At 33.1% G+C, this 121,896-nt stretch overlaps 3 protein-coding genes across 7 annotated transcripts; 2 read left to right on the top strand and 1 right to left on the bottom strand.

Annotated features, from left to right (window-relative positions):
• The first annotated feature begins 311 nt into the window (after window positions 1–311).
• LOC148608659 (uncharacterized) lies at window positions 312–45,599 on the top strand. 2 transcript variants are annotated; one of them, XM_088545693.1, is made up of 32 exons: window positions 312–379; window positions 4,376–4,430; window positions 6,406–6,429; window positions 6,747–6,851; window positions 10,685–10,827; window positions 11,721–11,820; window positions 14,410–14,480; window positions 14,785–15,027; window positions 15,353–15,851; window positions 16,366–16,419; window positions 17,842–17,927; window positions 18,352–18,588; window positions 22,834–23,004; window positions 23,283–23,437; window positions 26,701–27,307; window positions 27,843–27,906; window positions 28,657–28,907; window positions 30,434–30,614; window positions 31,261–31,356; window positions 32,815–33,414; window positions 33,638–34,180; window positions 35,152–35,195; window positions 36,130–36,290; window positions 36,707–36,905; window positions 37,441–37,551; window positions 38,769–38,984; window positions 39,519–39,630; window positions 39,952–40,075; window positions 40,859–40,904; window positions 41,267–41,297; window positions 42,160–42,396; window positions 42,677–45,599. In XM_088545693.1, exons 1-32 carry the CDS (start codon window positions 362–364, stop codon window positions 42,799–42,801), a joined length of 5,709 nt encoding a protein of 1,902 aa, XP_088401819.1. In that variant the 5' UTR covers window positions 312–361; the 3' UTR covers window positions 42,802–45,599. The 2 variants fall into 2 exon arrangements, with proteins under 2 accessions (XP_088401819.1, XP_088401818.1); XM_088545692.1 differs by having other exon boundaries at window positions 27,843–27,954.
• Window positions 45,600–50,212: 4,613 nt separating this feature from the next.
• LOC148608658 (uncharacterized) lies at window positions 50,213–63,306 on the bottom strand. Of its 2 annotated transcripts, XM_088544542.1 has the most exons (12): window positions 63,102–63,301; window positions 61,862–62,007; window positions 60,149–60,362; window positions 58,459–59,829; window positions 57,885–58,056; window positions 57,345–57,607; window positions 56,543–56,691; window positions 54,920–55,085; window positions 54,572–54,724; window positions 53,540–53,872; window positions 51,611–51,724; window positions 50,213–50,912 (listed from the first exon to the last, which is right to left on the bottom strand). In XM_088544542.1, exons 1-12 carry the CDS (start codon window positions 63,133–63,135, stop codon window positions 50,557–50,559), a joined length of 3,471 nt encoding a protein of 1,156 aa, XP_088400668.1. In that variant the 5' UTR covers window positions 63,136–63,301; the 3' UTR covers window positions 50,213–50,556. The 2 variants fall into 2 exon arrangements, with proteins under 2 accessions (XP_088400668.1, XP_088400669.1); XM_088544543.1 differs by lacking the exon at window positions 50,213–50,912 and having other exon boundaries at window positions 53,527–53,872; window positions 63,102–63,306.
• A 602-nt stretch (window positions 63,307–63,908) lies between these two features.
• LOC148608657 (uncharacterized) lies at window positions 63,909–73,211 on the top strand. Of its 3 annotated transcripts, none has more exons than XM_088544544.1 (6): window positions 63,909–67,015; window positions 67,315–67,364; window positions 68,308–68,425; window positions 69,167–69,255; window positions 70,932–70,991; window positions 71,487–73,211. In XM_088544544.1, the coding sequence occupies exons 1-6, from the start codon at window positions 66,978–66,980 to the stop codon at window positions 72,386–72,388; spliced, it is 1,257 nt and encodes a 418-aa protein (XP_088400670.1). In that variant the 5' UTR covers window positions 63,909–66,977; the 3' UTR covers window positions 72,389–73,211. The 3 variants fall into 3 exon arrangements, with proteins under 3 accessions (XP_088400670.1, XP_088400672.1, XP_088400671.1); XM_088544546.1 differs by having other exon boundaries at window positions 63,914–66,959; window positions 71,487–73,210; XM_088544545.1 differs by lacking the exon at window positions 70,932–70,991 and having other exon boundaries at window positions 65,785–67,015; window positions 71,487–73,209.
• Window positions 73,212–121,896: the final 48,685 nt, after the last annotated feature.

Genomic DNA, 121,896 nt, shown 5'->3' with positions numbered 1-121,896 from the left:
ATCTTAAATGAAAAACAACTATGATCTACCCTAAGCATTTACCTGGAAGCACCTTAATAAGGAAACAATAGTTACAATCAAACGATTCGAGTAATCTTTTAATTAATAAACAACGTACATAGCTTTCCAGGCAATATGTATTTTTTAATCTTGTTATTGCTTTCACTCATTAAATAACAGTATTTAAATAATTCAGTAGAAAATTAGACACCTTGAAACAAATATATCACTGTTATATATACAGTTCTAGAACATATGAATAATTAGTTTACCGCATCGAGTCGACAATATATATATATATATATAAACTAAACGAAAATTTTTCTTTTGCTTAAATTTTTGATTCTGTTTGATTGGCAATATGTTGACAAGTATAAAGGTAGGAGTGTTTTTTTCATCTTGCTTGATACAAGCCACATGTATAATGGGCAATGTAGACATAACATGTCATGTATAAATTCAAAATATTTTTATTTCAACTAAAATAAAAACAAACTAGGAAATAGTTTTAACAATGCAATTTACACAAATACTCACTTATACATTTTTTTATTAAAGACAAACTTTAAAGTAATATGAGGTAGGTGTAACTTTTAAGTGGTCGAATATATATATTGATACTAAAAAGAATATTTTTAATTTTGTTTTTACAATTTTACAATTAGGATTTATTTTCTTCCTAATTTATCAAAACCGTAAGACGCGAGGTATTAACATTTACGGTTGTTTTAGAAAGGAAAATAAAAAATGATTCTTGCTTTGTATTACCCTTGGTATAACAGAGTAATTTTGCATACTAAAATCAGGTTCTCAGTACCTTTCAGGCTCTGAATTTGCATTGATTACCATTATGAGGGCTTCCTCCTCTACAAAGCTTTTTATTCAACGCTCGCTGAAATATAAAGTCTTTGTGTTTGTTTTCTGGTTTAATTTGATAAAAAAATTTGGAATGAGTCTCATGAAAATATGTGTATGCAGCTCTTTTGTTTTGTAAATACAGGTTTTCATAGTTTAAATGTCTTACTAGGTTCATTTTCAGTGGATCTATTGTCTTATTAATTGCAAGTCTAAATACAATTCAGACACTGCCAAAGGTAAAGTGATTCATGGTGTTGAAAAAGCAACCAAACAATCAATGTTTTTTTTTAGTCTTCATATGCTATACTTTTTGTTACTTTATATTCTTTGTTGTGTTTGTGTGTTTGTCTGTTGTCCATGTCTGGTCTTTGTCTCTGGCTTACATTATTTTGATTTCCGCTAGAGTCCTGGTTCCCTTGAATATTGTTTCGATTTAAAAAAGTGTTAATATTTTCGACATTTTGTGTGTGTGTGTGTGGGGGGGGTTCATTTTATGTATTATTTTTTAAACACCGTGCTATCGCTTTCTCGTTTTCGATTTTCATAGTACGATAATCATTTCTGCATTCAGATATACACTTTTTAGAAAATCATACCTTCATCTTCCACTATAATCATACAAATTAATCCATTTCAAGAACGATAACTCTTGCAAAGTGCCAGTTTCATTTAAAATCTATATATTGTTTATTTTTCTGAATGAAAAACTAAGACTAGTTTTGTGATCAGTAACTGTTTCTTAACGAGAAATTAAAACGAAATTCGTTGGTTTTTGACATGAATAATGACATTCTGTCTGAAAGGATCTACTTAAAATGAAAACGCTTCACAACTGTATACAATCATCCGACCATATACGTCAAAACATTTTATAATTATACAGACATTACATAATACACAATTTACAAAACAAATGTATTAAAATCTAAATACACACGGAATACATATTGACACAAAATAAGGACATTAGTGCCAAAAATTAAATATGAGACACACCAAAATATCCTTAATATTTATATGCATGATATAGATATGATCTGCTAAGCAATATATCAGAGTTCTCCAGTAGGCCTAAGGATATAATATAGGATAAATATTTGTTTAGCGGTTTATCCTCGAAAAGCATGGAAGTCTTTTTTTAAATGAACCCGAATGTTTGAATGAAGCTTAATTGGGAAAGCATTTGATTTGATTTTTTTCTATGCAGAAATTTGTGAAATAGAACTAAATAGTCACTACGATACACCACACATGAAAAGGAAATAATATAGTTACTATGAACCATCGCATTTGAAATGTAAATCACTCAGGTTTTATGGATAGTTCTCATATGACGTGCTTCATAGCTCTTAAAACCATAGCCATGGTAAAAAATGATAAATACATGACCAACATTTCGAACAACACATAGGCAGCATTATTTATTTTTTCACAGTGACCAGAATTAAAAGAGGAGAATTGTGATCACGAAAAAGTACACTAACTCCGCCGCATTTTTTTTCGCTTGTCCCATGTGAGGATTTTCTGGCCTCAGTGTGTATTGTTTCGTTTTCACTTTCAGTTCACTTTTATGTTGCTGGAGTATATAAGGGCAACTACTTCGCTGTACCTGTGTAAAGTGTTGTTTTTTGGGACAGCTGTAGCCTCCCCTATGGTGTAAGGATTTTTTTTGTCTTTCGTTGAAAACTAATAGGTGGCCTACAGCTGACATTTTTTATCCCGGTAGTGTTATTTCTTTGACATATTGATCATCGCCTTTCGCGTTATTCATAAAGCCTTATAAAGGCGTTCCAAGCCGAAGAAATAACTAACTTGGCATTGTCTGATAAAAATGTCATTGCCGTGAAGTAATTCTCATAATTAAAGGAAATCTATTGACCAAACCATACTTCAAACTTTTCATTTCGTATTGTTTTCTATTATCTGTGGAAACAGTCTTTTAGTACCTGCATATGGATTTTTCCTTACACTATTGAGATTGCTGTTCTGCGGCAGACGTCTTACTATAAGGCTTCTGGAAAAGGGTTATGTTGCTACAAGATTGAAGCTACGTCATCACTACAGGAATGTTATGGTTGTCATTATTAACTCGTTGATCTTAACAGTTTACTCATCTGCACCATGATTTGTTCACGGTGTCATAGTTTACCTTCTCTCTTTCGCTCATTTGCTTTTGTTACTTTGTATGCATGATTTTAATTAATTTATGTTCCGAACTGAAAGAAAGAAAGAATATCGTTTGGCTAGATCCTTTGATCTCAGTTTCCGCTATACAGCTTATCTTTAAACAATCCTAATTTCGGGAATTTGATAAATCGGATCTACCCCAAAGAACTTGAGATCAAGGATACAGACACTGTGAAGTCAGCCTCATATCTTGGCCTACACTTAGGAATTTGATGGTAAAGGAAAACTGTTGACCAAACTTAACGACAAACGTGATGACTTTTCATTCAGAATTGTCACCTTTCCTTTCATCTGTGGCAACATCCCTTCTGCATCTGCGTATGAGGTGTTCATATTACACTCATACGTTATGCGTGAGCTTGCCGAAACTACGCGGACTTTTTGTATCGCGCTAGAACTCTAACAAATAGGCTTCTTGAACAGTGTTATGTTGCTACAAGATCGAAGTCATCACTACAGAAGTTTTATGGTCGTCATCATGAACTCGTGGATCGTTATGATGTTCCATCTGCCCCACAAAAACTGATTTATTCAACGGGTCAATGGGTCATGGTTTCCCTTTCCTCGTCTGTCTACCCAGGACTTTACTTTTTATGAGCAACTCGGCGGGTGTTTCTAGAAAAAAAAACAGAGGACTCTTACCCTACCGGTGCACCTGGTCCATGCTCCCAGTTTTTAGTGGAGTCCGAGTTGCTCATTTGCTTTTGTTACTTTTTATGTATGATTTTAGTTACTTTATGTTCTTTGTTATGTATGTTTTTGCCATGTCTGGTCATTGTCTCTGGATTACATTATTTTGATTACCGCTATAACCTTGGTTCCCTTGATTACTTTACGTTTGAATCTTTGTATGTACGTGTTATTTGGATTATTTTATGTTATTTTTCGTGTACGTCTGTTTTTCCTGCAAAGTTTTTATCCCCGGATTACATTTTTTGTTATATCTGGTAGACTCCTGGCTCATTTTACTTATCTATTTGTTATTTCATATTTACTTCCTTCCCAGAGTTTGCACGTTTTCAATGATTATACGAATAAATCACGTTTTGACGTGTATATATATAATTAATTCAAAGTTAAGACATTACTGTGAATTGACCAATTTACCACGATTTCTCAATGAATTGATCGAAATAACATAAAGTTTTATTATGAGAAATAATAAAAATGTTTCTTACAGGTAATGAATAATGAAAAAGTACTCAGTGAATCGTTTCTAATAAATATCATATAAAACAGTTTGGCTATCTAAATGAATTGTGATACATCGTCTGTATGAATTAATCATTTTGTACATGTTCCAATCGTTAAAACATTTTATGTATTACAGATAGTTTTTGTTATAATTTGTCTGCTGAGACTATCGATACAGATAACAACACCAGGTACGTTCAATATATTTGTTCTATCAAATACATTACAAAGTACAAAAATTATAACTATTATTCTTTATTAACGAAAATAAATAGTAATAGTTAAATGTACTTCCGATTTTAGTACCAAAATAATTATTACTCTGCTTATCGGCATTAATTAATGTAAGCTATATCTAGTTCGATTTAGGAATTCAAAGCTAAGCTACCTGATTGTTCTTGCAAAAACTTTCCTTCCGGTCATTACGGCAGATTTACACATGAACGAAACTAATCTCTCTGTTAGATCTTTTTCTAAAAGTCCCAAGTAACATGAACCACGCGCACGAGCCATAAATTGGAATCATAACTTTAAAATTATTTCGGATGCCGTGGAGGACTACGCAGGAATATCGATAAAATGACAATAAGAAGACATTTATTTCTGTCAGAGTGTGTGAAGGTAGTAAGGTCTGATATTGAAACGTATGAACGTTTTAAGTAGATCAATGATTGTCAATGCTACATCAGTTTTCAAATATACCAATGTAACAACACAATGTCTTCTACACATGAAACATATGTTGTCGTGCCGCAAACAAATATGTAGTTCTTGGAAAAGATTCCTCATACTTTGTAAAATACATAATCCCAAATCATCTTCCAAATATACCGCGGAACATGTTTTCAAAATGCTGGAATTTCTGATCCATGTTGTCCAGTGTGGTGGACGCATTTTTCAACAAAACATTCTAATGGGAACAAATTGGGCTCCTCTACTTCCGGACCTTTTCCTTCATTCTAATGAGGCTGATTTTATAGCTGATCTGATCCAAAGGAATAGACATCGTTTACCTTGATATTTTAATCCCAGTAACCGCTATATAGATGATGTGTTATGGTTAAGCAATCCTAATGTCGGAGATTTGATACATCGCATCTACCCCAGCGAACTTTAGAAAAAGTATACTACATACACTGTTAGGTCAGACTCATATCTTGACCTATATTTAGAGATCAATAGTAAGGGAAAAACTATTGAATAAACTATACGACAAACGCAATGACTTTTCCTTCCGTATTGACGACTCCTTTCATCTGTTGCAAGATCAATTCAACTCTAGCGTATGGAGTTTTCAAATCACAACTCATACATTATGCCAGAGTTTGCCGTAAGTACGCAGAATTTTTGTATCGCAATTGTATAACAATTAATTTTTGGGAACAGGATTATGTTGCTACAAGATTGTAGTCATCTCTACAGAAGTTTTATGGTCGTCATCATGAACTCGTGGATCGTTATGGTGTACCCATCTGCACCATAAAAACAGATTTGTTCAACGTGTCATAGTTAACCTTTCTTCTTTCGTCTAGCCTGGACTAGAGTATGGGAAACCCGACGTTTCTAGAAAAGTAGAGGACGCTTACCCTACCGGTGCACCTGGTCCATGCCCCCATTTTAGTGGAGTCCGAGTTGCTCATTTACTTTTTGTTACTTCGTATGTATTATTTTAGTTTATTTTTATAATCTGTGTTGTATGTGTCTGTTTTCCATGTCTTATCTTTGTCCCTGGATTACATTTTTTTATTTCTGCTAGAATTGTGGTTCCCTTGATTGCTCTTTAACTACTTTTGTTGCTCAAATAGATTAGTTGTGTGACTACACGTTGTTGGTGCGTGACGTCATTGTCGGTGAAAATGTGATGATCACTACCTCTGCTTTTCCTAAAAAAGAACGCATACCAACATGTCAAGTGCCTGGTATGATTCCTGAATACTTCAAGTTTTTAGTGGAGTCCATACATTTACTTTTGTTACTTTGTATGCATTATTTTATGTTCTTTATTGTGTGTAATTGTTTTCCATTTCTGGTCTTTGTCCGTAGATTACATTCTTTTGATATCCCCCAGATCCTGGTTCCTTTGATTACTCCTTATCTGACAGTTGATAAACAATGAACATTTGTGGTATGTGTCTATAAATATCGGATTCATTTTACTAATTACAGGTTCTACAATACGACCGACAACAAGTAAGTCAGAATTAAATATAATTATTTCTTATTTCCACAGAACTTGATATTTTAAGCTGAAATGTGCTGTCCACGAAATCCCCCGTTAGTTGTTGGAGTATCATTTAGTTCAAAATTAAGATTGAAGTAGTAACTTGACTGTCTGCATTTGACATGTGTTAAACTATAACCTACGATGTTTGAAATATTTACAGAACTTTTGATTGTAACATTAAGATTGCAAAGCTACCAACATCTTTGGAATCGATAAAAACGGTAGAAATTATCCGGACCTTATACTTAAATGTTCAATGTTAATTTATCTATATAATTTTTAGTTAATCCGTGCGAAGCTATGTATGGCTGTTTAAATGATGCAGACTGCGATGACGAGGGTGCATGTATATGTAAACAAGGATTTACTGGTTCAACTTGTGCTGGAAGTAAGTAGAGTAAAAATGTATCCAGATACTTGCAAATTTGCACAAAACATAATCATGTTTTTATCCGCAAAGTGTACACAAAAACATTATTTAAAACGTAAGTAACCGAAAAGTAAGAACTCAAAACACCAAATACAAACTTTTCTGACAAGAGATTTCATTGTAATCATATATTCGAATGTAACTCAATCAGTCTAATTTCAAATTAACAGGAAATAAAAAAGAATGTTTGCTCATACATGTATGCGAAAAAGACTATATTGCTTAAAAGAAATTTGAACAAAAATCACAACATTGGACATTTGACATTGTTGTAATTACTATTAACTTGTGTAGTATACCCTGTTTTTAAGAAACCAGGAAACTACGTCTTATGACTACATATATCATTTACAATTAATTAGTTCCCAATTGATACAAATACACGTACGACCAAAACTGCTTCCAGACAAACAATAAACAATGTTTAAAATTGCTTTTATACTGACGATCTAAAATTATGACTATGCTGTTTTCGCTTGGATTCTTTTTCAGTATAAGCAAATATTTGTACCCAACTGGGTAAATAAGACTAGAATTTAGAGACTGCTTATGTGAACATACTAAATAAATTTATGTATCATCGTGTAGCGAAGGGAAAAAATATTTAAACGATTTTTCGGTGGGGTAGGGGTATATTTGTTTTCGTTTTACCCTAAAACTCTGTGTTACTGCAACTTTCTTAGTATCATTGTAGAAGTCCGAAGAATAAAAAAAAAACGTAAACAAGGGATTTTTTCGTCGACGAGGTATAAAAAATGGCCAAAAAGAAATTGAAAAATGCTTCAGATGCTTAAGGTTTTTATGAGACAAAAAAAGTTCGTAAATGGAAGATATATGGGTACCTGAAAATCATATTTTGGTTGATGAGTGTATGTGTGTGGGTGGGTGGGGGTGGGGGGGTGTTGCATAGAGATTATCTTGGCCCACGTACTATTATGGCAAGGTATAGATAATACCTGATCGTTAGAACTGTATTATGTTTTCACAGAAATTTTGTACTCTAAACATGCATTTTGGGAATTGTGTGACCTCAAAAGCAAACATAATACAATACAGGTATTGGAGTAGAAAATCTGAATATTAAATATGTGTCCCAAAAACAAAGAGAATGTATAAAAAACTGTTTGCTGTTATGTGCTAAACAAGTAGCATAACCATTGTAAATAAATGCAAAATTCTCTATTTTCAAAGTGTTTCATGCGATGCTTTGTATCTTTGACTGATATGTACCTTCTTGAATTAATAAATAGTTACAAAACAAATAATAATTACATCAGACAAAGTTACTAGGGCAGTATCTCCTTTTATTTTCCCGTTTTATTGAAATACGATGATTTCTCTCGGTTTCATGAAAATAAAACAAGTCAACCAGAAGGAAATGCAGTTCCTTCTTATTGTATTTTAAATAAATCAGAGAGAACATGGTAACTATATAATTTATACCAAATATGTTGTTTTTCTCATTGAAGAGATAATACTGCCATCGACAACTGAATATGATTCCTGGTTGATCCATTTTGTTAAGACAAAAGCAAATTTGCACATCTTTTTACCTGAGTTGTCTCCGTTGACTTGAACTATTTGTATTGTACCTGAATGGTCTATGTTAAAATATATAACACACTCACATAAGTTGTCCCTGTTGACATAAGATACACTTCCTTTACCCGAATTGTCTCTGTTAACACATAATCATTGATTCTTTCTGAATTGTCTCTGCTAACAATGAATACTTGCATTATACATAGTTTTCCTTCCCTCGTTTGTCTACCCTGGACTGGATTTTTTTATGAGCAACTCGGCGGGTGTTTCTAGAAAAGCAGAGGACGCTTACCCTACCGGTGCACCTGGTCCATGCTCCCAGTTTTTAGTGGAGTCCGAGTTGCTCATTTACTTTTGTTACTTTGTATGTATGATTTTAGTTACTTTATGTTCTTTGTTGTGTATGTCTGTTTTCCATATCTGGTCTTTGTCCCTGGATTACATTCTTTTGATTACCGCTATAACCTTGGTTCCCTTGATTACTCTTTCACTCTGCCGCCATGGAAAATTTGTATCATTCATGAATTATCTCTGTTGACATGGAGTAATTGTATTTTACCTGAACTGTATCTGTTAATATAGAATATCTTCATTGTACCTTATTTGTCTCTGTTTACATGGAATACTTGTATCTTACTTGATTTGTTTCTGTTAACATGGAATCCTTGAATCCTACCTGAATTGCCCCTGCTAAAATGGAATATTTGAATCTTACATGATTGTTCTCTGTTGACTCCAATTACTTGTATTTTTTATGAATAGCCTCTCTTGACATGGAATACTTGTATTTTACCTGAGTTGTCCACGTTGACATGGAACACTTTTATCTTACCTGCATTGACGCTGTAGATATTGAATATTTGTTTTTTAGCTTAATTGTCTCTGTTGACTTGGAATACTTGTATTTTAACTGAATTGTCTCTATTGACATGGAATACTTGTGTTTAACTGAATTTTCTCTGTTGGCATGGAATACATTAATACATGTATCAACAAATATTTCATACCTATACAACCAATCATTTATTTCAACAATTGTTTGCCTAAAACAATTTCATGTCACTCAGTCTTAAGGTACTTTAACGAGACTTTACCTTTCGTCTATCCCGGACTTGACTTTTTATGAGCAACTCGGCGGTTGTTTCTACAAAAGCAGAGGACGCTTACCCTACCGGTGCGCCTGGTCCATGTTCCCAGTTTTCAGTGGAGTCCGAGTTGCTCATTTGCTTTTGTTAGTTTGTATGTATGATTTTAGTTACTCTATGTTCTTTGTTGTGTATGTCTGTTTTTCATGTCTGATCTTTGTCCCTGGATTACATTATTTCGATTACCTTGGTTCCCTTGATTACTCTTATAAAAGATGGAGTTAGAATTCCAGAAATTCATCAACCAAGAGAACTTTGATACAAGTATAATGCTATTAAAATTCAAAAAAATATGTGTCCAGAATAAACAATTTAATATTTATTTGTGTTTGTCATTTTACATTGTAAAGTTCCTATGGAATTTATATTTATAAATATTTATTGATATGAAACAAGTATTAAATTTTACTCAAAATAACAGTTTCATGTTACGGAATGTACACATATAAAATGCAAATTGATAATTTAATATTTGATAAAAAATGCAATTGGGATTCTTTGGAGTAATGAAGGGAACCATGATTCTAGCGGAAATAAGAAGAATGTAATCCAGGGACAATACCCAGAGACGGAAGTCATACAAACACCACAAAGAACAAACATTAACCAATATAATACATAAAAAGTAACAAAAGAAAAATGGGTGGTGATTTCTATGTCGGGAGGGATGGAATATGGTGCGAATGGGAAGTTTATAAGAGCTGTTATTATACACATACTGCCTGTAGTAGAGGGTGTTACGCTGTACTATCACACGATGTAAGTATATTACATGAGAGGGCGATATATTTACAGAGTATGATACGATGTGTAACAGCCTCTACTATAGGCAGTATGTGTTATATTATACTGAATACGAGAGGATAGTGTGTCCTAGAAGAGGGTGATATATCGTGACGTCGAGGGTGATATATTCTTGAGGATGATTAAATCGTGTGATATATCGTTGCCGTCGGATGATATATTGATCCACCAATCACTGTTCAGTGGGTTGGGGCAAATAGGGATGTGAAGGGAACAGACTAAAATAACTCATCGCCCATTACCTAATCAAAATTCAAGATTTTTGTATGAAGTATAATATAACCATATATATATATCTAGGTGCATTGACAGAACTAAACACAAGAGTAGTAAACCAATTGTCAAACTCTGACTTAAACCAAGCTAAAGCATTTACATCAGAGGCACAAGCAATGATGGATAATCAACTTAGAGTATCGTACAGTGGTATCAAAGATTCTGTGGTGAGTAGAAACATATAAATCTTCATATACTAACCTCTACCTGTAAACTACAATTGTCAACGTCAACATATCAATAACAAAACAAAAACAAAAACAAAACCAAACAAAAACAAAAGCAAAATAAAACAAAACAAAACAAAATTAATAACCTTCTCGTTTCTCTGAAATTTGACGATTATTGAATTGTACATTTTTCATATCGAGTACCAAGAGATTACTCAAAGGCCTTGAGAATATTGATTATGATAATTAAAGATCCAAAACAATACGCCAAAGCATCAACAAAAAAAGACAAATAAGAAAAACCTGAATGCAACATAATCACATGTGAAAATAAAAGAAAAATGTGGACAACCCAAACAGACAATGTGAACAATAGAATCATAAATAAAATTACATATAAAAATGAATGTAACAAAATTGAGCTACACACAGAAGACTATAGCACTTGCAATGAAAACTCAAACAAATGATATCAGGTTCTCGGAAAGGTTAGCATGTCCGTTCCAGTCAAGTTTGGTGATTTGAAAGTCTGTTAAGGCGTGTGATCTTACTAACGTAAAGGGTTAACTTTAAAATATATGCGTCCTTGTTTTTCAGATTTTCGTATATATAACAAAAATGGGTGAAGTTTACATATGAAAGTCAAACACGTTTGTTTCATTTGTATTTACTTATAAACATCATGTGTAGTCTCTGTAAAGATTCCGGCCAGGGGATGAAATGGTGTGTTATCCTTCTCATGAATTTCCCCTCGGTATATGAAACGTGAGTTATCCTTGAAATTAGGATTTGTCAAAGATAATGTAAACTCTATATAACCAATAAATGCATATTTCTATAAAAGTTGCAAGCTATCAAGTTGATCAAGTTATTATCATTGATAATTACAGGAAACAACGAACGAAATAACAAGAAATCTTATAACGTTAATAGAAAACACTGACATCTTAGCAGATGAAGGAACAGTTGACTTGTTTGGTTTAACTCAAGGTTTGTAATAAAAAAAAAGCAGGTGGCCAAAAAAGTTATACTGTTCTTATAAAATGATTACTTGCAAAACTTCTCCATTCAAATATGGTCCTTCTGGTCACGGCGTTACGGGAGATTTTACCATTATCGAAAACGAAACTCTACGTAATATCCTTTCTAAAGATCCCAAGTACCGTGAACCACGCTCCATAAATTGGAATTATAAGTTCTTATGGATGCCGTCGAGGACTATGCACGAAAATGGATAAAACGAGAACAAGAAGACATTGATTCTCTGTCAGAGTGGTTAAAAGCCGAGAGGTTTTTAATTTTGAAACGAATGAAGGTTTTAAGTAGGTCAATGAGTGCCAAGGCTACATCAGTTTTCAAAGACCCCGATGTAGCAAAAACATTGTCTACTATACATGACAAGTATGTTGTCGTACCAGCAGACAAAGCCCAAAACAACATTATTTTTGTCTGCAAAACGTTTTATATCCAATGTTTATTATCAGAGGTAGACGTAGAAAATAATAGCAGTGATAAGACCTACACTGCTACCACTCTCTTCAAAGAAGAGAATGTGGAAAACCATAAATCTGTGCTATCGTCTTTTGGTCTCTCTACCAAGGACGATGATTGTTATTTACCGTCTATGTACTGGATTCCTAAACTTCACACGAATCCACATAAACAACGTTTCATAGCTGGATCTGCAAAATGTACCACCAAACCTCTTTCAAAACTTTTAACTTCTATACTCACAACTGTCAAAGAGGGTCTACAGTCTTACCACAACACTTGTTACTCCCGTAGTGGTATTAATTCAATGTGGATCCTGAAAAATTCGAAAGATCTTTTAGAGACAATCAGTTCAAGACTATTATATGAATATAATAGCATTAAAACCTATGATGTATACTTCTATTCCCCATATTCAGTTAAAAGCCCTACTTAAAATCATTATACATCATTGTTTTTCCAAAAAAGATGGTACACCTAGATACAAATATATAGTTCTTGGTAGAGATTCCTCATACTTTGTTAGAAATATTTCCAAATCATCTCCCAAATATACAGAAGAAGATGTTTACAAAATGCTGGAATTTTTAATCGATAACATATTTGTCCATTGTGGTGAACGTGTTTTTCAACAAACGGTCGGCATTCCAATGGAAACAAATTGTGCTCCTTTACTTCCTGACCTATTCCTTTATTCTGTTGAGGCTGACTTTATAGCTGATCTGATCAGAAAGAAAGAATATAGTTTGGCTAGATCCTTCAATCACAGTTTCCGTTATATAGATGACGTATTATCTTTAAACAATCCTAATTTTGGGGATTTGATACATCGCATCTACCCAAAAAAACTTGAGATAAAGGATACTACAGACACTGTGAAGTCAGCCTCATATCTTGACCTACACTTAGAAATCGATGGTAAAGGAAAACTATTGACCAAACTTTACGACAAACGTGATGACTTTTCATTCAGAATTGTTAATTTTCCTTTCATCTGTGGCAACATCCCTACGGCTCCTGCGTATGGAGTGTTTATATCACAACTCATACGTAATGCCAAAGCTTGCCGAAACTACGCAGACTTTTTGTATCGCGCTAGAACTCTAACAAATAGGCTTCTGGAACAGGGTTATGTTGCTACAAGATTGAAGTCATCACTACAGAAGTTTTATGGTCGTCATCATGAACTCGTGGATCGTTATGGTGTATCCATCAGCACCATGAAAACTGATGTATTCAACGGGTCATAGTTTTCCTTTCCTCGTTTGTCTACCCCGGACTTGACTTTTTCTGAGCAACTCGGCGGGTGTTTCTACAAAAGCAGAGGACGCTTACCCTACCGGTGCACCTGGTCCATGCTCCCAGTTTTTAGTGGAGTCCGAGTTGCTCATTTACTTTTGTTACTTTGTATGTACGATTTTAGTTACTTTATGTTCTTTGTTGTGAATGTCCATTTTCCATGTCTGATCTTTGTCCCTGGATTACATTCTTTTGATTACCGCTATAACATTGGTTCCCTTGATTACTCTTTCTTTAGTCTGAGAATATTTTAAAAAACCTGTGATAAATCTACACACATCTTTAAGACTGTATGACGTCACAAAGTTGAATGAATGATTAGAACTTAATAATTATTTCAGTTCCCTGAGACTGGGACCAGATCTATATACCAGATTCGATTGATAAATGGTTCGGTACTTTAAGAGATTTATAACTCATAATACATATTCCACATAGCATGTAAATATTCGCCAAAATAACACAATGTTAAGCATTAATATTTCTCTGTGTGTTTCCGTCACATTTTGCATGGTTATATATAAGTTTTGATCATATTAAAAGATTCTTGTATATCTATAAACCAGGAAATGTTCATTCTCATTGGTGGCATTTCAGGCCAATATAGTTTTATTTTTGAAAAGACAAACGTGTATTATCGACAGAAATTATTGCCTAACCATACATGTACCTGTGTACATACAAACAAATATCCAGAAAGATTTGTTTCTTTATCTATTAATCAATATTTGATTATTTTAATGTCTTGATTGATTTAATTTCTATCATGTCCTTTTTTCTGTTGCACAGATATTACAGAAATGACAACAGATATTTTACAAGGAACAATGCAAGCAGAAAACTCCATGACTTCAGACGAGGTAATTGTCGTAGTGTTTTCGTTGTCTTTATAACGTAAACTATTCAATCACAACGGTTATTTAAGAAATATTTCTTAAAGAAGTTTATTTTTTGTTGCTTATCATTTGATGGATTACTATCTCATTGGCAATCATACCACATTGTCACTTAAAAGAATATGTAAGTGATGAAAACATGTAATTATAAGCATATAAGCTTATTTATTGGCTTATTAAATTGTTATACAATTATACCATTTCATGGTGTAATATACCTATATTCTTTTATAAAAAATGATAGATTCACTTAATTACGTAAATGCAGTTAAAGGAAGCCGTTATTAAAGCAGAAGAAAACTTGCTAATTATGACTAACCTTATGGTGGACAAACGGTCGACGGACAATTCTGATTCGGCAGCAATAGACACAGCCGATATGTCTGTAAGAGTTATGAAAGCTAAGGGACGTAATTTGCCTCTTACATATTCCGGAAGAGATGGTGGATTTTCTCTACCATATTACGAAACATTCCAGGACAAGAAACGGAAGAAAAATGTTACAATTAATGTAAGTACTGAATCACTAACGATGTTAACGAGTGCTAGAAAATGATTTTTTTTTTCATTATAAAATTTAACTTGATTTTTCTTTAAGTAAAAATAAAAGATATATGACATGTATTTTTACTGTTTTTCTCTTGTTTGTCTGAATAACGACAGTTTTGAGAGCACTTTTGAATCCGACCCGTATTTCTGTCGTTAGCATCTATCATAAGCGAACAATAAGTCTGATTGTACTGAGTATAGAAGGTTTTGTTGTACAGGCATTATGAAAAAATGGACATCATATGCCACAGTACATTTCTGCATTTGCTTTCCATTTCTACTAATAGGTCGTGGCCTACAGAGAAAGTCCTTATCGACACGTTGATAACCCCGAATCAATTGGGATATCTGTAGTTAAACTTCAGGTTCAGGACAAGAATGGAAAGAAAGAAAAAGACATAAAAGATGGGGATGATCCACTTGAAATATTCATAGGCGGTGGTAAGAAGTCTGAAGCTTTGCCCTTTGATGATATGGTGGAATCGAGGGCCGATACCGGAGTTTATATGAGTCACTTCGATACAAATGAAACTGCGTCAGGGATGATGATAGAAATTAAGTTGACGTCGTTAAAAATTTGTGACATGTATGGTAGGTACAATGGATATCCTGACCAGTTTGACTTTGATATGTGGGTACAGACTAAGGGTAAGAGTAGAATCATGGATAAACATCCCTTAGACCTGAGAGCATCATATAAGGATCAGATTTTAAGAATCACATTAGAAGCAGAAGAAAAGAGTTCCAGATCGTTTAAACCAGTTTATATAACAGCAAGCTGTGAAGGTACAAACTGTAATATATTTGTGTTAATGAATATTGTAAATTGTGAATGCATGTGACATTTATCATGTAGGAGAAAATATAAACTTTTATTTATGACTTTTCAAATTCATTTGATTTTGTGTGTTGTTTAATTCATTGATTAACTAATTGGTTTATTTGATTGGGTAAGGAGTCAATCACTCTGATATTATTGTCATACCAAGACCATTGTTTTGATTGGGTAAGGAGTCAATCACTCTGATATTATTGTCATACCAAGACCATTGTTTTGATTGGGTAAGGAGTCAATCACTCTGATATTATTGTCATACCAAGACCATTGTTTTGATTGGGTAAGGAGTCAATCACTCTGATATTATTGTCATACCAAGACCATTGTTTTGATTGGGTAAGGAGTCAATCACTCTGATATTATTGTCATACCAAGACCATTGTTTTGATAATTATTAAATTCATTGTTCATTGTGCATCTTCTTTACCAAATAATAAACAACTACATATAACCTAATTATAGATGACAGAGCGGACACAGCTAAACGGAGAAAAAAACGCAGTGGTCTGTCCTTAGGTATGATATACAACAATTCTTTTCTCTTTAATTTTATAAAAAATTCAGATGTTCTACTATTACCCTTGAGTCATCATCTTAAAATGCAAATACAAGCTGTGTTGAAGTTTTTGACTGCGCTACATCGATGAATACATAAATTACCTATTAGTTTGAGTACTCGTAGCATTGGTGTAATATTTACAAAATCTGTTTGGCTGGGCACAATAAGGATTGTTATACTTTAACTTATTTGTCTATATTCAGTTTGCAATTACATACAATATATAGAGTAAAGAGTATGATTTTATAGAGGCAACTAGTTCGCCGTACCTGTGTTTAAGTTGTCCAGTTGCGCGGGAGTTTTCTCGTCGTTAATTGAAAACCCATGGGTGATCTTCAGCTGATGTTTTTTAATCCCGGTGGTGGTGTTGTATTTTTGAAATATTCACAATATCCATTTTTCGTATCTTTTTTTCATTGTTCATGGCAGGATAAAATCAGTATTAGGTCATTGTTTTTTGAAGTAATGTTGTCATGCAGTGTTTGTTTCCCTTATCCATTATAGCATGTTAATACATATATTATCACAAGAATGCTACAATGATATGAATAAAAATACAGAGCCAATAGTGATTGTAAGGTTCGTTTTTCTTACTCGAGTTCATGTGTAGAACGTGTAGAAATTTCTTGACCGATCTGCATTTTATTGTTTATTTCTGTGATCTCGAAACAACCTTCCATTTACTGCTTTTTATAATCAATAGTTTTATCTTGTAGAAATAATTTGATATTTTACCGGTATTTGTACTCTAAACGATGTTTTATTTTAATACTGAATTTAACGATCTTTAAATCTCGTAAAACAATGGAGTAACGTGACTAGACTTAACAAAACGTATATTTATATATATACTTCAGATATTTAGTTAGAACTTTCTGTTTTTCGACATGATTTTGTACTGCTTTTATGATAAAGAGTAATCAAGGGAACCAAGGTTATATCGGTAATCAAAAGAATGTAATTCAGGGACAAAGACCAGACATGAAAAACAGACATACACAACAAAGAACATAAAGTAACTAAAATCATACATACAAAGTAACATAAGCTAATGAGCAACTCGGACTCCACTAAAAACTGGGAGCATAGACCAGGTGCACTGGTAGTGTAAGCGTTCTCTGCTTTTCTAGAAACACCCGCCGATAAATAAAAAGTCAAGTCCGGGGTAGACAAACGAGGAAACGAAAACTATGACCCGTTTTCATGGTGCAGATGGATACAACATAACGATCCACGAGTTCATGATACGATAGGACAAAACTAAAATATCACTTTTGTTTTTAAGTAAAAACAAAATATTGAAACTTCATACTGAATTCTTCATTTGTATGAGAATGACTAGTAAGATATAAAACATTCATTTCTACTGATATTTGCAGTCAAACATCAATTCAAAGCAAGCATGCTAAGTATACAGACTCTCGATGAGAACGGCAAAAAATGGCAAAGTAGTAAGAAACTGAAGGTAACGACCTCTGTCTTTCTTTTGGTCACATTTGTTACTGTATTTCAGGGGCATTTATATAAAAATAACGGATGCTAAAATATTTTGGATATGTTTTTCGTTAATTTTGCACAGAATTTAATGAGTTTTAGTGAATACAAATTTTAATGCTCGTGTCATTAGAGATTTATTCTTAGAACTTTTGGTTTATGAATTACTGTCTTCAAAATATTTTACGTGTATGTCAGTCAAAGTATTAACCGTCCTACCATTGTATGGACATGTTTACTCGTGGTGAATCGTTTGATGTCTGTACTTAAACACTTGTTAAGTGGCCTGTTCTACGTGTTGGGAAAATCAGTGCAAAGCAGTTCTGCTATGCATTATTATTTATATAACGTATAAGCCTGTTATTTATATAACCTACTTGTCATGGATTTTACAGGATGTTGGAGTTGACAGCGAGGGACAAATCCTGTTCAAGAGTCATTTCTTTGGGACATTTTCGGCTGATATGTTTTTTATTGGTCCTACTACAATCGACTTTTCAGCACTGTTTGCTAATTTTACATCGTCTATTGAGGAGACACCCCATGCCCTGGCAGCTATAATTACTATCCTTGTAATTGTTGCCTTACTGACAGTATTACTTCATCGATTGGATAAGACCGACGAACTAATGGTAAGTTTGCACTGAAACTCATTGTAAATACAGTGATAAGAACACTGTAACATACGTTCCTCATATGTTTTTCATATGTGTAGAACTACAAACTGGGAGCATGAACCAGGTGCACCAGTATGGTAAGCGTCATCTGTTCTTTTTAGTTTTAGAAACACCCACAGAATTAAACGAAAGAGGAATGGAAAACAATGACTCGTTGCAGAAGCCAGTTTTCGTGGCGCAGATGGATACACCGTAACGATCTTCGACTTCATGATGACGACCATAAAACTTTGGTAGTATTCCAGAAGCCTAATTGTTTAATGTTTAGCGCAATACAAAAAGTATGCGTAGTTTCGACAAAAACTCTGGTATAACTTATAAGTTATAAGTGATACAAATACTCCTTACCCAGGTACTGAAGGGATGTTGTCAGAAATGACAGGAAAGTTGACAATACGGAATGAAAAGTCATCGCGTTTGTCGTATAGATTAATCAATTGTTTTCCTTTACCATCGATACTTAAAAGTAGGTCAAGATATAACAGTGACTCCACAGTGTCTGAATATCCTTAATCTCAAGTTGTTTTGGGTAGATGCGATTTATCAAATCCCCAAAGCTAGAATTGTTTAACGAAAATATATCATCTTTATAGAAGAAATTAAGATAATATTATCTAGCTAAACGTTGGTCCTTCTTTAAGATCAGATCAGCTATAAAATCAGCCTCATAACAGTGTAGAAAATGTCAGCAGTGGAGGAGCACACTTTGTTCCCATTGGAATGCCGACCTTTTTTTAAATCGCGTCAACACCTGACAAATATGTTGTTCCAGCATAATTGGAAGATGATTTGAATTAGTTTTCTCTTCATTAAAATCTCTTCCAAGAACTACTTATTGTATCTACTGTAGGTGAACTCTCTTTTTTGCAATACAAACAATGTACAATGTTTTTCTACCCCGGACTTGATTTTTTATGAGCAACTCGGCGGGTGTTTCTAGAAAAGCAGAGGACGCTTACCCTATCGGTGCAGCTTGTTACTTTATGTTCTTTGTTGTGTATGTCAGCTTTCATGTCTGGTCTTTGTCCTTGGATTACATTCTTTTGATTACCGCTATAACCTTGGCTCCATTGATTACTCTTTCAGTCGGGATGTAATTGGGTATGGGGAATAGAATTATTACATGTAAGTGGTTGAAAAATAAATTGTAATGCTGGTTTATTCTGATGATAAACTTGAATAGAGGATTTCCAGAAAATCTTCTATGTTGCAAATTTTCATGTGTATTAATGGGTTAACTTCGAATGTGGTTGGATTAATATATATATATAAGAGTTATTTAAGAGTACACAAAAAATTCGAAGAATATATTATCGACCCGTACGCCATAAAAGCAAGGAGTTTTACAATAGATACGAGGATGTGAAAATGAAGGTGATATGAAACACAGTAAAATACTTTGACAGTACTTTTACATCTAAAAATGAAAAACAGAATAAAATATGATTTTTATCTCACATCAGCTTTCTTCATGATTCATAACCGCCTTACGATGCAGTAGTTTTTAAATTAACAAACTGATTACAAAAGTGGTTATTTGTTCAGGAAGATCTTGCTAGATTAATGATTCTGACGTTTTATGCCTAAAGGAGGTGAAGTTCATTAAACGATGTCATTTAACTCCCATACAAAAAGGAATTATTAGTATGTATCCGATTCATTTGACCCCATACAGAAAGGAAATATTAGTATGTAGCCGATTCTATCAAACTATTTCAACGTTTACTGGCTATCTTAAGTTAATGAATGATAAATATTAATGATTTATGAATTTTAAACATTTGTATTTTTTATGTCAGTTCATATATTTAGTAACTCAGTTATGTGGAAATGAATCTCTAAACAGTAGCCGGTAAATAGGGTTATTGACACAAATATCATATTGAACAAAATGAAGAAGCGAAACATTTGGTGAAGGTGTGGCAAATAAATGTTATAAATCCGGTTTTTTTTTGTTTTTGTTTTTGTTTTTGTTTTTTTTTTTTTTTGGGGGGGGGGTTATTTGTTTTGTTTTGTTATTTGTTTTGTTTTGTTTTTTTTTATTGGTACAATTGATATTCCTTACATACAGGAAAGTGGGAACGAAACGCGAAATTCATGTTTACTTATAGTATCTAATCTTTCCCACCTTCGATGAAAAGTTATACCAATACAACCATGCCGTCGTAACCGATTTGCATTTGATGGATGAACCTATTTTACACGTTTAAATCATTATGTAAGGTAATAGTTTGATCTCCTGTTGAAAGATGCAACATTATCTTATAATCGTGTTCTTATGACGTATAAAACAAGAGTAAAACATTATTATACATACTAAACATAACTAAATCATTTCTAGAAACTTGAGACATGGTTGGATTAATATTGCAGGGAAATAAAATACTTTTACTAACTACGACTTGGGAAATAAACTGTAGTGACGGACTGAAGAACCAGTTTTATTTGAAACTTTCAATTTTGTAAACATACAAGTTTTCACAAAACAATAAGTAATCTTCTTTATTTCGAAACAATCTTTTCTAGTTTACCTTTAAATAAAAAAAATTTAAAAAACTTGAACGGTGTTTACGGTACACACATTTCATGTAGTGCCAAATCAAAGGCTTTACCTGTAAATTATACTGGTATCTGAAAGGCCTATCAACAAAAGACCAAAGTAGAACCGCACTAATTTTGTGAAGACTGAAAACCTTCATTGTTTGAAGAAATTGACATTATGATGTGTCTACACTTAACCAGTCTTTTAATGTTTGCATATGATTCAACATTGAACAAAATATTGCATATATATAACGATTAAAAGAAATATCCTCGTACACTGACTGTTGAGAAAGATTCCAAACAAGTTCAGTAATTTTCCTTATAATGCTTGCATGACGTTGTTTTAAATTACAATTAAGCCACTTAAAGGTGCATAGAGGGTGGTATACCAGCCATATGAACTTTTGACATGTTTAACTAATTGTACAATTAATTAGATGGCAGGTAATTTACGTTAAACTGACTTATAAAGACAAACTTGAAGACCTTCGAAACATTCTTTTTTTTTCAAATATCACTACTACTAATGCTGACAGCTATTAACTATCAAAATAACACTGTGATTTTATAAAACATTTAAAGTGAACAAAGTTCGATGACGAATAACACCATTTAATGATGTAGAAAACATATATGTACTCAAGAATGACTTTTTATGAGCAACTTGGCGGGTGTTTCTAGAAAAGCAGATGACACTTATCCTACAGGTGCACGTGGTCCATGCTCCAAGTTTTTAGTGGAGTCCAGGTTGCTCATTTGCTTTCGTTACTTTGTATGTATGATTTTAGTTACTCAGTGTTCTTTGTATGTCTATTTTCCATGTCTGGTCTTTGTCCCTGGATTACATTCTTTTGATTACCGCTATAACCTTGGTTCCCTTGATTACACTTTATTACATTTGGACATTGTTATGAAAGCCACTGTGCAAAACGCTTTTGTTTTGTTTCGTTTTGTTTTTTGTTTTGTTTCGTTTTGTTTTTTGTTTTGTTTGTTTTGTTTTTTGTTTTGTTTTGTTTGTTTTGTTCATACTTTGTGAATGTGTAGATTTTCACAAACGTATATTTCAAGTTATAACACTTGTACCATTTCAAAGAAAAGTTTTACTTTGTGTATGGCAGTTGAGTGAAGAAATACTTACAGACTTAAGTTATCCACAGCATTAAGGGAAAACAAGTCATATGACATCTTATGGAATTTGTTTCAACAAATACGGTACATAAATAATTATTTCAAAGATGGAATGGTGTTTTACTGATGCGGATAAATTCACTAAATGCACTTTATCATTAAATCACTAAATGTATTGACAGAAACAGTAACATAAACACCGAGAATAAAATCTGGTTAAATATAATGCCCGAACGAGTAAATATATTATGAATGAACTCCAACAAAGGGACAAATTGTATATAATCAAAGGAAATATTTTTTTATTAAGTTATAACAAACCTTTTTGGGTTGCCATATAGAAATTGATTTTAAACAAAAATTCGCAATATTATTTTGAGGTCAACATAAGTTTTAACCAGAACAGTAATAAGGCACTTATAAGAAATATCTATTAAAGTTGTACCAGCTTGTACAAATGTTTGTCATTACATAACTTTAACATTGATGCAAAGGTTTAATAGTATTTTAAGTTATCATCCATTTCAGTGGAAGTTTCTACCACTAGTCAACAATAAACCATCAGCATCTGTCACATATTACTTAGCAGTTGAAACATCGGTGACATCTGCGAAACAAATAAAATCATCTGTTTATATCAATATAATTGGAAAAGATGGAACAAGCGGCACAAGAAAGCTAGAAGACGGCCAACGGACGGTAAACTACATACATACAATCATATTCTGTTTTTCTTATTTGGAAAGAGTTTTGTATTATTTTTGATTAATCTGCTTATAAAATACTTACGGATACAACACAAAGGTTATCAAGTTTTGTTTTAATTGGAGGAAGAAGCTAGTATTAAACCAATATTACATACACATCAATGCAACTGTTTTAATACTGATTGGCCTGATTCAAGTGTTTTTCTCGTATGTTTTGTAAGGTATTTCAAATTACGTTAATCCGTGTGAAATGCATTATTTTTAAAACAGAACTTTAGCCGAGGAACATCATCTCATTTTGAAATGAGACTTGATAAAGATCTTGGCGAATTAGATTCAGTTCAGATATGGCATAACAATATTGACGGCAAGACGGCTTGGCATCTCAGAAAAATTACTGTCATAAAAGCAGAGAATGGAAATAGGTATAGTATATTTGAGTTTAGTGTAAATAAAGCAAACTATACTTGACGATTGGATTCATAAGAACCTAAACACACAACAAAAGGAGGGCACTGAAAATTCTGTATCACCAAGTGTTGTATGTCACGCACGGAATCAAGTTTTATCTTTGTTCAACTAAGGCAAGTTCTCTTTCAACGATTTTTCCTCGAACACACATACATAAATGTATATTGTGATAAGCTTTTACCTTTTAATACAACGGAAATATTTCATTTTCGTCATACCAGTTCAAGTTCTTAAAATAAGTTTTATTTTACGACAAATTGTTACATTTGTTTGCCACGTTAAGTTCGCTATTTTGTGACAAATTCATGGACTTGCATTTTTATTCTGACTGTGTTCAGGATGTGCTTTTGTTCTTATTATTCTTGTTATCTTGACTTTGTTCCCAGATATTATCGAGGAACTAATCGTTCAAACTACGATAGTTTGAACTAATACAAGTCAAGTTATATACATGTATCAACAAATATAAATAGGACATGAAAACAAGGAATTACATTACATGTATCTGCCAGTGTGTTAAGAGTTCATGTCATAATCATCAAAAGCATATTGGAGAAATTTTAAGGTTGTATGTATTCTGCAATATATGTTTTATCCGTTTTATTTCTTTTTTTTTCGGAATCGACAAATCTTCGAACTGGGTTGAAATATAAATATTTCTATAATAACTTATATAGATATAAGGGAAACACTTAATGAATTATTTGATTGTAATTGACAATGATGCACTTCGAACATTATTTTCTCCCTCATTGCGTTCGTCCGAATATAAATTTGTTCTTGGCTACTATGAATGTAAAAAAAACAAGACAGTGTAGGGTTGTGCGTTCGTTACAAGATCGCTATTTATTCAACAATTTACAATGATTGATGCACTTGTAAGATTAAAATTAAGAACTGCCTGGACCTAAAAATCTGCCGAGTTTTCTTATAATAACGTACACAAAGATAACACAAAAAAACCGTCGTTCATTGCGAAAAAAGGGCTTATGTAAATCTGGACTGCACTGAACGCTGATTGAACATGCTATCCTATGTACAACAATACAAGCAAACTAGGATTGGTTGGACCGACTCGGGGTGTAGGGTGAAGAGCTGAAGGGTGGGGATGTATATACCTATAACACCTTATCTAGTTACGAACGTCGCATTAATGAAAAAACTTTCACGATTTGTTTGAATACTACAAGCAAAATCATCAAACCGGAAAGGACTACTCGATTAGGTAAAGAACTTAATTTGCATATTAGGTTGAACTATTAACGGAATTTCATATACGAAAAGAAATTCAATTAACCGACAAGTTGTAAATTAAAAGACGCGGATCTACCTGAAATAACTTGTATGAAAATTTAATGTATTTATTTATAATGATGAGTTAACCCTTTTAAGTGGGGAAATTATGTAATTATTGTGTAATATCATGGTAGAAATATAACACAATGATATTGTCTTTTATATTGATTTTTTTTACCTTTGCCTACGCATAATTTCTGTCAAGTACCAAACCATATAAAATTAAGACACAGCCAATGGGAGGGATGATACAACTAAACACAACACCGACAAAAGAATTTATTTCTGGACTAAATGCACTTACACCATAAGTATACGCAGTGATCGTCAATTCTGTATCCAGACTTGAATTAAGTGAAATCTATAATACATCAATCTCCCTGCTTATTCAACAAAATCAAGAACAAATTATATTGCAAAGTGTAGACTTTATATTCAATCTACATATTTTATTCTGTAAATCGCAACAACCAAATGACAAATTAAGACGTGCTATGTTGTATTTAACTGTTTCTATATTTGAAATAAAACAGTATATTTTGTGTGATTTGTAAATATAAAACTTCTTGCTGATATTTAATTGCTGTCTATTTAAAAGAGTAATCAAGGGAACCAATGTTATAGCGGTAATGTAATCAATGAATGTAATCAAGGGACAAAGACCAGACATGGAAAACAGACATACACAACAAAGAACATAAAGTAACTAAAATCATACATACATAGTAACAAAAGCAAATGAGCAACTCAGACTCCACTAAAACCTGGGAGCATGGACCAGGTGCACCGGTAGGGTAAGCGTCCTCTGCTTTTCTAGAAACACCCACCGAGTTGCTCATAAAAAGTCAAGTCCGGGGTAGACAAACGAGGAAAATGACATCGTCATTTGAGTGTTAGGGTTTATTCAACCGAAAGTTCACGCTGTTCAATGCGCATACAATGGTACAAACGTTTGGGATGAGTTAAAAAAAAACGTCATTTCAATAAGTTATTACTTAATTATTTTAAACAAATACTTCTGATAATCAATCATGTGAGAAATATAAAACAAATCTCAAAGATGTATTTTGAGGTATTAAAATAAAACATTTTTTTGAAGTTGTTACATATTTCCTAATAACTTTCATGCTGTTCAAATATTTTTTTGAATATATATGGTTACCTTGATTAAGTTTTTATCAATCAGATCTATGAACTGTTAAACCTTTCCATATAAGTTCAGCTATGCCCAAAATTATAATGGCTGAAACTTGTAGCTTGTCTTTAAAATATTTTGGTTTGTATATTTTCCGATAATGTTTTAAGATCGATTTGACATGCACATATACATATCGTATTATTGTTTAAGGTGATATGATTACCTTTGAATTAAAAAAAAACAATGGCATCAAATTGAAAAGACAAGTGAACATTTATGTCGTAAAAGTTGTTTATTCCAAACACTTAAACCTGACATTTGCATTACCTTAAATGATGTAGCATTTTAAGAAGTTAAAACCCAACAACTGAATAAAATTGGCTAATTCTGTTCAATTCGTAAGCATTGAAAACTAATACAAAACAAATCAATCCTTTAAGTAGCTTTGTGTGTTTGTGCTCTGAGCATTTTTGAACTGATATATATCGGAAGTAATTCGGTACGCACGTATATAGCAGTATATATGGAGCTTTTTGTACACCTCTAACATACTGCACACTTTCAAATATGGCTCAGGACGTTCTTCAGTACTTTATGTGTAAACATGTAAACAGAAATGAACATAAGTTATGTATGCTATTAGTGATTATGTCAAATTGAAGGCATGGAATTTCTATGAAACTTGTAACTCAAGGCGGTATAACTCTCATGGTTCGCGACTAAAGAAAATATTTTTTTTCAATAAATTTTATCTTTCCTAATTTAAATGTTATCGAATTTCAGGTATACTTTTCTTTGTGGTAAATGGTTATCAATAAACAGTGAGGATGGGAAAACATGGCGGAGTTTAGATGCTTTAGATGCTGAAAATGTAAAGACAGACACACTGTTTTTCAGTCTAAGTCAAAAGAAAATATTTGATGATCATCTATGGATATCCTTGTTCAAAAGACCACATTTCAGTAGATTCACTAGAGTACAGCGTCTTTGGTGTTTAGTGGCGCTACTGTTTCTTGCAATGATATCATCTGCAATGTGGTATGATACACCAGAAGATAAAGCGATGCAGACGATCAGTGTAGGTCCACTGAAACTAAATTACAAACAGTTTTATGTCGGCCTGATGTCTTCGCTTATTGCCTTAGGACCAAGTTTGATCTTAGTTCTCTTATTTCGGAACCGGAAATTCAAAGGGGAGAAAAACTCTGGATGTCATTTACCATGGTGGAGTGTTTTCTTTGCCTACTTCCTGGTATTTGTATGTGTGGGTGCAAGTGCTACTTTCGTGTTCTTATATTCGCTACAATGGGGGAGCGATAAAACAGTAGAATGGATGATTTCCTTTGTTTTAGCAGTGTGTCAGAGTATAATGTTTCTAGAGCCCGTCAAGGTATGTCTCAGTGTAATATTCTTAAGCCCCGTTAGGGTAAGTCAGAGATGAAATTTCCTTGAACAAGTCAGTAGATGCCTGCAGAGTGTGAAAAACAGACGGTCAACATATGTTAAATTTGATAAAAATACAATTAAAATATATAAATGAATTCTGACAAATTATAGACAACGATTAAAAAAATATTCAAAAGAAAACTATATGTAACAATAAGAAAGATAAAAAATCTAAATGTTGGGAACAACCAAAAAAAAACACAAAACGTTTGAAAACGAACAACATGTTTCTTAAATGTTAAATATTTAAAGCTTCGTCTACAATATTTATTTAGATTCAAAATCAAGAATAAAGAAATCTTGACAGAAAAGCGTCAAATTATGTTGCTTATGTTTACAGGAATAATATTGTTCTATGACCAAAAACATTCTGAATTAAGTCTGGCAGATTAATCTTTTGACTATAAACGACATTAATCATTTCTTCTATATAGTTGTAAATGCCATTATCATGATCATACCATATTTTCGGGTTACAGGCAATGTTGTTGGCTATGGTGGTAGCTTGTTTATTTAAAAAGGCGGGAAGTAGAGAACTGACAAGTAAGGGAATGGTTATTCCTGGTAACCCCGAAAAACCAGATGATGTTGGCAAGTTATATTTCCGATTCTTGGTTTTTTTTTCTCTTGCCACAAGATCTTTCGTATTTTTGCCATAAATATCACTTGTTGAATTATAGGCAATTTGACATTTCGATGCTGGCACTAAGAGCATTAACTCTTTTGTTAAAGTGATGTAGATATAAGGACTGTCCACATATTCCGTTTTATGTCTATATGAAATTAAGACTTCACATTCACAAATGTCAAAATATGAATAAGAAACAAATTCATTTTACCAATATAAAAGGGAAACATGGTGCACCTGGTCCGTGCTCCCAGTTTTTAGTGGAGTCCGAGTTGCTCATTTACTTTTGTTACTTTGTATGTATGATTTTGTTACTTTATGTTCTGTGTTGTGTATGTCTGTTTTCCATGTCTGGTTACTCTTTAACATTTTGGTAATCGACTTTTTTTATAATCGTTAATTTTAAATGACACTAACATCAAACTTTATTTTCACCTTCATTTGCTAAAATCCCTTTATCTCAAACAGAATCGCAATTTTCTAAAATGTTTGTAACAAATGCTTAACACATATTAAAGTTTTAAAAAAAAGACCAAATACTTGAAAACTTAACAACCGGTTTTTTTCGGTTGGAAAATAAAAAAAAGACAAATAGCAGTTATCACCAAATAAAAGAATACTCTATAACAAGTTAAATATATATCATTTTAATTTGTGTATAATAGAAAAGGCAGATGGAGTTGAAATGCAAAGTGAAGATTATCCAGAATACCCTGGGACAAAGGAAGAAACTGATGAACAGATTGTTGCTCGTATAAATGCACAAATTGACAAGCGGATGTGGTCTAAATTTAAACTTTGGTTTGGGATTCTGTTATATGTTATTTTAGTGACATTAATTAGTTCGCATAGCAACGTTAATATGGCCTTCTTACAGAATAACCATATCCTGCAGACGCTTAGTTCGTCATACAGTGTAAGTATTTAAGACATTTTAAATTATAACTTGATATAAGTTTCTTTCCTGCAATACTTGTTATGTTGCCTAGGAAGCTTTAGGGTAGATAATACTTCTAGTAAGACACATTTTGACCTTGAATGAACATATTTGAGAATTTTTGTCTGAAAAAACGTAGGCCACCAAAATTGATTTCGTGATAATTGAGCCTTAATAAGGGCAATTCTTATATGAATGTTGTGGGACATTTCACTTTTTCGCAAACTATCAAAAAACTGGTCGATAAAATGTCTTCTAAATCTATGTAATGAATATTTAAATGACATCATTTCATGTTTTAAAAAAAATTTGGGGTCCCAGAACTTTTTTACTTGTAATATTATAAAAAAAACAAAGTTCTGATTACATTTATGTTTAGCAAATTCCCGCCAATTTTCTCTCCTTTAAAGAGGTTTTGTACAATTTATGTTTGTAATTTTACCATAGACTCTTTCATGTAAAAGATTATTTCAAAATTATTGAAACATACTGTTTTTACATCATTTTAAACATCAATAGTTAATTGAAAATAAATACGTCTGTATGGTTTTGAACGATGGCAGAAAGGAATTCTAAATATGTAATAGGTATTATCTAACTTAATTCCTTTTTTTTTTGTTTCACCTTTGGTTTTCTTTGTTTGTTTTTGCTATGATTGTTCATAACACTTCACATAACAATATACTGCAAAATCACCATCTTGTTATACTCGTGTATAGAATGCAATTTCAAATTTTGTATCCAATCTTTTTTTTTTTTCTTTCTGTTTGTACGTCAAACAATGTTCAACTCATTGAAGACAACACACAATTGGATGGTAATTATAGGATTGAAAAGCTATACATCCATGAACGACCAAAAATAGTTGTTCAATCCTTATAATTATATCCAACAGTCAAAGTTACCCTCTGACAGCCTCATTCGGTTATATTGATACACTGTGTTTATGTTTACACTTCAATACACACGCATTCCTTTGCCCACGTATGGGAGCGCGAACGAATATTTACATATAATCGTCTGCACGACAGTGAAGGCGGTATAGACGAAGTGATAGTTGGCATGGAAAAATACGAGATGTAAACAATTCAACAGGAATATCATTATTAAGGAAATACAAGAAGAAGGAAGGAAAATTACAACAAGGTTTTTTTCAAGGGTTCAGTCAGACTCCGTTATAAGTTTCTTTCCCCGAGCTGAAAATTACTCTCTGTAAACAAACTTGACCGGTAAAATCATTGTGCATGTTATGAACTATTCTTACGACTATATTATGCCGTTCAGTTCTTTGCCACCCTCTTTCGAACTACACGGCCGCCGTATTGGTTTCAAGTTGAATGGCGTTCATGCATGTATGAACGATCTGGCGAAGTTCATGCATGTATGAACTTTCTGGCAACGACGTTCTTGACCAAAAACGGCTATAAGCATGAAGAATCTCATGATTAGAATTATATTAAAATAAAACACAATTTTGCAACAATGGAACGATTTATGTTTTTCAGCCAAATACAACAGATGAAATCTATGATTGGATAAGAACCACATTTACACGTGCAGTTTATCCTAAATGGTGGGAATCGGAAGACGACGAGATGCTACGACCAGCTTATACACAGTGGTTTATACTGAATGCATACAACTACCGTATTACTAGAACACGCTTTCGTCAAGTTAGAGTCAACGGTAAAGCTTTTTTAAGAAATTGTCCGCCTGGAAATCGGGCAGATCTTTAATATAAATCTATTCAACCTTTTTTTTGGTGTTTATGTCAGAAAAAACAGGGTTTTGTATCGGTAGGTGGTTATTCAGAATATGTGTTCGAAGGTTCTTACCCATTATATTACACACAAATGTTCATTTCTGAAACGTGCTGTAATGAATAGAAATGTTTTCAAAACAAAATTTGGAATATGCAATCCTCTGTTTCGGTTTCAATAGATCCCTTCTCAAAACATTATTTATACATGTGAGAGCACTCAGATTAAATCAAATCTATACCATATCTTTCTCTTAAATTCAAGTCATCATAGAAAATTTAATCCGTAGCGTGGTTCAACTAATATAAGAAATGCTTATTCCGTATCATGCCAAAACAAATTTTAATTCAATAAACAGAATTACTCTCTGCGTCATGTGATAAACCTAACAACAAGAGAACACAACAATATCATTAAATACACATGTTCAAGGTTTGTAGAGGATATTTGTCATGTACTTTAAGATGTCTGTTGTTGAATCTATTTGACATGCCTTTATAGTGATATAAAGTTTTGTCTCCTTTCTTACATTCAAATGGATTCGACTTAATTGGTACTATTTTGCCTATTAGGTGAATGTTCTGGTCCAGAGGCGACACAGAATTCAGTTGAAAAATGTACGCCCTCTTTTAAATCAGAAAACGAGGAGAAAGGAAACTTTTGTCCTTGTAAGTATTGTCAAGATATTTCAATGAGACTTTTACTTCAGACTATTATTATTACACTTTAAACTTTAAACCTTACGAATGCCTGTCTATCTCTGAGTAATTTATGTTCATTAGGAACGAAAACTGTAGACAGTGCATATTAAGACGTTACACAAAACCAAACTGAACTAGTAGCACTACATTTGGGAATTTGAAAATTATTAACAAAATCAACAGCAAATTGTTAATGAAAATGAAAAATGGAAATTAATGAAACAATGATTACTACGGTCAACCAAACAAAAAAATAATAATAATAATAAACAAAGGATAATGGCTTGACAGTGGAAATAGAAAAAAACATAACACCGTATATGAAATAACCAAACTAATGCGTACGAATGAATAGAAAGGTAAATCAGCACCCGAATTTCACCTGAAACTTTGAGCATGGAGCTGGTGCACCAGGAGAGAAAGCGTCCTTTACTTTTCTACAAACATCCACAGAGGTGCTCATAAAATAACCCGTCAGAAGTAATATAAGGAAATGAAAAGTATGACACTTTTACAGCTGTTATCACAATTTTATTTACAAATAGTTATATCGATAGCAGCAGATTTTAGAATTATTTTACCCATTTTTTTTTAAATCTAAACGTCATCCTACTTTGTTAAAAATCAATTCTCCTTCAGTAATGGGTGTTTTAAATTATTGCTTCCTTCGAGATGGTAAAATAAAGATCTTTACAGTTATGCGGGCATGAAGAAATTTTATTTTACACTGAATGTGGATAAATAATTAAATAAACCAAGAACTGGCTGAAATAAAATCGGTTTCTCCCAGGATTTTGTAGAAAACTTTGAAAATGTGAAATAACGGGTAATCATTTGCAGAAATTTTATTACAGACCAGTGGTAAAAAAAGTCACATGCATTTTGAATCGCTGGCTTAGAATGAGAGAAAGCTTTATTTCACAATGTCATTTATAAATTATTGTACAGATGGAAATGGTTAATACTATTTTTCTGCCATTTTTTTATAGTTTGCATCTAAGTGTACCTCCTCTTAATAAATTTTCGCAAAATCAAAGTAAGTCCAGGATCTTATGATATAGGTACAAATATTGATACTCTTAAAAAAGACGACATGTACATTGTTTGCTAAAATATGCTGACCATTCTAGAATTTTCTAGCATGATTGGAATAACAGAAACTTTGCATCATATTGGTGATTCCGGAAGTAACAAAACCGGGATACAAATTTCGGTTTAGAATATAACCCAATAGTAAAAATTCTGGATTAAATAAATCAAGAACGAGACTCGAAAGTTTATATATATATTAATCAAATTCTGTCACCTCTTACCCCTTGAAAGACATGAATTGAAACAAAAATTGAGCATAAATATTGATTAAATCAATATTCATATTTGACTAAAAATTTATTCTAACCAATAATTTATCTTTTTAAACACTAGTATGGGAACCGCTAAATGAAACTGGATGCTTTGACGAAAATGAGGAATTTCACTATGCATTTCATTACAATTTTGGACACAACAAAAATGCTGGAGACTTATCTTATTCTGGATCATATGGTACATACGGTCCAGACGGATACTATATAGACCTTGGACCAAAACAAAGTCTTGTTTTGCACTATGTCACGTTGCTTCAAACCTGCAATTGGATCGACGACAAAACCAGGGCTGTGTTTTTAGATGTTGTCACTTATAATGCTAACACAAGACTCTTTAGTAACATCAAAATAGTCTTTGAAATTCCTTCTTTTGGTGGTGTTACCATGACAAAAGTTGTCTGGTCGGCGAACCTATATCCATACATAAATGCTATAGATTATTTGATTTTGTTGCTGCAGATTATATATATTATTGTGTGGTTAGTACGATTTATATTTTTTGTGATAGATCTGTGTAAAAACCGGACAAAAGTGTTGTTTACAATATCATTTTATCTGCGACTTCTAGAGCTCGGATTAGGTGCCACAGCCATCATTTGCTGCATATTGAGGATAGATGCCACTATCTCATCAATAGCTTCATTAAAAATGACCATTGGTAAGTTCAATATTATCAAGTGAACTCCTAGCCACATGGTACACTTGTAACTGATTCATTCGGCTTTCTGATCAATTTTTAAATCTACTTAAGATACATGTATATCCAAGATAACATCTTTACTTTAACACATTAAAGTTTTCTTGCCTTAACAGAAATAATATTTTTTTTTGTATTTATCAATTTGCGGCATGAAATATTTGAGTGGACTTTTATTTTGCAGGCAGATACGCATCATTCGAACAGATAAGAGTTTATGAAGTGGCCTACCAAGGGTGCCTTGCTGGTGTTCTATTCATAATTACTCTTGATCTTCTCAAACCACTGGAATTCAATTATCATTTTTTCATGTTGACATCCGCCCTTAAAATAGCCAGAACAGCGATTTGTGCCTTTTTATTTATCATCGTTATTGAGGTGATAGCTTTTTCATCACTTTTAAATCTAACAATTGGAAATTCACATGAACTGTTTAAAAGTATGCAGGACTCTATGAACACTCTTCTAACTGTTCTCCTAGCAATGATGTCCTACACGTCAGAACATTTCAATGACATTGTCACAAAATTGTATTTCGGATTGTACACAATGACAGTAACAATCACACTTGTTAACGTTTTCATAGTTATATTAACCATATCATTTAATGACGTGAAAACAGAGATAGAAAAAGGCAATCTATATTTTGACGAAAAACTAAATATTCACTTTTGGAATAAAATTCATGCTGGTTTGCAGTGGATACAGGATCGACTATGTTTTTCTTGTAAGTTTATTTGCTTATGTGTACAATTGAACGTTTCAGTACCTAAACAAAAACAAAAACCAATCATATTTGTGAAGGACTTTATCGAAAACGTAAGAATCAATTTCAGGAAAAACATATTGCTGATATCATAAATCATCGCAGAAAACATCATATTTCCAGCCACGTCAAATTGCTAACCACTTCCTATTGTACTTAAGTAAGTAGTAGATTTGCATATTTTTATTACACAAAAATTTTAGTAACTTACAGGACCCGTGCAGGTCCGGGTGTCAAAAGAATAGGCCTTCAGCAGTGCTAAGCTTGTCGTAAAAGGCGACTAAATAGTGCTCAGAACCGGGGGCTAGGTCGCTTTGCCCACAGAGCAAATGGGTTGTGTGCCCCAGGTGGTTGAATGGGGTACCCCTGGTGTGTTACATGCTGATGTTGTCAGGTTATAATACGGAAAACCTGACCGCAAACCATAGTTGTGAACCGTGTTGGGAAAGATGCCACATTTCTCGCACGTTAAAAACCCTACTGTGGTACTCTCCCGGAGTAGGAACTATACGGCTCCGCCACAGAAGGCTAAATTGCCCGACCCTACCCACCTCTCCCTATTTCCAGTGCCAATCAAAATTGTCGACCCCATTATCTTTGTGTCCCATCCAATTTTTGATTTCATCATCATTTCATCTTCATTTAATCATCCATTTCTTGTTCATCGCCTGAATATAGCTGAAATATTGCTGCTCGGGCGTTAAACCCCAACAAACAAACAAACAAACAAAAGTAACTTACAGTGTATTTCATTCATGCAATATAATTATACAATGTATGAACATGTTTTGATGTTGTAAATAATTAACCACTTAATAATTGACAACGATGAATTAACTTTGGAATTGTTAACTCCTATTTTCTAGTGTAGGGTTATAGTTGTATATACTTTACATAATTTATGATTGTTGTTGATCTGCATCTATGTGCAGGTTTGACAAGTGAGGGAACTGAACTAGAGAAATTGTATGGACATGTAAGTATTTTTCCTTCAGTGTTGATCAGCTGTAAAATTTAAGAGACAAATTGATTTCTTGAATGAAGTCGATTGTACACAATGACAGTATAGAATACCAAATACGGTCAGTTTCAATGAATCAAAACTCCTGGCTATGTTTATATATCAAATCTTACAGTATTTCGTTATATTCGAATACCCCTATATTTTTTAAACCCAACTATAGATTTTGCCATTTTTTTATTATCATATCTGTCACTTTTTCATAAATGTCAGTATATTTTCACACTAAACTATAATCAGTATCATCGTCTGATAATTTATGTCAGTCTCTGTAAGAATCATGCAGTGGGCGAAATATTGTATTAAAAACTACCATTTGTCTATTTGCACCATCAGAATCAAGTGGGGGGGGGATCATCTTTGAGTGAAATTATTTTGTCGGCTCGATGGGTTTCTGACATGCATGTTTCTAATATTTCCCGTCTCGCCTGATTCTAACAAATACTTACACTATAATTGAGAAGTACACCTTGTAATGATTTGTAAGTATCTTAACTCAAAAAGAGGTAATATTGAGTTACACAGCAGGAAAGAGACCAACAAGTAATCATGAAAACATGTACAACAGCAGTATATATATATGGAAAGCTTTTCAATACAAACATTGAAGAAAAGGTTATTGACTTACTGTTGTATGTTTGGTTTGATTAAGCAATAATGAGAGCTAAATTCACTACATTAAACGGGCTAATCAGATCATATAAGTATTACATTCACATGTATATATATATCATTATGTTGCTCCTTTATACATTACATATTATTGGAATTTCTTAATTATTTGCTTATATTTAATTGTTTTAGCTGATTTCGTGGTTTGTTTATGCATTTTCCTAATTTAATAACGATTTATTTACATTTAATCAAAAACGAATCAATGTCTTTTCAGACAAGAAGACTAAGATGTATTACAAGGAACATGGAACAAGATGATAAGATACATAATCAAATGATTGCCAAAGTCTTGATAAAAATGTTGGAGATTGATGGAAAAAGTACCAAACTACAATGTCTCAACGTCCAACGGAATCAGTTCTCTATCAAATACATGTATATACAAGAAAGATTACTTTACAACATGCTCGTTTATTTAATAAGTCTTGATTTAATACATTGTTTGAATGTGCAATATTATTTTTGTTATCATTTGATTTACACATGTATAAGAAAAAAGCGGGGTGGTCATGGAAAGTAATATTTCATCAAATAATAAAAAAGCATGGAATAAAGGAAAAACTAAATTGAAGCAGTAGATTCAGCGTAGTCAGGTTCGTGATAGATAGACGTTTTCTTGGTGCAGTAGATTCAGCGCAGTCAGGTTCGTGATAGATAGACGTCTTGATTCATATTTTTTGTGCTTTTCACTAAATAATTGTAAGTTATACTTAAAAATTTTTGATGTTTCGACTCAAACTTTGATACTTAATTGATAATATAAAAACTATTTTCTATTTTTATAATTTAAGATTTGGTTTTTTGAAGACGGGCGAAACACTTTTGATTTTGAATGTACCAACGCTTTCTTGCGCTGTGGAAGTACATGTAGAATGCTTTTTGGTACCAAGGTTTAGACGGGAAATACGAAAAAAGTTCAGAACAAGATTGCAGCGCAAACTTGTCGGTAATGCATTTTCGTTGTTTACACAACAACGTGCAATGATAAAGGTAATGTATAACAGTTATTATTTTAACTTCTTGTGTGCAACAGTCATTTTTTTTTCAACAGAAAACATGGTCTAATAGTCATGCAACGACAAAATTTATGTAAATAACAACTAAATAATACATTGAGTACCAAAGTAAATGTATTAAACAACATTCATGACCTATTTCGTGGGATTAACTACGGTTTATCTTCCAAATTCAAATTTCCGTTCCCATTTTACCATTTAATAGTGTCGAAAAATGGTGTTCTACTTAATCAGTATACCAAATAGTCAAACACGTCATTCATGAAATTACCGTGAAACTGTATTTTGTCTATTTTCAAGGTATTTTATTTCGTGTTTTCAAATCTCATTTGTAAGGTTTTTACAAAAATAAAAACAAAAAAACAAAAACAAAAAAAAAAGAACTATAATAATAAAATAAATTAAACAAAAGGTGTTTAGTTCTGACAATTAAACGACAATAATTATGGAATTCCTTAAAAAATATTGCTTGAGCATTAGTAGTTTAACAGTGAATGAATACTTATCAGGGTTCAGTTCAAGTGGAAATCATTGGTACTGCTGATAGATATTCAACATACAACACCATTGTTACACAGTTAGACAAAACAGGCACCTGGAAATTACAGCCAACATGTGAGGTACTACAACTTAAAACATAACCATGAACTAAATAACAATTTTTACATACTGAAGTAAAGTTCATTTTCAATTTTCAATTATATTTCTTCACTATGCTAACGTTCATAAATACTTATTGGAGTTTACTTGCATCAGCCATGATACAGGTTTCCTAATTTAGCATGGACGCTTGCAGCCAAAACAAAAGTCCATGCAAATTTAAACAGATTAATATGTAAAGTGTATGAAAGATTAGCGACTCGAAATCGCTTAAAAAGATGTTTGTAGTTTTGACTGTTCGCACTTCTTCCACAAACGAGTTCGGGAATTTTACAAGGGCGTGTATTTCCCTGTTGGTTGAGAGGCACCCATAACATGATGGCAATACATCATCAACTAGGTACGTTTTTAGTTCAAATTGCTCTGTCTCGTAAGGAGGTACACAACACTTAATGCAAAACCCTTTATTTTGTTACATTCCGATATCAGACTCAAAACGTCTTAGTGACCAAAATTTGTTTGTTAATGAAGCTACTGTAAGTTCATTGAAGTTATTTTAGAGAGAGACGTTGATAACATTTCATGATACTCACGTAAAATACAGGATAAAATTTTGAGAAATTTAAACGGGCCAAATAAATTTAAGAAAAGATGATAGGTAATCCCAGAAAGACACAGCCTGTAATCATACATACAAGGAAACAGCGAATGAAACAAACTTTCTGAAGGCACGCGTATATAATTTATAAATAGTGTGAAAACAGATATTAAGTAGCTGTCTTTGTAATAATCATGCAAAATCTGAAAAATGTGATACACCCCCAAAAAAGCTACATATTTTTATTTTTGCAATTAAGTTGTTTTATGGGTCTATATCATGAAATGTGTAATTATTCATTCAAATCTACCTGCTCTTAAAAGATAATCAACATTAAAAATCCAATAGATTCTATTGTATTTGAGTGTCATTTACAGAGTTATCTCCCTTAATTTTGAATTCTACAGTGCATTCTAAAAACATTTTATCTCCTATGAGCACGGTTTATTCGATAAACCAAATGTTAATTTCTGTTTACTGAAGCATTTTAAACAAAATATCAAAAATAAACATATTAGGTTTTTCACCCACGTATCACATTTTGCTTGATTCTTAGCTGGAATGCTACTAAATTAATGCATTGTATTGTAATCTTGCAGCTTACTTGCGATTGATTTAATACTGAAACTTAATTTGTAGTCTAAAACTGGTGTCGTTGCTTCAATGCCAACCGTACCATTACAAATAGCAACAATTGAAACAGATGTTGACACTACGTACACAGACGGATGGAATCCAGTTGAAACATATATTGTACCAAGAGAAGGTGGTACTTTTTTCCCTTCTTATAATGCTAATGCTAAAATTACTTTCCAAGAAGACTCGTTTGATGATCAGTGTAGCGTCTCGCTAAGGGTAAGACCAAATTTCTTGACATTTAGAAAGAGTAATCAAGGGAACCAAGGTTATAGCGGTAATCAAAAGAATGAAATCCAGGGACAAAGACCAGACATGGAAAACAGACACACACAACAAAGAACATAAAGCAACTAAACCATACATACAAAACAACAAAAGTAAATGAGCAACTCGGACTCCACTAAAAACTGGGAGCATGAACCAGGTGCACCGGCAGGGTAAGCGTCCTCCGCTTTTCCAGAAACACCCGCCGAGTTGCTCATAAAAAATCAAGTCCGGGGTAGACAAACGAGGAAAGGAAAACTATGCAATTAGCAAAATTAAATTTCGTAGCAGACTGGGTAAAAGATAGATGTTCGATAAACTATAATGCAGAATGGAGGTTTTTTTCTATAAATGTAAATTTGCTACAGATACTCTATGTGCAACAAATAATCAAATACAGTTTATTGTCTAGTAAAAAAATAAACAAGACACCTATTATTTCGTTGGGTGGAATGCTTTTGTATTTTTATACATGTATTACTTCAGACAAGGGATGGGAATTTCACCTCTGTCATGAATGTTGAACTGGATGTTCCCACGCAGAAAGCAATAGATGTTGAACTACCAATAGTTCCAAATAGCGTTAATCATAAAGGAGGTAAAATGTCTTGGTAAAATAATAAGGTTTATTGATGATTAAAATACCTTATAGCTAGTGACAGACGTATTTACCATACAAAAGTATTTTTCTATATACAAAATCTGTTTAGGCAAAGGTCAAAGAAAACAGTTTTCACTTAATTATTTTTAAGGTCGTTATTAATTTTTAAATCTGTCATTTAAAGTATCTAATTTGTTCCCTTCGTCAGTTTCCATGGTAATGTCTTTCATGAAAGGTACTTATAATCTGAAGTACAATAATATATTCTTTATAACAGAGCTACGTGAATATTAAGTATGTTGTGTTATTTATTTCTAGATAATTTAGCAAAATTCATCATTTCCGTCAGAAATAGTCCGAATGAAGACTGGGAAAGACTGAACTCAGTTCTGAAACATGATAATGAAACATTCCAGTTTTCTTACCTTCCAGCTAGAAACTGGTAATTATAGTGATTTGTTGTCTATATTCTTTAAATACATGATATTTTTTTTAATATCATATAATACATACATTGTACATGTATACCAGAAGACGCCATGTATATATTGCATTTTTTAACTAAAGCATATGACAATGGACACAATAGTTTTAGATTCTTTAGTAAATCATTTGACTTCGACATTACATTTTATTTCTATCAAATTCCAAACAATTAACATATGATCTAGATTACTTTTTTTGACAGTTAATTATTGTTTTTCGCCGTGTCATACTTTACTGTCTGTAAAGTTGCATTGTACATTGTGCAAACAACTAAACTGAAATCGAATGTAAGATATGTTTTAAAATATAACAAACAAAAAAAACAACACCGAAGCGTCAGTAGCGGGATAATTCAAACATGTCAAATTCCTAAACGTGGACACATAAACAATGACGATCTACATGTACACAATGTAGCGAACAGAATAAAGTGGATTACATATTAAAACTGAAGAAAAGAATAACAGAGGCACTAGCAATATGAACCCCCCTGCCCCCCCTGCCCCCCCCCCCCACCTAAAAAAACAAAAAGCAAACAAAACAAACGGGTAGCGATATCGGGTGTTCCGGACGGGTAATCATGTCCTGCTCCGCCAAGTATAATACTGCATTCATATCACAATCACCAGAAGTTGCTGTCTATTAAATCCGAAATTTTAATATTTATACAGTAAATAAAGTTGATATCGGCAAAACAGACACGAGAGTAATTAATTTATATTCTATCTCTTTCGTTTAGTACTAATGTGGATTTTACGGTACAGAAATGGAAAATTTATGAATTGGTAAGTATGTATGACTGAGTAGTAAGTTCAGACTAAACTGTAGGAAATTATTTAAATAATAGTGGGAGGTCAATGCAAGTGTGTAAAAAACAGTTTAGTGAAGGAAAAAAACATTAATAATAGAATTCATAACGTTACGTACATTTTCTGGTCGACTCGCTCATAGTTTAAACGAACAAATAAAATACTTTAAAGATACATGACATAACGGAGAACATGCGATGTAATGGCCATTTTTTGAAAGCAAATCTAGCTGTCTTTTATTCTGATAGCTTAACAAGAAATTGGACTTGTTATACAGACGGCCACCTCTTGTAGAAGTTGAACTTAATCGTCCTATTACTATTTTTTTTTTATTGAAGCTCAGCGACCGTCAAGTTGACACCAAAAATGGTAAGTCATTGATATTCGATCAGGAATCATTTCGTGATTGTTGTTCATCATAGTTACAAACAGTGGTTGTCTTTTAATTGTACCACCGTAAACAATGTTTTGGGGGTATATATTAGTCACCCCGTCTGTGTTTCTGTCTGTCCGCCCGTCTATCCGTCCAGATTTCTTGTCAGCGCAACTCAGCTCAACTTAACTCCTCCTAATCCGCGGCTCAAAGGATTTTGATGAAGTTTTAAAGAAATCTAGGCATCATATGTAGATGTGCATGAACGAATCTAACGGGAGGTAATTCAACTTAAAGATTTTACATGTTAAAACCACGTCAGCTCAACTCCTCCCAAACCGCTAAAAGCATTTCGTGATTTCTTAATAGGCAGATTGGTATGTACATTTGCATGAAGGAGTATAGCTCATGTCGGAGAAGATTCCGAAGAGAGACAAGGGTTATATATTTAATTTCATATTGGGAGCGGGGGTATTCTCTTTGTAGGCTTACTTAGCGTATTTCTAGTTGAATGTAAGTATTCATATAACTCCTATTAAAGGACGTTTGAAATGTTCTTGCCTATTATCTAATTATTGCTATAACATTGAACATAATTATGTAAAGTAAAGTTTTGTCCGACTCTATGCCAAAATGTCGACTAACAATGCCCTGTTTAATTCCTTTGATCTGATGTATGTGGTTTAAATTTATTTATGTTAATTAATTCAGTTTTGGAAATTTACTTCCGACGATTTACATTTAACTGAATTTCAGTTTACTTTTAATTTCAATGATATATAAATGTAGTTTCTTGTACCTAGATTTATTTATTTCACATTCGGATTGATTACAGTATATTATTTATCACTTGTTTAGATTCAGATCTGTTACAAGCATTTGTCATGGTGAGCAAGGTGCGAGAAATAGCCGACCAATGGAGGGTAGTGGCTGGGTCACTAGGGATTCATGAAAGTGATATTGGAGAACCTAAAGACAGACTGAGTAAAGAGGAAAAATGTTTCCTTCTGTTAACAAAGTGGCAGGAAAAGACAAAAGTTACTTTACCGATATTAACACTGTTTCTTACATCATTGGGATTTAGAGTAGTAGCAGGTCAGTAAGCTTATTATTTTTTTTTCAATCAGACTAATTTTCATCCCAGATATTATGGCATGCCAGGCAAATTTGATAAGTTATAAAAGTTGTAATTGAAATTAGAATACTTATCAATTGAGGGTTTCACACTTTGCAAGCGGGTATATTGTAATAGCGGTGTCCTTCCTTCCTTCCTGACTTCCGTCCGTACTTTTTCCTTCTGTTATGCAAAAAAGCACACATCTCCTTTCCGTTATTCTTCCTACACAACTAAAAAATATTCTACATTTTTTTACAGAAAACATAAGGAAAAAGTGGCTGGTTAACTCGCCGGAGCAGCTTTTGCACCACAAAGGATTTCCAAAAAGGAAACTCAACAACATGCCAGAAAAAAACAAATCAGATACCGATGATAAGTTATAAAAACAGTATAATTAAAAACGATAGATCTTATTCATAGCACAATGAACGCATAATCTGTTATATGTTTATTGCGCCTTAGACTGCAATACCATATTTATGTATTTGGCTAGTAACTACACCGGATTATATGAGAATATAGTGATCATAGTGTCCGTCCGTCCGTTCGCCCATCAATAATACTTTCGGTACAGTTTGTTTTTCCTAAAAATTCTTAAAACAGTCATTTGACATTTAAACAGTATTTATAAAGAATAATCAAGAGAACCATGATTGTAGCGGAAATTAAAAGAATATAATGCAGGAACAAAGACCAGACGTAGGAAACAGACTTACACAACGAAGAACATATAATAATCAAAGTAGACGAACGAGGAAAGGAAAACTATGACGTGTGCAACGGATCAGTTTTCATGGTACAGATGGATACACCGTAACGATTCACGAGTTCTTGATGGCGACCTTTAAACTTCTGTAGTGATGATAAAGATATGCCATATTATTAAGGGTCGAACTTGAGCGACTTAATCTTCTTGTGTGACGTTCTTTTGAAATTTTTACCATTAGTTACTGGTTGGGAAGCGGGCATATTCATTAGTTAGCTTTGCTCCAAATATTTCAAGTTTACAATTGTATGTACATGTATTATATTATCTGTTGTGTAACAATTGTTTTTTTCGAAAAAAATAGTTCATGACAGTGTTGGAGAATTAAATTTGGCATCATTTATAAACAAAACCACAGGGGAATCTTTGCCGAGAAGAAGAAAAAAAGAACAGTAACAAAAATTGAAACAATGTTTTTTGTTGTTAATATAACTTTACCATTATTCAAAGTACGAGCAATAACAAATAAAGATGGTTATTGGCCAAACTTGAAAACAGCTTGGTAATTTCAAAGGAGAATATTTTTTTGGGGAAAAATTACAATGCCTGATACCAAATGATGTCAATACATGTAGTCCAGATGGGTATCTTTCACCCTTTGTTTTACAGTAATATATATTCTACACAAACATCAAAAACTACATACTCAATAAGTAAACCAAACCATTGAATAGGCTTATTTGTAAGGGTGATGTAAAATCGTTAAGGATAACATTTTTTAGTATTAACATTGATTCGTTCGTAGGGTCTTTACACAGAAATTAAAACATTATATTCTTAAGCAGTTTTTGGCAGTTAAAGGGGTTGTGTCCTTATTGTAGACTTATGATGTACCGTGATTCTCAACTACCCATGGGAAGAACTGATTTTACATACATGTATGGTGGGGCCATAACTTCTGTAGGTTTAAACTGGTCTGGAGCAGCATTCCAGTTAACTGCTAGTGTTCTCGTACATTTTCGTAATCTATATTCAGTTTCCTTATTTCCGTTGTTACATAGGAACCTGACATTTTGAGGACTAATTTCAGTTTCCTTATTACCGTTGTTAGATGGGAACCTGACATTTTGAGGACTGATTTCAGTTTCCTTATTTCCGTTGTTAAATAGGAACATGACATTTTGAGGACTGATTTCAGTTTCCTTATTTCCGTTGTTACCTGACATTTTGAGGACTGATTTTTATGTGTTTATTATTGTGTTGTATGTTTACAACAGTGGCCTGATTTAAATAGGGGTGTAATTAAGCCACAGTACTTTAACCCCGCTGCATTTTTTTTGCGCCTGTCCCAAGTCAGAAACTTTTGGCCTCCATACGTCTCGTTTCGTTATCATATTTTGTTTATTTTTTATATAACTTGAGTATTTAGGGACATCTATAGCTGTACGTGTGTATAATGCTGTTTTGGGCCAGCTGCAGCCTGCCCTATCGTATGCAGATTTCCTCGTGGTTCATCGAAGATCAATGGATGACCTTGGGCTGACATTTTCATCCGTCGAGGTTGTTGTCTTTTTGACATACATACCTATTATCATTATTTTATTGTATTTTTATAGCTTTTTAGAACATAAACGCAAAGTAAATGAATTATTTCACTGAAGCGAAGCTATTTAAAGTTCTAGTTTACAATAGTTTGTGTCCTTCAGTTTGTTATCAGTTAATTAGTTTATCCTGTAGTAATTATTGTAAAATAAATTATGGCATGATTTTACTTCATGCTTTGTTACTGATCCCCCACTTTGTGCTCGTATTAGATCAGTAAAAAACGATAAGGTCATGAGCATTTGTTAGGGTCATTGGGGCTCATTGCGGATTTTATTTAGATAATCCATGCCACTTGACCGCGGTGCACCAAGAGGCAATTGTCAGGAGTCTATCCATATTCATCACTTTCTTTGAGAGTTGTTCTCAGCGTTTAGGTAATCTCCATAACAGGTGTATGTTTAAAACAAAACAATTTGTTGTTGTAATTTTAACCATAATACACTGAATTAATATTAATATAGTAATTAATATTATTCCAATCATCATCTTCCAGCGTCAAATATTTTGACATGTACGTACAATGAAAACTTTATTCGTACGCTATGTATAAATTTTAACGGGAGAAAAAACTATAAATAGAAATAGACCAAGGTATCAAAACACCAAAAGTCGTAATTTTTAGGCCTGGTTTTTATTCTCATTTTATACTTGCACAGTTTGTATTCATTCAATGATTAGAAGCAAAACGAAGGGAGTAGAAAAGGATTTATTGTTGTCAACGCAGAATTCACTTCATCTGTTGTTAAATTAAATTGAAATGTATAATTACGAAACCTTTTCAAATTAATATATATTTAACGTTTATACATTAATTGAATGACGTAAAACAATGCATTAGTCACAATGTTTTATATCAGCCGTAATAAACTATCAAAGCTGGTAGTTCACATTTTTGTATCATAACAAAAATACAAGCGTTTATGAGTATATTTGTTACCATGGAGTGAAAGGTAAAGATAGGTTACAAGGAAGTGAAAGGAAAAGATCGGCTACCAAGGGGGTAAGGGAAACGATGGACTACCAGGGGGTAAGAGAAACGATGGACTACCAAGGGGCAAGAGAAACGATGGGATACCAAAGGGTAAGAGAAACGATGGGCTACCAGGGGTAAGGGAAACGATGGGATACCAAGGGGTAAGGGAAACGATGGACTACATGTACCAAGGGGTAAAAGATACGATTGATTACCAGGGGGTAAGGGAAACGAAGGGCTACGAAGAAATATGGGAAACGATGGACTACAAGGGGGTAAGGCAAACGATGGACTACCAATGGATAAAGGAAACGATCGGCTTCCAGGGAATGAAGAGTAATGATTGACCACCAGGGGGTTTAAGATATTACAGATGAACTACCAGGGTGTAATGGTAAATGTGGGCCACCAAGGAGTAATGGGTAGAGATGGGAAGGCAGGGATTAAACAGTAAAGATGGACTACCAAGGGGTCAGGGTAAAGATGGACTACCCGGGGTAGAGGGTAAAGACTGGCTACCAGGGATTAAAGGGTAAAGATGAACTACCTGGGGGTAAGGATAAAGATGGGCTTACCTGTTAAAATGATAAAGATGAGCCACAACGGGTTAAAGGGTAAATATGGACTACCAGGAGCTGAGGATAAAGATGGGCTACCAGGGGGTAAAAGTAACGATGGACACACCAGGAGTAAATGGTAAAGATGGGCTACCAAGGATTAAAGAGTAAAGATGGACTACCAGGGATTAAAGAATAAAGATGAACTACTTGGGGTAAGAATAAAGATGGGCTTACCTGTTAAAATGGTAAAGATGAGCCACAAAGGGTTAAAGGGTAAAGATGGGTTACAAGTTGGTAAAAATAATGATGCACTACCAGGAGTAAAGGATAAATATGGGCTACCAAGGATTAAAGGGTAAATATGGACTACCAAGGCAGGGATTAAAGGATAAAGATGGGCTACCAAGGGAAAGGGTAAAGATTGACTACTTTGGATTAAAGGGTAATGATGAGCTACCAGGGGGTTAGTGTAAAGTAGGACTACCAGGAGGTAAAGGGAAAATATGGACTACCTTGGGGGTAAGGGTAAAGATGTTTTTTTTTTTTTGCTTTGTTTGTTTTGTTTGTTTTTGTTTGTTTTGTTTTTTTGTTGTTTTTTTTCCTCTAAAGGGCATTAGTTCTTAAATGGAATCGTCTCACAATTTTTATCCCTTGGAGACTTTTGTAGGCCTTATAATAAGAATTATTTCAGCAATGAAAGAAAATTGGCTTAACCCAACGGTTTTAGAGATATATGCAAAAAACAACTGTTTGACCCCTATATTCTGTGTATAGTAGTTTTGAAGAGAAGATTTTTTAAAGTAATATTATCAAAGACAGCTAAAAAACGTCAAAAAGGGCAATAACTCCAACATGGGTTAATAGATTTTCACCTAAATTTGACCACAAATAGATCTCGTCATGCTGAATACTTTACGCTATGTCAGGTGTGGAAAAATATGCACAAATCTGCTGTCTGACCTTTATGTTATATTTTTAGTAACCGTGGTCTTGGTTTTAACCGATTAAAAATCAAAACAGTCATTTTGTTCAGAATCGATACCCTAAAATACAAAAATACCAACTTTCATTGAAGGCTGTATAGTAGTTTCTGAGTAGAAGATTTTTGAAAGTAATAACATCAAAGACAGCAAAAAAACATGAGTCAAGAGATTTTCACCTGAATTTGACCACAGATACATGTAGATCTCATCATGCTGAATATTTTTACCTTATGTCAGAATTTGGTTAAACGCAAAATTCTGCTGTCTGACCCTTCAAGATGTTCTATTTTTAGTAACGGTGGCTATGTTTTTTTTACAAAACCGATCAAAATCCAAACAGTCATCTTGTGCAGGATACTCTTAGAAATCATCTTAGGTTTCATCGAAACCGATTCAGTAGTTTCAAAGGAGAAAATGTTTGAAGAAATTGTGAACGACGACGACGGACGCCAAGTGATTGCAATAGGTCACATGACCTACGGCCAGGTGAGCTAAAGTATCGAGTAGAAATGTACCACATATTGCATGAACATCCGTCATAGGATTGACGTAAACATGATAAGATATACATGCATCTTCCAATTTTCACATCGATATGTGAAAGGGCTGAAATAATTTGGAATATTCTGAAGACGAGGTACATGTATCACACATGAAAACGTAACCATTAAAAAACCAAATAAGACTAAGAAATTCCTCGTACGATCCGTTGTGAATCATCTACCATGGAAATATATTTATTTATTACTCAGAATAACCCTACCTACAGGTGATATAATTAAGTTCAATAAGGTGAATTCTTACCATTATAAAATGATGAAAGAATTGAGTATTAAGTCAGTATGAATAGTAAATCAACAGAAGCTAATCTTCGCTCTCATGGGAACAAATGGAGAGGTTTGGTTTTCATAATCACTGAACGTGAAAATTATAACTGTAGATGACATTTGTCATAAACATGTAGATACTTCACTTTATTAAAACGTTAATAATACTACAGTGGTTGGTCCAGGGCGATCCAGGCTTAGAAACACCCTTTTTTATTTGAAAATTATATTAATTTTGCTCAACCTTTTGACAAAAATGAGCAAATAATAGCTTTAATTGAACCCCCCTTTTTTTAGATCTCCGCCTGTACTATTCATTGTTTGCTTCCTGTCGGCGTATAAATAGTTAAAACGATAATTTTATCAGGTGCAGCAATTTTTGGAAATGGTAGAGTAAATGTTTGAATAAATGATATTGCTAAAAAAGATGACCGCTATTGCTAGTGTGATACTACATGTATCTGTATCAACACAAAGAAACATACATGTACACCTGTAAGTGTTGCTATCAACAAACGATGGATGAATACTTAGTCATAAGAAATATTGACGAAGAATGCATCAACAATGTGCTTCTTTAATAAATAAAAGTACACAAATCTATTTAAGAATGTCGTTATACGTCAATCTGTCGTTCCGTAACATTCTGTTATATTATCTTACACAGCGAAAAGTGCATCTTTCGATCAAAATAATTTCCCAAGATAGAGTATTCTTCAAATATGACAGTAATATCAAAACACAAGCACCTTATACAAGCGGTGATGCTTCATTTAGATCTCTGGATAATGCATATATAAATTTAAATCAACATTGTTCGCGTAATTCATTTGATAATTAGAACTTCAACTTTCACTTTCAACCTTACTGTCTTAGTAAAAAAAAACACGATGATCCTTGGCATCAATTGCAAAACTTACTTTTCTTTATAATCGTTTTCAATGTATATCAACACATACCAAGGAGCATTTAAGGCTGTGACTGGACTAAAATACAGTTGACAATATGACATCAATTCTCAATGAAAACCACTGGTTCAACCCTTTAAAATGTGGTTATGGTGGATGGCAATTTTTGACGTACAATTTAGTGGTATCCGTATAAGATTTTATTTTGTAGTCAATTTATTTGGGAAAATGAATTAATGGCCTCGTAACATTCATTTTTAGTGGTCAGCTTCTGTTAATAAAGTTTTCTGATTGTTATCTATCGGTTTCGGTTTGGGTACGTTGTTTGTTGTTCGTTGTTTGTTGTTGTTTTTTTTGTTTTTTTTCACAGGCGTATTTTACTTAATTTTTAACTTACCATTTTTTTATCAACCACAAATTTGAAAAGTCAAATGTATAATTTTGCAAATAGTGTACCAAGGAAATCCTTAGAACAAAGATACATTTACAGGCAGAGGATAGAACATGGTGAACATTAATTTTGAATGTAAAGAAAGACAACTCAAGACAGGTCAACTTGGAAATAAAAACGGACTGCCATGCAATCAGTAGAAAGAATTTTTAAACAGTTTGTTTGTTTGGTTTAACGTCCGAGCAGCAATATTTCAGCTATACTCAGACGATGAACATGAAATTGATGATAAAATGAACATGAAATGATGATGAAATGAAAAAGGGATGGGACACAAGGACAATAGGGTCGACACATTTTGATTGCCACTGGAAATAGAGAGAGGTGGGTAGGGTCGGGCAATTTAGCCTCCTGTGGCGGAGCCCTATGGTTCCTACTCCGGGAGTATACCACAGTAGGGTTCTTTAACGTGCGAGGAACATGGCATCTTTCCCAACACGGTGCACCACTATGGTTTGCGGTCAGGTTTTCCGTATTATAGCCTGACAACCCCAGCATGTAACAAGCCAGGGGTTCCCCATTCAACCACCTGGGGCACACATATCAGTTACTCTGTGGGCAGAGCGCCCTAGCCCCAGGCTAGGGTTCTGAGCACTATTTAGTCGCCTTTTACGACAAGCTTAGCGCTGCTGCAGGCCTATTCTTTTAACACCCGGACCTGCACGGGTGAATTTTTAAACAGAATTTACGACTATGTTATATTGTTATCAAGCCATACCACGAGAGTAGATGTACAATGTAGGTGTTGGCTTTTTTCGTATTTAGAGAAGACTGACGTAAGTGTTTATTCAACATTTATTTTATTCACTTTCAGACTATATAAACATCCACTATACATGTACATACGCAACGAATAACAGTCTGACAACCCTGAGTAATGAGAGCAGCCATGTCAACACAAGCAACTTCAACTATCGTGCCTACACTATTAAAACCGAATGGGTTATGTGTACATGTACTTATTTTCGCTTCTTAGTTTCATGTAAGTTACATGTATCTGTTTGATTGAATGTAACTTTGTATTTCTTTCTCCTCCGCTTTTAACTTATTTTCGCCATTTAAACATTCACAGATTATTCCGCTCTTTATATATGTCATACATTGTGGACATGTATTACAAACATATCAATTGCAAATACCAGTTTTATATCTAAAAGTGTCAATGAAAATTGATCCATCTTTTTTGCCCTGTTGAGCCCGGATGGCTACAAAATGATCTATTGGCATTGATGGAATATTCACTTCGCCTTGTTTCCAATCGGAACATGATGTTGACATTCCTGTACTTGTCCATATGATATTCCCATAATATATTACATCACTAAATATGTAGCCTATGATAACAGATAGTGTGTACGTATTACCACAAATCTTGTATTGAAACGTAAAACATCGTGGTCCTGATTGATGAAAACGAGGTGAAATAAGTATGGCTTTTGTGTTTACAGGGAACAGTTTGCCATCGAATAAAAGCACTTGATCTGAAAATAAAGACATCAAAATATATCAAGCTAGTAATTTAAATAAAGTATCTAACGAAACAAGTAACTACTAGCTATATGTCACCTGCCGCTGCAAAAAAGTTGAAGTGCAAAAGTCCCATAACTCCTGTAAAATTTGTCGAATAAAAATGGCAGTGCAATATGATCAACGACGTATGGTGACTTACAATCCTCCGAAATTCGAACAAAATCCTTTGAGCGATGGCGATGTCCGAGGAGTTTCGTCTACAAAAGTGTTCCTATTATGTGTAGCATGTACAAATTCAACAAAATCAAACAACTCCTGTAAAATAAATCGAATCAAAATAGCAGAGCAATATGATAAATATGATCATTTACAAATGGTGAATGACAATCCTACAAAATATGAAAAACAAATCCATTACGCGGTTTTTTACCAGTTACGTCCACAGGTGTGACACTACACACCAGTATTTCTATTCGCCATTCCGTGTAGCGGCTAGGGACAAGTAGAAACTAAAAAAATATAGGTATAACGGTTACACACGACTCTTTCCCAGTAACCAATACCGTCAGTTTTTGTTTATTTACCTTTCTTTTTTATGTGTTTGTTCAATTTTGTACGATAATTCGATTTGAAGCTTGTATAATACTTAATTTTTCAACCAGCACCTCAAAAATATTGCATGGCTAGTCGTAGCGAGAAGTATACAAACCTTCAGATCGATATTCTGGTAAGGAATGTGTTATCCATTTACCAATATCCCCAGAGCTGTTCGTATATCCACAGAACTGTCCTCGATCAAAGTTACATGCGCCATCATTCACTCCTTAAGAAAAGATGCCGCGTTAATATGAATTTCAACACTGCCAACAACGTCGGTCCTTTTTGAATTTGTGTTTGTTCACGCGTTATTTTCACACATTTTGATGCGTGAAAACGGATTAAAAATGTCATCATAATGCTGTTTCTGGAAAATGTTGGGCATCAAGCACGAAGCATGATTTGTTCATGTTTTTTTTTTCAATTTCGATTGTATATTGTTAGCGACTTCTTGCACTCGAAGTTTCAGTACTTTACATTCGCATACGATTTGCATAATTATATATTACTACTCCACATTGATTTTATACTGCTGATCGCTGCTGTGTTTACCGTCATAGCGTCATAGTTCTAGTTCTAAATATCATACACAAGTGTTCAACGTGTATTTTTCCTTGTATGAGAACGGGAAGTTTACATTAAAGTCAGCAATGAACATTACCCAGTTTCCGATTCAGACGGTACCTGAACTCGTTACAATTGACTATATAGGTCATGTAGAACATCAGGGCCCGGATATTCATAGTCATGACCAATTGCTTAATCTGGTTCCCTGGTCAATATCATAAGCGGCCCAAAGACAATAGGCCAACTTCTGATGATTCCGGTAACACATCAATTGAGTTACGGAATCGGCCAAGTTAAGATGATAGGACCCAAAGATCGCTAAAAATTTTAGAAAACCTTGTGGAATGAAAACATTACCCGCATTTCCTGGTAACCAGTTGTTTTGGTTAAAAAAACATTCGGATTATCACGATTATATGTACATGTACGAAAGAGTAGTCGTATCAAGGGAACCAAGATTCTAGCAGGAAGTCACTCAATTTTAGAACATAATTATTGCATACGTGCTATTTCGGATGTTGAAAGCAAGCCAAAATCAGTGGCATGGAATATTTGACGATTAGCGACTTTGAAGAATTCAGTCTTTGATTTTATTACATTTATTTTGTGTTGTAAACAGTGTTTTGTCTGATTTTGTGTCTAGTTTATGTCTCAGGATCATCAATGTTTTGTTCCCCCTTCTAAATAACGGTCACTTTTTAACATTGTTGTCATATGTGTAGAAATAACAAGTAAATAAACACAACATTTTGAACAAATTCAATTATCTACAAATGTAGGTAGCATTTATATTCCGGAAACAGTTAAATACTTTGATTATCATTAAGTACAGCTGTGCCTAAAAACCAGGCAGATGCTTTTGATGGGCGATTGATCCTTTTCTTAATCCTATTTTTTTTCCTGCAAATCCTTCTGTAGGCCCCATAGACACTGTATTAGGAAGTATAAGTGCAAATGAAAGTAGTTCACTGGAGATATTAAAACTAAAAATTTGGTTATGTTCTACTACAGTAAAAGTACTGGAAAATTTCCCGCCAAAACCTTTTCACTACAAACAGTCAAAAATATTATACGATATATATATGAGATCCCATATATTTCTATATTTGAAATCGTTTGGTAGGCCCATAGAAACTGTATTTAAAATAAAAGTGCATATGAAAGTTGCTCACTGGAGATATTCACACTTGGATTTTGGATATTTTCTACTACTGACAGAAAAAGTACGGGAACAATTCCCACCAGAAATTTTTAACAAAAACCAGTCAAAACATATTTTACGATAATTAGCAGGCAGATTCAAGCTTAAGGACATAAACATAGGAAAATCACCCGTTGTTGTTTTTTAGGCGGAACAATACTTAAGTTTACAGAGAACATGCTATGAATCCAGCAGTTAATTACTGAGTCTTTCCTCGAAAATTTTAAACCCACTGGAAATTAATAAAATATTGGACGTACCTGGTTTACCTACCTGTACATTGTCCATTGGTCAGTGATATATCATCAATAGCTACACCGCCTTCCGAAGATATTTTGTTAGAGAATGCCATAAAACGTACGATGGTTATTTCCCTTGAAATGCCAATGTCAGCTTTCTGCCATCCACTTAAAGTTGGTGTGATCGTAAAAATGTCGTTGCTGTTAGAACGATTGTTTTCCTCTTCAATCATCAACTGTAGGTTTGTTTTCCCATGGAATATATACCAAAATCTTAGGCATCTGTCTGCTTGTACTTTATCACTTTTGATTTCGAAAATTGCAACTTTACCAAGAGCCATAAAGGAATCCGCAAATATATAATGACCTTCATAAAAAAAAATAATAATAATATGGCCATTTTTACTGATAGAAAAGATGCCGTAGTTTTTTTATTTTATCTTGGATACAAATTTTTTCTATCACCAGATCAATAAACAAGGTCGTGAATTTTAAACCATGCCTCCTTTAACCGAAATATACTTTTACCAATGAATTAATCCTGTCTGAAAATACGTGTGTGTATTGGAATAAATTAGTATGAATTTATCATGATAGTGTTTGACAAAAATAGAAAATTGTAAGGAATGTAACTAATATCTTAATATATTACCTTGTATAAAGAACTTTGGTTCGATTTACGCAAACATAAACTGCTTCGCCATTTATCCTGCGTAAATCGAACCACATCTCTTTATACAAGATGATATATTCAGATATTAGTTCCATTGTGTACAGTCCTTAAATAATACAATTTCATGTGAAGAAAAATAGATTGCAACAGATTGGTACGTACATCATTTAAGTTTTTTTTTTAAAATACTAGTGAAATGTTTTCGTTGAATTAATAGGTAAGGAAATGGAAGATGCATGAACGAAAGGAAGACACAATGTTCTATAACCACGCTTTAGGGTTTTTTAAGCAAGCAGATGAAACTTTAAGATTCATTTAATGCATACGTGTACATGTATCAAGATTTTCTTGCTTTAAAAAAAAAAAAACACTCTGCAAAAGATAAAATCTTACCCTTGTTAGTTTTTGTCGTTCTATCTTCTGTAGGTTGACCACCGTATGTCCAACCAGCTTTTCGTTTCGTCCATGAAAATGAGCCTCTAGAAATGACCTTTATTCCACAAATTCCAAAAGATTCAAAATCGCAGGTTTCACTGATTGTTTGATCTGTACAATACACACACAAACGAAATATTCAATAACAAATAATATTTTCTTTTTTTTTTTCAGCTCATAAATGCAGTTGACATTTGTCGTATTTGTTGTCTTTACACAATAGAGAATCATTTAAATTTGTTTTTGGTAATCTTTAAACCGTTAAGATGTCGTGGGAAATGACTATTTTTTTACCATTTTACTCACTTTCTGAACGTATCACAGACTCTATCCAGGTATAGTAGACTTGAACATTTGTATAGACACCAGGATATTTGACTCCATTACAAGAGGGTTCACCCCAGCTCATGATACCGACCAATTCCCAACGGGTATTATCCCTGACACACATCAGAGGACCACCACTATCACCCTGAAGTAGACAGAGTGGAAGACAGAGTTATCTCTCGTTTGTCATATTATACTCGTATTGTTTTTGGTTTTCAGGTGTTCTTCGTTCACACTGCACACAATTGAAACTTTAACAATTGAAACTTTGTTGAATTGTTTATTTCTATTGACGTGAGCTTCCTTTCAATTTTTAAGCATTTCCGATGTTTCGTTTTTATTAATGGGACTTCACTCATACGAAAACTAGAGTGGTTTTCCGTTTTTTCACTACGAAACCTCGGTGAAGTGGTTTTTTTTTATACTAAAATGAACCAACTTTCGATTTTATTATTTTTTTGTGTATAAAGGGATTTGTTTATTAGTTTATATTTAAGTTTACATCTGTTTGTACATTTCTGATACCATGTAGCATATTGATGCAGAAATTAATGCATAAAATCACAGGAGGTATGTTATGATGAACTTACACAATGCAGTTGACTTATAATAAAATACAACTAAAAAATGTCTATTGTATGTGGACAAGCTGATTTTTACTTATCAAAATAATTATTGTTTTCCATTTATTGACTTATATTTCTTTCGAAATTTTGATCTGTTCTCTACAGTGGTCTGAGTTACTCTACGCTTCGTTGCATTTTGCATTTTCTTCGCATTGTGCTGAAAATCTGCTCACTGGTTGTTATTGGATTTAATATATTTAGAGGTTGGATGTTCTAGTTTTTCCACTTGTGAGTAGTACTATATTTTGGTATAAATACTCAGAATTTTTTATAGTATTTCAATGTGGAACTGGGAGGCCAAGATGAATGTCCGCTTTTAATTGTTAGAAGTATAGCCAGCAGATAAGGTATTTATGATGTTACTTTTTCATGTTCTTACTTTTCATTTTTCGTACTGGCACTTTGCATTTAAAGCATTTTTGTATTTCAATGTTTTATTTCAATTTGTTTTATTGATTTTGCAGATCATTGAATCAGTTTAATTGATTTAATGTTATACCTTGTTATAGTGAGTACTTATAAAGGACTTTAAATGGTCAGTTGTGTACAATTATAGTTAACTGTGGGTATTACATTTAAATATTCAATTGATGATTTGTGTTCTTTTCGTGTGTTCGTTAAGTTAAATTGTTTTGAACATGCAAATGAATTTGATTTATGCAAGTTGTTTGAATATTTGCAATGATTTTCTATGCTTTGCATGTATTTGACGATAATTGGTCTATTTTGTATATTTATTCATTATTCCTTTTGTTCTCTATTTTGTAGATCTTTCAATGCCTTCTATGTGTTAATAAAAGTAGTTCCACATTCGTGTTATATTTGGGCCAGCATTTACCATCACGCCCCACTTGGTCACATGTATGTAAATGAATATGTAAGCTAAATAAAACTTTTTTGTTTTATGAACTTTACGTAGTAAAATATTATGTACATGTATGAAACTAATACCGCATCATACAGGTAATAATGTTACCTTACATGTATCATATCCACCTGCCCTATTACCAGCACATATAACGGTATCGTCGACTTTAGCAGGATAAACCACTAAACAATCATTATGGTTCCAAATATCTACTTTAACGGATTTTAAACTGTCAGGAAATCCTTGGATTTCATCAGCTGGAGAATCATATTCAAAAATATAGAACACAAATATGAGACATTTTTCAATAATTCTTCCCCTTAAACTTTTCTTGTCTTGCTTTTTCTATTTACGCACACCTCCCCTGATACTCTGGTTCCGCCTCTGATATGTTCACAATGTCAACTGTCTTCAACCGTATAATGTACCGTTACATAATTGGATGCATTTGACATGCATCTAGAATATATTTCTTTTAATCTAAACTTGTCTGATGCCTTAAATACACCTGACGTCTTCAGTGCAATTGTTTGTTAACATCAACAACAATATAGTAAAAACATTATCTGAGGTACAAACGGGATAGCATTACATCGAAAACGAATAACATGTTAATTGTACGCACATAACTTTCAGTACTTAGGTCCGGCGGTAAAGACAAGTGCAATAATATACACTATTAATAACTTTCTATTACATGTATGTTAATTCCTGTACTGTAGGTATAGAATTTGGAGATTGACCTATGCTTAAAATTTAGTAGTGCCGGTAGATTTATGATTCTTCATGAATTACTGGATATTGAAACCGAGTATTAACTGCTCTTGGGCGATCTAATATTTTGAGAGTTTTTTAGCATTCTCGTTGATAAATCTTCGAAATACATGTATGAAAGCTATATATATAGTACCTGTAGAGTCGTATATGCCCCAACCAGCAACAAAGCAAAAACCATAACTACGGAGCTGTGATTTAGTCCTCAGACAAATCGGTTTTATATATTTGGTGTGTTCAACAGGTGTTTGGAGGCGTAAAAGTGCTATATCAGCTCTGTATATAGAATCATACAGCGGATGACGCACAATATCCGTAATACGCAGAATATCTTCGTCACTTCCGTTTCTAGACGTTGAACCAATTACCACAGATATTAGATGTGGAAGATTGATGAAACTGGAGAAGATAGCATTCGGTTATTCTTAGATTTCAAATGTTACTATATTCTAATAGAATATATTTAGAACTATTTTGATAACTATGTTCATGAATACGATAAACATACAGTGTTCAAAAATATCCCTTATAATGTATACAGTATTGCAGACAGTGCGAGACCGTGAAGTTCGTAAAAATAAATCACGCGAAAATAAATGAAATTACAGTAGTTTGAATATTTTAGATAATTTAATACTATTGGAGAACTATACTTATTTCCAAAACGAATTCTTACTTGGTTAGACAATGACCGGCTGTAACAACCCATATATCTGACAGTAGTGAACCACCACAAACAAGTTTTCCATCTGCTTGTATCCCAACCATCCATGGCCACTCTCCAACATAGGCACGATTGGTGTGTGTTTTGTTTGTCTTTTCCAAGCTGGAACTCCGTAATCCACACTCTAAATTATCAATAAATGTTAAAAATGCCCATCAGTTCAGGTGCAATATATATATATAATTATTTATTTCATTTTAGAATAGTTTAATACATTGATAATGATATCTGTATAATGAAGCCAACGTGAGGGTACTTAAGGGTAAGGAGCGAAAGACTTATATACATGTACATGAATCACCGATATTTTGAAGGTATTTACATGTAACTGAACATGCTTTGATTCTCATATCTCCGGTTCCTTTCAGCAAATTACCAATAGCCCCTGCCACGATGTACATGTATCAGTTATAATGCTAAATAAAAATAGTACCAACAATGTGTACAGGTAGGAAAGCAAACATAACACACATAGAAATACAATGCATAAATTAACCTGCAATTCAATTATTTAATACCAACATACCGGTTGTATCATTTTCCTTTTTAACAATTCCAGTGCAATCGGTGAACTCCGTTGTTGTCGGATTTGTGACTGATGTTTCCATTCCAGACGAATCTGACTGCAAAAAACTATTTATATCAGAGTTTGTTATCAACTCTGTAGTTGAAAACGTTTGTTCTATATGTGGTGTCCAATGTGTATTAAGTCTACTCGGTCTTTCGTCATGCCTAACTGTTGGTTCAGTGACTTCTACAAATAAATCAACATGTGTACCGTCAACAATATTTTTGGATCCATGCACTGTGTGGTAAAGTATAGACGACGTGGAAGTAGACGGATGTATATCTACATGCGTCGTACCTTGTACATGTATATTGGCCACTGTAGATACAAACCCATGCACTGTGTTATAAAGTATGGACGTAGAAGTAGACGAATGTACATCTACACATGTGGATCCTTGTACATGTGTATTGTTCATTGTATATAAAGACCCATGTACTGTGTTGTAATATATAGACATGGAAGTAGACGGATGTATATCTACATACATAGTGCCTTGGAATGGTATATTACCAACTGTAGATACAGATAATGCTGTTTTAAGATTTGCACTATGGTGTTCTATTGACGAACCTCCAAGATCAGAATTAATTTCAAAACTCGATATTCCAGAAAAGTTATTTATCTTATAACTAGATGCTTCAAGGTCAGTATCTTTTGCGTAACTAGATGTTTCAAGGTCAACATTTATTCCATAACTAGATGTTTCAATGTCAGCATTTTTTTCATAACTAGATGTTTCAAGGTCAGCATTTATTTCATAAATAGATGTTTCAAGGTCAGCATTTATTCCATAAATATATGTTTCAATGTCAGCATTTTTTTCATAACTAGATGTTTCAAGGTCAGCATTTATTTCATAACTAGATGTTTCAAGGTCGGTATCTACTCCATAACTAGATATTTCAAGATCAGCATTTGTTCCATAACTAGATATGTCAAGGTCAGCATTTATTTCATAAATAGATGTTTCAAGGTCAGTATCTATTCTATAATCATGTAATCCTACGGAGGCCTTATGGGTAGAATAAGAGTTGTCTAAATACGAAGATGATTGTAAATACACCGGAGAAACCACAATTGGAAGTGTATTATGATTTAGAGTGGATGATGGTTGTATCAAATTGTTACTAGATTCAACATTGAAATTTTCTGGATTTACTCCCTTTATTTTCGAAGTAGAAGGCAAATCTATGTATGGCGCCGTATATTCTCCACGAATTAGCGTTTCTTTGGCACTATATGTTGTAATAGTACTTCCAAGTTCACTGACTGTCGTCTCAAAGTCACCATTTAATGATGTGTCTAGTAAGGATAGATCTGATAGTCCTAAAAAGATACTGTTCATGCATTACAATGTATTTTTATCATTAGAATATTTTGGTAAATAGGTATCTTTTAAATGTTAAATTATACATTTTATATGTAATTGTAAAACTTAATAATACATCTAGTTCTATGGCGATTAAAAAATCAAGGTTGAGTTCGTTTTCTGGGAAAAAGAGTAGGTTGACCGAGTATGTTTTCTCATCACTAATATTATTAAAATAAATAGCCAGTGTGAAATACAGCGTTGATTAAACACTTTCTTCAAATTTTGCGTGTTACCTTGAACTTTCGGTTTAAAGTATAAAAGTGGTTTAATTACTTAGAACTGTCGCCTGAAATCCTTTTCTGGTAATAATATGATCAGAGCGAAACTCAATACAGACGGTTGTCTCCCTTGTAGAATAATTTAGTATCACTTTCCCACAGTATTTGTGTCCTGTGTTTGATCCACATTCGCCGTCATATATCAATACGTAGTCCCATTCACACTGATAGTGGTACTCGACATCGAAATGGTTAAAATGGACAGCTATCTGTGAGGTAAAATTCGAACATACTTAACGTGCGGCATGTCGAATCGAAATATTGGATACCCGTAATGCATACATTGTAATATGTTATGAAAAGTAATTGTATTCACTACATGCATGTACTTTTTCTCCATATAAAACATGCTTCTAGTATGAATTAACTCATAAATTATCCGACATAAATACTATTGTTATATAATTAATTAAGGACGCTTACCCTACCGGTGCACCTGGTCTATGCTCCCAGTTTTTAGTGGAGTCCGAGTTGCTCATTTGCTTTTGTTACTTCGTATGTATGATGTTAGTTACTGTATGGTCTGTGTTGTATATGTCTGTTTTCCATGTCGGGGCTTTGTCCCTGGATTATATTCTTTTGATTACCGCTATGACCTTGGTTCCCTTGATTACTCTTACTAATATCACAGGTTTGAGTCATGGGAAATGCAACGGCATCTCTTAGCTTATATCATATATTTTATTAAAATAAACGTTTTTTAAATATGCATTATAAGTGATTGTTGAAACCCCATAAAACTCTATATCGCATACCTCATGTCACACCCCTAGATCTATATTGCATACCTTACATGTATATCACACCCCTAGATCTAAATTGGATACCCGGTATCCACCACTAGACCTATATTGCATACCCTATATTACGCCCCTAGGGGTGTGATATAGGGTATGCATAGAAACCCCATAAAACTCTATATCGCATACCCTATATCACACCCTAGACCTATATTGCATACCCTATATCACACCTCTGGACCTATATTGCATACCCTATATCACACCCCTGGACCTATATTGCATACCCTATATCACACCCTAGACCGACCTATATTGCATACCCTATATCACACCTAGACCTATATTGCATACCCTATATCACACCCTTAGACCTATATTGCATACCCTATATTACACCCTAGACCTATATTGCATACCCTATATCACACCCCTAGACCTATATTGCATAAATCTGTATCATATGTTTCAAACTTCGGGCCGATGTCTTTGAATGATATAGGGGTCTCGGGTTGATATTGCATATGATACAGATTTTGTCATGTTATATTCAGTATATACAAGTATACAATATTATTTCCAATTTCAAGGTGCACTAATTCATTTAGCAAATTCGAGACGTCTTTTATTGTTAACATGGTTAGCTTATTTACATTTATATTTACTTCTTCATTCCGAAAAGTTGGTTTAACTTTTAACACATGGTTCAGAAATGTTTTCTATTTTATGCCTTTTTTAACGATTTATTGATATAAACATTTTAAAGTTCTCTGTATTACACGTATGTGTTTATATTGCGTAACTTATATACATTTTTCATTAAATTTCCTTTATAAAGTTTCTTTTTAATTGGAACCACTGACAAGATTAACGCTGTTAAACGAACACGATGACGTATACATACATAGATGGGGAAGTGTATTTATATTATTCGTGTTACCATTGATTGAAGAGAAAAAGATACATACACCTGTCTCCGAGCGGATGTTCCATGAACAATGAATATCTACGTCATAATTAATTCCATATGTGTATCCGGGACTGGATATAATGACGTCGTCATCACGTACTTCAACATTATAGTAGCATAATGATACAACGGGATGAACGAAAGCTGAAAATGAAATCAAAATAATAAGGAAAGAAATAAAATGATTAATAATTTTGAAAAAAAAAAATCAGCTAGAGCTTGGGCCAAGTAGAAACTGTCGGAAGTCTGGGAAAGGGGGGGGGGGTGTTAAGGGAGGGGGGGGGGCAATACTTCTCGCCGCTGTGTAACCGACCACATTCATATATTTTGCTTTTGAAAAAAAAATAGACCTTTTTTATATTTTGTCAAAAAAAAATCATATATTGTATGTATATGTAAGGAGTGTTTCCTTACAATATTCTTCATGCGTTTACTCAACAAATACGAAAATATAGGATCAGGATATTTTTAATGATCTTTATTGTTCGTAATGTTAACTTCAATGACTTGCCATAAATTTAAACAAATGCAAGGTTTGGGAATTATTTTGTTTTTAAGAAAATAAGTGAAAAAATACTTATAAAACTTACCCCTACTGAGGGGGTTAGTCATGCTGTCATGACGAAGACGGGCTTTGTAAGTTTCCTTAACTTTTGTTATTCAACTAACCTTACCCCTTAGCCATGCTGGCATGACTAACCCCCTAAATAAGGAATAGTTTTACAAATTTATTTTTCGGTCATTTTTATTAATTTGAAAATAATTCCATATTCAAACAAGACCTTGTTGAATTATATTCGTTCATACCCAGATATTCACATATTTGTAAGCTGAAAATGACTCCTATTCCAACGACACGTCCTATCACCTTATACAAGGAAGTGCGACCCCCGCCCCACCCCCCCCCTCCCCCAGTCGGAAGTAAACGTACATATTCACTACAATATCATTATTCTTTGGAAATCATTAGAAATCACAGGAAACCAAGCGCTGAAAACGTTGATAAAAAAGAACACAATCCAGGAACAACGAGACAAAGGCAACAGACACACCACAAAGGACATGCTATAACAATAAAATAATACACACATCATTATTGAAAAACAAAATGAAATAAACAACCAGGACTCAACCATTAACTGGGAAAATCCCATTTTCTATTCAGAGTCTCCAAGCTTTCATGTATTTAATAATTTGCATTTCATCTAAAATATAACTGCGCGCAAACGTTTACTCACCACATATATAAGCAGACGCTACAACCACAAGCATCGTGAATATCTACTCCTAACACGAAATCTTTACCAATTCTAACGAAGCTAATTGTGTTTTACGTTTCAACTGTATACATGTATTTATATTGATATAACACAACCCGGTGTCAAATTTCACTTATATAATTTTAGAATAAATTTACTTAATTCTCTTTCATATACGGCCGTACCCATATATAATAATTAAACCACTAATCCAAACAGTATTATGAACGGTTTACAGTGGATAAACTCCCAATACGCTAACTGAACCGGACTCGAATAGTCCATTTAAACAGTATATACATGTACACTTGTTCATATAACCAACATGTATATCAGGATTTGTCGTCTTAATAATTTTGTACAGTTGTTTTGCAGTTCTGTTTGTCTAAATGTTACCTAACACGAACAAATAAAAACAAAAAGTTCAAGATTAATCGGTATTACAACATAATTATAGTCTCAAGAATATGTTGAAAGGCAAAGTGTTGATAGTTTCATACCTGTCTTATTTAACAAAGCATATTCAAGTAAATTCGTTAAAACATGCATGCAGTATCTTGAACATTACCATGCTCCTAGAACGACAAGACCTATATGATGAGGTGACATTTTCTTATACCAAAAAAACAATAAAATTGATAGTGATTTTTATTCCTATTATTAAATTATCTAAAATTTGTATTTATACTATAAGTTATCATCCATTTCATATGATAAATATTGTTGAGTCTTCTGTATGTCTATGTTTCCATATAAAATGTCATGAATGGTTGCTTGTATTGTCCATGAAGAGTAATAACAAAATTAAACTGTTAAAACCTAGACAGTAAGCAAATTGAATCCCATTTCGATTTGTCATTTCTGGTACATTTCAACACAAATAATTCGGTCAAAAATCAGTAGTCAAATCAGTATAAAAAGAGCAATCAAGGGAACTAAGATTTTTGCAAAAATCGAAAAAATGTAATCGAGGAACAAAGACCACACAGGGAAAACAGATCCACACAACAAAGAACATAGAGACCCAACCGATGAAGCCGGTCCTACATCATGTTAATTACAATGTAGTTGACATGACCTCAACGTAGATATTGTTTGACAGCTTTTGTCGTTGCATTTTAGACATCTTTGTTAGAACTCGTTTGCAGAAGTTTTCTTTGATACGATAGCTTAATCTTGTTATTATAACTATTTCATATAAGAAACTAACATTCATTTACATCATTGTTTAAAAACATCAGTATTAAGATCTTAATCATCTTACAGCTACACTTAATAAGAACATAGTGTATCAACTATATTTGACCAGATATTGAATAGAATATTTTACAATGGATGATTATATTTCTCGAGTCCCGCTATATCTTGATTCTCTAACAACAAATCGTGGGGTTCAATATTAGTATGTAGTTTTAGGGCCAGCTGAAGCTGCTCTGTGGTGTGATGGTTTCGTCGTTCATTGAAGACCAATGGGAGGCCTTGAGCTGATATTTTTCATCCTGGAAATGAATGCTAAACGGACTGAATGAGTTCTACTGTAAGATCCCATTAATGATGCGATCACTAACAGTCCTCTTACACTAAAATGAACTGGGCAACGGATTGGGAACAAACTGCAATTATGCTAATCGCTCAAGGAAAGTCGAGGGACAAAGTCGTTCGTTCGAATTTTGTCTTATATTCATTTTGTGTTCGATCTTATTCGTTATTATTCGTTTAAGAACGTTGCCATTTGTTCCAAACGGTACACATGTTTGTGATAACATAAAAATCTAGCCAAACACCAACGAATTCCGAAACATTCCGTCATTGTTTTGTATCATTTCTTAACGTATTCTATTTGTTGTAAGGTTCGCAGTATCAGAAGCCTGTTTACAGAACGCTTTCATCACATTTATCATTTATTTCCATGTTTGTAAGAAGAAAAACGATTTCAGAAATATACACGTTACTGTCGGTATCTTAGCTTTATTCCGATATGAAATACAATTTGTAAGAGTAATCAAGGGAACCAAGATTATAGCGGTAATCAAAAGAATGCAATCCACGGACAAAGACCAGACATGGAAAACAAACAAAAACAACAAAGAACATAAAGTAACTAAAATCATACATACAAAGTAACAAAAGCAAAGGAACAACTCGGACGCCATTAAAAAGGGTTCAGGTTATTAAGCTTTAATTTATAGAATAAGTCTTTTATTAATCTCAATACAAGTAATAACTATTTTTGTATGCTAAGTGTTTTTATTTGAATAATCGAAAGCAACCACGGAATGAAAGCTAAAGCTTGTATCCTTATCTGCAGATATCTCATGACATTATGATAGAAGAAAACACGTGGTACAAACGTACCTGTGAAACTAACTTAACGCTTTGAATACTGAGACCTGAAATAGCCCTTCAAACCCCATGTTGACTTCTAATAACAACCTTTTTAAATTTCAAATTAAAATTTGATACTATTAAAATCCAAACTACATTTTCGGTTTCCTATGAATTTTAAAAATATATAAAGGTAAAAGTTTGAACTACGCAAAGCCAGTGAGACAATCTTGTATGATTGATAATTACTCGTTTTTAAACATTTCCTCGCACGGACATATCTTCTTGCTGTTTCCTTTTTAATATATGTATATGAGACTACATTTTTTTTTAAAATAACGAACTATTTTTGATACATTCCATTTCCTAAATACAATGTAGTTTCATATGCGTTCGTTCTTTTTGTTAATTAAACGGTTTCAATGCGTTTAAAACGTTAGCGATTCATTTTGGTGTTCGTTCTCCGTTCGTCGTGTGTCAAAGCACCAAGTCATCAAAGAACAGCTGATTGACAAGTGACCTTTCTATTTTGTTTGATTTTTTTGTTTGTTTTTGTTTACTTCGTTAGCGGTTCGTTCGCCTTATTCGTTATAGTGCAATAAAGCCTTAAGCAGTTTAGAACGACTTTTTTTAAAAACTTTTTTAGTTGCTTCTTAACATATCGGAGGATTTGTCACTTGTAGATGGAGTTCTTGGATGGTTCAAGCATGTTAATTTCTTGTACCAATAATTTTGTTAGCTCTGCTATTTATGTATGTGCTTCTTTTATGTTCTTAGTTGTGTATGTCTGGTTTCCATGTCTGGTATCTGGATTATATTCTTTGATTCCGTGGTTCTCTTGATTACTCTTCTTTGACTGTCATTTTTTATATTATTATTTTAACACATAATGTACAAATATTATTTAAAACGGTTTTATTTAATAGCAATCTGCTGGGTTTTAATACAATACAGAGATTATTTCGAATATGGTGCTTCCTCGAAGTGACAACATATATTTAAACAATTTAGATATTGGAAGTCTGATTTCCTTACGAAGATGACCACAATTATAAAGTATGTCCACATCCAGCGTACATCGAACATGTAAAATATACCAACTCCCATAGATTTCTTTGTGTTGCACATGGAATGATTAAAAAAAAACTAAGCAGACTGAACAATTGTTAAACTGTATGAGAGCTTTCCAGTGCTAAAACATCAAGCCTGAGAATGAGGTTTAAACGTCACATTTTAAAGTTGAATTTACATGAAGTAATGTGTGTTTTCTTCAATATGTAGCACCATTTGATAATTGAATATTACCATTTAGATGATTTAATTGTCATTACAACAGAAATATATGTACAATGTTAGTTAATGTTATCGTATAACGTAATAATTATTTCCGTGAGTTCAGACTATCTACCAATAATATCGTATTCATTTCCGATAATTTTGTATATTGTTTTCAATTTCGTCCTTATTTGATGTGAATTCTTTAAACAATTTACACTATTGATATCAACTTTCGTAAGTATTTACATAACGATGGATGCACGAGGCCCTGGTGTTTGTAATCAGAACGGGTAAGTCATTATAGAAAAGGAACGGATATGATGAAACGTTAAAAATGACGCAGTGAAACTCATTTAAGAATTTGAGAAACTTCAGCCACCATTGATAAATATGCGTTAATATGCAGCTAAAATAATGCACATTTTAACAAGCCAGTTTTAATTGTTTTTATGAAATTGAAACTTGATTAATGGTGGAAAAGAAGGACAGTTAAGATTTCTCTTAAACAATAGCAGAAAGTGAAGCATATTGGTACATATATTACCATAAATTAGTTATTATATTACATTGTTTATACATCTAATCCAAGGACGATTCAGTGCTGTCATAACTATGAGAAGAGAAATGGATCCTGTATAGGTAAGTATTGGTTATTTGTTTCTCCAAATTTCATGTAAAATAGCTAACTTATTTCATATCACAAAATGCATAACACACTACTTCATGTACTATAATGTTACACATTGTAATTTATCAATTTCAACGTGGAATCGTATTGGTCAAATCGTTTAACCATATTACCTTATCATGCATAGTGTGCATCAATTTAGTAATGTCAAGAAGTAAAAGTTACCGTACATAAGACTGACAACACTATAAAATAGGTGAATCGGGCTAACATGATTAAACTTAATCAAAATATAACATTTTTAACTTCTAAGAATAAGAAATAGTTAACAATACTCTACATACCGTGATATAGAAATACAAGGTAGACAAGTATAGACATAGAAACGGATTAATATTATTGTCACTAAAATGTCAGATTTAAAAATACCCAACAGTAGCAATTAATTAAAGAAAATTGTATACTTAGTCAACACACCTGTATAATAAATTACTTGAGGAACGGATAAAATTTAACTACATTATGGTAACTGTTTTTGCCTTTATTTTGTACTTTGTTATATGTCGAAAAACCACATAAATACGACCGTGTTAAAAAAACGACTGGTTACTAATTTTTTTAAAACTTAAACGTTATTTCCACTTGTTATATATAATGGACGATAAAAAAACCCTTTTAGATGTATTAATGACTAACATTGTATAATTTTATACAATTGTCCCGATGAAACAGTTTATTTTCCTCTGTTGTAAATTTTGTTATATATAATGGACGATAAAAAAACCCTTTTAGATGTATTAATGACTAACATTGTATAATTTTATACAATTGTCCCGATGAAACAGTTTATTTTCCTCTGTTGTAAATTTTAAACACATAGAATTTCACAACAAATCATCGATAAAGATCAACGTTCGCCGAGAATATTTTTGAATCAACTTCTTTTAATTTTAGAATGCAACGAGGGATATTTTACAAATTCTACAAATTCGGAAAAGCAATGCATAAAATGTTTAAAAGATTACTATGGCTATGCATGTGAAAGAAAATGCAGATGTGGAATGAACGAAATGTAAGTTATATCATTAATAACAAAAGTTATTAGATTAATATACTGATTGAATAACAATGTCATACATAAAAGTAGATAACAGGTATTTAAAACTGATAAGTTTTAAATACAAATAACATAAAAAAGTAATAAAGATTTGTATAAGGCTAGTCATCCTTAATTCAACTCATTAAACTCATCTATTTATCTAGTATAACATTGATTAACACTATACATAATATAAGTCATTGGAGAGAATGATTCAAATAAAATACAAGTATGCGTTCCGAAACCGAGTTTCCAGCCCTAGATACTTCAGTAGAAGTTAGATGACGAAATGTTTCGGCGTAAAAACTTGCATTCTTAAGTCCAGTCCGTAAGATATTTTTTTACACGTGTATACACATTTGCATATTGTATACACCTGCATAATAATTAGAACACATATACAGAAAACGGGAACATGTCGAATAAATCCACAAAGGTGAAGATTTAAATATACACGTTTACGAACATTTGTACAAAAAATAGGTAGCAATACTTAATTTACAAACAAGTAGAAATAATAGAAACAACAAAGTTTGGACCATTAAAAAGGTGAAAGACGAATACAAGTTGTACTCCACAAAGAAGCCATAATAAACGCACAAAAAAAAACGAACACTGACCCTGCTAAAAACCACGGGTAAACTCAGATGCCCCGGATGGGCGAGCATTCTTTCATTTTAATTTATATTGTCCTAATTGTTTTTTGATATGCAGATGTGATAATGTGGATGGTTGCATTTACAATACAACTTTAAATGAGACAAGTTCTTATCGTCTCAGTACAAGTCATGGTTTAACGACAGGTATGTATGCTAGTGTAAATTCTTTGTATCATGCGAATTTTCAAATTAAACCATATTTATTTCACATACTTGTAATAAGATTGAATACAATATATTTTATCTTTTTAAAGAGACAAAGGGACAAAGACCAGACATGGTAAACTGACATACACAACAAAGAACATAAAGTAATTAAAATCATGCATACAAAGTCACAAAAGCAAATAAGCAACTCGGACTCCACTAAAACCTGGGAGCATGGACCAGGTGCACCGGTATGGTAAGCGTCCTCTGCTTTTCACCTGCCAAGTTCCTCATAAAAAGTCAAGTCCGGGATAGACGAACGAGGAAAGGAAAACTATGACCCGTTGAATAAATCAGTTTTCATGGTGCAGATGAATACACCATAACGATCCACGAGTTCATGATGACGACCATAAAACATCTGTAGTAATGAATTCAATCTTGTAGCAACATAACCCTGTTCCAGAAGCCTATTTGTTAGAGTTCTAGTGCGACACAAAACGTCTGCGTAGTTTCGGCAAGATCTGGCATTACGTATGAGTTGTGATATGAACACTCCGTACGCAGGTACTGAGTGGATGTTGCCACAGAGTAAATGAAAGTTGGAAATTCTGAATGAAAAGTCATCACGCTTGTCGTAAAGTTCGGTCAATAGTTTTCCCTTATCATCGATTTCTAAGTGTAGGTCAAGATATGAAGCTGACTGCACAGTGTCTGTAGTATCCTTTATTTCAAGGACTTTGGGGTAGATGCGATGTATTAAATCCCCGAAATTAGGATTGTTTAAAGATAATACGTCATCTATATAGCTTAAACTTGAGATTAAAGGATATAGACAAACGATATTTTTTCTTTCGGATCAGATCAGCTATAAAGTCAGCCTCATAAGAGTGAAGGAATAAGTCAGCAAGTAAAGGAGCACAATTTGTTCCCATTGGAATTCCGACCGTTTGTTGAAAAACACGTCCACCTCACTGGACGAATATGTTGTCGATTAAAAATTCCAGTATTTTGTAAACATCTTCCTCTGTATTTTTGGGAGATGATTTGGAATTATAACTTACAAAGTATGGGGAATTTATACCAAGACCTATATATTTGTATCTAGGTGTACCATCCTATTCGAAAAACAACGATGTATAATGTTTTTAAGTCGGGATTTTAACTGAGTAAGGGGAATAGAAGTATACAGTGTTAAAAAATCATACGTTTTGATGCTATTATATTCAGATAATAGTCTGAAACTGACTGTTTCCAAAAGATCTTTCGAATTTTTCAGGATCCACATTGAATTAATACCACTATGGGAGTAACAAGTGTTGTGGTAGGACTGCAGAACCTCTTTGACAGTTGTGAGTGTAGAAGTTAAAGGTTTTGAAAAATAATTTGGTGGTGCATTTTGCTAGGATAATTTCTTTTGACGAAACTGGTTGGAGCATGTCAATGGAGCTATGTAAGGTAATAACAAAATTACCGAACTAATAAAATCTAAGCAGTAGTCAAAAGGAATAGTCTAAAGAGAAAGTCCCTATTATAAATGGCAATATCGGAGCAAAAACGGGAGGTTCGAAAATCACCGTATGGTTCTGACTTGGTACAGGCATTTCAAAATAAAAGGCGGGTTTAACAGCGCAAAAACCTTCATTGCACTTACCCTCCCACTTTCATTGCAACTCATTTCCGGCATAATGCAACAGAAATTGGCAGCATCAACTTGCAACCAGTCAAAAGCGGTAAAATTAGTAGTCTAAAAAGTACAGATGTGAACAATAAATAAGGTGCCTTCCGGTGTAGAGATGTCCCAGTGTGTTGTGGAAATTCATATCACAAGTGCTTAAGTTGTTTTGTTTAGTTTGACGTTTCGTTTCTCTGATCATGCTTATATTCAGTTTGTTTATGTTATCCATTGTATTCGATTTTCTACATGGTGTATGTAGATCGTCTGTGTTTCCTGAGTTCACTTTCTGGTCATGGATTTTTTGACGTTTTAGAAATGTGCCATTGTTCATGCTTCGGCATTTTTGCCGCTTTATTATACAATGAGAACAATTTTTAAGTCTTTTTTCTACTTCCTTTTATTTTTTTGAAGGAATTTCTCTAAATTTACTAGGCCAATAGGATCACGTCATACATTGTGGTCTGCACAAGTATCATTGCCGTAAGTTGTATTCAAAATTTCTTTATTTTCAAGGTATCCGATTTAAACATTGTTTTTATTTACATTTCAGGTACTACCAGCCTTTCTAACCGCGAAATTATCGTCTATACCTTAGTAGCCACCTGTTTAGTTTTTCTTTTTGGAGTAACAAGGTGTGCAAGAAAATGCAAAAGAAAAAGAAAAAGTGAAAAGATTATCGACGACAACAGTGTACCTGTTAATGAACACAATGATACTTCTAGCAACCAGAACCCATATTATGAAATATATCATGAAATAGATGAAGAAATGATTATTGAAAATTTTATCCCGCCAAATCCTTATCTTGAAGTTGTAGATACTACACCAACGTCAAGTACCGTTAGCGTTAATCAACCCATCGATTGTTTGCCAAATCCTTATCTAGATGTCATAGATAACAATTCTACAAGCTCTTCTTCATCTCACTCCTCTAGGGATGACTCTGGATATCTACAACCACATAAAAATGAACAGGAAACTAAAAGTATGATAAGTAAAAGATCTAGTACAGAAAGCAGTACATCCCAGTCTGTTTCATCTGAAAACCAAGATATGCATTTTCCTGCAGTTCATGATGGATACTTAACACCACTGACTATAGATACCGGGCAAGATAAATCCGATCCAATCATCGATAAAGAGATTAAGATTCGTACTACCAGCAGTGACGAATACCTTAATCCATACAAATCATTAGAAGGCAGAACTGAGCATATGAATGAATACAAAACTATTGTCAAAGACGAATCTTACTTGAATCCCTACCAGCATTTGACAAACAAAAACAAAGAAGATGGTCATCGATATGATGTTACTGCTGTAATTCATGCCAAACCATCTGATGATTCTAAAATAGATATGAGTAAAAATGATGCGCATTCTTCGGACTATAAAGAAAAATCTGCTACCAATTTAAACAATGGAACAAGTGATCAATTGATGAACATGTAAACAGATAATATATTTCTGAGTAGGGAATTGGAATGTAATAAAACACGGGTTAATCATCCGATTCAAAAAATATTCCAATAAATTAAAATGAACTGATTTAAAATTTAAATGAGGAAAGAAATTCCCCTTCATCAGCAAAACAAAATGAGCAAACAATACTTAACAGAACTATGTCATCTAAAAAACAAAAACTCAGAAGTGTTTGCAGCAGCACTGACATTGCTTTATGGTACATGAATGGGTTTTGCCCATCATTAAAGACTGCGTGATGACCTGTAGACATTTTAATGTTCATTGCTTGACATTTGGTGGATGAGTGTCTAATTGGCAATCATACCACATTCCCTGTTATTTATATATTGACTATTCCTTTTGACTATTGCCAAAATTTATTAGTTCGGTAATTTTGTTATAACCATTCAATGTATCAAACGATGAGGCACTACATGTAGATCCAGGTCTGACACTGATTAAGATACTGATAAACATTGATTAAGTATTGACGACAATAATAGTAGATAATATGTTCCTAAACAGATTCCTTTTCCTGTTACAGATATTCAAGAAATGAGGCTTCAATCGATTTTGGCTTAATCGTTTGCTGATGCATTTGGAGTCAGGAAATGAAATGCTTTGCATTGTGTTTTATTCAATAATTTTAATGGCATTTTGAGGGATCATGTACATGCAAATCATCTATAATTTAATAAAAGTAGTTTGGAAATATAGCATGTGATTTTGATTGTGTTAACATTACTATATCAAATGTTGAATGCCACAGATAAAAGAAAATTGACAATACGGATTGGTTATCGCGTTTGTCTTATGTTTTGGTCAGTAATTTTATTTTAATTTGTATCAGTGTTGATTAGCTACACATACTTATAGATAAGAAACAACAAAATAAAAAATGAAAGCTGGTATTCTATTCATAAATATGATGAGCTTCAGGAAATGGGGGAATATGGCTGTCGCCTCGGAACCATACAGATTTATTTTTTTACATGGCTCTATTAACCGCATTACTAGTCTTGTGTACGTGGCACAAAATTGCTTAAAATGTGCATCAAAGACGTAGTACGTCTAGGATCAGACAAAAAAATCAGAACTTAATATTATCTCCATTCTTTCCAACATCTATACTTAGATATTATTAAAATCAACCACGGATGAATTTCTATTAGGTTTAAAAATGGCTTATATTAAAGGTTTACTTTGTTTATATATATGTATAAAATGCTCGAAATTGCAGCTTCAGATGAGAAATAATTTAATCAAACACATGTTTATTTTGTTTTTTTCGGGGCATGTTACAGAGGCGTTTGACGGGGCTTCTATGATATTTAATACTAATTAAACAAAATTGCAATTCACAATTTGAAAGCTGTGTTTGTGAAGTAGTTGAATTGGATAAATGGTGGCCTTATCCACTGAAATGTTATTAACTAAGAACCATGGATGACGGGCATTTTTTTCTAGAATGTGCAAGGAGAGTTTTTATCGTTTTCTTTAAATACATTGCAGTCGTGTGATGGAATGATGTTGTTGTCGTCACCTCTCACGTCATCGTCGTCATTCGAAAATAGATGTTGTTTTCAAGTACATTAACAAAATTGTAATAGTTTCAAATTGTTGGTTGTTGTGACCCAACTGATACGGAATAAAGGGTTAAAAGGCTAAAGCAGTAGGCATTCCATAAATTGTAGTAAGTAATAGTTTTTCCTGATAAATTTCAATAGGATTTTATATGAAGTATTGAGTACTTGTAGTTTCTTTGTACATTGAATCTTACCCTGTATTTCTTTCCAATTTATTGTCGTCCCGTTTAAATTTACAAATGTACCATTAGTAAAGGCTTAATTTACTTATATGTTCATGATGTCCGCTTTCGGTTCATTAACCAATTTCTTTGCGGTCTATTTACTACTAAGCTGTCTCCAACTTTGCATTGTACAACCAAAAAAAAAAGCATACAACGTAACAAAAGTAAATGAGGAACTCGGACTCCACTAAAAACTGGGGTCATGTACCATATAGATGTAAATTCTTTGGACCAGGAAACACAAAAATGAAATATTGTGCAAATGTGAAAATCTCGTGTTCATATAACGACAGAACAATATGTTCAAATGTGACATCAATATATCATATGTACATCTCGAAACGTTCAGGTAAACATAAACAGTTTTTAACTGTGAGCATTCCTTCCAATTATTCTTCCAAATAATCCTTTCTTACATTCAAGGATGACGAAAAAAGTTTTCCGTGCCTATGGCTGTATGCGCTTATGAATTCATCACTAATTTTGAGATATTTGAAAGTATTTACAATTTAAGAAAGAGTATTCAAGGGAACAAAGGTTATAGCAGTAATCAAAAGAATGTAATCCAGGGACAAAGACCAGACATGGAAAACAGACATACACAACAAAGAACATAAAGTAGCTAAAATCATACATACAAAGTAACAAAAGCAAGAATTAGGTTATACACTGCTTTCATTCCTTTTTTCCACTCATTGTACTATTGTACATGTTTTTGCAGTCTTGACAGTTGACAGGAGATACTATAACGTGAACTTTCTAATTTTAGACCATCACTACAGAACTCGTGAATCTATATGGTGTATCCATCTGCACTATGAAAACTGATTTGTTCATAGTTTTTTTTTTACTTTTTTGTCTAACCCGGACTTGACTTTGTATGAGTAGCTCGGTGGGTGTTTCTAGAAAAGCTGAGGACGATTAACCTACCGTTGCACCTGGTCCATGCTCCCAGTTTTTAGTGGAATCCGAGTTGCTCGTTTACTTTTTTACTTTGTATGTATTATCCAAACTGTCACAATCCAGTTATTTTTATTTTTTCACTTTTCAGTTACCATAATATCAGAACCGTGATTAGTTGTCCACTTTGAGTCGGCAATTTTTTTTTTACAAAATGTATATGCCCGATAGTATGGATTTTAAATGTTGCAAATTTCAAATGCTGAAAGACTCAATAAAAAATAATACGTTATGAGTAGCAGGAAAGATGTGTAGTTAATTTGAACGTTATGTAGTTCTAACTGCTTTTAAGGGTATTATGTACTGCATGTATGCACGATTTAAAACTGCGTTCACCCGTTGGGACAGCTATGAAAACATATACCAAGTCCAGGTAAAGTGTATGCAAATCAAATTTCATCACAATTTCAGAACTTGCTATACAAGCAATTTTCTCCAATTAATTAGCGATGCACAATATATTTTCAGATTTACAGTGAAAATAATAGTGTGCTATATATACATAATAAGAACTCATTCACTTACGGCACCGACGCCTCGTCACCGAAGTCAAACACGCTAACAATTACGTCAATTGTACACACCAAAATAATGACTAGTAAAGTTTTGATACAGCGGCTTTACTGGAGACGACGCAAAAAATGAAATGAAATTTCTAGATAAGTGTCATTTAGGGGATTATGGGATTTTCAACCGTAAATTAGTTATGAACAATATTTTCCCGTAAGAATTAGATTGTAAACATAAAGGCGTTATATGTCAACGACACAAACTCATTTACTTACGGCACCAGCCAGTAACCATCCGTTTTTTTTTTTGGTTTTTTTTCGTTCCTGTTATTTTTGTCAATTTCTTTTTTTTTTTTTTGGGAGGGGTTGGTTCGTGCCCTTAGTACGATTATCAGGAGTAGTTGTTAGTTTTCGCCATAATGCAGAAACAACTAATGAACCGTAATGTCGTCATTCAATATAACCCTACTTCCGAAAATCTAACTGACACTGGCGGAAAGTTCCAACCATCCGCGCGGCACCACATAACTGTGTGCCATCGTCGGTAACACTATACTCCGCCGCCTGTCTGAACATCTGATATTGTTGATTTATCACGACAATGAAGTCAACGTTTCTGGTTATATTACGTATTATCACACATGTTTGTGAGTCATATATATTTATGTGATAAGAACCCATTTACGGGAGTCACCAAACGCTAATCATCCCTCTCATGGGGAGGGGTGACCTGTGGCATAACGATTAGTGCACTTGACTTCGGCGGCAAGGCAAATAAAAATAGTTTAGATATGTTTTGTATCAAACAAGATTTATGTCCGTGTACTTTGGGAAAAAAGTTACGCACAATTTGTTATTTCATACTAACTTCCAATCATTGTCTAAATTTTGAACCATATTTGTACATGTAGCAGATAAAATGTTCCTCGTGTATTTTACCCACATTTTTCATTTGTTATATTTTAACCGCAATGCCTATGCAAGAACGAGAACATGGAACTTGTGGCACTAAAGAGTAGTCGTACTTTTGTTTATTTGTTTCGGTTTAAATTCAACCTTCTATTAAAGGGTGTGATTTATACCTTGTGAAAGTAGTATAAATTCCACTGCAGATGACATGCTCCTGTCCCTAGATATGTTACAATATAGACATTAATAAATCATCCTGTCATTTAATTGTTATTTCATTCGTTCTAAGAATTGGCACAGTTATATAAGCGGGAATATTATAACATTTGCTGTTGCCTTAGAGCATACGTAAAGATGTTACACTTGATAAAGACATTTTTGATGATCTCTGAAAGTTTTTACTATTTTGTATTTTGGTTATACATGTACGATGGTGCATTTTTTACATTTCATCATATGCTATCTTTTTTTTTACTCCGGTATATTTTTACCAATCACGATAAAAGTTATATATAAAATTTACAACAAAAGCCTCACTGACTGAATCACGTAAATGTAGATTTCGTATTTCTATTTGAATCAATTATATATTTATATGATCTCACAATACATTGAAACGGTTTATACATTTCTTCACAAGTAATGATATATTAATAGCAATCATTGGACGGAAATCTATATCATCCGGTATATATTTATATTCACAATAAAATACACACTCGCACACAACAGCAAAATTGAAATTCTATAGGTAAGAAAACAAACTTTGAATGAACGTTATTTTCTTGCGGAGTTGTGTCTTGTGTCCAAAGTTTGGAATCGATCAATGATACCAACCGCGTGCGCAACGTCACATGTGGAAGTTATATTTAAGCTGTAAATGTCAGGAAAAGATGTAAAACAATATTTTTTTATCAAATTTAAACACGGAAGTGGTTCGTTCAAAGTTGTCCGTACAAGTATAAATATTTGCAACTTGACATTTTGTTATAGAGTAATCAAGGGAACAAAGGTTATAGCGGTAATCAAAAGAATGTAATCCAGGGACAAAGACCAGACATGGAAAACTGACATACACAACAAAGAACATAAAGTAATTAAAATCATGCATACAAAGTCACAAAAGCAAATAAGCAACTCGGACTCCACTAAAACCTGGGAGCATGGACCAGGTACACCGGTAGGGTAAGCGTCCTCTGCTTTTCTAGAAACACCTGCCAAGTTCCTCATGTCCGGGATAGACAAACGAGGAAAGGAAAACTATGACCTGTTGAATAAATCAGTTTTCATGGTGCAGATGAATACACCATAACGATCCACGAGTTCATGATGACGACCATAAAACTTCTGTAGTGATGACTTCAATCTTGTAGCAACATAACCCTGTTGAAAAAGCCTATTTGTTAGAGTTCTAGCGCGATACAAAAAGACATTTTGTTATAGTGTTGTTACGCGGATAAAAACCTTAGATAAAGGAAAGCACAATGTTTCATCAAGGTTACCAATAACGAGGAGTTATACACTGATGCAGTTGCTGCGTTTTACCATTTCATTTCTTTCTCCAATTATTGTATTGTTGTACATGTTTCTGCGGTCTTGTCAATTTACGGGTAATACAATAACGTGAACTGTCAAATGTTAAGCAATTTGTCTTAGAGAAATTAACCGTCAATGTGCAATCCCAAATTGTGTCTAATATAGCTGGGAAGCTCTGTAATTGCTCTGAACGTTTTCCAATTTTAACAGCGTTGAAGGGTATACTTTACTACATGTATGCACAATTTAAAGCTTTATTCACTTGTTAAGATAGATAGCTATGGATACAAATAATCATGATGCGAATAAATTATATATAACATGTTGATGTTATATTTATGTGATACTTACGGCACCAGCCGCCTATCGCCTTTTTTTTTGGGGAGATGGAGGATGGTTGGAGGCGTAAGTGATAGCGTTATAAGCAACTTTTTTTTTTTAATTCAGATTGGAAAAGTAAAGGATGATGAATTTATGCGAAACGAACTCATTTGAATACGGTGGTACCCAATTATCATCTTTTTTGCCGGCGACAAGGCGGGGAAACAGATATTTCATATAACTTTTGTATTAAACAAGAATTATTTCCGTGTATTTTGGAGAAAAACAATTTCCCTAAATATGTGAATCCATACTAACTTCCGATCATTGTGTAAATTCTCTTTCATATTCGTTCATGTAGTAAGTGATGTGTTCCTTGTGTTTTATAGACAACATTTTGCAAGTGTATATTTTAAAATTAAAATGGGAACAGAATATCTAAAACCCTTATATTGTAGTGTAAACGGAAAAGGCGTAGTCAACTGTGTCTATTAATCAACCTGTGTTTGTTGTTTCAGGTCAATTTTATTTAATATTAAAGAGGGTAGTGTAGGCCTTATAAATTACTTTAACCCTTCTGCACTCAGGAAATATTAGTCATTTATATGTGTGTGTTTGCGTCATTATATTATTTGGTTTTAAAGAATGGGCATCGTTATGATACAGTGGATATTATTTCTTTTGTTGTTTAGGCCTTTCAGGGCTTACTTAATGATGTGTTGAAACTTGTTGAATACAATAAGAATAGGTTTGGTGAATATGTCAAATAGACAATGGTATATCAACATCAGTCACTATTAGGCAGAAACTTATACACTCATATATCAATTTGATAAATGGGATTTGTTTTGTTTATTTTGTAGAACGTTTAAGTGCTGTTACAATTACAAATGGAAAAATGAGTCATGTATAAGTAGGTCTTTTATGTTCGATTTTTATTCTATGTAAATGTTACTATCATGCTAAAAACCTGAACATTAAATTTGATAAAAACAAAAAATAAATTATATGAGACATGTTGCTACGATCCATATCATTGTCATTTGTACAGATGCTTTTCTAATGCAGATATATTTCAGATATATCATGTTCAGACTTCGCAACTACCAACTACTGCAAAGTATCTATGTTTCTTAATGTCCTCAAGGTTTTAACTGACGCCTCGACCGCCGAGGTTTCTTTAACAGTGCATTGAAAATAAAATCTACTTTTCATTTTCATTACATTCATTACACTTTAAACCCTGAATAAAGAGCTCTGTAAGCTATGAAGTTCAATGTTTATTAAAGAGAATTATTCCTCAGTCAATGACAACACTGAATGACTAGGGTCGACCTTTTAACTGTACAATCAACATTTGAGTGATGAATAGGGCCCTACAGAGATTTCATATACTTACATATAATGTTTATAGTAATCTTCTTGTATTTAGATAATGCATAGTAAAACAAAACCGAAATAAGAAAAGTTATGGGTAATTTTGAAACGTGAAAAAAAAGAAACATATTCGTATTGATGTTCATTGTAAAACTAAAATGTAGTTCCCTTATTTATTTGTATAGTAAACTTTAAATTCCACCTTATACAAATCAATTGTGTTTTCTATGTATTATCTTCATTTGCATATTGCTGCTTTGGTAATTGAGACAAATGGTTTTATTCAATCGCGAATAGTCAACACAACGGTAATTTGTACACGAATATTCGTCACAGTTTTTTTTTCGGAATATCTGGAAGAGTTGAAATATTAATATTTTTACAAAGCATTTAAACTTAACTACTCATGATTGAGTATATTCATGTATGTAAGGTCAACCCAATTTTCATTGTTATGATATTTACTTCGTAGATGTGACAATGTTAAATGTTGCATTTTGACCGCAACTACTGATCCAACAACTACGCACAGTTTGAGTATAGGTCATGGGCTGGCAAAAGGTCTATACAAATGCTATCGATATGTAAATATGGAGTAAATACGTCCCTTGAGCTTATTGAAGCAAACCAACATGGCATTCTTTCTCTTCTTTCAACATGTCATATTTTCTCTTCCGTTTAAGTAGCTATATTCTTCGTTTGTCTACCCCGGACTTGACTTTTTATGAGCAACTCGGCGCGTGTTTCTAGAAAAGCAGAGGACGCTTACCCTACCGGCGCACCTGGTCCATGTTCCCAGTTTTTAGTGGAGTCCAAAGTGCTCATTTACTTTTGTTACTTGTATGTATGATTTTAGTTACTTTATGTTCTTTGTTGTGTATGTCTGTTTTCCATGTCTGGTCTTTGTCCCTGGATTACATTCTTTTGATTACCGCTACAACCTTGGTTCCCTTGATTACCCTTTAACACACAATATGGTAAAAACATCGTATCTTTATAGTCAATCAGTGGGAGTATATCATCAGTATAAGAATGGTTTGACCTCTTATGGGTTTGACATAATATAAATGTAGTTTTTAAAATCAAGGTTACAGAAAAGAAAGTAACAAAATGATTGATGAATAGGAGCTGTAAAAACATAGTCATAAAAAAGTATTGAATTCAATAAACACACTTTTTTCAGATAAACCTAGCTTATCAGATGATGGAGTTGTCATTTATACATTAACCACCACCAATTTAGTTCTGACATGGAAAACAGACATACAGAACATAAAGTAACTAAAATCATACATACAAAGTAACAATATCAAATCAGTAACTCGGGCTCCACTTAAAACTGGACTGGAGCATGGACTAGATGTACTGGTAGGCTAAGCGTCCTCTGCTTTTCTAAAAACACGCTGGGTTATATATAGAGAACAAAAAACAGACAAATGGTCGAGCTTAACGAAACTAACAATGCCCCAAAAGCACCTATCACTAAATCATTACTCGAGTGTTGTACTGGTTGTTTGTTTTTGTTTTTGTTTATTTTTTGTTATTGTTGTTTTTATAATGGAATCTATTTTTTTTTTTTTTTATTTTGTTTTTTGTCAGCTCACTTTTTAGATTAACATATGTTTTGTATGGAATCATGATGTGATGAAATAGATCCTTTATTTAAATGTTCAAATGAAATACGCCGCATCAGCGATTAAAATATTCTACTAACTGTGATATTTTAACTCGCAATTCACCTCTTATATAAACATGAAACCACTTCCATGGTGGCCTCTACAGAGTCCGAGTTTCTCATTTACCTTTTGTTTTTTGTTTTTTGTTTGTTTTTGTTTTTGTTACTTTATATGTTTTTTTTAGTTACTTTATGTTCTTTGTTGTGCTTGTTTGTATTCCATGTCTGGTCTTTTTCCTTAAATTACATTCCTGTGATTTCCGCTAGATTTGCGTTTCCCTTGATTGCCCTTTAAACAATATTAAATTCTTTGTTTTTCTAAAGTGATTTTAAGTCAGTGCCGACATTTGTAGCATGTGGTGGAATGTCAGCTGGCTTCGTGTAATAATTCGGATCGAGTTGGAGTGTTTATTCCACATGTTTCGAAATTTATTAGTAAGGGAACATTCAATAGGTTACTGTTCTGTGATTATTAACTACTCATTAGAGTGCATGTTACTTTTTTGTTCTCAGCAGATCTTTAATTAAATTCAAGTTATTGCTATATCATGTTTATGTTTCATTCTGTTGTAAATTTCGCTGATTTGAGAAATTAAGTACCAGTCCACATAAAATTCAGACACTGCAATTGATAAAGTGATCATTGTGTAGAAAAACTCACAGACCAACCGGTCCTTGTTTTAGTCTACATATGCTATGCATTCACATGACGATAATCATTTATTTCTGCATTCAGTCCTGAACTTTTTAGAAAATCATACATTTATCGCCATTAAAATCAACCAAATCAAACCAAATAAAGATCGATTACTCTTGCAAAATGTCAATTTCATGTACAATATAAAAGAATTGTATCTCCAAAGCGCAACAACTAAATGGAAAAACTAAGATTGGTTATGTGATTAGTAACTGTTTCTGAACAAGAAATAAAAATGTATATGGTGAGTTTTTGACATCCATGAATCACCTTCTGTCTGATTTTTAGAAAGACTGCTTCTGAAAGTGTCATACATTTTTACTCACTAATTTATCATGTTTTTCCTTTTTTGACAGTTAAGGGAATGATGATCAGATCTCACTGAAAATACCTTCATTTTTCTATGAAGGTTCATGAAATTTGATATATACATACATTCCTATCCTTTCAAAGTAAGAAGATTTATTCTGTTTTGTGTGAACATAATCCATAATAATAATAATAATAAAAATAATAATAATAATCTCCTTTTTTAAAACAGAATAGCATATTTAGTCTGTGGACTAGTTTACAATATGGTTCTGTATATATATATATATACATAGCATACAACATAAAAAATAAAATGTAATTTAATGTAACACAATAAAATTGAATAAAATACTACACATCATAATGTACTACATATTAGCGGTAACATTTCTTAAATAATTTTCTAGATATGTTTTTTATATACTCTCAGTTGTTGTACAATTTCTAATATTTGTTTGCATATTGCAATCCTTTTTTCAACAATACAACCTTCTATTGACAAATGCAAAATATGAGTCAAAAACCATATATTACAAAAAGGAACTAAAAAACGTACTGTCATAATGACATCCACATATATATCAACTCAACACAATGATCACAAATTTCAACTTTTCAAAAATATTAGCTACTATGAATAATATTTTCATACAAAAATAATACAAACGACCTTCGGGTTTTCCAAGGCGATCTAAGTACGTTCTGTTTTGTAATCAAAGCTTCAATTACATGTAAATTGAACCACAAATACACAAAAACAAACAAGTGAGTCTCTGACATCATCGAACTACAAACGAACAAACCATGGTTGTATAGTTTAGCCATCAATGTAATAAGAATTTCATACTGGTGATACTAGCTAGAAATTACCAATTTAGCTAAATGTTAGTATACAAACAGCCATCCACCAATCGTCTTTATAAGTATTTCATTTGTTGAATGCTCATTTTTATCCTATTTTCTTCAACTTTTACGACCTTGTAGTTTAAAGTACAGTGTAAATACATTAAATAAATTGAGTCAACATGACTAGTTTTAATATGTTCTTCTGATAAATACAGGGAATGTATCGGTGATCATCGCACGTTGTCCAAAACAAATTCATATTAACATTTTAAACTTAAAATATGACAAAATATGTTTTAATTCTGATCGAAATGACATCTTAGTAATTGCATGATTTTATACCCTTCATCTGCTTTTCAGTTTGTAAAAAACAAATTACAGCTAGGAATTGTCTAGATTTTGAAAGATTGAAATGACATCTATAAAGGTTCTGTAGTGTGACATTAAGCTATATAAGGGGTTTAGATTTGGCAAAAGCACAAACTATAGGACGAACAAGGTAAATACAGGTTTGTTTTAAAAAAACATTTTACAATTTTACCATTAGTTTATGGGCACTTAAATTGCTGATTATACAAACAAACTGCAAACGGAAATTTTATTCTGTGGTCGTTAACCATTTTTCGTTTTTTTTTCTATTGTTATTAACATAGAATTTATAAGGTTGTGTTATCCGTTAGGAAGCTTAAGAAATTGTAATTTTGAAATTTGAAAATTTGAAAAGACATTTATGTAAATGGCGCAGTGTTTATATTTGACGTTGTGAGAATAATTTGATATTTAGAGCATTAAAAATCGTTTATATCCATGGTGTATCTTAAACGTCCTAGATTAATTAGATCATTTAAACATCAATTTATATGACAAGTGAACCTTCATATTTCTTCGAACAACTTAGATTAACATGGAAATCTCAAATAGAGCATTTTGACGTTGTAGTTTAGATATGCATAAAGAATTTCACATTAGTATTGAACATCTTCAATTAACAACTGTCGACTAATAATCGCCCTTATGACTTATAGTTAAAGCAAGTGTTAAGTCGCGTGCGTGGTAAATACAAATATTCGTTATGTAACATATCGTTACCGAATTTAATTTTTTATAAATTTTAAAATATGCGATACCTAAAAAACCACAAATTCGAGTGATAATATGGTTTTAAAATCGAAAGTAACCTTTATTCTAGATATATATTGGTCGTTCCCTCTGTGGGACTCCAACTCGTACCGTTGTGACATCGATGGCAATCCCACCTGCACAAAGTGGCCGCCAATTGGACAGTTCTAACATCGTTGAGACCCTTCTCTGCTTACCTTATCTTCCCTGCATCAAATTGATACGATGGAGCAGTGTAACGAATAGGGTCGTCACATTCTGAGGTCTATATATATAGATGATGCGTTGATATTTTAAACTTGTTACACACACTAATAGGACGAACTAAGTACATTCAACACCACATGTTTTAACAAACAAAGAACAAAATGACTTTAACACAATGTATACGTATTTGCTAACAATCTGAACACATTGAAATATATAACAAACAAAAATAAATGCCTATCAAATAGCCGTAACACCTTTATTCGTTGTTTTATAAACATGTTAAAATACCGAATCGAAGTGATGCTTTTGTAACTCGGTTGATGAAGGTTATATGACGTTATCGTGGTTATATTGATTAATTAGCTTGGCCTTTACCTAAGGTTACCATGTACACTGTTTACAGGTTGGAAATTTAAATTACAAGTTCAAAAATATGATAATTAAAGAAAGCATGGGGTACAAATTTTAAGTTGATAAGGTTTGTCACAGGAAGTTAAGTCGTCCTGAAGCTGAATAGTCTTTTTTCTCTCATAATATCGCCAAAGTTAAGAAAAATAGTTACACGTATTCAACGTTTTAACGAAAAAAGAGAAATGAATGATAGATGAGCTCCGAACTTATATGTGCGTTTCCATAACGAAGTTTGATCTATTAACAAAATCGTAGTATTTATAAAGAGTAATCAATGGAACAAGGATTCTAGCAGAAATCACAATTATGTAATCAAGGAGCAAAGACCAGACATGGAAAACAGACACATACAACACACAACATCAAATAACCAAAATCATACCTACAAAACCAGGGCAAAGGGGAACTGGGACATAACTGGGAGCGTGGACCAGGTGCACAGTAGGGTAAGCGTGAACATGTGCTTTACCGTTTAGTAAAATTATCTAAGAATATAACCCCACCTGATAGTTTTTTCGTGGTAAAAGAGAGACAACTCTTGTGTTGATCATTAAACAAACACTATATATTTAAATCTAAACTGTAAGGTACGTAGGTTGCGTCAGGAAATGGTTATTCTCTATAATGAAAATAACAATATACAAAACCAATCACAAAATAAAATGACATTTGGCGGAAGTCACGTTCATTATCGTTATTGTTCTTCCTAATGGTTTATCATTATATAAGGAACATTTTACCTCATCTTATAAAGCCTGTATCCACAGAGGTAATTTATGCAACCGTCACCTCAGGACCGTTTTTTGATGTATTATTCGACTACTGAGATAAGATGAAAAGGAAATAAAGAGTTTATCAAGCAATTGAATGTTGAATGGCATTGATTTCAGTAATGTTACAAATAGCCGTGATACAAATGGATAATTCCGAAATGATGTACCAAAAAGAACATACTTTACATCGAGTAATTTGTGCTCTCATTGTTTTCACCTTGTAAACCTTTGAATTGATTAATAAACCATAAAAGACCACTATCGTTTCAATTTTCAAATTCTGCTTTTCAAACAACGCTTTACCTTATGTTCTACTACAGTTTAGTAGGTATATTACAGACACCAAAAAAAAAAAAAACAAAAAAAAAAAAACAACCAACCATACCTGAAGCGAAGGAAATTCAGTACTTTATTCATAATGAAGATGAAAGGAAACTACTGAGGGACCTTAACCTCAACTTGCACGAGTACATGAAGAACAGAAAAAAAATCAGCAAACAGGTTAGCACTGCCTTAGGAACCAATAAAGACCAGAAGAGAATATATGAAAAGCTTAGCAATAGCAATACACAGGCAAATGAAGATAAAGGGCAAAAAGGGAGAGTGTAAACTATTTAAGACAAAACGATGAGTTGAAAAAAACTTGAGGAACTCATATACAACTATATAGCAGCTAATAATGAAAAAAGAATGCAAGAACCGATCAGGATGACGACATTGAAGATAGCTCATATTTCTACCATTAAAACCCCTGATGAGTGTAATTCGACAAACTTTATGACTTAAAATCTATGCTAGATGATTTTAAAATTATACAGTTAATGACGAAATTTTTTTGTCTGATCTTCGCAATGAGTATCTAAATATTGATAAGTGGAATTTGTCAACGATTTATCTAATGTGTTAATCGAGGTTTTGTTATAATATTAAATTGTAAATATTAAAACTACGTTCAGTCATTCAGTATGTATTTTACAACCTTCTCCACTTACCCTTTATCAACTGCATCTGTTTAAAGTATATTATACGATCAGTAATACTACCCAATTCTACCGTATTATTCATTTCATGGTTAAAGAAGACATCAGTTACATGTATATTAACTTTAATTTACATTAAATTTTAATAAAAACCGGTTAACAGAACAGAATCATTTTCCTATTGATAAAGTTATGACAACTGACCTTAAAAGACAAATTTGTAAAATGAACAAATAAAAGAGGAAATGATATAAAAGATTAGAATCAGCACACATTTGAATTTAACCTAATCACATACGAAGAGTTAAGAAGTCGAGAAGAAAAAAATGAACATGTTAAATGTATTAGAAGTGAGAGTCTCAATGCTCAATGGTAGAGTACACATCAACCTGTTAATAACGAAGGGTGGACCTAGATTCTGAGGAATTCGAGATGTTCAAATCATTTGGTTGTAATGCAAATCAAAAAACTAGGATTGAAACGGTTAGAAAATAAACAAAATCCAGGGATAACAGAAAGACAATAAAAATCGCACACAGCATAGATCATGAGATACCAAAATTAATAACAGCAAAGAAATGGAAAACAGACACACACAACAAAGACCATAAAAAAAAACAAAAATAATACATCCACAATAAAAAAGTAAATAAGTAAACTCGGACTACACCAAAAACTAGGAGCATTGCCCAGGTTCACCGGTAGGGTAAGCGTCCTCAGTTTTTCTAGAAACACCCGCGGAGCTGCTCATAAAAAGTAAATTCCGTGTTAACCAAATAAGGAAGACAAATTATGACATGTTTAGCAAATCATTTTTCATGGTGCCGATGAATTCACCGTAACAAACTTCAGTAGTGAAGCTCCAAATTAGACAGTTCACGTTGTGGTATCACCTGTGAATTGTCAAGATCGGAAAACATGTACATCGTCTTGTTAAGGCTATAATTTCACCGAAAAATGTATTGTTGATTTTTACTTTCTAACGTTATTAAACCGATCCACATTAAACATCAACCTGTAAACATTAATTTATTTTAATGAAGCTGACATACAATTAAAATCAGTAATCATATCATGCAGACAATTTCCATTGTATGGTTTTATTTAATGAAAATACTTTAACTGTTTCCTGGTTGTTGTCATACGAGGTTTTAGTCCGGTCTCAGTAGGGATTACTAGACTCAAGGGACACATCTAAACCTGATTAAATTTAGACTTTCTTTGCAAAACAATTAATAAGTTTCCCATGCAAATAGGTACTACTAAATATAACTCAGCAATATTATTCGACCAAAATCAATATAAATGGTAGCTAAACTGAAAATTACATATGACACTGTTATGTTTGTTTGTTTGTTGAGTTGTTTTTTTTTTCTTGGGGGGGGGGGAATTTTTCACAGCAACCGAATTCTGAAAATGTTTGAATACTTAAGTAGTAGTCTTTAAAAATATCAGATCGGAAGTATATCATGCTTTCAAAAACCCACCGAACTCACCATTGTTCCGACATAGTTACTGATCACATAACAAATCGAAAATTTTAATTTGGTCGTTGCCCTTTTGAGATAAAACTATATTGATTTTACATATAATTGGCACTTAAATCAACAATACTGAAACTACGCAGACTTTTTGTATCGCGCTAGAACTCTAACAAATAGGCTCCTGGAACAGGGTTATGTTGCTACAAGATTGAAGTCATCACTACAGAAGTTTTATGGTTGTCATCATGAACTCGTGGATCGTTATGGTGTATCCATCAGCACCATGAAAACTGATTTATTCAACGGGTCATAATTTTCCGTTCCTCGTTTTTCTACCCCGGACTTTTATGGGCAACTCGGCGGGTGTTTCTAGAAAAACGGGGGACGCTTTCCCTAGCGGTGAACCTAGTCCATGGTCCCAGTTTTTAGTGAAGTCCGAGTTGCTCATTGGCTTTTGTTACTTTGTATGTATGATTTTAGTTATTTTATGTTCTTTGTTGTGTATGTCTGTTTTCCATGTCTGGTATTTGTCCCTGGATTGCATTCTTTTGATTACCGCTATAACCTTGGTTCCCTTGATTACTCTTGCAATGGTTGTCATTCTTGTTTTTCTTGTTTGATTTGGTTGATTTAAGTAAGATATGAACGTATATTTTTTCAGTTTCTGATCTGATTTGGACATAGAAAGGACAATTGTTACGTAAAGATACAGCATATGTGGATTAAAAAGCTTGATTTATTCGAATGTTTTTTCTTCACAAAGAAGCACTTTAATTTAGGCAGTGTCTGAGTTTAATATTGACTGGTACTTAAAAAAAAAATTATGTTTAATTTTTAACGACCATTTAAAAACAGTGGCATAGTACGTTTTATTACTACTCATACACAAAGAGAACATTTTATAGTATACACTAATATTATGAATTTATACATACTAATTTTAAATGATTGATTTCGATTAGGTTAGATATTTAACACACTCCTTGAAACGATCACGTTTCCCATTTCAGCGTTTTTACATCGTTTATCGTGCGTTTTCGCACCGTTTTGCGTTCGTTTAAACGCACTATAGAAGCGTCCGTTTAAATGCACGATACGAGTGTTCGTTTGAACGCACGATAGAAGCGTTCGGTTATTTTTTTACTTTGATTCAACTGTTACTTATATATTTTTTTGCTATTATTAATTTATATACTTTCATTAATTCTGTTTTGCATATTTTCTTTCCTCATTATTTGTAGATATTATTATTGTTCATCGTTCATTTAGTCTATCGTGCGTTTGATGCGGGTTTAGCGTGCGTTTGGTATCATGCGTGCGGGAGACCTAAACGTCTCAAGGAGTGTATCTACATGTATCAAACTAGGGACAACAGTTATCAATCCAGCAAATTTCTATAAACCAAATATGTTTACATAACAATATTCTGTATACCATATCAAGCGACATTAACTTTTGAATCTTGAATTTCCAGTGCATTTGGTTATAATTCAGTTCAGTCCTTGAAACATGAGGAAAGTGTACAGAATTTTGAAATACAAATATGTTTTAACCCAAAAATTGCGTATTTACCCAAGAATAAAACTATGAGTTGTTGTATAACAGCCAATTATACAGTCATTTACAAAAACCCAACCAACGAAGAATTAAACTTTTACGAGTCACCACACGGCATTCAATAATGGGACAAATCCATACCATAAAACAAACTGTAAGCTTTTTTTTACATAACAAAACACCATCTAAGTCGACGTGAATGAATGAGTCGCATATTATTACTCTCAGTTCAGATTTATCGGTTTATGTCCTTTTACTTCAGAACAAATAAATGAAGGACAGAATATATTAGTACAAATATGTAGACAAAACAACTTGTTTGTTCCATCAGCGACAAGACATAAACAATAGCTATACAGGAAGTTATTAATTTCAGCAATAATTGGTTATATTATTTGCTAACAAATACCAATTTGTTATACATAACTTCCACTTATCGTTTATATATATTGCCGATATAAATTATTAAAGACGTATTAACGGCATTATCATCTTTCAGCACACAATGTTTTGTCTTATCAAACCACTTTATATAAATCAGTTCTCGTAAATTAGTTTTAAACAACACTAACGATTTCCAAACTATATTAAATTTAAATATGGAGTTTTCAAAAAAAAACTACAGTTGAAACTTAATAATATCTACATTTTTTCGCTTTACATAGCTGCGAAAGTATTCGTTCAAATATGATAACATCCTACTTGTATTCCTGTAGATGTACAACAGACGTAATTAACGCAAATATAATGTTCTAAAACATTAGCAGTAACCCTGATCGTGCAATATCATCGTATATTGTAGTGGTAAAGAAACACTATAGATGACTTATACTTTTACATAGCTATTGGATATTAGCATTGGCATTCGTTGTAGAAATGAGCGGTTTACACCAGAAATATTTAAACATGTTTTTTTCTATTTTGCCCAACGCCAAGGGTGACAACTACAAAAAAGTTCCGTGGTCATCTTTAAATGGTCAATCAACATGCAATGTCAGTTTCTGAAAAAGGACAAAATACATGTAATGTCTAACTGTCTACAAGCAGCACAACGAGATTCTTCAGAGAAGCAGAAATTGCTAAACCTTCCAGCACATCAGAGTTTGAGCCGTTCATATGTTTTCTAAGTATCTTTTATTATTGTGTATTTAAGGTGCTTCTGTTTTCCTTTCATTATATTTCCACTCGTTTGACATTTTGTATATCTTTATCACTATTTTAAATTTGAAGCATCATAATTGTTGTACCCATTTAAATGTCGTTTAATTTCGTAGGATTCACAAATTTAAAATAAGACTAATCACATGTTATGCACGTATGCTAAAAAATAGAAAAATAAGTTAACAATCAGCAATTTATATTTAGAAAGAATGACAATTTTATCCTCCAATGGAAAATGAAACCAAAATAATATTATCATTTATATGTTCTTTAATTATTTATTGATGGCAAAAGGATAAATCATACGTACTATATTTTTGTGTCTGCTGTACTTAACTGCTGCACAAGTCATGAATCTAAATATTTATAATCCTTCCTATTATCTGTAAAAAGAGGTTTTTTCTAAACTCCAGTGACAATAATGTTCTGGGTTTAAACACTGCATATCATTCAAACCAAATATATAAAGAAGAAAAAAATTGGTTTATTGTTTTGTTTTTTCAAGACAGCACCAAAACTTCATTCACCTGATTTTTATCGGCTATTTATAGTTATAATTTCAGAAATAGTTCAAAAGACTATTTAAAGATAATTTAACGAAAATTGAAGTACTGTATATCGTTACCTTACCTTAGGTTTTTGTATTTCTGTTTTGAATATTTTCACCTCTTTTCAAAATAATCATTTTATATGCTTTTTCATGTAGAGATTTTTATTCATTTTTTTTAATCATTTCAAAGTATTTTTTAATTACATTTATTATGGTATTCTAAATATTGGCTAATTAGATATTTGAGCATGATTAAAGCGGAATAGAATAAAATGGGGAAGAGGGAAATACACTTGTCCTAGAATACAAAAAGGAAATAAACCTGGGGTAAGGACAATTACAATGAACAGAACTATAAATAGATGTAACACGCATAGACAAACAAAAGTAAAATGAGCAACAAAGATTGAACACAAATCCGGAGACCGAGGTATAATATACCCATCATCTTTCTTTCTATAAGTGTTTGCCTTGCCAAAGTGCGCATAAAATGACTCGGTGAACAAAAAGGTGTTTATATTACAGATGGATACACAATAATGACTATGATTTCATACTAACAACGATAAAAAATGTAGAGATGACATTTAATCTTGTATCAATAGACCCCAGTTCAAAGAACCTTGAAATATGAAGTCATAAACGGTACAAGAAATACGATTAGTTTCAACAAGCAATGATATAGCGAATAAGGTAAGTGAGGGATAACATGTTCAACTCGGGGTTGCTTTAGGATGAAGTAGTCACATATTTCAATCTGTTCTTCAAGTATTCGATGTTTCTTTCATTTGTTTGTTGCTTGAACAGCGCCTATTAATATCCATGATGCAATAATAACCAATGCATTCACATATTGTCGATAAAATGTAAGGAAATGGAATCAAGATGGATGTTTGTGGAACAAAAATAAGAGTCAGTTTTGGAACTTCTTTCGACACTTTACGTATTGACGATTCCATTTATTTATCAAGTACACAAATATTTATGAATGAATATTCTCTTTATAGAAGGATAAACCAATAAAAATACTAAATTACTCCATATATATCATTACGAATGATATTCAAAGCAGAGCATTCCACCGACCACCTGTCAACTTAAGAAAACAAAACGTTTTATCCTAACTACGTTCGCATTGTAAATTCACGTTTTTCATTTATTTTTTTTTATTGACGTTTGAAAGTTAAATGAAACATAGGGTCATCCTATAAACTTATGACAACATGTTATTGCATCCACTAAGTGCTATTTCATAAATGGTGTGAGAGACTAATTAACAGTCACAATAGATATCAAGACTTTCAGACACAGCCGACGGCTAGAAAAATAACATAATTATAAGGTGTTCAATAAATAATAATGTACTAGGTTGACATCATGGAACTCTCAGAATGCGCCTTATGTTTAATATTCTAGTTAAACTAATATCTTAACACTTCATTCATCGTTAAGGAGAAGATTATGCAAAAAATAATAAATAAATAAATAAATAAACACTATATTATAATGCTATCCGACCGAATCTATACTGCGTTCTATATGAGACAGTGTATATTATGTATTAATTTATAATTTCGAAATTTGGAATTGCATTTTTTTTCTTTTTAGTACAAATAAAATAAACATAAAAAAATATATAAAAAAACATTCATTGAAATCGCATTAGAGACATTTAATTCACACATATATAAATGTTGGTATCATACCAATGAAATAAGTGTTCAACAAAATAACATACAAGAGCTGTATACTGTTTTGAAGATATTTGTAACTTTATTCTGGCTTACATCTCATAATAGGGGTAAGCAGCATAGAACTTGTTTCTGATATTAGAATATAAAGGTATCGTTTTCATTTCTTGCGTCCTTTTGTGGACGTGTAACATAAATTAACTGTTCTAGCAAAAGAAAATGTATTTTACATGTATGTTTATAAATCAGTGTGATTGTCATGGAACAACTCGCATAATGTTCTCCACATTTCATAAATGTAGTCAGTTTTCTTCTGCAGTATTTATTTAGGTCATCGTTTCTTGTTTTCACGATTTGACAATGTGCGTTAATTTAGAAGTATTACAAAGATTTGATATTTAACTGAAAAAAACTAATGCATTCTGTTTTGTCTTTTTTGGATTTTGTTACCTTTCTTGTTTGTTTTATATTTGTATGACAGGAATGAATCGTCCTGCTTGTAACATATATTATTTTAGTATGTTATACAATGACTTTAATTGTTTTACTTTTGTCAATCAAATCGTTTATGCAATACAACGTCTTACATCATTCATAATATACATTTTGGATTACATGATTATTTCAGTTTTTCATATTTAGGAAATCAAATGCCTAACAATGATACAGAAGTATATACATGTAACAATAAAACATGAAAACAGAGTCAAATACGTTATTCTTAAGTATGTTGTATTAATTTAAGGGCGTAAATATCTGTTGCTTAGGGGTAGGATAAGTGTTGGGTTAAACTTGTTTATGGAGCCTTCACTGACTTAACAATTAAGAGGTTAACTTATTAAACTGTCCATTCATTTATAAAGCAAAATGTTCATATTCGGATTTGTTAATTAATGTTTTGTTGCACCTTTAGGCTAAAACGATTCCTAAAGATTCGTCCCTTAACATTTTCTCTTTGTTCAACTATTAAACAAATTCTGAAATCTGTTTCAAAGAATGATACATTATTACCGTGTAATTATTTTTGGCAATTCCACAAAAGGACAACATGTGTTAATTCTAGAATAACACTGTTATTTTCATGACTAAGCTGAATTCAGATAACATTACCAAATTTAACCTAAATATATTCCTGTTTGCTTACCCATGTCCATAAGGAATGAAATAACACATTTTTCACTTCTTAATATCTTTATGTTTTAAATATTATTTATCGCTCGAATGACTAAAATTGTAGTGATATTATTATATGTCAAAAGAAGTAAATTGAAGTATCTGACCAAAGAAATCATATGAGAATATCAGTTACAGATTGCTGAAGGCATTGCGTAATTGTCAGAAAGTACAATTATCTTATACTTAAAGACATCATTTATATCTTACTCAATTGTAGTCGCAGTGAACGCATGAAACATTCTCCTGATTTGATTTAATTGAACCAATACAGGGACTACTGGCTTCATGCAGATAAAATGTTTTAAAGAAAATTATAACTGTTTTTCTTTTCTGTATTTGATTTTTTATATTTATATTTTTTTTATATTGTTGTAATTCAACTGATGGAATTGATTACATTGCTCTCAGTACTAAAATACTAATCAATCATTTTATTTATTGTTTTTGTTATTTTGTATGTATGATTTTAGTTACTTTATGTTCTTTGTTGTATATATCTGTTTTCCATGTCTGGTCTTTGTCCCTTGATTATATTCTTTTGATTACCGCTATAACCTTGGTTCCCTTCATTGTTTTTACTTGTAAGTCTATTTTATACAAAAGGTTGAGTCAATAATATCTAAAAGTTGTTAGGATATGATAAGAATTATCCCGATCTTGACAAACCATCAGTCAAAAGTTCCTACTATATTAAAAACAGATCTAAAGACATTGTGTCTATCAACTTTGGAAGAGTTTTTGTGTGACTATGTTATTGGATCCTGTAAAGACAGCAAACAGGCACTTTAGCAGGTGCTAGTTATTCATTTACCTTGTCTGAATAAAATGACTGCAGGGATATTTATAATAGAACAATGAAATTATTCACTCGGACATTTAATTACCGATACGTCAAGGGAATAATTGAATTTCCATCCTATTAATGTGCAATTTATTCACTCCACTTAAGGGCATTATTGTAATCAGAGATAGTCAAAAAATTATTTACCTCTTGATTAAACTATTGAAATGTATATCACATCTGTATGTCCAACATGAAACTGATGATTATCGTCTAAGTGATACATACTGATTATTACATGCCAAAATCACATACCGTATCTACCCGAGCCTTTTGTATCACGTATCATGAGAAGGTAAAGGAGTGAACAAAAGAACCAAGGTTGTAGCGGTAATCATAAGAATGTAATCCAGGGACAAAGATCAGACATGGAAAAAAAGACATACACAACAAAGAACATAAAGTAAATAAAATCATATATACAAAGTAACAAAAGCAAATGAGCAACTATGACTCTACTAAAAGCTGGGAGCATGGAACAGGTGCATCGGTAGGGTAAGCGTCCTCTGCTTTTCTATAAACACCCGCCGAGTTGCTCATAAAAAGTCTAGTCCGGGGTAGACAAACGGGGAAAGGAAAACACGTTGAACAAATCAGATTTTATGGCACAGATGGATACACCGTAACGTTCCACGAGTTCATGATGACGACCATAAAACTTTTGTTCCAGAAGCCTATGTGTTAGATTTCTAGCGCGATGCAAAAAGTCTGCGTAGTTTCAGTATGCTCTGGCACAAAGTATGAGTTGTGATATGAACACTCCATACGCAGGTGCCGAAGGGATGTTGCCACAGATGAAAGGAAAGTTGACAATTCTGAATGAATAGTCTTCACGTTTGTCGTAAAGTTTGGTCAATAGTTTTCCATTGCCGTCGATTTCTAAGTGCAGGTCAAGATATGAGCCTGACCGCATGCGATACAGATTTGAACATGTCATTTTATTATATCCTATATTTTAACTATACTTCATGTCTGACCTCAGTTGGATTGCGATGTTTGTTTAATGTAGTGATATAGGGAATACTATTTAGGGTGAATGATATGGGGTTTGTTTAAACACTCACACATGATGCATATAAAAAAACTTAATCTTATTATTTAATAGAAAGGTATCGTGACGGGTTTAACTTTAACGAAGTATATACAAATTAAGTTTAAAAATGAAAAATATGTAAAATGCAAAGGGAGGTGGACATTTCTTTGACAAAGCGTTGGTAACATTTTAAAGATCAAAACGCTCAACATATGTACAAAAGAATTGTTTTGTGTTATTTAATAAAATTCAAGGAATACATTGCATTGATGCTATTCATTCATTTGAAGTATATCTCTACTAAAATATGTAGTTAGTAACAGGCTGTCAACATATAAAACAGCAGTTATTGCGGAATAAGACAATAACTGAGCTATAAACTGTCGATGAAATGCGCGACACTAAGTATACTAGACAAAAAATGGATAACAGTAAATGTCAGTAATCTTCATTAGAACAGGAATCGGTTTGCAATTAATTTAAAATTTAATATCTTTTTCAATTTTAAATTTTGACAAAATCGTCTTTTCACAACCAATTTGGACAGTAAACACATGTTTATAAACAACAAAGCTAAGGTGTCAAAACTTGGTAACATCTGGCAACAAATGAATGATCGAAAACAATGCTTCAATATTTCACTTATATACCTTAATATCCACATCTATAACATAACCCTACGGATTGTAGTACTGATCTTAACTAAGAAGCAATATTAATACACTTGTTTAAGACAACCTTACTCCACTTACTGGAATCAATTATACCAAAGTTCAAATGGTCAGTTTGTTCAACACCAACACATAATTATAAAATATGAAGCAATAAGGAATACAAAGGAAACATATAATTGTAATTACAAAGTCAAGTAACTACCATTAAAGTGTTTTTACAGACCTATAAAAATCCTATTTTGTCAAACCAGAGGGAAAATATTTTTTTTCAGATTTAATCCCAGATGGTCAAAACATTTTATGGAGTAAACAAAATACATAAACCAATACGGAAAAATAAATGAAACGATAGAGATTTGTTTATACTAATTATTTGGGGTAAACAAACGTCAAGGCGATGTCTACAGGAAAAAATAAGTACTATCTACTGAAAAATGTTGTTGATAATTGTACCTGGAATATCAGTTAAATTCATTAGTTACTCCACCCTCTACTACTTCTATTTGCTTCTACACATCTATAATGACTTCTTTTGTTACTTTTGTAATTTGTTTCAGAATCCTAAAATACGTCATAACTTAATCGATCGTTCTTCAAATATATATCCATAACACTTAAGATGGACAGGGCGTCAACTTTCCCAGAAGAAATTCTACACATTCTTCAAATCGATTAAGACATTGCCAAAAGCAATATGTGTTGGGTACAATTACCCCACATAGTTATTCCCATCCTCTGGAAGGTAGGGTTCAAAATAGGTTCGAAAGAGGCAGTTCCCAGTCTACTTAATACTCCCTTCACCGCTAAATGAACGCATTCGTATAGAAAAGAAGACGGTAATCATGGGAAATAAGATTCGGGTGGTAATGAAAAGAATATAATCCATAGGTAAGGACTAGAAAGAGAACTAGACACACGCAAGTAAGAACATGAAATTACCAAAATTACTCGTGCAAATTATAATTAACGAAATGAAATTAAAACTCGGACGCCAATGAACACTGAAATGATGGGGACGTGCCACGATTTGAGGTATATATACAATTCGGGACTCAGGATACAGATACAATGTTCATTTTTGTACGGACAATAAACGAAAAAATCAATGACATAGATAAATCGAACAAACATAAAAATATACAGCTAACGGTTAAGAACAAAACACAAAACAAACCAAATGAAATATAAAAAATTAAATTAACTGTACAAGTCTCTTATTTTAATTCATTCCCTTATCATTCCACATTCAGTTATTAACATTATATATTGCAATGAAAATAAATCTGTAGGAAAGAATTAACAATTATAGAAACATTATGTCCGACTCCTATCCGGTAACCCTTAAAAGTCTAAATGTTGTTCGAACTGAAACTTTTTAACATTTTTTATCAACCTACAGGCGACATATACGCGAGTCGATACAGGAGTCTAGTGACATTGTTAACAATTATTGATACAATTATGCTAAAAGACAATGGCATTGTCACAAAAAAGGTTGAAATATCTGAACCGACATATATCCATGACTCAAGAACTATATGACTACGTAGCAACCTACGAAAGAATGATTGATACAATTCAACTGATTATTTTTAGGGGAAGGCATGCTCATATCATAGTTATCTTGTTGTCTTTAGACAATTACATGAAGATTTTTTTACTTGAGATATATACTTCTGACTGAGATTCCAATAACAGTCTTTTTTTTTTTTTTTTTTTTTTTTTTTTTTTTTTTTTTTTGAGGGGGGAGGGGGAAATTCGTCTTCTTGATTTTAATTTTTGGCATTTCTAGAGTCAACTGTTTTTAACAATTTGCAAAATCAAAATGGGTTTTATTTCCCGATATGGAATATCGTATACGTATAATCGGATAAAACCAAACTAAGATTTAGATATTAAGTGTAAACAACCCATTAATTACATCCAGGGAGACCAATGTAATATTATCCTTCAGATTATTATTGTTTTATTAGCGAGGTTAGATGGTCAGATTTTCCTTTACTCTGTGGATTTAAACAAGTGCTTCTAGATATTTATTGGTAAATTTCTGTAATTTTCCATTTTTTGTTTAAGTTTGATTGTCCCTTGATACATACTGAAATTACATGTCAAAATCTGTATCGCATGCTGTATCAACCGCGAAACTCCTATATCACCCCAAGGGCCAAAAGGCAATTAATAGTTTTTTTTTCTGTTTTTTTTTTTTTTTTTTTTTTTTTGTTTTTTGTTTGTTTTTGTTTTGTTTTAAATAAACCTTCGCAGGATAGTGTTTTGGGAATACTAAGTACCATAAGTGTACAAGGAGCAGTCGTTCATAATAATAATCAGCACTCGGCTTATTCCACAGATAGCTACAGATATAACGAAAGAATGCTTATAACATTTGTTTTACATTGTGGAACATACAATAAATTTTGATTGCTCTATCTGGTGGATTTCACACTAACTTGATGAACATATCTAAACCTATTATATATGTATAAATAGTCTGGAGGTAATAGATTTATGGATTTTAAAACAAAAATTGCTTTTCCGTTTAAAAAATAACCATGACACAGCCATCCATTTAAGTTGTTAAAGAGAAATCAAGAGAACAAAGATTCTAACGGAAATCAATAGAATGTTATCAAGGGACCAGAAATGGAAAACAAGCAAACACAACAAAGAACATAAAATTACTAAAATAATACACACAAATCAATAAAAGTAACTCGGACTCCACTTAAAACTGGGAATATGGACCAGGTGTACTGGTAAGGTAAGCGTCCTCTGTTTTCTAGAAACAACCTCCTGGCTGCTCATAAAAAGTCAATTCCGGGGTAGACGAAAGAGGAAAAGAAAACTATGATACGTTGAACAAATCAGTTTTCATTGTGCAGATGGATACAGCGTAAAGATCCACAAGTTCATGATGACGTCTGTAGTGATGACTTCAATTTTGTAGCAACATAACCCAGTTCAAGAAGCCTAATTGTAAGAAGTCTACTGCGATATAAAAAGTCTGTATAATTACAGCGAGCTCTGGCATGACATTTTTCTGATTTAAAATTATCCGTACTGCTCTTTTTTAGTTTAAATATCATCGATATCACCAGACCAAATATTCAGCAGTAATTAAACTGAGGAAAATTTATAAACTGTAAGTAAAGTATTGCTAGACATAAAACCTTTTTTTCAATCTTAGTAACACATCCGGTGTTTTCGACATCTAGAAACCCTCAATTCAAGATTATTATCAGAAAACAATAGCATGAAAGAGTAATCAAGGGAACCAAGGTTATAGCGGTAATCAAAGGAATGTAATCAAGGGACAAAGACCAGACATGGAAAACAGACATACACAACAAAGGAAATAAAGTAACTAAAATCATACATACAAATAACAAAAGCAAATGAGCAACTCGGACTCCACTAAAAACTGGCAACATGGACCAGGTGCACCGGTAGGGTAAGCGTCCTCTAAAATCTAGCTATTATTTTTCAACTCTTTAAACTATTCCCCATACTCAGTTAAAATCACGACTAATTGTTGTAACCCCAAAAAAGACGGTACACCTAGTTACAAATATGTAATTCTATGTAGATCACACGTTCAGTCCATATATTCCAGTACAAAAATTCTGACTATTTCAAAATTATCAGACCATGTTCCATCACTTTAAATGATATATTTGACTACAACGACGACGAACCGAATTGTAACATATCAAAATGTGGAATTAAAAATTGCAAAACATGCAACATTCTTATAACCGATTCTTACTTCTCCAGTTCCCTTACAAACAAAACCTTCCATACAAGAAATCATGATGACTTAAGTTGCAAGTCAACAAACTTAATATATGGATTAGAATGCAACTTATGTGGTTTAGCATATGTCGGAGAAACGCAAGACTGATTATACAAAAGAATGTGTGGTCATCGTTCGGGAATTAACACCACCAAATTCCCGACAGTTTATCAACACTTTAATCAACAAGATCATTCGATCCTCTCTATGAAAGTTCGTATTTAAAAAAAAATACCATCCTACGAACAGTCCCGTTTTAAGTAAAAACTATCGTAGGGAAAGTGAGGAGTACTGGATACGCAGACTAGGTACTGCAATACCTTACGGATGCAATGACAACATCAAAAGTAAAGGAAACCTTTCAAGCCAATATAACAATAGCATAAATGAGATGAATTTATTTGACAAAAATCCAAGACAGGAAAGGAGTCATGGCCGTCGCCACTATACGTCACCTAAGTTACACGATGTCTCCATAGATGGTCTCCTTAATTTCAAACAAAAACCTCTTGGACTTCATTACATTAGAACCAAACATTATTCTATACCTCTCACTCTACTACACTCCCTTTACAAAACAAGTGTTGACACTCCTGTTTCTGACCCCACCTCATCATTATACAGACTTGTTGCCATTATTTTGAATATTGGTTTCCACAGACTTTTTATATCAGTTTGTGTGAAGAGTCAAGATGAAGAAAACCGATCCTATCTTTCACTACCGTTTGTCAACAAAGGTATAGATGCAATTAATTTGGCTAACATCCTCCATCACAAAAACAATACCAATAAAATTCCTCCATATTTCAAAGAAAAATCTATACCAATTATTTCATATTCCTATACTTCATTCATTGCATCAAAAATGTCCAATCATGAAAGGCTATTGCAGAACCTCGAGAGTGAGGACTTTAAGGCTAAACCACTGTTCTTGCAAAAACTCTCCATTCAAATATTGTCCTTCTGCTCACGTCGTTACGGGAGATTAAACCATCACCGAAAACGAATCTCTGCGTAATATCTTCTCTAAAGGTCCCAAGTACCTTGAACCATGCTCCATAAATTGGAATTATAACTTTAAAGTTCGTATGGATGCCGTCGAGGACTATGCAAGAAAATGGATAAAACGGGAACAAGAAGACATTGATTCTCTGTCAGAGTGGTTAAAGGCCGTGAGGTCTTTAATTTAGAAACGAATGAGTTTTAAGTAGGGCAATGAGTGCCAAAGTTACATCAGTTTTCAAAGACCCCGATGTAGCAAACAACATTGTCTACTATACATGACAAATATGTTGTCGTACCAGCAAACAAAGCCCAAAACGTTTTACATCAAATGTTTCTTATCAGAGGTAGAGAAAATAATAGCAGTTATAAGACCTATACTGCTACCACACTCCTCAAAAGAAGAGATTGTGGAAAACCATAAATCTGTGCTATCCTCTTTTGGTCTCTCTACCAAGGACGATTATTGTAGTTTACCGTCTATGTACTGGATTTCTTAACTCCACAAGAATCCGTACAAACAACGTTTCATAGCTGGATCTGCAAAATGTACCACCAAACCTCTTTCAAAACTTTTAACTTCTATACTCGCAACTGTAAAAGAGGGTCTGCATTCCAATAGGAACAAATTGTGCTCCTTTACTTTACTTCACTTTCCTTCACTCTTATGAGGCTGACTTTATAGCTGATTTGATCCGAAAGAAAGAATATCGTTTGGCTAGATCTTTTAATCTCAGTTTCAGCTATATAGATGACGTTTTATGTTTAAACAATCCTAATTTCGGGGATTTGATACATTACATTCACTTCAAAGAACTTGGGTTAACGGATACTAAAGACACTGTAAGGTCCGCCTTATCAACAGTAATCGAACCACATACGGGAAGTTCAATATTAAAAATTAAATTGTATACAAGAGGTACTGAAAACCCAAAATATAGAAATAGGGTTGCAACTTTTCCACGGATAAGTTTTAGCAGAGAACATTAAAATGAGTTACTTAATAATAGCCCGATGTTACAAGGATTAAAACCTCTGTGTTTAAGGTATTTCGAATGTTGTGCTAGTCAGAAAGCAATATATATCATGTCATATTTTGTGCTCAGAAAAGTCTGACTACTTGGTTCGTGAATACACCTGCCATCGACCATGATGGTAATAGAATGATAAAAATGAAGTTTTAGTGAGTCTTCTTTTCAGTTAAGTAACGATCGTCTTTCTTTATAAGTGTAATTTTAATAACACGCTGTATACGGCTACGTCTCATACAATTATTCAGGTGCTTAAAGGTAAGCACAAATTAGGAATAATTTCAATACATGTAATAGTCGGCCACTGATCTTAGTAAATGTTGCCCCATCTTTCAAGTTAAAGTGTTTCCATCTGCACCATGAGAAGCGATATGTTAAACGTGTCATAGTGTTTTTTTCTCTTTCGTTTACCCCGGATTTGTCTTTTTATGAACAACTCGGCAGGTGTTTCTAGAAAGACATCAGACACTTACTCTACCGGTACATCTGGTCCATGCTCCCAGTTTTTAGTGGAGTCTGAGTTTCTCATTTACTTGTGTTGCTTTGTACGATATGGTTTGGTTGTTTTATGTGTGTCTCTTTTCCAAATCTGGTTTTTTTCCTTGGTTTACATTATTTTGATTGCAGCTAGAATCTTGGTTAACTTTATTACTCTTTCGAATAACTTCACTATATGTTTAATGTGTTACGAAAAATGCACACTTATTCAATATTATAAAATATCTTCTTTAGATTACAGAAAATCCTTTTTTCGGGGATTTGATACATTGTATCTACCCAAAAGACCTTGAAATAAAGGATACTACAGACACTGTGAAGTCAGCCTCATATCTTGACCTACACTTAGAAATCGATGGTAAAGGAAAACTATTGACCAAACTTTACGACAAACGTGATGATTTTTCATTCAGAATTGTCAACTTTCCTATCATCTGTGGCAACATCCCTTCGGCACCTACGTATGGAGTGTTCATATCACAACTCGTACGTAATGCCAGAGCTTGCCGAAATTACGCAGACTTTTTGTATCGCGCTAGAACTCTAACAAATAGGCTTCTGGAACAGGGTTATGTTGCTACAAGATTGAAGTCATCAATGCAGAAGTTTTATGGTTGTCATCATGAACTCGTGGATCGCTATGGTGCATCCATCTGCACCATGAAAACTGATTTATTCAACGGGTCATAGTTTTCCTTTCCTCCTTTGTCTACCCCGGACTAGACTTTTTATGAGCAACTCGGTGGGTGTTTCTAGAAAAGCAGAGGACGCTTACCCTACCGGTGCACCTGGTCCATGCTCCCAGTTTTTAGTGGAGTCCGAGTTGCTCATTTGCTTTTGTTACTTTGTATGTGAATCGTTAATACAAAACAAAACCATTTCTATAGTACTAAAATGTGATCTAATAAATGATAATTTATTTGGTTAACAAAATAATACCATTCACGAATCTGATAAAACACAATGTTGAAATAAAGCAGTCTAACCAATACCACATTAGTAAATGTAAGACCTCTATTTTAATCCAATAACCCTAGAACTTACAAAACTAATGAAATTTACTGGTAGGATTATTCATATCTCTATATGAATCATGGCAATTAAAGGCAGACACAATACACATCTCAGCTGGTAGTCAACTTGGCGCTGACTCTTTTTTGTGGCATATTAACTATGATATGATATAATTTAAGACTTTATATACAGAAATTGTCATTTTATATCGAATAAAGTCTTTGAATTTGTTTACATAATAAGCCCAATATCAGTATATGACATAACAAACTTGTTAAATGCTAACCTTATCTGACAATATGTTTTTTCTCGTTTCTTTATTTGTTTATTTTTGTTTTTGTTTTTGTTTTGTTTTGTTTCGTTTTTGGTTTTTTGTGTTCTTGTTTCTTTCAATTTGCTTGGTTTTAGTTTTTTTATGCTTTTTTCTTTTGGTTGCTTTAATTTGTTATTTGTTTGTTTTTTTTTTTTTTTTGGTTAAACTTTTATTAGTATTATAATCCTTGTATCATTTGAAGGACTGGCATTATTGCATTTCTGAAGCCAATTTGGTACTGGGATTCAATGATATAAAGAAAATTGAAGTAACACAACAGGTACAGCGCTGAAATGATCATATACTTTCACTTGACCGTTGGAGTGTTCAACCAAAATAAAACGTGACGAACGATTTGTACTATTTCATAGCAATGTATAAACGTGACAGTTCAATAATAAAATACTCAGAGTAGAACCTTCACATTGAGTTGTAATTGCGCAATTTGCTTGTATACATGTCATGAAGTGAGACGATGAATTGGTTATATCAGTTCTTATCTTCAGTATTGATCAAAAGTGTGAATGAATGTGCATTCATTATTAAATAATATTGCTCAGTGGAGACTATTGATAACCTTCAATATATTGTATCAAAACTGCATTGAAAACGATTCATTGCAACCGTTACACTCCGTTTATTTCAATTTGCCATAATGTTGTCTGAGTCCTTGGTTAAGAACATGTTTCAATGGGAGTAGCATAACTTAAACAAGTATGTCAATTAAGTTTGTTTGTTTGTTGGGGTTTAACGTCCGAGCAGCAATATTTCAGATATATTCAGACGATGAACATGATATGGATGACAAAATATACATGAAATGAAGAAATGAAAAAGGGATGGGACACAAGGATAATGGGGTCGACAAATTTTGATTGCCACTGGAAATAGGGAGAGGTGGGTAGAGTCGGGCAATTTAGCCTCCTGTGGCGGAGCCCTATGGTTCCTACTCTGGAAGAATACCACAGTAGGGTTCTTTAACGTGCGAGGAACGTGGCATCTTTCCCAACACGGTGCACCACTATGGTTTGCGGTCAGGTTTTCGTATTATAGCCTGACAACCCCAGCATGTAACACGCCAGGGGTATCCCATTCCACCACCTGGGGCACACATCAGGACTGACCAAGTGGTTCAAAAACGAAATAGTTGGAATGCCAGTGAGAGGAACAAACAGTTATATGAGGGTATATTTTTGAACAAAAAAAAAAACAAAACAACGACCAGAAAGACCAAACGGGCATTTCGCAATATTTGATAATGTCTTAATTTGTCCGTCAATCATTGTCTAACGATAGACTTGCAAATAATCGTATTGGACGTCAATGAAAATTAAATAATGCATAATAAAAACAAGCTGTGGTCATGTAACGATTTCATGCTATGTGCATGTCATACGATATTTGTCCGATATTGCAATCCATTTTAAACATAAAAATATTATATTTTATATAAAAACTTCATGCATTCGGGAGATGTATATAATATTACTAATAGTGGACGAAGAACAAATCGTATATGTACAATACACATCAGTAAATCGTACATATGCAATACACAGCAGGAAATCGTATATGTACAATACACATCAGTAAATCGTACATATGCAATACACAGCAGGAAATCGTATATGTACAATACACAGCAACAAATTGTATATGTACAATACACAGCCAGACAAAAATTCAATTCACAAAGATAGTGAACAAGAGACCCAATAATGCTGGGGTTAACTAAGGTGCTCTGGAAGGGTTGACTGTACGCTCCTTGCAAGACAAAAATCGTCCATCAGGTGAATGGAATTGAAATTTAATGCTTTTTCAAACAAGGAAAGGATTCAAATATTTTTCAACCAGGTCATAAACCGTGACAATCTTAATGAACGGGTACATGCTATCAATCTTTATCTGAGTAGATCAAGTGCGAGCGGCTGAACCCTATCTACCCCAAAATATCAGTGTTTAGGTGCACTCCGTAATGATATTACAAAAAAATTTCCTTCCTAAATTGTACTTCGTTATGCTTCCAGTATAGAGTATACCAAGTATAATATGTCATTGGTACTCATGTAACTTCATGATAAATAAAAATACTGGTTTTAATCAGGAAATACCGTTTATAAAGCAAGGGTAGGAACATAAAAACAATCAACACTTGTCATATGTACATTATTTGTATAATTAAACTACATGTAGGTTATGGACCTCATTTTTCCAAAATAATTCTTCTTCCTATGCAATGCATTTACATTGGTAATTATTATAAGATGTATAATGGCGTCTATAGTGACATGTTCTGTTGATTTATATGTGTCATAAAAGGATTAAAGGCAAACTGAATGTCTGAACAGGCTATAAAATGGTGAAGTAGGATTATAACTGTGCCAGGGCAGACCTGTAATAATTTGGTGAATATTTCATAGACGGCTTCCGGCTTTATTTTAAACATATTTACCACACGAAAATCAAGAAAGTCAAATGACTTGTAAACGGTATCATACGTCAATATTTTTTTAAAATTATTTGGAATCGCATACACTCGTGGTTAACAAATCTTAATGCAAGATTCTGGTTCAGTTGTTCCTATTGTCATTTATTTTGTTAACTGAAAACATTCTCAGGTGTATAATATCAACTGCAGACAACCTTGATTCTATTAAAATCGAGTAATCAGATAAAAATTTATATAGAATATTGATATAATTATCTTAAATGTAGTTTCAACGTAATTCTAGGCTAAGTTATGGTTTCTAAATTAATTCCTTACTTTCAATAGACTATTTTTAAAAAACAGATATGAAATTGAATCAGACTCTGGGATTTAAAAATAACGAATGCATGGCATATAAACAGGCAAGTTTGCAAAACATAGTGATATCACCGAAAGTTTTCTTTTATACATGATAAGGCATTCAAACGAGAGTGACACTCTCACTACCATTAATCAACAATACACAAGACACCACTCGACTCTTTATGGAGCAAATTTAAAGTTCCTGAACAATAAACTAGTGATGTACGTTTATAATAAGGCAATATTTATGCAAAGCAACCTTCTCCTCATTAGGTGTGGCATACCAAGCACCTGCTACCTTATTCATAAACTGCTCAGAAGCTATCAATTACCGGCGTTGAACATTATATCCTGTTCAAGGTACTTAAATTTCTTTACCCGGACATCAATTTTTCCCTTGATAATCGTCTTAATTGATGTTCATAATAAGATTCTGGTTAACTCTAGGTAGTAATAAGTATTGTTTCTGCCATGTCTTGTAATTATTTCGTACAATTTGATTAAAATTAGATGAACTACATGTGCATGTAACTTTTGAAAGGTGTATACCAATGTTGTAATGAATTTCGTTTCTTTTATATTAAATAATGCAATTAAATTATATATAACATTGAAAATCTTTAACGATCGCAAGAGAATACTTTGAAAATTGGCTCAATTATTAACAGGAAAAGAGTGAGTAACCAAAACATTTTCACGCCTTGATTAAACGAGTGAGCGAACTTGAACAGCGCATGAGTTAAATCTTAATGCATTCTCATCACGAGTGAGCATGTAAATGTTTCGATGGGTGTTAATGGGTAGTAAGTCATCAGTTTTTTTGTTTTTTTTTTTTTTGTTTTTTGTTTTTGTTTTGTTTTGTTTTTTTTTTTATTTTCTCACAGATACGAGCAACTGTGACTGTAAATGTATCACTTAAGTGCTCACTTTGACTGTACAAGTACGGGAAAGTACTATTGTGGCTGAAATTGTATTGGTAGGTATAACTGATCAGTTCGACTGCACAGGTACAGGGACGTGTGACAATAAATGTATTGGTAGTTGTTAATGTTCAGTAAGTAATCAGTTTGAGTGTATAGGTACCGGCAAGTGTTATTATACAGATGAGGTAAGTTCTAAATTCTTACAAAACTGTCCTAGAAAAATCAGAGGAACAGTTCCATGACAGTTCCAAAGCCAGCTCTTCTGACCGTTCTAACAGACCTGGCTCTATTAGCAGAACAGTTTTTGGTAGAGTTGGCTCTAGCTGTGGAACAGTTACCGTAGATCCAGTTTTTCTGCCAGTTCTTGTGGAGCTGGCTCAAGCTGTAGAACAGTCATCGTAGAGCCAGTTCTTCTGACGGTTCTCGTAAAGCTGGCTCTAGAAGAACCGCTCTTGTACTAGATTGGCAGAAGGATTGGGATATAATTACATTAAATATGATTTTTAAGGGTTGTAACAATTTACTTGTATTAAGGAGAAAATGTATAACGTTTTCTATCCAACTATGCCTTGAATGGCAGTCCTCTTTTGCTGGTATGGGTGAGAAACGTTTGTTGTAAGTGTGATCGTCGTAAAATCCATTCACAGTAACTGATCGATGGAGGTATAATGTCAAATAGAGTTCCCGCATTAGCCAAGTAGAGCCAGGGACCTAGGCAACTTCCCTGGGGAACATTGCAATAAAGTTGCCGTTCAGATGACACAGTAGAGTTAACACTCACTCGACAACCACGCGTTCTCAAGTAAGAATACACCCGTTCTCGTGCAGATCCACAAATACCATATCGGCATTCAAACAGTATCGAACGCACCACTTAAGTCTAGAGCGGTCAATGCGATGACTACTTGATGCTCAATTCCGTCGAGTACATCATTGACAAGCCTAAAAAGGACCGATTCGCACGAATGGAATTGACGATAAGCTGATAGGTTTGTAAGATGAAAATCGTAATCCTTTCTGTGTTCATTGAGGCTATAAAGGGCAGATTTTTCAATCAATCTTGAAAAGAAAGACAGGTTACTCACTAGTCGATAGTTGGAGAATGAATTTAACTTCAAGACCAGTTTTCTTCTACAGAGGCTTAGCCACTGTCTGTTTCCATCTGGCTGGGAAGACGCCCTGACTAACAGACAGTGTTTTGTAATTTCGGGCAACACTTCGTTGAAGAACGATTTCAATACCTTAGTACGCAAAACGTAATGTCTACACGTTTGTTGGTTTATGATCTTTTTTATTTCATCTTCTAAAAGAGTTATAAATGATGTATACACCGGAACATCTTTGACCAATGGTTTATAATGATCAGAGAATACCGAAAGGTTTTAGTCTTGTTCATAAAGTAATTATAATCTGCATTTTTGTCGGCGAGTATGACTTCATCGTCAATTTGTAGCATCGGATTTTCAGTTTTAAAATAGTAGGTGTTACTAAGTAATAGGTCAGCTTGACTGCAAAGGTACAGACAAGTGCCACTGTAAATTATCAGTTTGATAGTAAAGGTACGGGCAAGTATGAGTGTAAATATAGACGGGGGTGTTAATATGCTGCAATAAGTGATCATTTTGATTGCACAGGTACGGATAAGTGTGACTTAATGAATTTGTAGGTGTTAATATGGGTATGTGTATAATTTAAGTACATAAGTACGGGCAAGCATTACTGTAAATGTAATAGGTGTTAATATGCAAAAAGTGATCAGTTTGACTGCACAGATAAAGACAAATGTGACAGTAAATTTATTGGTAGGTTTTTATATGCAAGTAGTAATCAGTTTAACTGTACAGGTATGGGCAAGTGTATTGATGGGTATTAATATACAGGTAGTAACCACTTTAGCTGCACAGGTACGGGCAAGTGTGACGAAATTAATTGGTAAGTGTTAATATACAGTACGTGATTAGTTTAAGTGCACAGGTACGGGCAAGTGTGACAGTAAATGCATTGGTAAGTGTTAATATACAACTAGTGGTTAGCATGAAACTTTATTGTAATTGTAGTTATCTTTTGACATAAAAAAAAATAATTCGTCCATAAAATAGTCGTGTTAGTGTGTAAGAGTAATGTATTTCTTAAAATGCAGAACCTGGTGAGAACTAATATTTAAGAATGAATCATTTGCCGCATAATGAATAAACGATTCGTTATTTGTAAACTATTGGAATGGTAATTACTCTATCAGCGTGCCATAGTGTTTCAATAGTTACATGTCACATCGATCATTTTGCTGCTTAGAAAGTTTATGTCCTGTGTGCAGTGGAATCGAAAATGGATGAGAAATTAGTACATATAGTTCAAACTTTTGGCCGTTCGTCAATCATCCACTGTATACATTTACAACAACATTTCAAAAAAATAAAGATTCAAGGGAACCAAGGTTATAGCGGACGGAAATAATAGAGTAATCAAGGGAACCAAGGTTATAGCGGTAATCAAAGAGTAATCAAGGGAACCAAGGTCATAGCGGTAATCAAAGAGTAATCAAGGGCACTAAGGTCATAGCGGTAATCAAAGAGTAATCAAGGGCACTAAGGTCATAGCGCTAACCAAAGAGTAATCAAGGAAACCAATGTCATAGCAGTAATCAAAGAGTAATCAAAGGAACCAAGGTTATAGCGGTAATAAAAAAGTAATCAAGGAAACCAAGGTTATAACGGTAATCAAAGAGTAATCAAGGGAACTAAGGTTATAGCGGAAATCAAAAGAATGTAATCCAGGGCATGGAAAACAGACATACACAACAAAGAACATTAACTTACAAAAACAAAAACAGATACAAAGTAACAAAAGTAAATGAGCAACTTGGACTAAAGCAAAAACTGGGAGCATGGACCAGGTGCACCGGTAGAGGAAGCGTCATCTGCTTTTCTAGGGTTCTAAAAACACCCGCCGAGTGACAAATAGTTCTCTTCAAAGTGTAGTTAAAGGGTCTTCGAATTAAGTGTATTGTAAAAAAATGAATACTGATGAAAGATGGGCTTTTAGATTGTGTCTGAATCTTAATAAACTTTAACAACTTCGTTTTTTACAAGAATTTAATTCGTATACATTTGCACAGCTGTACTTTAAACGTCAACATACAAAATGTACAAATGACCTTGACAGTCCCATTTGTCGTAGACTTTAGCTATGGAAATGGATTATCCTATTTAGTCGAGTTCTAAATATAAGAAGGAGATAAATCAGAATATGTGATCAATGACAAAGAACAGTAATAAGAATAAATTTCTTAAAACTTGACTCCTCCGAAAAACACTATGCAAGGTTTTCAAACAACTCCGGTCAGCCGATATGGTACTGAAAAAGGGGAAGTGCTGTTAAAGCGAAGTTCAGTCCGGATATCAAGGAATAAAAAGGAGAAAATCAGTCGTACGAAAAATATTATAAACAAACATACTTTGATACAGAAAACATTGCCACACCACCAGCCATCGTTAAATACAGATATAAGAAAAGTAACTAACTGGTTACATGACTTAGTGATCGAAATATAATTATTACATATATGGCCTTAACACATAGACGGCGTATATAGATAAAGACGGAGGCTTCGAAAATAGAATTAGATAAATTTGTTCAATGCTTAATATATTCTTTATTGCCCATTACGAATACAAGAAAACAATGACGATTATATCGAACTGTCCAACGATGAGAAATCTACTGGCTGAGAAGGAGTCCGTAACATATATCGATCTTATACTGTATTTTCATACACCTTCTCCAGATCAGAAACTTCTTTGGTGGTTGTCTCCCTTTTGACTGTTTACTATGTATCAGTGTTGGCCTCGTTGCAGTCCAGAGTTAGTACCGCTTTGATGATTAATATTAAGATAGCAGTGACCTATCGAATGCGTTAAACAAATTCGGTGAAATTTCGATCTCGAGCTGTCTCTGTCCACAGATGGCAATCAGTTCTTTGGAAAGTTTATATAATGGGATATTCAATGTGTTGAATAACCAAAATATAATTACTTAACTTATTTCAATGACTCTTAAAATTCTTTGGCACTTGTGATCATAGTTTGGTTGTCCACTCTCCTGTTATTCATTATTCTTCTTGTTTTAATCAAAATGCATCATATAATTACTTAATTTCAGATGTAACGCGCATTCTGATTGGATAAAAAAATATGACTATCATCTCATAGACTAAACTTTGTAATGTGACTACGACGTCATCAACCTCACTTTAATGATTTTCAATGCCCTACAGATTGTGTTCGACGTGATTGAAGTACTTCTTCATAGACCCCAAAAAAATATAACAGTTATTTCTTAAATAACTGAGTTGATTTTCTTTTCTTTACCAAAAGGTGTTCTGTATCAAAAAGATGCCATCATCGAAATGGTATCTATCTAAAATATAAAAATAAACTGCTGTACGTGTATGACCATCACTTTACCACGAATATTTCAACTGGTTCATGGAAGTCATTTACTTAATAAATCACATCATGTGATATTAATAGCGTCGCTTACTCCAAGGATAGAGATTTCTCCGGATATCTAATTCTAGAACACCCATTATACTTGGTTTGCTAAAGGAAAAATTAATTGTTTGAATGAAAACAGGAAGTCACTTAGAAGTGGGATATATATGATATAATAGGTGTATCGTAGTTATTTATACCTGCAGTACCTAAAAAAAGATTCCATAGTGATTTCTTGTCATAATCTAAATCATACATGTCTAAACTCTATCTATTAAAATCAACCAGTATTCGATTACCATTAAATATGCAGGAGTACATAAAAAATACTTGTTTGAATAACAACTAAAGTATAGCTCCAATTCCGATTACACACACTAAACATACCATACATTTGCGATATCTAACACTACTAGACAAAATAATGACTGACACGACACTTCACAGTCGTTTGTTGACTGATACACACATAAACTGTCTCAATCGACGCATTATCTGTGTATGAGAAATACGTTCGGTCCACCACAACATTAAAAAAATGCTTCAGTCTTTTTCTGTCAGTCAAAACAAAATGAAATGTTTATGTATTGGCTATGTAAACGCTTTCTGTTTGTCAAAAATGTACATGACAACTCTTTTTGGGGTGAGTTCGACAAAAAATGTCTATGTGAACACGTTGTGCATTGTGGTAGACAAAAATTTGTCCACCTCCTAAACGCACGAAGACGTTGTGTTAGACATTTTGTGTCCAACTCAGCACTTTTTAGGTCAACATATTTTTCTGTTGAGTTAGTCAAATTGTGTTTTTAATGAACATTTTGATATGGTAAAATTATGATTAGGTAAAACGAAAAGAACGTTTAGTTAGACAATATTTGTTTTCTTCAGTTATATTTTGACAGTTATTGTTTGAGCCAGCAGTGTAAATTAAATAAAATTGAAAAAATATGGTATCCAAATAACATTCAGTAGTTCTGTCGTTTAATGCTACTTTACTTTATAGACTTCTTTTCTGAAACCGATTAATTCTTAAAGGCCATCATTGCTATTTTTAGACTACACGGGCCAAGTCACACATTTATACACACATGAGTAAGTGATCATGGAGAGTACATGTATTTGACTTCCCTTCTTTAGTTTGAAGAGCTCTTCAAAAGTTTCAATTCGGTTGAAGTAGATTATTGCCATTAAAAGGTCATTAGAAGGTCGGTCATAAATAATTTAATTTTAACTTGAAAACCGTAAGAACTTTCAGTTGTTGAAATAATCATTTTGGAAAGGCCTATAAAAGACGACGAGGGTGCAGGTCTTATTACAGGTAATAATCTTGAAAGAAAAAACATACATGTGTTACAAATTGTCCATTGTGTAGCTCATAACTTAAAAACGCACTAGATAGAAAAAAAAGTTTAGTTGGTCAAATTGTCCTTATGACAAGACCTACAAAAGTCATCATGCATGTGTAGGTTCAAATCATAGAATAGATCTTTATAACATGTATGGCTCTAGAAATTCCAAAACATTTAATTTATGTTTATCATTGTTTTTATTTTTTGGAGTGGGAGGGGGATTTATTGATCCTTGATAGGCACTACAAAATATTCAGCTGATTCGTGGTAAGAAATGGCTTTTTAAAGAGGTGATGTCCGGGGAATAGCATTTTTGTAGTTTTGTCCTAGATTTTGAGAACTATAGCAGACATGGTAAAGCTTTCAATCAATTGAATATTTTTCAGACATCTGAGATTCATAAGGCGAAGAAATAATTCCAGTGAGAGCTATTTCATTCCTCTAGGGCCCAAAGTTGTTGATAAAATATGGTATCGTGCAGTGTATGAAATAAATAATACTCGGTGTTTGGTGCCATCTTTATTTAGAACAGAAACCATTCTAACAATTACATAACCAACATCGATCCATGTCTATCATGCAAAGTACGTGTAGTTTTCCATTGAGCGGTTGATATTGAAGAAAATTCATCCTGTCAGGAACAGTCAGTGTTTCTTATTTGTTCCACAAAACTATTAGCAGGACATAGCCAGCTTATGGCGGTCCCAGTGTACAAAGGTTATTGTGAAATAGTTATTTCTATCAAATTAAACTGATTACATTTTGACATAAATTTGTTCAACCATCCTTCATCTAATAGTTGATACTGTACCATTGATTTCTGTACTTTTACAGCTATGGAAGAGTTTTAAGCAACAATCAAGTAGCTCAGACGAATATTGCTTTGAGATAACACATTCGATTACCACCAAGTTATGGAGTTTTTTTCTGTTTCCAATAACTGATTAGAACTGTTCATTAGACATTTAAGGGGCTTTTCAACAGTTTCCGCCACAAACTACACTTTACATTAAAGTACATTGGAAGTTAATTAGTTTTTAGATTAAAGATTCAGAACTTCTGTCTAATGAATTATTCTCCTGCTTGGTTATTAAACAAGACAGTTGAGGTACACACTCAGGAAGAACATTGCCGTTACAAATATTCTACCGTTAAACTAGCATGGCAATTTAAACATTAAAGTGAATCTGGCCGTCAATAATATTCATGAGCGGTGCGTTCAAAATTTGAGTTAAGTTATCCATAAAATGAAAACGTTAAATAGAAATAGAAATAAGTAGATTCTCTAAATACTGTTATACTTTTTGTCTTCAAAAGTACTATCAATGACGGGACAGGGTCCAGAAGTTTTGAAAAAGGGGGTTCTGGATGGTTTCCCGAAAAAAGGGGGGTTTTCAGGCTATTTATTCATTTTTTGGCGAAATTTTGCACGGAATTAACAAAATTCTCCTACAAAGAGGAGATTCGGCTCCGTCCTGTGGATCTACAACTGACCATAAGATTTAATTTCCCTTGTTTTGGTTACTCGTAATACAAATTAAGCGTATTAATTTTAAAATTTTCTCAACGACACAGGAAGATATGGAAATTCCCAATATTTTGGGAAATCGATAGTCCTTAAGTAGGCATGAAATCTCATCCCAGTCCCAAGATAGACTAATGGACCTTATGGACCTTGGTCACTGCCACCCACACCAAATTTGGTACATATGTGGTAAGGGGGGGGGTGCTTTTTAAAATTTTCTCAACGACAGAGGAAGATATGGAAATTCCCAATATTTTGGTAATCGATAGTTCTTATGTAGGTCTAAAATATCATTTAAGTCCCAAGATGGACTAATCGACTTTGGTTCCAGGCACCGACACCAAAGTTAGTACATAAGTGATAAGGGGGAAGGGTCTTTTTAAAAAAATTCTCAACGCCAGTGGAAGATATGGAAATTCCTATTATTTTGGGGATCGATAGTCCTTAGGTAGGCCAAACACTTATCCCATGATGGACTAATAGACCATGGTCCCAGCCACCGACACAAAGTTGGTACATAAGTACCTTTTTTTTTAAATTTTCTCAAACACAGAGGAAGATATGAAAATTCCAAATACTTTGGGAATCGATAGTCCTCAAGTAGGCCAAAAATCTCATCTTAATCTCAACGGGACTTTGAGACCCCTAATGTTTTCGGAAAAGGGACCAAAAAGAGTAAAAATATTTGTTTTTATTAAAACCTATGTAGAATATTTGTTTTATTCCGATTTTAATTGTTCTTTTTTTTTTTGTTCTTTAGAGAATTATTGTAAACAAATGTTGCCGCTGATTCCATGTATTCTGGAACATTTTTTAAGTTATAGGAGGTCAAATTATGACAACGCCCAAAAAATTCAACATTTTTTAAAGCCGATTTTAAAATCCTTTTTTTTATTGGATTCCTTATAAAAAAATCTTGCCTGCTCTTACCAATCAGATTTCAGATATCTCTCAAGGTTTTCAAGTGATACGGGACCTAAGAGGCGACATCCGGAAAAAATCATATTTTTTATTTTTTGTTCGATTACAAAAAAAAAATAAGTGAATTCCTCATACAAACTCCTACCTGCATTTACAATCAGATTTCAGATATCTCTTACGATTTTCTAGCTTATATGGATCAAAGGGGAACACTCGGAAAAATACACTTTTTAAAAATTTTTCGTCCGATTTCAAAGAAAAAGATATTGGTTCCCTAACAAACTCCCAGCCTATATTTTTCAATAAGATTTTAGCTATCGTGTACGGTTTTCGAGTAATGAGGGGCAAAAGGGGCCACACCCGAAAAACGATCGATTTTTTATTTTATTTTTTTTTGTCCGATTGCGAAAAATAAAAGTTTATTGGATTCCTCATAAAAATCTTTGCCTGCATTTAGCATAAAAATCTCTTATGTTTTTTTACAGTTTTAATGGGTCAAGGAAGCCACACACCAAAAATCGACTTTTTATTTGGTGGTCTGATTTAAAGATTTTTAATTAACTCTTTTTACAATATAGTGTCAAAACCATGTGTCTATATACATTGTAAGTCCTTATCTGGAAGTGTGTCAAGAACTAATGCAGGGCCCAACCTTTCAGGGTTCTAACACTGTGGTCGTACCATGCTGCGCTTGGCGATTTTTTTATTTAAATTGTTTAAAGGACAAAGGAAGATATGGAAATTCCAAATATTTTGGGAATTCATATTCCTTAAGTATGCTTACAATCTCAGTCCCTAGATAAACTAACGGACTAATAGACCTTGTAAGTATCAGAATGAACCAATTCGTTGTTTTGACTGCAAGAAAATATTGATACAGATTTGCATTAGAAAAAGGAATTGAAAAAAAGCTACACATATTCAATTCGTCTTGCTCAAGATTTCAACTGGATATTAAAAGGAGTTATTTTGGTAACAAATTTGTATCTTTTGTCAATAACCCTTCCTCAATACATGTACAACGGAAAGTTTGAAATGCTATCAGCACTGGAAAGTATCTTGAATAGTTTACGTTTCTATATATTCAAAAATATTTAAAGAGTTACCATGCAATTTTATATGCATCATATTAAAGATCTGCCTATGTAACAAGTACATGTAACTTTTTGTTTCATAAATTTTATTCATTAGACTTTTTTCTATTCAAATATCCCGTAAAACTTTTCACAACGTTGGTACTATTTACATGAACCCTTACCCCTGTTTTAAAACCTGTGGGGAAAATTCAAAGAAAATTAAAGTTATTAACTGAAAATTTATGCCTATATCTTTTAGACGAGCTGAATAAAAATCAGACAGGCGTTACTTCCACATACATGTATTAACTTCATGCATTAAATTGTAATGTTTATTTATGAGGATTTACAGCTCTGTCAACACAAATTATGTTGCAGAAATGAATACTTTCTTAATACAATCATTTTAAACAGTGAAGTGCATGAAAATTTTAAATCTTCCAAATTATTCAAAATTCCGGCAAATTTCATGTAGTGTACTTTATTATTAAAAAGACATTATTTGTCTTTTAAAGTTTTAAAAGAAATTTTGAAGTTTATTATTATTGACAGAGTTTTTTTTTTCTATTAGCATAATGACCTTTAAGGGAGACAATAAGCGAAATTATCATAGTTCCCAAGATCAAAGTATTTTCTTTATTATCATTCAAAACTAATAAGATATTGAATATTGTTTATTATACTTAATAGTCTAGTTCTTATAATTAAAAGATAATTTTCAGAGAAATATGCACGTGTACATGTTGAAAAAAGTAACTGCACGGGCGCTGATTCATAAGGGCCACAATCCCCCCTTTTCCCTTTAAGTTTTTTTTTCTGAAATCTTGACTTTTTTAATAAACTCTAACCAAGATAATCTTTTTACTTAGCGTTCTTACTATGCTCCTAACCTGAAATCCTGGATCCACCTCTATTGCATATTCGATATCTTAGTTTATTATACTTAACTTATTATTTTTTTTTCCATATTTCATAACATCATTACAAACGTATAAGTACGCCATTGTGAACAGATTTACACGTATGTTCTATCATTATTCTTATTTCCTGCACGCAAAATATTAAGAATAGCGAAATCGATTCGCGTATCTCAAATTTTAAAAATTTTTGTTTGAACGCACTCAAATCTTATGAATATTCATGAATATTATTGACGGCTAAGTTATTGACGGCTAGCTTCCATGTGGGCTGGTATTGACGGTTAGCTTCCATGTGGGCTGGTATTGACGGTTAGCTTCCACGTGGGCTGGTATTGACGGCTAGCTTCCATGTGGGCTGGTATTGACGGTTAGCTTCCATGTGGGCTGGTATTGACGGTTAGCTTCCATGTGGGCTGGTATTGACGGCTAGCTTCCATGTGGGCTGGTATTGACGGTTAGCTTCACTCTGGTAACTTAAACAGTCAGAAAGCAACACGAAGACGAAGAAAACAAAACCAAACGAACAAACGTTAACTATGTTAGCAACTCGGACTTCCATGGAACCACAGAGTGTCGGAGTAAGAACTATTCGACCACAAAAACAGATCTCATTCCTAACCGATATTGTATACCTTCTGGAAATAGTTCTGGTTCTGATCAGATGTATCATATATTGTGTTTAAATCATACAGGCTGAGTTCATTTTCGTACATATGGAATATTATCACACAAGAATTAACAGTTACCATTTATCTGCTACACATGTATCATTGTAATTTTGTTACGAATTCTTCTCTTAGACATATACTAGTAACCGTTTTTATTTCATACCTTCATACTTTGTCATTTCCACAAATGTTTAATCTTTACTTTGTTTTAATATAAAGCAAAAATCATTTCTCCACTAATCCACTAGTAATATAAACAATATGGAGTTGAAGCTCCAGTCATAATAAAATATCATGTAAGTCATCTTTAGTCATAAGATGTTTCAATTGTTTCATTTTTCCAGTCGACTCATGAAAAATTCGCTTTAAGTGCAGAATGGTGATGGCTTGGTATATGATAGAGACTTTAAATATGGCATCTGAATACTCTACTAGGCCGTTTGTATTGTCGGGAATAAAGGGATATCCTATAATAACATTTTAATAACCGAAAAAGTAAATGTCAACGTATCTTACTGATCCAAATACAATATTTTAACACTTTCTTCAGAATCTGAAAAAAGTGATAAGCAATCCCCGTAAAACATATGTAGATTGCAGAAAAGAATGTAATATAGCCGGGAGGAAGAAAAAAAAATGTCACATTACAGATCGAAAGAAAAAAAAAGAATGTCATGTAGCCGAGAAGAAAAAAAAAATGTCACATTACTGAGAGAAAAACGTGTAGCCGAGTGGTAGAAGAAAGAAATTTTATATAACAGAGAAGAAGAGGACTTGTTTTCACTTTTGAAGTGAAATATTGTAAAGACGAAAAATCGTTCTTACTTGTTCAATTCATCTGAGCTTTTTTTTTCTTCAAAAAGTCAATTCTTTTCACAAGCATTCGTGTCTAGTAGTAGGATGTAAGCAAAGCAAGGGTTCTTAGACTAAAAAAACTCAACAAACATGTATACATGTATGTACGTATTACTTAATTTGCGCATGTACTAGATCTGCTCATGGATATTCTTTCTGAGATTTGAGTCATTGATGAATGTAATGCAATGTTTTGTTAATTGTACTTGATAGATTACAGAAAGACATTCTGACCTTGAATGCGTCCATTGATTGGTTTCTGGAACATCCGGAGCAGCTGGGAATCATCCTCAGGATTCAATTATTGTATAGTTTGTTCGGTACTTGTCACTAAGATGATAATTGTAGCATTGTCCCAGATTAAAGACGTGTACTCAGCATTTTTAGCTGTTTGAAAATGAAGTCTTTCCCGTTCAGAAGTTCAGTACAGTGATTTTGCGTCGTGTCTTTATCTATGTGGCCCGTAGAAAAACTTTCCCCTCCATCTGCATTTTAAAAACTGTTGCTTCTCCAGAAATAAAACTGGATTACATAAATTATAAGCTAGGCGTCAAATTGAACAATTGAAATTCTGTTCTGCATTTGATATTTGTATCTAATATTTCTTCTGGAAAAAAACAAACAAACATGTGCCACAGAAGTCAGACACATACTCTCCTTGTGTGATGCCATACATGTTACAGAATAACATACCTTAAAAGTAACACTCCTTGTTTAATGTTAATATGATTGTGTTTATACATTACATATAATGAATAACAATATATAAATAGCATATAGCTAAGAGGGTGATAAAGCAGTTTGTTACCCCAAGAAAATTGGTGTTACCCTGAGGCGTTGCCGAAGGTGATAATGTATTTCCAAGGGGTCACAAACTCCTCCATCTAATCTATATGTTATTTATTCTATTATACTGAATGTTCTATTGTCATTCATTCTTTTTCCAATAAAGCCCTAACAATCAGTGCTCTATGTTTGTCTTTTGTCTTTGTTTTCTTCTGTAAAATTGTTCTATTTTCTTTCAAGTTTGCATTCATTTGAAAATGGAAACGTCACCTGTGGATGACAGTTTTCTTGTTACTTAATCCGTCTATAAGAAGCAGAATCAACAATAACAACAACAAAACATAAAATGACACAGGATACAGATTCGTAGTGGATTTGGCATCATGATTTAAAAAAAAAGTAAATACGTCTATAAATAGATGTTATATCAGTTTGCGCATATTGGTTCGCCTTTAAACGCAAACGGCACAAAGATTGAACTGGTACCTAGTTTTTACCAGTACCAGTTTATAGACAAAAAAGCCTCTGAGCCATATGATAAAGCAGAATATTACTCTCGGATTGAACCAATCACAATTCAGCAAATTGACGTGAGGTAAAGTAAAAGTCATATATTCAACAGACTAGTACCCTAAATTATCTACATATGTTTACTATTCCCTACTTGCAGCCATATTTTATTCTGTTTTTGCAGAGTTATCTCCCGTAAGAGCAGATATAATTTCGAAGTCTCTCTAATCGATGGTCGGATTCGGGTGCAGAAAAAAGGGGTAACTCGAATGAAAATGGAATCCCCAGCGGACAAACACAACGGTGTTTCTAAAATTTACAGTGTTTCATTTTGTTGGTAGGTTATATAAGGATAATTTTCATTTGTATCCCGGGTAAAGAAAATTTATGGCAGGGTCAGTAGAACGAAAAATTCCCTTTTG

Source organism: Perna viridis, chromosome 9 (genome assembly GCF_037379345.1).
Source record: "Perna viridis isolate PV_CMFRI_1.1 ecotype Kerala chromosome 9, ASM3737934v1, whole genome shotgun sequence".
Classification (NCBI taxonomy): domain Eukaryota; kingdom Metazoa; phylum Mollusca; class Bivalvia; order Mytilida; family Mytilidae; genus Perna; species Perna viridis.
The sequence above is the reverse complement of the archived record's forward strand: the minus strand, read 5'-3'. Positions and strand labels throughout refer to the sequence as shown.

Bases quoted from the DNA above. Each gene is read 5' to 3' on its own strand.
- LOC148608659 (XM_088545692.1), top strand. The intron at 18,589-22,833 runs GTAAGTTTGCAC...CATCCATTTCAG, and splicing joins ATAAGACCGACGAACTAATG to TGGAAGTTTCTACCACTAGT. The intron at 33,415-33,637 runs GTAAGTTCAATA...TTTATTTTGCAG, and splicing joins TTCATTAAAAATGACCATTG to GCAGATACGCATCATTCGAA.
- LOC148608658 (XM_088544542.1), bottom strand. From the start codon at position 63,135: ATGCTTGTGGTTGTAGCGTCTGCTTATATATGTG. The intron at 56,692-57,344 runs GTACTATATATA...ATGATTCTCCAG, and splicing joins GGGCATATACGACTCTACAG to CTGATGAAATCCAAGGATTT. The intron at 54,725-54,919 runs GTGAGTAAAATG...TGTATTGTACAG, and splicing joins GTCTGTGATACGTTCAGAAA to ATCAAACAATCAGTGAAACC.
- LOC148608657 (XM_088544544.1), top strand. From the start codon at position 66,978: ATGGATGCACGAGGCCCTGGTGTTTGTAATCAGAACGG. The intron at 68,426-69,166 runs GTAAGTTATATC...TTTGATATGCAG, and splicing joins AGATGTGGAATGAACGAAAT to ATGTGATAATGTGGATGGTT. The intron at 69,256-70,931 runs GTATGTATGCTA...CTTTCATTGCAA, and splicing joins AAGTCATGGTTTAACGACAG to CTCATTTCCGGCATAATGCA.